The sequence below is a fragment of the Taudactylus pleione genome, unplaced genomic scaffold (genome assembly GCF_031769625.1).
Source record: "Taudactylus pleione unplaced genomic scaffold, aTauple2 ptg000007l, whole genome shotgun sequence".
Taxonomy (NCBI): Eukaryota; Metazoa; Chordata; class Amphibia; order Anura; family Myobatrachidae; genus Taudactylus; species Taudactylus pleione.
Genome location: NW_028284410.1, coordinates 2,416,948 through 2,561,126, shown reverse-complemented (window position 1 = coordinate 2,561,126; position 144,179 = coordinate 2,416,948). Strand labels below are relative to the sequence as shown.

Below are 144,179 nucleotides of genomic sequence, written 5' to 3'. Positions count from 1 at the left end.
AGGAAGTTAGGCAGGTAGAGAGTGAGGACAAAGAGACACCCCCATAAATTGGGCTTTTTATGATTGTTTTGGGCTTGTTTTTTACTTATAGGATGCTTGTTTTCCATTTCAGAGTTGGCAATACTGGAAAGAATGTTTCAGTAATCAGGAACTACTGTAGATCAGATGCCTGAGGACAGAACAGGGAAATGGAGGTGGAGTATGTATGACTATGTAGTGGAAGAGAGGTACACTTTAATTGATTTTGATTGATTGATAGATTAAGAAAATGTAACTTGAGATGTAGCCTTGCAGCAACTGAGAAAAGGCCATAAAAGAATAGAATTTATATTGCAATGTTCATATTACTCATAATACTAAAGTAAATAGGCTCCATCATTCTTTAAAAAATATTTTTTGTGAGGTACCACATTATTTCTGGTTAATAATTTGTTGCAAATTAACAATGTATTAGAGTAATAACCAATAAAACTTTGTCTATGCAAAAATATGCCCCCCAAAAATAGAGCCCTATTAAAAAGAAAATTAAAAGTGGTGCAAGATAGAAATGTCCTTAGAAGCTTCCCACCCACCCTTATGTTGTATATTAAAAAGGACATGTACAGTTTAACAAACCAAGCAGTTCAGCGACAGGGACTGCCACTTTTGTGGCTGCAGTGTTTTTTTTGTTTGGGCCCTCACAAAACAAGCTATCAATGGGCTTAAGGTGGCTAACAGAATTGTTAATCATCTCTATACTAGGAAGATGTCATTATTCTCCTCATCCTCCTCATCATCAGTGTTAACATCATTATCAGTGCCTGAACACACAACACAGTGCCTCACAGCACCGCTAGTATAAGGGTGCCACCCTAATAACGTTATATTTTTTAACACACATTTTAAAATGTTATTTCTTTTGTATAACATAACCTAAACACACAATACAGTGCCTAACAGCACCCCTAGTATAGGGATGGCACCCTAATTATGTAATATTTTTAAACAAACACATTTTAAAATGTTCTTGTATTTTGTATCAGTTCCTGAACACACAACACAGTGCCTCACGCACCCCTTGTATAAGGATGGCATCCTGATGACATTATATATTTTAACACACAAGTTTTAAAATGTTATTACTTTTCTGATAACATTTCCTCAACACACAACACAGTGCCTCACAGCGCTCCTAGTATAAGGGTGGCACCCTGATGACGTTATATTTTTTAACACACAAGTTTTAAAATTTTATTATTTTTTTATAACAGTGCCTGGAAACACAACACAGTGCCTCACAGCTCCTCTAATATAAGGGTGTCACCCTAATAATATTTTATTTTTTAACACACACATTTTAAAATTGTATTATACTTTTGATAATAGTGCCTGAACACACAACACAGTGCCTTACATCACTCGCAGTATAATGGCACCCTAATGAGGTTATATTTTTTAAGTTTAAGTTTTATTTTCATTTTATTGTTAACAATGCCAGAACACACAACACACTGCCTCAAAGCACACCTATGGCTTTTTTTTTATTGCACAGTGACCCTTTAAGTTAAACACAGTGTTACTGTCCTAATGGCTTTTTTTTTAATGGCAAAGTTCCCCTGTAGACTTTAACACAGTGCTCCAGTCCACTCCTCCTAAATAACTTTTTTTACTGCTGCAGTCCACAGTCCACAGTGCCTATACACCGGGATGGACTCGGGCTGCTAATCAGCCTTGGCAGTCCGCCTGCAAAAGAGGCGTGGTCTCGCCATAAAGGGGGCGTGGTTATGTCATGGGGGACATGCTGTGAGTTACAGGGGCCTGTAGTGGTTTTTAAAACAGTGCTTCAGTCCACTCCAAATGGCATTTTTTAGTGCCTCCCAGTAAGGCAACCCAGTCCCGCACCCTATCCCTCTAGTCTCCTGTGTGAAATACTGCCCAATCACGATGGAGGGACATTAATATGCAATCCAAAACAAGCAAGATCCGACCCCGGGAAGGTGACATTTTGCCTAATTTTTTAATCCGTACATGGTGGGAAGACCCAAGCCCCGGCTCAGTTCGATTTGGAACCCGTAAGTTCGGGTGCGTTTGGTTTCCTCAGCAATCAAACCACACATCTCTAGTTATTACATCATTATCATTTACAGTCTGTTAAATTATAACCCATAGCTAGGCTGTAGTTGATATGGTCACATACCATACAGCTGTGTGTTATGCGTCCATTCCCCGTTTTGTTATGGAGGAAATGGATTTCCTGCTCCGGCCCTCCAGGATTGATGTCATGGTCAGCGACTGCCAACAACATAAATTGGGCCCCAGAATGCTGTGCGAAAGACACTCTGGATGCATGTACCGTATACCAAAAGTGCAAGGAGGGGAACATAGTTCAGATGGCGCTGGTTCTCGGAGCCCCACTCCTTCCTATGGGAAGGAGCTCCAGGGTTGCGATGAACTGTCCACCACCTCCTCACTGTGTACCCAGCAGCTTTGCGCATGCGTGACCTAAGGTGACACATGTGCAGAAGCCAGCCACAGGGGTGGTAAGTAGCGGTGCTACTAATCGTGGAGACAGCTGCATTTCACGATTACTATCCTTAGTGCCAGATATTCACCTGAAAACATGCCCACACTAAACTTGGCCATGTGCGAAATCCCCGTTACCACTCAGTTACACCCCTTTAGCCACAAGTGGCAATGTGACTGAGTTCCATATGACTCTGAACCACCTTAGATGTATGCACTCAGCTACAGTGTAACACACAGAATACCCTGACATGTATCGATTACATTGCTCTGCTTTTTCCTATTGTGTACTTTTTAGAACACACATAATATACCTGCAAAACTGACTTGTATTCAACTGCATTGACTCCCTTATACTGTATTTCAAATGCCCAATATTATCCGTTTTTCTTCTTGGGATTTGTCTTATCTTTTGTCACCAAAGTTTTTGTATTTATTAAGTTAATCAGACAGTTTTAGCTTTAATAAATTAAATAATTTCTTTTTTTTCACCAGTAAGATAGTTCATACTTGCTTACTTAACCACAATGGTTTGTCTATATTTCTAGCACTTTTTTATTTATTTAAAATCTTTTTCAAAACTTTTGGTCTCTACTTCTCTTTGAGAGGACACTATCCCTCTATATATCTGATGTGATTAATGTATATTTTCCTATATATCATGCTTTCGTAAACTACATTGCAAAATTTTGTTTTCAAAAGTTAATAAAAACAAACAAGTCTTTCATTTAATATACTTGGTATTAAAGCAAACCCATCATTGCCAGATGTGGACTAATTACCGCACTAGCACACAAAGCTCACCAGTCAAAATGTGTGTGCACACCCAAAGTTAAAACAAAATAATGATGTAACATAGAGCTCCACAATTTGCTGGTTGTCTTACTACCCGTTAACCTACAGAAGTTGCTACAACTGTTATGTAAAGTAAGTCTGGAGGGATAAAATATTATACTGTATAATTAACACTTTTTAGCCCACTGAATTTACTAGACCAGTGTTGTCGGAAACTTATAGTGTGTGCCCCCGATTTTCACCGTATTCAATTACAAACCACGCGAAAACGTTAAGTGGCGAATTCAAACCAGACGAAAAGTGCTGTCAGAATTGGGGAAAGCAGTCTGAACCCCCCAAAAAGATGCATTAACATTGGTGACCAATGTAGATGTGTCCGAATAGCCCTAATAAAACTGTTTGGGGTACTTAAGTTGTTTCAATAGCTTCTTATTAGCATCTTTGTACAAGTGGTGAAGAATGGCATTAAGCAGTATTTTATTGAGAAAATAAGTATTCCTGTCAAATTTGGGGCACTTGAAAATGGGTGCTAGCATATTTTAACGACTCTAAAGTGAAGTTTTAAAATGTGAAAAAAGCACCTGTTGCCAGCACCTGTAATCCTAAAAACACCTGACCCATCCCCTTGCAGACCCCCAAGAAGTCTATTTTGCTAGTTTTTATGCTTCTCCCCCCACTTTTTACTTTTTTGTCCCCAAATTGAAAGTACTTTTTGTTAAGTTTTTTTCTGGGTTTATTTGACACAGTTGTCCTTTGGGGGGCTGTCTCAAGGGTTCTGAGAGGATTCCCCACCTTTGCACCCCAAAATAAAATGTTGCACTTCTTTTCACCTGCTATTCAGAGGCGAATCTTTTTCGCCTATTACATTGCATTGACTTTCCGCGTAGGCGAAAAGCGTCTGGAATTGAATATGACGATAAGTTCCGACCACACAAAAAGCTGTGATTGGCGATACTTTTTCACAGAAAACAGCTTTTCGCGTCTAATTGAATACGGCCCTAGGTATTATGCTCCTTAGCAGTTGTATCCCTTCACCTTTGGTAGATACTTCCATTATGGGTAAGATAGGAAAGAGGAAATAAACAAAATACAAAAGAGTAGATAAAGACAAAATAACAAAAAGTTTTGAGCGAAAAGAGCCCAGCACCACAACAAAGCTACCTTCAGAAGACACCTTTAAGCATATACACCATGTATTAGTATATAAACAGTATTATTACTCTAAACAATGTATATAGTGTCAACATATTCTGTAGTGCTTTACCGTTGGGAACAAACAGTAATAAAATGAGACTGGAGCATACTTGCCTACTTTTGAAAAAGCATTTCAGGGAGATTGTGAAAGTAGTACCTATGAGGGCGGCGTTAAAGTGGGCGTGTATTGCTACATCTGAGAGGTGTGTCATAATACTGACTTACATCCAAATGTAAATGAGCCTCAAGGCAGTTAGTAAGACCTATTTGTTGATGAAAACACACTGATACTTTTCAGAAAATGCTTGTAACCTTAGGGATCATTGTGCCTTATAACAAATGCAGAGAAATTATACTAATGATCCCATTTGAATGTATATATCTGTTTTTTTCTATAACAGCTGCATAATGGGGGTAATGTGCAATCAGGGAGATCGCTAGACTCTTCAGGGAGACAGGGAGATTGCTACTATTTCAGGGAGTCTACCTGACAATCAGGGAGAGTTGGCAAGCGTGGACAGGGGATCAAATGTACGGCACTTTCAATCCCAGGTTTCACGAGATTGAACTGCAGCCGGTCAGAGTACTTGGGCTTAGAGCACGCTGCCCCGGCCAGCGGGCAGGCTGTGTGGTGGGTTGGGCATGCTGTACAGCAGTGTGGCCGAGCAGGTGTGACATCAAAGGTCATGCTGCGCAGCCCCATGCTAGCCCGCCCTCTCAACAGCCATGCCTGCCTGCCTGCTGTCCGCGGGGGTGAGGAGAACCGGAGTTAGGGTGCAGGTAGTTTGTGGAAGCTTTTCTGACCAAAGTGAAGGCAAGTGGTAGTCGTGGATGAGCGGTAAATGGCAGCTTCGGCAGGTAAGTGCTTTGGCAGAGCTGCTCTGTGATATGGGGTAGAGATAGGCTGTTTGCTGGATTGCAGCCCGTGTCACGCCTGGATGGGGTGTATTTGGTGGGGTAATGGTGCCACTTGTCTGACTTCTCTCTTTAATGTACAATCTCTGTGATCATTTTCTTGTCTGGGTTCTGCACCTGCTAGCTCCATGGGCAGATCTGTGGTATTGCTCTCTGACACTCATACTGTACTGCTGGGGGTCCCGCTCGTCGTCAATATATTTTTATTGAAATTTTGTTCCAGAAAAAGAAAGAGAACATGGAAGGGGAAGGGTACAGGAAAAAAAATATAGGGAGGGGGGAAAGGAATCAGATATCACCGTCAACATTAACAACATCATAAACAGTAGTACATACCATCAGGACCGCCATCAGGGGGAAACTGCCGGGACTGGAGTCCCGGGCCCGGACACCTGGCAGAAAGGGGACTGGCGTCCCGGGCGCGCTCCACCAATCCCCCCCAATGTCCGCCCCCCCCCCCCCTCCCTTTCATTTCTAGCATTTTATTTATATTTTTACGGAGAGCAGATTCAGTTGAGCCGGTGGGCATTAGGACCCGCCGCCGCTCTAACACCCCGGGAACACGTGCAGGCGCATCTGAGTTCAGGACTCAGCAGAAGAGACAGCACACAGCAGCAGACGGTAAGTCTAAAAGTGCTGTGCTGTGCTTGTTGTGAAAGCGGAGGAGAGGGGGGCTGGGTGGACATATAAGGGGGGTCCTGGCTGGATAGATAAGGGGGCTGGCTGACACACAAGCGGGCTCCTGGCTGGATAAATAAGGGGGCTGGCTGGACACATAAGGGGGGGTCCTGGCTGGATAGATAATAGATAAGGGGGCTGGTTGGACACATAAGGGGGGGGTCCTGGCTGGATAGATAATAGATAAGGGGGCTGGCTGAACAAATAATGGGGGGGTCCTTGCTGGATAGATAAGGGGGCTGGCTGGACACATAAGGGGGGGTCCTGGCTGGATAGATAAGGGGTCTGGCTGGACACATAAAGGGGGGTCCTGGCAGGATAGTAAAGGGTGCTGGCTGCACACATAAAGGGGGGTCCTGGCTGGACAGATAAGGGGGCTGATTGGACACATAAGGGGACCTGGCTGGACACATAAGGGGGGCTGGCTGGACACATAAGGGGGTCTGGTTGGACACATAAGGATGGCTGGCTGGACATACATAAGGGGGGCTGGTTGGACACACATAAGGGGGGCTGGCTGTATGTACACAAAAGGGGTATTGCTGGACGCACAGAAAGGGGGGCTGGCTGGATGCACATAAGAGGGCAGGCTTGATATTTTTGGGGCAATTTTTTTAAGGAATAAGGTAGTGGGGGAAGGAGGGCCCGGGCCCCACAATTTCTGATGGCAGCCCTGCATACCATAGTCACAATAATACATACAAAATAGTAAAAAAAAGAAAAAGATATACAACCATCAACAAGAGTAGTTTGTAAGGAAATCAAGACGTTCCTAGGAGCAACGTTGCACCCTCCCCATAGGTTACAAATTTGTGCCATTTAAACCACTTTACCAAAGGAGAAGTGGCCGTGGAGGAGTATGGGATGCCTAGGGTCTCCATTTGAAAAGCATAGTGAATTTTATGTAGGATTTCATGCATAGATGGGGGAAAAGAGCATTTCCAATTTTGCACTAGGGCATCCCTAGCGACAATCAAAATATGACATAAAAGGTAACGATCAGCATTCGACAGATCTGAGGGGTATATATGAAAAAGAACTATGGAAGGTGACTCTTGAAAATGCATGTTAAGAACTTTATAGGCCAGGGCAAATACCTTCCACCACAACAATTGGATTATGGGGCAACTCCAAAAAACATGAAAATATCTCCTGGCACCGAACAATTTTGCCAACAGAATTTCGATTGGGAGGGCCAGATCTCATGAAGTTTCACTGGGGTATATATAATACAGCCTATGTAACAACCTAAATTGCTTCTCCGAATGGTTATAACATTTAGAGAATCGGTGGGCAGTTAAATAAATTGCTTCTCATTGCTGGGGTGTGAATATGATGTGAAAATCTGATTCCCATTTTAATTGCGCTTTGGATTTAATGATATTCTCATGTTCCATATATAGGGAGTACCAGAATCTAATAGCACCCCTAAAATTGCCAGTTGACATTTTGGATAAAATAGAGGGTGGGGGGAGGTTTAGGGAGCCAGATACTTTAAGCATACTAGACACCCAATTGCTTATACGCATATAGGTAAATAATTCCCCGGATGGAAAGCTATATTGCTTCTGTACAGTAGGTGGGAAAAGGGTAGCATGGAGTTATTACTTAACACCTCAGCAATTGTGTTAATACCACAAGTGCGCCATACTGAAATACTAAATTCCAGAATTAAACGGGAAAGACCAAGGAGAGTGAGGTTGCGAGTGGTTAGAACCTTGGGATGAGACAACATTAGTGTCCCATGGTCTAAGAAAATCCAATATAGCTCTTGGGGAGTCAGACGATAAAGGCCGCAGTTGTTTAGGAGTCTAAATCAATTCTGACAAAGGGAAGTGTGGAAGCAGGGTTATCTCTAAATCAACCCAGGGTTTGGAAATCAACCCAGGGTTTGGAATTGATGGGTAAAGCCCAGTCACTGATCTGAGTCACCAAGCATGCGTATTGGTATGCCCATAGATCAGGGACGTCGAGACCTCCCTGATGTCTAGCTCATGTTAAGCGGTGATAAGCTATACATGGAGGTTTGCCTTCCCAAATATAATGCTAAATTAGTTTATGTATCTGGCCTATATACAGTTGGGGAACCAAATAGGGTATCGTGCAGAACAAATACATTCATTATGGCAGGACCATCATCTTAAATGGTGCCAATCTGCCCAACCAGGAGACCTCAAAGCCCATCCAGCTCTTCAAGAGATTAGTAACATGAGCAATAATGGGAAAGTAATTAATCTCAGCAAAATTTGACTTGCGATTCGGAATATGTATGCCCAAGTCATGCTTCCAATATTCAATATTCAGAAACTGTTTTAAGACGGCATAAATTTTCCTGTGACACATGAAAAGACAATACCTCCGTTTTGCTAGTATTTCATTTATAAAAAGAAGCACAACTATACCTACCAATAGCATTATGTAAGACAGACAGGGAGGTCTCTGGGCTGTTAACAAATAATAATACATCAACAGCAAATAAACATGGGGTAGAGGATACAGCTAATCCAGGGAAAGAAGTTAACCTTCAAATGATAACAGCAAAGGGCTCAATAGCTAAAATATACATTAAGGGTGAGAGAGGGCACCCTTGTCTCGTGCCGCTTGAAATTACAAATGGAAAAAATAAATTGCTCAGAACTTTACCATTTGGGTTACTATACAGGGCAGATATAGATGACAATATTTCTCCCTGGAAACCAAAAGTAGTCAGGGTAGTAGTAAGAAATTTCCAGAGTAGGCGGCTAAATGCCTTTTTGGCACCTAAAGCGAAGATAGATTCTGGTCTTTTTTTGTAATAATGTAGCCAAATCAAAAACTCTGCGGGTATTGTCAGAGGCTTACTGGCCACGGACAAAGCCCACCTGGTCAAGATGGAGAAGTTGAGGGATTAATGGAGAAAGTCGATTAGCTATCAATTTCAACATTTTCACATCAGTACTTAGGAGAGCTATTGGTCTATAGTTCTGACATAGAGAGGGGTCCTTCCCTGGTTTAGGAATGGTAATTTGAGCTTCCAGCATTTCAGCAGGGAAAGTAGCAAAATTAAAAAGATTAGTAAGAGTAGGGGTAACTGCAAAGTGTTTTTTAAAGAAATTGGTAAATCCATCCGGGGCCTTTTTTTTTAGTGATCATCCCTCCTAGGGCAGCCCTTCTTGTCCCATGGCCTGGATGTATTTTTTGGGCTAGAAGCACAGACCCACAGGTAAAAAAGAAAACTTTCAGAGCCTCCCTACACCACAGGAATAAAATAACATAGGGAGGCTATAGCAGGTAAGTTCAGACAACCAATGGGAGACTGAGGTGTTTCAAACAAGTAAGCTTTTTATTCCAGGCTTGAAAAGGCAGAGCCAGTGTAAGGGCTTCTTACATAAGGCAAACAAGGCAAACACAGTTCGGAACAATAATTCAACTTATATGAGACAGCAGTTCAAACGAGCATTCACAGCACAGTCATGGTTCAGATTGTCCAGCATAGAGAGAGCTGCTGAAAGTGTAACCTCTCCCTCACATTTCCACTGACTAACTCAACTTACCAGGTTTTTATACTTTAGCTGATCTTAATTGAGGAAAGAGTGTGGTTCCTCCCTGGCTACAGGAGGTTAACCCTTTCCTCAGAATGTGGGAGAGACCCACTCTGTCACATACCTCCCCCGTTAAAAGACGAACCTAAATAGCCCGTGGTGGAAGCCCGACTCTTCAGCCCAGTTCGGGACCAAAAATCCGCATTCATATGTAGACGTATCGGTCTGTGCCGGACTTCAAAAGAAAAAGGCTGGAGAGCCAGGTACCACATTGTCAGCCTTGCATTAGAATTTTTCATGGACTGTAACCATTTTAACGGTGCATGATCAGTAACCACAGTAAACCTGGCCCCACAAAGATAATATCTCAAAGAGCCCATTTTAAAGCAAGGCATTCTTTTTCTATTGCAGAATACCTAGTCTCTCGTGGGAACAACTTTCTACTAAGATATATAATAGGGTGTTCAATGCCATCAAACTCCTGACACAAAACGGCTCCCAAGTCCACATCTGAGGCATCTATTTGTACAACAATCTGGGGACTTTAAAGCTGGGTCTTTACACAAAGGATGTTTAATTTTGGTGAACGCAGACTGACAGTCCCTAGACCACTCAAGTTTATTTGGGGCAGATTATTTCAAATGATCTGTTAAGGGAACAGCTAAGGTAGAAAATTGAGGCAAAAACCTTCTGTAATAGTCTACTAAACCCAAGAAGCACCTTAACTCTTTCTTGGTAGTCGGAACTGGGGCATCAGCTAGTGCCTGTACTTTACTCACAAGGGTCTTCAGAAACCCACTGCCCACCATATACCCTAAGTACTTGGTTTAATTTTTACCTAGAACACATTTCTTCAAATTAGCAGTTTAACCTGCATCTCTCAAAGACTGATGAACAGCTCTAAGCCTATTAACATAGGCAGTCGAATGCTGACTATACAGTATATGACAATATTGTCCAAGTATGCTGCAGCATAAACCTGATGAGGATGAAGCACCCGGTCCATTACCCTCTGAAAAGAGGCCGGGGTACCATGTAAGCCAAAAGGCATTGTTTTCCACTGAAAGAGGCCCAATGAAGTAGAAAAAACAGTTTTCTTCCTAGCTTCCTCTGTCAGCTCAATTTGCCAATATGCCTTTGTAAAATCAAGGGTAGAAACATATCTGGCCGAACCTAACCTATCAAGCAGGTCATCAACCCTTGGCATTGGGTAGGCATTAAATTTGGCCACTGCATTAACTTTGCGGAAGTCTATGCAGAATCTTGTAGAACCATCTGGTTTCGGGAACAAGACAATGGGGCTACACCAGTTGCTAGACAACTCAATTACCCCTAACTTCAACATTTCTTGTATTTCCTTGATTACCTGTGCTTGTTTTTCCCTTGGTAGCCTATAGGGTCTTTGTCGAACTACTACACCAGTTGGGATTACAATGTCATGTAAGACTAAATTGGTCCTCCCTGGTTTATCAGAAAAAACATCTGAGAATTAATTAAAAAGGTTCCCCAAGGGAGGCTTCAGCTTGTCTGAATTCAAAGGTTCAAGGAGTGAAGAGACCCCATCGGACTGAGGAATCTGTGGACCAAGGTCACTATGGCCATTACCAGGTCTAAAAAAAAAACACCTTTTGTTCCTTCCATGCTTTCAACAGATTAACATAGTAAATCTGCTTACTTCTACGGGAGTCAGGTAAGGAGACTTCATAATTAACTTTGTCAACCTTTCTAATTACTTCAAATGGCCTTTGCCACTTTGCTAGTAGTTTACTTCCCTGAGTTGGTAACAACAAAAGGACTTTATCCCCAGGTGAAAAAACTCGAGTTTCGGTTATAGAGAAGTTTTTGAAACTCCTGTGTATTTACCAAATTTTCCAAAGCCAATTGACCACATCTGGACCACATATTGAAGAATGCTTTGCCCCTCTATTGGTTGTTCTTACCATGCTTCCCGCAGAAGGTTGAGAACTCCACATGGCTTCCTCCCATAAAGAAGCTCAACAGGGGCAAAGCCAGTAGAAGCCTGGAGCACTTCTCTGATTGCAAATAACAAATAGGGTAGAAGCTCATCCCACCTTTTTTCTGCATCTATAAACTTCTTTAACATAGACTTTAGTGCATGGTTCAATCTTTTGACTAAGTCATCCATTTGGGGATGATATACTGAGATTCTGACAGATTTAATTTTTAACAACTTTAACACCCCCTGCATTAACTTAGACATAAAGTTTGTCCCTTGGTCGGTAATAATTTCTTTAGGTAATCCAACCCTGGAAAACAGCTCTAATAACTTAGTTGCTACCTGTTTGCTGTAGCGACCCTTAAGGGAAAAGCCTCTGGATAACGGGTGGCATAGTCAACCACAACTAAAATTAATTTATAGCCTTCAGATTGTGGTTCAATCGGACCCACTAAATCAACCCCTTTTTTTCAAAGGGGCCCCTACAATTGGGAGTACGATCAGTGGGGCAGGAGACTGTCAGTTTACTGTTGGCTTTTGACACTCTGAATAAGCGGAACAGAACCGTGAGACCTCAGCATAAACGCCTGGCCAATAGAACTGGGAGGTTAATCTCTCCACCATTTTATCCCATCCCAAATGACCACTCCAAGGAACTGCATGGGCTAAAACCAGAACCTGCTATCTGAAAGCTCCTGGAACCACCAACTGTCGTATCAACTTCCCCGTTTGTTTGTACCTGTCTAGTCGATATAAAACCTCTCTAAGCAACACAAAATGGGGATATTTTACTTCTGTTACATGTGACAAGAGGACGCCATCCACTGAAAAAAACCTGTTGTAAGGCCCTTTTTGAAGAAGGATCTTCGCATTGGGCCTTTCTTAAATCAGGCTGAGGCACAAGGGGAAGTGTTAAGACCTCTTCATTAATACTTCTTAATTGAACCTCAGCATTATTCCCCATGCTACGAGGATTAGGCGGGCTGCTAGACACTGTGGGCCTGATTCAGGTTGGTTAGCTAGGCTGCGTTCGCACGCAGCTGGCCAATGTTTGCATTCTGCGCATGCATCGCAGTGCACAAACTCAACCGCTGTGATCGGGAATCGATCACAGTAAGCACGCATTCCCATTACACAGTGATTGACAGGAAGTGACCACTTGGGGGTGGAGAGGGGGGTGGTTGGGCGAACACAGGCGTGCCTGTGCATTTGAACGGCGTTACAGGGGCATGCATAATTAAGCCCCTGCGATTGTACATAGCCAGAGATTTAGTTGGCGACAGGAAGTTTAGTAGTTTGTGCGGCAGGTCATGGTCAATCACAACTGTGCATATGGGTTCGATGTTACTCGATTTTACCAATGTTTTTGCTGACATGTCATGGGAAGTGGGCAGCTTTATACAGTGGTGGGGGTCTTGGTATAGTGCTGCGGTTGCTGTGCGATTGCATTCATTAGCATATTTTCACAGCGAGCGGGTGCGTGCGAGCGCAGCCTTGCGTTCCTTACCATGGACATCAGCATGCATAGGCACATTAGTTCATCAGAATTATCAGATACATACATTGACATGAACAGGAACATCAGCATTTACAGGCATATTGCGAGCAGTAGCATTATGGGAAGAGACCTATTTTTCCAACAAAACATCACGAGCAATCCAGTCTCTGTGATCCCTTCTCCTTTGTTTATCAGATTTAGGAGCCTTTACCCGAGACAGAAACAAATCAGGTGAGAAGGGAAATGTCTCTCCAAGGGCTGCTGCAGGTGCCTGTTCCTTCGGCAGAACAATAGCCAGGAAGTGAGGCCAGTCATGACCTATTAGCACAGGGGTTGGTAACCAAGTACACACACCCACACAGGCGGACTGGGGTGCCTGGGATCCAGGTAATTCCAAGGTGGGCCCCAGTACATTATGGCTATGCCCCTTTCAGTGAGGGGGCAGGACTTAGTGGGCCACGAACAGGGGGGTACGCTGCCATCAGGGCCTAACAATGGTTGAGTGAAACTCCAGACTCTTGTCCATTCAGCTCCCAGCCATCCGAAGCCCCGCCCATGGCCAATGAAACCCTGCTTACCTGCAGGTTTATCCCGAGATGTCACGTGCAGCCAGTGGGGGGAGGAGCCGAGGCTGCTGCTGGCGCTCACCAGTCACTGCACACAAACACGGAGCAGGTCCATCCAATACTGAGAGACATATCCTCCCTCTGGACAGGTAAGTGTGACTGGTGGTGTGAAAAATGTTTTAGTGTTATCTAAGCTGGTTGTATATGGAGGGGAAGAGGGGGGGGATTTGTTTTTTGGGGGGATACTTAAGGTGGTGTATTAATGTTGTATGTGTGTGTCTGGCTGGGGTGTATTAATATTGTGTGTGTAAAGGGTATATTCATATTTGTGTTATATGTGGGTCACTGATGCTCTCTGTATCACGTCATCTACGACATCATGTCAACTACGACACTTTATTATATAGTGAACACTGTGACACTCTCTGCATTATATGGTAGGTACTGCGGCACTCTCTATTATATGGCTGTAACCGCTGCACTATCTGTATTATATGGTGGTCACTGCAGCACTCTGTAAATATATGGCGGTCACATTACGGCACTCTCTGTATTATATGGTGGTGACTGCATCACTTTGTATGACATGTCGATCACTGCAGCACTCTGTACTACATGGCGTTCACTGCATATTAAATGGTGGTGATTGCGGCACTCTGTGTATTATATGGTGATCACTGCAACCCTGTATTATATGGTGGGCACTGCAACACTCTACATTATATGGTGGGCACTGCGACACTCTACATTATATGGTGAGCACTGCGACACTCTACATTATATGGTGGGCACTGCGACACTCTACATTATATGGTGGGCACTGTGGCACTCTCTGGAATTATATGGCGGTCACTACGGAACTCAGTGTATTATATGGTGATCACTGCAACACTGTATTATATGATGGGCACTGTGACACTACATTATTTGGTTGGCACTGAAACTCTGCATTATATGGTGGGCATTGCAACACTCTCTGCATTTTATAGTGACTAATGCGACATTCTCTGCATTATTTGGCGGGCACTACGACACTCTCTGTATTATATGGCGGTCACTGCGGCACTCTGTATTATATGATGGGCACTGCAACACTTTACATTATTGGTGAGCACTGCAACACTCTGTATTATATGGTTGGCACTGCAACATTCTCTTAATTTTATAGTGAGCAATGAAACACTCTGCATTATTTGGCGGACACTGTGGCACTCTCTATTATATGGTGATCACTGCGACACTCTGTATTGCATTGCTAGCAAAGTGACACTGAATTATATGGTGAGCACTGCAACACTGCGTTATATGGTGAGCACTGTGACACTCTGTAAATATATAGCGGTCACTGCGGCACTCTGTATTATATGACGGTGACTTGGGCACTCAGTGTATTATATGGTGATCACTGCAACACTCTATTATATGATGGCATTATATAGTGAGCAATGTGACACTCTCTGCATTATTTGGTGGGCACTGCAGCACTCTCTGTATAATATGGCTGTCACTGCAGCTCTCTGTGTATTATATGGTGGTCACTGCAACACTCTGTATTATATGATGGGCACTGCAACACTCTACATTATATGGTGGGCACTGCAACATTTTCTTCATTTTATAGTGGGCACTTTGGCACTTTCTGTATTATATGACGGTTACTGTGACACTCTGTATTACATGGTTAGCAAAGTGACACTCTGCATTATATGGTGAGCACTGCGACAGTCTGCATTATATGGTGAGCACTGCGATACTCTGCATGATATGGTGAGCACTGTGACACTCTGCATTACATTTATGGCGGGCACTGCGACACTCTGCATTATATAGTGATCAATGTGACAACACTCTGCACTATATGGTGGGCACTGCTGCACTCTCTGTATTATATGGCGGTCAGTGCGACACTCTGCATTATATATTGAGCAATGCGACAACTCTGCATTATATGATGGGCTCTGCGGCACAGCAGGTGCTGGCACCTTAATGTAACATGACTAACAATGGGTTTTTCCCTCACCGTACAAACATTTCAGACTTTACAATGCTGATAGCTGTATCCAAGCTAGCCCAAGGTGACTGGAGCTACAGCTTCTAAACCATATGCCTTCTGGAAACTGGTCATAAAAAATATTACTTACCTGGTTTTAAACTATAAATAAAATGCCAGATTCAGCATTATTGTTGTTATTTTTTTATTTTTTATTTGGCTCTAGACCTGTGCATTTTAATTTTTTACTTATGTTCCTCTACTAGCTAGTCACGCCCCTGGCTGTCCACACTCCTTTAGCTTTGCACCGCCTCCCTTCAGTGGGCCCCTACCATTGCATTCCCTGTGGGCCCTTCATGTCCCAGTCCGACACTGCACCCACACATAGTTTGGCAGTCTTTCCCCTGATTATCAAAAGGACTGTGGCAACAGGAAAGGCCGAACATCTCCATGCACTCAACAGATGCGGATTAGTTTGTGGGGCAACAACAACTCTGGGGACAACAAAACCCTTTGTATCAGCGTAGTAGCAGAGTCCACCAAGCCCTTGACCAGTCTATTACCGACTTGCACATTTACCTGTATTCTAGGCGGAAGAGGGCAGGTCTCTATTGTCACGACCAGGGTATCTCTTCCAAGGAGCCTGCGGTGCTCACCAGTGCAGATGCTGTGGCATGGCCCTTCTGGTAGGGAGCTGGCACTTGGAGACTGCCACTGGGTGTGATCGGGGGTCTGATGTCTGTGGGTCCTGCTGGCAGGGGTAAGGCTATCGGCATCACCATGCTGCGGGTGTCTGGATGTGGCCATCTTGCCTCAGGGCATGTGACATAGTGAGCCTATCCTGATGCACCAGGTGATCTCTCCCAGCCACTCACGCTCTGCTGCTGGGTACTTAAGGGGGTTTGGAGCTCCCTATAGTTGCCAGTGCAACACGTTTCATAGCTTGCTGTGAAAGAGTTCCCTGTGCTCCTAAGCCTTGTTCCTGCTCCGATGCTACATTTACCTCCTGTCAGCTAAGTCGGCTACCACAGACCTCGCAGCACTGCTCTGACCAGTCCCACAGCCTCCAGTCCGGTGGTGACTGCCCTGTCTCCCACAGGTTCTCCACTCCTGTGTTCTGAACCTGTCGTTAACCCCTTGTTCAAATCATTCTACAGTATATCTCATTCAAGTAATTCTACAGTATATCAGGATATCTCATTCAAATCATTCTACAGGATATAAGGATATCTCATTCAGCCATATTTACATCATTTCTGGACTTCACTTCAAACATCTCTGCCACTTTTCTGGACATTGACTTCTTCTCTCACACTACAGTTACCTAATATCCACATATCCCGGTTCTAATTTTATTTACATTGGGACTCTAGTTACGATTTGTATATTTTCATGTCTACTAATATCCATATAAAACAACCAACTTTCCAATTTAAATCTGTTCCTGCTTCTACTTCTGTTTCCACCCCGAGTCCACAAAAATCCCAGTCCGTAACATCTATAGCTGTAAAGGCACCGGAAAAAGAGCAATCCATCTGTGGACATGCCTATTCTTGATGTCATTCTTGATGCCCACCTTGGCCACATGAGGAACACACTTGAGCTGGAGTTATTGGAGAATTCCTCCACTCCGGATCTTCAACTTCTGGAAAATGGGCAGCCATCACCTTCCCCATAGAATGACTTCTGGGCTGAAAACCCTCTTTACGTGAAGAGAATAGCGAAAGCTGTGGGCACCTTATCTCAACACCATGCCCGCTGTGGGGACAGTGGGGGAGACTCCGGCGTTATTAAAGAAGAAAGGTTCTCCATACCATCCTGCACCAGCAAGTTATTTTCCACTAGCCGGACAGCGGAATACAAATTCTCAACTCGATGCATCTGGACCCAGCTTTGGCAGGGAAAAGTGCACCAACTCTACCAGCCAGGCGAAATTATGTAGGTCCGCCTATAGCCATTTAACTGCGAGGTTGGCCAGTTTCTGGGCCAGGACGCGTGGCATTCAATCACGATCATAGGATATAGACCTGAATTTCCGCCTGTGCACTTCTGGATAGAGGCCAAACCGATCTATGGCAGCCTTCACTCGGTCATATATTTTTGTATCTTCCAGGGAGAGGGCGGCGTATGCAGCTTGGGCCTCCCCCATTAGCAGAGGGGCAATCCGTATGGCCCATTAATCTTTGGGCCATGCTTAAAAGGTAGCAACTCTTTCAAAAGTGGTAAGAAAGGCCTACACATCATCTGAGGCCTGCATTTGGGGAGTTCTAACTGCTTGCTGCTGTTTAAAGAAGTCCAACATTTGTTGCAAAATGGCTTCCATGGTGGTCTCTCTAGGATCCTTGTCACAGGACCCACTTTATCCCACTTCTGACACCACAATGTAGAGGGTAAGTCCAGACAACCAATGGGAGACTGAGGTGTTACAAACAAGTAAGTTTTTTATTCCAGACAGAGCCAGTGTAATTGCTTCTTACATAAGGCAAACACAGTTCAGGATCAATAATTCAGCTTACATGAGACAGCAGTTTAAATGAGCAAAGTATTCACAGCACAGTCATGGTTCAGATTATCCAGCATAGAGAGAGTTGCTGAAGGTGCAAACTCTCCCTCACATGTCCACTGACTAACTCAACTTACCAGGTTTTTATACCTTAGCTGGTCTTAACTGGGGTAAGGGTGTAGTGAATTCCTGGCTACAGGAGGTTAACCCTTTCCTCAGAATGTGGGAGAGACCCATTCTGTCACAGAGGCCATGAATGTTTTATTTTTTTTCCTGTGAGCCTGTGCTGGGCCATTTTTACTTTGAAAAAGCAAAATAGAATAATATTTTCACTGCTTAACTCAATCCTGAATCCCGGGATTGAAAAAATGGAGCGGGATTGGCATCCCTAGTCATATGAGACAGCACTCAAACAATGGTCAGCAAGGGGGTGCAGGGTCCCATAAGTACTTGGCGACCGAAATAATTTACATTTCTAGGGATTACTATTACTAAGCAGTATGAACATTTATTTCAGGCTAATTATGTCCCTCTACTGCAATCAATGAAACGAGATCTGTCCAGATGGGCACCACTTTGTGTCTCATGGACAGGTCGTGTTAATGCAGTCAAAATGACCATTCTTCCTAGGTTACTGTACCTATTTCAAACACTCTCAGTTGTGGTACTGACCTCTTATTTTCGCTTAGTTCAATCAGCATGTGGCTCCTTTGTGTGGTCAAGTAAAAAACCGAGACTTCGCAGAACTTGTTTGTCCAAATCATCGATTAATGGGGGTTTGGGCCTTCCCATCTTTGATAGATACTTCTCTGCAAAACAACTGAGCCATATTACATCATGGCATTCGTAGGAGGGGAGCAGGAAATGGGTACTACTTGAAAATGAACTGGTGGGCATACACCTGGCTAGTTACCTTCCTTGGCTACCCCCTAACTTGAGACCAGCCTCAGTTTGAGAAGTTCCTATGTGTAAGAGCTGTCCTACAATTTTGGGACAAACTGAATAAACATCTACAACTGGCACCATACCCATCCCCTTTGACTCCACTATGGCGCCATCCCCACTTCCCTTTAGGGTGTGTGTAGTCTTATATGCATCCTTGAATATCGGTGGGGTTAACTAGATTAATGCACATTTTAGGTGATTTTGCCCCCCAAAATTTTGGAGACCTGAGGGAAAAATATGGTTTATCTCCTACTCTTCAATTTGCATACTTACAGATTTGTAGCTTCATCCGTTCACTCAGTAAACCTCACAAATTGCGAGAACCTACCTTATTCGAGTGTAAATGTATTTACAACCCTGGCAGCAAGGGATCGATATCTAATCTGTATTCAATGTTAGCTCCCTCTTCTTCCCTTGAATTTAAGGAACCATTTGAACAGACATGGGAATGAGACCTAGGGATTAGCTTGGAGGACGATGACTGGGCAGATATCAGGCAATGGGTGGCTAAGTCCTCCATTAACACTAATATTAAGGAAAATATCTTTAAAGTTTATTCCCGCTGGTACATGGTTCCTGTAAAACTACACCAGATTTTCCCAGGGTCTTCGGACCTATGTTGGAGACAATGTGGCCAAATAGGTTCCTATTTTCATGTGTGGTGGGACTGCCCTACAATATCCAAATACTGGGATGAAGTCACGTCTTTGGTGTCCAAAGTGCTCAATGTTTCTCCCTGTAGAGACTCCCTACACATGCTTTTATGTAAACCCACTGGCTCCCTCTCTAAACCCCAGAAAAAACTTTGTGGCCATATCTATAATGCTGCTAAACTGTTGATCGCCACAAACTGGAAACAAACTGAAGCCCCGGCAATTGCCTCATTGATTAGTAAAATATGGTATTTGGCTTCTATGGAATACATCAGTGCACTCCTTCATGATTCAGTGACTAAGGGCCTGATTCTGACCCACTCGCGAACGCATAGCGCTCACAAGCGGGTCGATGGCTGGGCAGTGCGCACATGTGGCGTGTGCGAGCCCCGGAGCGAGTGAGAACTTCATTAGCTCGGGGCTCGCAGCAAAACGGGGTGGCTGCCGATGTTGATCGACAGCTCGCCCCGTTTTGTAGGCGGGTCGGGGGGGGGGGGTGGCTGCACAAACGGAGGCATTCCCGAAGAAACGATAATCGTGACCATCACCAGGCCGCCCACTAAAGCTGTGGGTGGTCACCCACAGCTTCGTGAGCGGCCTGGAGGCCAGGGAAAAAGAAAAAAACGACCCGCCCTGATTCAGAGCGAGCGCTCGCAAATAAAGAGCGCCTCTGAATCAGGGCCTAAGGGGGTCATTCAGACCCGGTCGTTAGCGCCGATGCGCTCGGACCGGGTCGATGGCCCCCCACAGAGCATGCGCACGACGGCGCCGGCGCCGTCGTGCGTATGCGTGAGACCCGCTACAACTGACAGCGCCGGTCGTAGTGGGTCTTTATCCAAAGGGGGCGAGCTGTCGATGTTGATTGACAGCTCGCCCCATTTGGAAGGCGGGCCGGGGGGGTGGCAACCCAAACGGAGGCGTTCCCATGGGAACGCCTGCCGTTTGGGGGAGGCCCCACTGACATCACTAGTGATGTCAGTGGAGAGCTTCCGGCTCAGACAGAGCCAGAAGCTCTCCGGGGCTTACGACAAGGGAGACCCTACCCTAGGGTCTCGTTGTAAGCCCCGATGGTCGCGATGGTCTCTGACCATCGCGACCATCACCCGAGCGGTCGTTAGAGCTGTGTGTGTTAACCCACAACCTAACGACCGCAACAGAGGCGGGCGGTCAGGATGCAAGTGGCCGCCCAGTTTCTGAGCGACCGCTTGCATCCTCCGACCACCTCTGAATGAGGCCCTAAGTTTCATTCTACCTGGGAACCTTGGTATTCTGCATTTCACAGACAGTTGCCCGGTATGGAGTGATATTGGCTATCCGTAAATGATTTACTATACTGTAACTTGCCTTTCTTTAATTCCCTTCCCCTCCTCTTTTCCTTTTCTCTTCCTTTTCTTTATATATTTAAATAAAGAGATTACAAAAATAAAACACACAATGTTAATTAAACTAGTAGGGAAACTTAAAAAGATATAGATTTACTCTGATTATCTTATGCCCACCAGCAATAATAATATAGCACAACCAATAATGTTTTACTATATATTTGTATTTATTAAGTTATAAAATGAAGAATGTCATGATTTCCCAAGGTAAACTGCAGCGTTCTATAGCTTAGTTCTGACAATAGAACAGCATCGTTCATTAGTATTAATGTTGTGCTGTCTGCGCACATCCTTGCTGTACAGTGCTGCAGTTTCCTGGTCATCTGATAATGCACTTAGGGCCTGATTCAGCAAGGAACGCAGATGAGAATTCGCACGCACCCAGCCAAAGTTTTCGCACTGCGTGTGCGCAAACTAGCCAGTGCGAGCAGGTAAGCGTACGCAGGCTATACGCAGTGTGCATGCAGACCCTTCCGATATTGATTGACAGAAAGTGCCATTTGTGGGTGGTGATGGGGGGAGTTGGGTGAACGTAGGCGTGCCTGTGCGTTGGGACGCCGTTACAGGGGCGTGCATAATTAAGGCAGTGTGAGGCCCTACGCAGCTCAAGCCCTCACTGCGTGCAGGAAGTGAAGCAAATCCTGCGTGAGGTCAGGTCAACCACTATTCTGCATATGCGTCCGATGTTTCTCGATGTTACCGATGTTTACGCTATCTTGCGGACTACTCAGGCTTTGAGTAAAGGGAAGTGGGCGGCATTGTATATTGCTGGGCAGCTGCATCTTATGCTGAGGTCTCCGTGTGTATGCATTGATTAGCATATTCTCACAGCGGCCGGGTACGTGTGTCTTCTAGCGTGTTCCTTGCTGAATCAGGCCCTTAGCTGCCTCCAGAGTACCAGAGGGTTATACAATGTGTGAAAGGCTAGAAGTCAAAAAAAAAATATATGATTGGGAGAAATATAGTATAGTCAAAAGTAAAAAAAAACATAACAAGAAAATATGCTTAACTTCTGCAATGAATCATTTGAAATTTTCTAATGAATCACACTTAACGGCAATAAAATGAATAAATATAGTGCAGGATATAGGGGGGGGTCAGTGATGTACTGTAGGGTATAGATGGGTCAGTGGTGTATGGGATAGAGGGGTCAGCGACAGGGGCATCTTAAGAGAGATGGGGGGGCCGTGTGCACTCCCCGTGTGGGGCCAGCTCCTCTCTCCCCGGTGGCTGGCAGCAGGCCCGCTGAGAGCGCGGGGGCCTGGGTAATAGGGGGCGTGGCCTAATCGCGGGGGTGGCCACGCCCCCTTCTAAAAAAAAAGGATTTGCAGCGCCGCGCGCTGGGGAGGGGGCGCTCTGGGCCCCCTCAGCCCTGCTCAATGCCAGGGGGGGCGCGATCAGTGTGATCGCTCCCCCCCACAGGCATAGGATACTGCTGCTCAGCAGCCACGAGCAGTCTCCACGGCAGCTCAGCACACGCTGTGTTCTGGGCTGCTGTGAGGGAGGGGTAGCGGCGCCGGACCCGGGCCCCCGCCGGGCCCCTCAGGAAGCCCGGGCCCCGGTAATCTGTACCCGCTCCCCCCCCCTCTCGGCGCCCCTGGCCGGCAGCCGACTGATGCAGCTAGCCAGCCACCGGAGCATTAGTAGACTCTGGGCACTAGAGTGTGCCTGGAGTCTACGGCGCATGCGCAGAACACAGGAAAAATGGCCACGGCAGCCATTTTCCGGTGTTCTGAGCAGCATTGACACCCAACGTGGGACCACGGACAGGTGAGTATAAAATAATAAGGGTGCAGGGTGTGCGCTGCGGGGCCCCCCCTGTACCCGGGGGCCCATGTGTCCCGCACACACTGCACCCATTATAGATACGCCACTGGTCAGCGATGTAGTCAAGGGTATAGAGGGGTCAGTGATGTAGTGTAGGGTATAGAGGGTTCAATTGTGTATTGTAGGGTATAAAGGGGTCAGTGATGTATTGTAGAGTATAAGGGGTCAATGATGTAGTGTAGGGTATAGAGGAGTCAATAGTGTAGGGTATAGAGGAGTCAGCGATGTAGTGTAGGGTATAGAGGAGTCAGTGATGTATTGTAGGGTATAAAGGGGTCTGTAATGTAGTGGCCGGTACAGAGGGGTCAGTATTGAAATGTAGTATAGGGTATAGAAGGGTCAGTGAATTAGTGTAGGTTATAAAGAGGTCTGTAATGTAGTGTAGCGTAGCGTAAAGACGGGTCAGTGATTTAGTGTAGGGCACCCCAACATTGGGCAAGTCTCCCGACTGGCCCGCAACTGGTGTTCACTCTCACACCGCCGATGTCTGCTTCCCCCTTGTAAATGGGCGCTTTTGGGAAGCCGATGACTTGATCTGTGCTGAATTGCGTCATCATGGCCAAGCCCCCAGCATTGTGTGGCGGGGGCATGGCCGTGATGATGTGATTACATAGTCACGCCCCGGATCCTCCCCCAAATTAGTGTCATCCCTCCCCCCCTGCTATGCAGATCTGGTTGCCTCCTCCCGGAGGAGACGCTCAGATTGTCGGGCAAGTATGCGGTAATGTAGTGTAGGGTATAGAGGGGTCAGTGATGTAGTGTAGGGTATAGAGGGGTCAGTGGTGTATGGTATAAAGGGGTCAGTGATGTAGTGTAGGGCATAGAGGGGTCAGTGATGTAGTGTAGGGCATAGAGGGGTCAGTGGTGTATGGTATAAAGGGGTCAGTGATGTAGTGTAGGGCATAGAGGGGTCAGTGATGTGGTGTAGGGTATAAAGGGCTCTGTAATGTAGTGGCAGGTACAGAGGGAACAACAATAAAATGTAGTGTAGGGTATAGAAGGGTCAGTAAAAATAGTAATCCCATGTACATTCAGACCCGTTCGCTAAGATGCATACTCTCGCTGCTGCTGATGGTATGCAGTATGTATTCATTGTGCGCATGTGTATGCATTGCAGTGTGCATACCTTAGCGAAAGTTCACAATGTAATCGCTCGCTGCACATAGATAGCCCTGCAGAGTGAGTGACAGGGGAAGACATTTGAAGGAGGTAACAGGGGTTGGCCATTAAAAAATGGGGTAGGGGAGGTGCAAATGCAGGCGTGCCTGAGCATCGCAACAGCGTTTTAGAGGTGTGCATAATTAAAAGACAGCAGCATAGTACACGTCACTAGGCTTGTTTTTACACTGAAGTGCTCGCAGTGCTTGCGGCAGGGTATTGGTCAACCTGAAGCTCTGCGATAGCACCGATGTACCCGATGCATACACTTACTGGACATGAGGTGCACAAGTAGGCGTCTTAAAACAGGCTGGCGGGTGCCTGCATACACTATGTGATCGCTGTCTAAGAAATACTGGGTGTGCTAATGCATTGCTGTGCGGTAGCACTGCTTACGCAATTTGCATACACATTGTGCGAGCGGCTCTGAATCAGGCCCTTGGTACACTATCATTATATTAAGATACAAAATGCAGGAAAAAGAAAGATATGAGTGACCCGTGCCATGCCCTGCACCATGTATAGTTCTGCTTCCAGTGAGATATGTTAATTTTTTGTACGGGGGGGGGGGGTGAGGAAATTTTGGCCACGGGCTTCACTTGGTCTAGAACCAGCCCTGCCATGGAGGAACGCCCAATACATTTCCAATTTATTTCTCCCTGCCTGTTTCTGCAAACGCGACTGTGTCCCTGTAGAACACATTCTGGATGAATGCACGGTGCAACTTAGATGCATGCGCGGTAAAAAACACCCAACTCCATGAGCATCGGCATCGCGTCCAACTCAGAGTCAGGCCCTTTGTGTGTGTATATAAAATACCACAATCACGTTTGAGAGGGAATCAATGTACCCTGGGAGATGTACCACCTTTTGTGGCTAGGTACGAGGTAGGATTTAATGGCGTATGTCACTTTATAAAGCCATAATCCTTTTACTCAATGAGAATAATCCTATACCTTAGTATACCAAAGTCTATCAATGACACTAAAGATATCCGAGGTTCGGATAGATCAGAGGGCACATAAAACCCCTAGGCAGGGATGCGTGGGGTTAATAAAGTTAGGTAGGGGAGTGTTAGTTTTTTATGGTCAGATTGACATTAGGTTAGGATTGGTGGAGTGCTGTGTCAAGGGGTGTGGTTAATAGGAGTGTGGGTAGGTCAGCACTGTTACACTGCCTCTTTGGAATCTGATCTGCAAGCTGCACAGTCACAAGGTTGTAATACTCTGGTCTTTGTTTTTGGTATTTTTCCCCCTTTTTCTTCTCATACATGTCTTTCCTGCGTTCATCTTTATCTCTTATTCTTCTTATTCTGATCTATTCTTTCCTGCTTTGCTGTTTCTTTATCCTATCCATTCCTCTCTACAGATGATGCTGCAGATCTGGGTTTCATAGTGCCCCTCCCCCCCTTCACTCCTCACTGTGGCCCTGATTCAGAGCCGGACGCTCTGACAGAGCGCTCGCTCTGAATCAGGGCCATCCCTGCTCCTTTTTGGAGCGGCCTCCTGGCCGCTCGCATAGCTGTGGGTAACCACCCACAGCTATAGCGAGAGGCCATGATGATGGTCGCGATGGTCAAGACAATCGCGACCATCGGGCTTGCGACGAGACCCTGTGGTAGAGTCTCGCTGCCGCTAGCCCAGGAGTGCTTTTGGCTCTATCAGAGCCAAAAGCACTCCCACTGATCACTAGTGATGTCAGTGGGGCCGGACCCAGACTCAGTCTGGGCAGCCACGCCCCCGGCACGCCCACCAAAGGGGGCGTGCTGTCAATCACCATCGACAGCACGCCCCCCTTGGTGCGAGACCCTTAACGAACGGCTTGGCCATCGTTATTCGGGTCTCGCGCATGCGCACTTGGGCACCATCGACCCACTTGCGAGCGCTCAGCGCTCGCGAGCTTGTCAGAATCAGGCCCTTTGTGAGCTATAACTGCTTGATCTATCTTTAGGTGAGCTATTACTCCGTGGGCTATCTCTGCTTCAGCTATCTCTGTGTGAGCTATGTTTATGTGAGCTATTACAGCCCTGTACCCCTCACAGCGCAGCAAGGCATGCTTGCTGCCATGGGTTTCAATTGTAATATAGTTCCAGCTGGTCGGGCTTGTGCTGCCGCACTGGATTCTGGGTCTATTGCCGGACAGCTGGTGGCAGTGGGGGTGCTCTGACACCCCTACGGTCTTTGCAGTCTGGGGGTGTGGGGGTAAGATTAGCACCTCGGCTGCACCTGCGACATACGTCACACGGGCTCAGCAGTTAAAAAATGTGTGTGGCCTCTCCCTCCTCCTTTTCTTTTATACAAAGCAAAAACTATTAGCAGTGTATGCATATTCAGTAATAACAGGCTGAATGATACGCACAGTGGTAAGGGCGCTATTAAGTTGGTCCTTTCAGGCATTAGTAATATGGTTATGATTGTGGTAAGTTATGTATCGGTAAGCCAACAGTTTACTGTATTAAAAAATGACTGTAGGGAGGTAGCTGTATTCATATCTGGTTGCAGTCAAAAAGCAGTTCTCCAGCGCTCATGTCAGCCGCAGCTCCTGGGCTAGGCTGTGGGAATATGTAATGTACAGGGCTGGGAGGTTCCCTCGCTGCTCTGTGTCAGGAGGCGGCGGTCTTATGCTCGCTTGTTGTTTGTGTTATTGTGAGGGCTCATTTCATACGTAACCCACGACTACAAGGCCGTGGCGTATCTCGTTTCTCGGCCATATGCCGTTTCCTCAGAAGCTTACCAGCCCACCTCTGCACATCTTTTTATTTGGTCTATTCACAGCGGCTGGTCATTGTCAACAAACCATTTGTACAAAACAGTTTTATTAATCAATACTATTGGTAGAGCACTTATTTCATAAATAAATGCAGTGCATTTTTTATACATGTTAAATGCGTTACAGCACGTTATCATTATTACCAGTTATTTATATAGTGCACACATATTCCTCAGCGCTTTACAGAGAAGATTTGGCCATTCACATTAGTCCCTGCCCCAGTGGAGCTTACACTCTATGGGCCTGATTCAGACCCACTCGCGAGCGGCTGTCCGCTCGCAAGTGGGTCGATGTTCTGGACTGAGCATGCGCACGACGGAGGGAGCTCCGTCGTGCGCATGCGCCAGACGCGACGAGCGAAGGAAAGTCCTTCGCTCGTTGTGTCCGATCAAAGGGGGCGTGCTGTCAATGTTGATTGACAGCACGCCCCCTTTGGTAGGCGTGCTGGGGGCGTGCCTCCCTGACGGGGGCGTTCCCACGGGAACGCCTCCCGTCAAAAGCCGGCCCACTGACATCACTAGTGATGTCAGTGGGAGTGATTTTGGCTCTGATAGAGCCAAAATCACTCCGGAGCTTGCGGTTGAAAACCTCAACCGCAGGCTCCGGCTCGCAGTTTCGATGGTCGCGATGGTCACGACCATCGCGGCCATCAAAATGCACACTCGTATAGCCTGTGGGTGGTGACCCACAGCTATACGAGCGTCCAGGAGGACGCTCCATTTTCATGGAGACCGGCCCTCATTCAGAGCGTGCGCTCTGCTCAGAGCGTACGGCTCTGAATGAGGGCCTATGTTCCCTATCACAGGCTCACACACATACACACTAGGGTTAATTTATGTTTGGAGCCAATTAAACTACCAGTATGTTTTTGGAGTGTGGGAGGAAACCGGAGTACCCGGAGGAAACCCACACAAGCGCAGGGAGAATATACAAACTACACACATGTAGGGCCGTAAGCCAGCATGTCAGAAACCACAGTGCCTTTGGCCCTTTGTTCTGCGGCTCTTCTGCGCGGTTCCTTATTAGATTATTGCGTTAAGATTTTGTCATATGACATTCATTTATTACAGCAAACATTCATGTTATAGTCATGCACATGGTTGACATTCGAAAATTATAAGTCAGTACACACAATGAAGTTATATTGATTTAATATTAATACAAGCAATTAATTACCTCAATCTTAATAAGACCGTATCATCCATTAAACTAATTTATTACAGCAAAACATTCATGTTTAGTCATGCACATAGATAAGAAAATAAGTGCGGCAGAGAAGTGTGGATAAGGAAAATATGTATCATGGAGTATTCATCAATTAATCGATCACAAATGTGTTCTTGCACAATAATACTAATATCACGCTATTATATACATTCTATTTCATAAATGTACTAAATTACATTACATGGGTATCACTAAGTTTCATAGAGTTTGGGAATGTCTTGGGACCCTATGACCACGCAGGGACTTGAAGCGTGCGCTGCTCCTCCTCCCACCATGCGCTCAAGTTGGAGTCAGCTTTTGAATGGTATCACAGGCTCATAGTCTAAAATCAAGTATTAGGAGCCTATCATCTCCTATTCTGTTATTCTTCACTTGTTTACTCGCTTTCCCTGTTATTAAATTTTTGGACCACCCTTTTGGTCATAAGCGTGCATGCATAGGAACACCACGTGTGGGTGCATCATTTTTCTTTTGTCCATATGATTTACCCTTATACTTTAGTAATTTATGCTCTTTACCTGAAGCCGGTGCTCGTGCATGCTACGGACCACTTCGTTCTGGGGTAATTTTTCTTTTGTCCGTATAATAGTTGATTGCATTTTATTCACGTAGGGTTGTCTGGCCCTTTCCCTATAGCCAGCGCCTGCGGTTGGTTTTTCCATACCGTTTTAATTTGAGACCTTTGTCTAATACATTGTGAGGTCATACATAAGGTACATTTATGCGATAACTGCTGGTATGATTTCAATTATCCCCTCAGTGGTCCAGTTCCTCCTCAGACTCAGGACCTCATTCAGAGTCGGTCGTAGCGGCCGCACGGTCATTCGCCACCGATGTTCGCTAAACTGCGCATGCGTAAAGTTCGCAATGCGCGTGCGCAAACTAGCTGCTACGATCAGAAATTTCTCTCTCCTTGAACACAGCCAGGTCGGTAGTTTGAGTGACAGATTGAGGCGTTAGTGGGTGGTAACAGGGGAAGGTGCTTGAAAACGGGGGAGTGGAGATCCGAACGCAGGCGTGCCTAATTATGCGAACGGCGTTTTATGGGAGTGCATAATTAACAAAGTAGCATCATGGCACATGTGATATGGGAGGTTTTTACACTGACATGATCGTAGAGCTTAAGAGAGGGTATGGTCAACCTTAAGCTCTACGACCAGTTCCGATGGTCTCGATTAATCCTTATATGCCTGGAAATGACGTGTAATGCGTACGAGAAGGGGGCGTATTCTTTGGTTTTCCCGGCCGCTTCCTCCCCTTGGTCGGCCAGCTACCGATCCGATCTTAGGGACGCAACTTGCAAGTGCATCATTTGCATATCCGGCCCCTTTTCCCGTACGACCGTGCGGCCGCAACGACCGACTCTGAATGAGGTCCTCAGTATCTGGCCTTTGGGAATATTTGTTTTATACGTTACATTTTGGTGTTGAAAATGTTTTATATGCCAAATATGGTTCGTAGGAGTTAGGCGAGCTACACATTTTTGCATGGTAGTCTCATCCCTATTCCAATTGAGACCTAATCATATATATTTATTTTATATACAGATACAGGTTCAACCCGAGTCCACCCCCACATTCAACGCTTTTCAAAATACACCATATCTTATGCATGCACCCCCCCCCCTTTTTATTTTACAAATACATGTTCATAGGATTTAGGTGAGCTACACAGCTTATATTGCATCTGATCTATTCATATATACCTAATCATATATTTATATATAAATCTTAAATAGGGAAACAGGTTTGACCCGAGTCCACCACCCCCACATACAACGTTCTTCTAAGCACACCATATCTTATACACAGCCCTATGTAATAACGGGACACGCCCCTGGCTTGTGTTTCCCCGGGCCGTGGGTTGTGGTCTCCTAATAGCTTGGAGAAGCTCGGTCAGTGTTTATGCAGGGTTGCATATATCGGGGAATACTACATTCCTGGATTCAGGAGCCATCACTGTGTTGCTTGTGTCAATGGGGGTGTTTTTGAGGCCCCTGCTGTCATAACAGTCGGGGGCTCTGTTTACAACAAGGGATATGTTACTGTATTTGCCTTCCACCCCTTGCTCCATGTACAGCAGGGAGATATGTTACTGTATTTACCTTCCAGTCCTTGCTCCATGCACAGCAGGGAGACATGTTACTGTATTTGCCTTCCAGTCCTTGCTCCATGCACAACAGGGAGACATGTTACTGTATTTACCTTCCAGCCCTTGCTCCATGCACAGCAGGGAGATTTGTTACTGTATTTGCCTTCCAGTCCTTGCTCCATGCACAACAGGGAGATATGTTACTGTATTTACCTTCCACCCCTTGCTCCATGCACAGCAGGGAGATATGTTACTGTATTTACCTTCCAGTCCTTGCCCCATGTACAGCAGGGAGACATGTTACTGTATTTGCCTACCACCCCTTGCTCCATGCACAGCAGAGAGATATGTTACTGTATTTGCCTTACAATCCTTGCTCCATGCACAGCAGGGAGACATGTTACTGTATTTGCCTTCCAGCCCTTGTTCCATGCACAGCAGGGAGACATGTTACTGTATTTGCCTTCCAGCCCTTGCTCAATGCACAGCAGGGAGACATGTTACTGTATTTGGATTCCAGTCCTTGCTCCATGCACAACAGGGAGATATGTTACTGTATTTGCCTTCCACCCCTTGCTCCATGTACAGCAGGGAGATATGTTACTGTATTTACCTTCCAGTCCTTGCTCCATGCACAGCAGGGAGACATGTTACTGTATTTGGATTCCAGTCCTTGCTCCATGCACAACAGGGAGACATGTTACTGTATTTACCTTCCAGCCCTTGCTCCATGTACAGCAGGGAGACATGTTACTGTATTTACCTTCCAGCCCTTGCTCCATGTACAGCAGGGAGATTTGTTACTGTATTTGCCTTCCAGTCCTTGCTCCATGCACAACAGGGAGATATGTTACTGTATTTGCCTTCCACCCCTTGCTCCATGCACAGCATGGAGACATGTTACTGTATTTACCTTCCACCTCTTGCTCCATGCACAGCAGGGAGACATGTTACTGTATTTACCTTCCAGCCCTTGCTCCATGCACAGCAGGGAGAAATGTTACTTTATTTACCTTCCAGTCCTTGCCCCATGTACAGCAGGGAGACATGTTACTGTATTTGCCTACCACCCCTTGCTCCATGCACAGCAGAGAGATATGTTACTGTATTTGCCTTACAATCCTTGCTCCATGCACAGCAGGGAGACATGTTACTGTATTTGCCTTCCAGCCCTTGCTCCATGCACAGCAGGGAGACATGTTACTGTATTTGCCTTCCAGCCCTTGCTCCATGCACAGCAGGGAGATATGTTACTGTATTTGGATTCCAGTCCTTGCTCCATGCACAGCAGGGAGATATGTTACTGTATTTGCCTTCCAGTCCTTGCTCCATGCACAACAGGGAGATATGTTACTATATTTGCCTTCCACCCCTTGCTCCATGCACAGCAGGGAGATATGTTACTGTATTTGCCTTACAATCCTTGCTCCATGCACAGCAGGGAGACATGTTACTGTATTTGCCTTCCAGCCCTTGCTCCATGCACAGCAGGGAGATATCTTACTGTATTTGCCTTCCAGTCCTTGCTCCATGCACAGCAGGGAGATTTGTTACTGTATTTGCCTTCCAGTCCTTGCTACATGCACAACAGGGAGATATGTTACTGTATTTGCCTTCCACCCCTTGCTCCATGCACAGCAGGGAGATATGTTACTGTATTTGCCTTCCAGCCCTTGCTCCATGCACAGCAGGGAGATATGTTACTGTATTTGCCTTACAATCCTTGCTCCATGCACAGCAGGGAGATATGTTACTGTATTTGCCTTCCAGCCCTTGCTCCATGCACAGCAGGGAGATATGTTACTGTATTTGCCTTACAATCCTTGCTCCATGCACAGCAGGGAGATATCTTACTGTATTTGCCTTCCAGTCCTTGCTCCATGCACAGCAGGGAGATTTGTTACTGTATTTGCCTTCCAGTCCTTGCTACATGCACAACAGGGAGATATGTTACTGTATTTACCTTCCAGTCCTTGCTCCATGCACAGCAGGGAGATATGTTACTGATTTGCCTTACAATCCTTGCTCCATGCACAGCAGGGAGACATGTTACTGTATTTGCCTTCCAGCCCTTGCTCCATGCACAGCAGGGAGACATGTTACTGTATTTGCCTCCCAGCCCTTGCTCCATGCACAGCAGGGAGATATGTTACTTTATTTACCTTCCAGTCCTTGCCCCATGTACAGCAGGGAGACATGTTACTGTATTTGCCTACCACCCCTTGCTCCATATACATCAGGGAGACATGTTACTGTATTTGCCTTCCAGTCCTTGCTCCATGCACAGCAGGGAGATTTGTTACTGTATTTGCCTTCCAGTCCTTGCTCCATGCACAGCAGGGAGATATGTTACATTTATTTACATTCCAGTCCTTGCTCCATGCACAGCAGGGAGACATGTTACTGTATTTGCCTTCCAGCCCTTGCTCAATGCACAGCAGGGAGACATGTTACTGTATTTGGATTCCAGTCCTTGCTCCATGCACAGCAGGGAGATATGTTACTGTATTTGGATTCCAGTCCTTGCTCCATGCACAGCAGGGAGATATGTTACTGTATTTGCCTTCCAGTCCTTGCTCCATGCACAACAGGGAGATATGTTACTATATTTGCCTTCCACCCCTTGCTCCATGCACAGCAGGGAGATATGTTACTGTATTTGCCTTACAATCCTTGCTCCATGCACAGCAGGGAGACATGTTACTGTATTTGCCTTCCAGCCCTTGCTCCATGCACAGCAGGGAGATATCTTACTGTATTTGCCTTCCAGTCCTTGCTCCATGCACAGCAGGGAGATTTGTTACTGTATTTGCCTTCCAGTCCTTGCTACATGCACAACAGGGAGATATGTTACTGTATTTGCCTTCCACCCCTTGCTCCATGCACAGCAGGGAGATATGTTACTGTATTTACCTTCCAGTCCTTGCTCCATGTACAGCAGGGAGACATGTTACTGTATTTGCCTACCACCCCTTGCTCCATGCACAGCAGGGAGATATGTTACTGTATTTGCCTTACAATCCTTGCTCCCATTCACAGCAGGGAGACATGTTACTGTATTTGCCTTCCAGCCCTTGCTCCATGCACAGCAGGGAGATATGTTACTGTATTTGGATTCCAGTCATTGCTCCATGCACAGCAGGGAGATATGTTACTGTATTTGCCTTCCACCCCTTGCTCCATGCACAGCAGGGAGATATGTTACTGTATTTGCCTTTCAGCCCTTGCTCCATATACTGTACAGCAGGGAGATATGTTACTGTATTTGCCTTCCACCCCTTGCTCCATGCACAGCAGGGAGAAGGAGAGGTTCTCAGGTGCCACAGCCCAGTGGAGGAGTAGAGGCAGAGTCACTGTGTAGGGAACAAATGATGTTGCACTGACTGACCCTTAACCCTATTCATATCAAAGGTGCTGGGAATAGCTCACCATTAATCACTGTAATTCCCAATAGTGTTTTCACATACACTGCTCACTATCAAAGCTACAGAGCGACAATTGTTTAACTATTGTACAGATGTGTATAACTGTGACAGGATCACTAGAGAGGGCGCTAATGAGCAGTAGATTCTGTGTGGGGCAGGAGAGATCCGCCCACACAGGGAAGATAAGCCGGGTGTTAGTTCAACTAATGGCTGTCTTGTGGAAAGAGTCCAGGTGTGGGCTGAGGAGAAGGCAGACCAGTCAGGCTGCTGTTGGAGACAGTCTAAGTGGGACTGTGGTAGCCATAGAACCCAGTGAGGCCAAGGCCAAGCCATTGAGGGCCAGGGGGACTAAGTCCAGACCTGCAGGAGGCACGGAGGATCACAAACCTCTCAGACTGTGTCATGTTGAATCAGCTAAGCTGCAGGCCAAGGAAGCCAGGGTCCATATCTGCAGGAGACAGGGACCACAAAAAAGCCTTTGTGTGAAGGCCAGGGGGCCAATATTTATTCCTGTGAGAGACAGAATTAAATGACTAAGGTGCATTTGCAGACTAGCTGAGTACTGTAGTCAGGGGCGAAGAAGTGAGTTATTGCCCTGAATGAGGGCTAGTCTTGTTTGGTGTTTTCCATTTGATTTATGCTAACAATAAAAGCACCATTTATTTTCATTTTAACCTACAAAACTGTGTATGGACCTCTTATTATGCACCTACTCACTGTACCACTGACCTCTCTACCAAGCTAATACCCCAAGTCATCACAATAACAAACAGACTGCTATTTGTTTAATCATTAGATTTTTATTACAATTTTAAATAGGGAGTTATGGGGTACACAAAAAAAAAGGAGAAGGGATGGGAGGGTACAAAACAACACAACACACATTGATATACAACAGGCTGCATATGGGTATAACATAGTAACATGTAGTAGCACAAAGGTAAATACCAAGCAAAACCAGACCATGAGGGAAACATCAATCTATGCACAGGAGAGGTGCGTGGTTCAGTCAGGTTGAATGGTTGAGAAGGGGACTGAACAGCAGGTCAAAGCCGAGAAACTCTTTTGACCATTGGGGGGACGCCTAAATGGAGTACGGAGTTCCCAAGGTTTCCATCTCAAAGAGGAATTGTCTTGTAGCAATAAGGTTGGCAAAAGAGGGGGGAGAGGTTGCTTTCCAGTTTTGGTCTATGACTGCCCTGGAAGCTATCAAAATAAGACCAAACACATACCGATGATATTTGTACAGAGGAGATGGAGAAGGGCTAAACTCAGATCCGAACTAAGGGTGGGATGCAGCAACGTGACAAATGCAGTCAAACCCAGAAAATGCGGATTTGACTGCATTTCTCATATGCACCAAGACTCAGAATGCGATGCATTCTGGGGTTTGGATGCGGTGGGTAGAATTTACCCTATAGAAGCCTATGGGCTTCTCTCAGCAGAGTGCTGTAAGAGGGATCCAATCAGATCCCTCCCAGTACCCCCCTGCGGCATGAGTGTCCTTCTGCGCATGTGCAGAAGGACCCCATAGGGACTTCTCGGTTATAGACACAGAAGTCTCTCATTCGTATAGGAAAACTCTTACCGAGAGACCTGTCCTTTGCGATCATCTTCATGCATACCTGCGTAATAGCGTCGGCATGCATCTGAAGGGATGCAGAGAATCCTGAATACGATGCATCATGCGTACCGCCCTAAGGGCCTGATTCAGACCCGCTCGCTGCCGGAGGCAGCTCGCAGGTCTGAAGGGTGTTTTTTTTTTTTTTGGTGCCCGGCCTCTTGGCCGCTCGCTAAGCTGTGGGTGACCATTTACCAGTCGTTTTACAGTGCCGGAGCTCCGCGCCGATGTGGGACTGCGGAGAGGTAAGTATTATTATGGGTGCAGGGTGTGCGGTGCGGGGCCCCCCTGGACCCAGGGGCCCGTGTTCCCCGCACACCCTGCTCCCATTATAGATACGCCCCATGTGACAGGAAAACCTGTATAGAAATTCCCATTGTCTCATAGACATAGATCAGTGGAGGTTTAATTACCATTGTAACTGTCCGGGGTATTATCTGAATGACCTGGAGGCCATCAGAACTTATGCCAGGATGATATAAAAACTCTAGATGTAATGTTTATAAGCCTGTTTAAACATTTCTCATAACCAGTGCTTATACTGATAATGATTAGAAGGCAGCAGACCAGAAAGGTCTTGAAGCTGCAAATAGGGGAGTATGGAGTCAGGGGAAAGCAAGTGATAAGTTTGCTCTGTCAAATAAAAAATGTTAATTCAAATTTCCGGCCTCCAACCACCCCTCAATAGCCGGCCAGTCACACTCCTTTTTAGTTCTTCTATTCCATTCTCTGGGAGAACCAGCCAGGAGTTTGACACTTAAAACAATATCTGCACTGTGTGAAAATCCTGAAGAAATGATTCAGTGCCTGTAGATGTAGGTGCTTTGGCACGGAGATGCTCTGGCAGCGTGTGCTTTTATAATAATTTTATGTAGGAAATCACTGATAATGGTCAGGAGGATAAACACAACCAACTCTAAGGCTAAGGATATTCTATTCTGGCACCTCACCCAGCTATCCCCTGCTCCCAGTGGCATAACTAGGGCAGGGGCGCCGGGGCAGCGTGGGATTGGCGGTGTGGGGGGCGCCGCCGGCCACGTTATCGGCTCATCCTAGTTAGCCAGTGTAGTGCCGACCGCAGTGAGTGCGGTCAGCACTACACATTTACTCAGGATCAGCGCTAGGTTTCCGTGCGCCTAGCACCGTCCAGTGCTGCACAACCGCGCCACCTTCCCTCCCCCTGAAAGCTTACCCAATAGCGCCAGGCGAAGGGTGGGAGGTGGGCTCAGGCTAGCCAGTGCATTTACACACACATCGCCGCCGACGTTTCAGCAAGCAATGAGAGTCAGACAGACTCTCATTGGCTACTGCTGCGCCCACTGCAAGAGCTGGGCTGGAGCTCACTCATGAGTTCTGCCTTCCGGCTCCTGCAGTGGGTTATGGGAGGTTATGGGAGATGTCATGACATCTCTCCCATAATGCAGAGTGCACCAGCCCGGGGAGAACGAGGTGGGGACGGCGGCGGGAGCAGGAGCCGGAGCGGTGATTCAGGTAAGTATTTTTTTTTATTTTTTTTTTACTTGTGTGTCTGCACTACAGTGGGCACTGCATGAGGGGGGGCACTACTACTGGGAGCACTGCATCGGGGGGGGGACATCTACTAGGGGTTGACCTCTACTGGGGGGGGCCTACTGGGGGCACTGCATCGAGGGACCACTACTAGGGGCACTGCATAGGGGGGACCACTACTGGGGGCACTATCTAAAGGGCACTGCATAGGGAGTATCACTACTCGCAGCACTGCATGGGAGGGACTACTACTGGGGCCACTATATAAGGAGCACTGCATAGTCGGGACCACTACTGGGGGCACTGAATAGGGAGGACCACTACAGGGGCCACTGTATTAGGGGCACTGGATAGCAGAGATCACTACGGTTGGCCTGCATAAGGGGGACCACTAGTGGGGGAACTGTATAAGGGGCACTACTGGGGGCCTGCATAAGGGGGATCACTACTGGGGGCCAGTATAAGGGGGGACCACTACTGGGGGCACTGTATAAGGGGAACTATTGGGAGCACTGCATAAGGGGGATCACTACTGGGGGCCTGCATAAGGGGGACCACTAGTGGGGGCACTGTATAAGGGGAACTAATGGGGGCCTGCATAAGGGGGACCACTACTGGGGGCACTGTATAAGGGGCACTACTGGGGCACTACATAGGGGGGACCACTGCATGGGGCACTGCATAAGGGGGATCACTAATAGGGGCCAGCATAAGGGGGACCACTAGTGGGGGCACTGTATAAGGGGCACTACTGGGGGCCTGCATAAGGGGGACCATTACTGGGGACACTGTATAAGGGGCACTACTGGGGGCACTGTATAAGGGGAACTACTGTGGGCACTGCATAAGTGGGATCACTACTGGGGGCCAGCATAAGGGGGACCACTAGTGGGGGCACTGTAAAAGGGGCACTACTGGGGGCCTGCATAAGGGGGACCACTATTGGGGAACTGTATAAGGTGCACTACTGGGGGCCTGTATAAGGGGGACCACTACTGGGGATACAGTAGTAGGGGCACTACATTGGGGGCCCACTGCATGGGCCACTGTATAAGGGGCACTGGATAGGGGGGATCACTACTAGGGGCCAGCATAAGGGGGACCAGTAGTGTATGCACTGTGTAAGGGGCACTACTGGGAGGGAGGATGAGGGTAAGGGTGTGAGAGCAGGGTGAGTGTGTGAGGGGGGGGGCTCCAAATACCCTAGTTACACCACTGCCTGCTCCTTATGTGGGATAGTCCTACCTTTGGGTACAGTATAGTTAATTCCATTGAACGTAGTTACTATGTTGTTATTTCTTCTGTCCTGTGGAGCAAGGTTAGAAAAATCATTGTGTTCCCTTCCAGGTGGGGATATAGAAGGGGAAGGAGTTTCAACACAGTGCAGATTATATTTTAGGTATCAAATGCTTGGCTGAGCCTCTTTATCCAGATAGGTAATAGAGATGAGCAAACTTTTCAAACTTACTGCATATGGAGCTGGACCTTATGGGGCCCTAGGCAAGCCAATGGTTTGGGACCTCCTCCTACGATCATGTAATATACCACTCTAGTTACACACTATACACGTTGATCACTCCACACAGATCACACAGATATCAAACACCTATTACACACTGATTTCTTTACTCAAGGCACACTGATATCACACACCTGATACACACTGATCACTATACACAGGGCACACACCTGATACACACTGATCACTATTCAAAGTTCACACTGTTAACATACTCTAATCACTATACAAAGGTCACAGCAGTATCAAACATCTGATACACACTGATCACTATACACAGGTCACACTGTTAACACACTCTGGGCCTGATTCAGCAAGGACCGCACGCTAGCAGAGCAAGCACCCTGCCGCTGCGAGAATATGCTAATCAATGCATACACACCTTAGACCTCAGCAAAAGACGCAGACGCCCAGCCCCATATACTGTAAGCCGCCCATCTTCCTTTACTCTCAGCCTGATCAGTACCAAAGATTGAGTAAACATTGGTAACATTGAGAACCATCGGACCCATATGCACAATATTGGTTGACCTGACCAGCCGCAGAATTTTGTCCCCTTCCTGTGTACAGCTTGCGGTATGGCTGTGTATGTCGCCGCACAGCCTTAATTATGCATGCCCCTGTAACACCGTTCAATCACACAGGCACGCCTGCGTTTGCCTGACCACCCCCCCCCATTGCGGCAAACGGCACTTCCTGCCACTCAATGTCGGAGGGGTCTGCGTACACACTGCGTGTAGCCTGCATACGCCGACCTGTTTGTACTGTCTAGTTCGTGCATGCGCAGTGCGATGCATTCACATGCGCACTGCTAAAACATCGGCCGGGTGTGTGCAAATTCTCATCTGCGTTCCTTGCTGAATCAGGCCCTCTGTTCACCATACACAGGTCACAGCAAAATCACACACCTGATATACACCGATCACTATACACTACACTGATCACTATGCATAGGTTACCCTCAGGGCTGGATTTAGGTTTGTGGGGAGCCCAAGGCAAGTTACGTGTGGTGGCTCTTACCAATAAAAATGGCAATATAATATGTTGGTGATGTTATTAAAAAGTATAATGCTCCCAGCAACACAAATGTGTTAAACACACTATATAATATGTTGGTGATGTTATTAAAAAGTATAATGCTCCCAGCAACACAAATGTGTTAAACACACTATACACACAGCTCACAATACTGTATGCCGTGCGTGGGGTCACCCAGGCAACCGCCTTTGCCATCCTTTTGATATTTCAGCACTGCGCAAATGTATCTGAAGTCAAGAACCACAGGTAGTACACAGACTTTTTACACTGAACAAAGTGCAGTGTAAAAGGCAACTTGTTATGGGATTAGGGCGCTGTATGCCATCTCAGGATGGCGTACAGTATCATTCACAAGATCTGAAAAAAAATATTTTTCAGAACTTGATGAATTACATAATTTCTACGTCCCCATGCTAAAGTGTAGTGACTGTGGATATTATCCGGGGAGAACTGTAACCAGGAGATATCACTGATATCTCCTGTGTTACATACTTGATGAATGGCTCTGAACCTTAATTTTTACAAAAGTAGGTGAAAGTGTTAATTTTCACCTACTTTTATAGAAATTAATGGATGATGAATATGGCCCTTATACACACATACTGTATATACAGAATGATAATCTCCTAATTTTACATTTAGTGCTAGTACTCCAAGGTAGCAGTCCAGGGGTTTCCTCAGAAAAAGAGAAATTCCCATCCATACAGTAGTTATAATTAGAATTGGATCTTCTCCTGCATTAACATTGGTATTTAATATTTTTTTAAACTCTGGATGCTGTTTACGCATGTTTGGTACTCTCAGCAAAAAAAAAAAAGCTGGTAACAACTCAAAATAAGACCAAACACATCTGATGATATTTAAGTACAGACGTAGGCCAGAGGTGGAGAAGGGCTAAACTCAGATCCAGACTAAGGGGGAGATGTATCAATCCTTGGAGGTAGATAAAATGGAGAGAGATAAAGTAGCAACCAATCAGCTTCTAATTCATTTTACAGGCTGTCTTTGAAAAATGTTAGGAGCTGATTGGTTGGTACTTTACCTCTCTCCACTTTATCTCTCTCCAAGACTTGATACATCTCTCCCATGTAAGTGAGATATTAATGTCAAAACCTGATGCAAAGGGGTTTAATGAAAGGGAATGCCCGGGAAATGTTCATGATGCTTCCCTCCAGGTCACAACTATGCCACCAAAAGTTAGAGCACTAGGAAGACCTGTATATAAATTCCCATTGTCCCATAGAGGTAGATCAAAGGAGGTAAGTACCATTGTAACTGGGTGGGTGAATTATCTGAGGGACGTGGAGGTGATCAGAAATAATATCAAAATGATATCAAACCTCTAGATGTAATGTACATAAGCCTGTTTAGAATCAGGAGGTAAACGGAGTGGGTTCTAAACTCTCCACATTTCTCCCAACCAGTGGTGAATTTGCTTATATTGATAATGGTCAGAAGGCAGCAGACCAGAGAGGTCCTGAAGCTGCACATAGGGAAGTATGGAGTCAGGGGAAACCAAGTGATAAGTTTGCTCTGGCAAATAAAAAATGTTAATTCAAATTTCCGGCCTCCAACCACCCCTCAATAGCCGGCCAGTCACACTCCTTTTTAGTTCTTCTATTCCATTCTCTGGGAGAACCAGCCATGAGTTTGACACTTAAAACAATATCTGCACTGTGTGAAAATCCTGAAGGAATTATGTTTTCCTTTGAGTGCCCGCAGATGTAGGGTGCTTTGGCACTGAGATGATCTAGCAGCATATGCTTTTATGATAATATTGTGTAGAAAATCACTGACAATGGTCAGGAGAACAAACACAACCAACTCTGGGTGTGTGAGAGCAGGGTGAGGGTGAGGGTGTGAGAGCAGGATAAGGCTGTGAGAGCAAGGTGAGGGTGTGAGAGCAGGGTGAGGGTGTGAAAGCAGGGAGAGGGTGTGAGAGCAGGGTGAGGGTGTGAGAGCAAGGTGAGGGTGTGAGAGAAGGGTGAGAGGGTGAGAGAAGGGTGAGGGTGTGAAAGCAGGGAGAGGGTGTGAGAGCAGGGAGAGGGTGTGAGAGCAGGGTGAGGGTGTGAGAGCAGGGTGAGGTTGTGAGAGCAGGGAGAGGATGTTAGAGCAGGATGAGGGTGTTGGTGTGAAAGCACGGTGAGGGTGTGAGAGCAGGGTGAGGGTGTGGATGTGAGAGCAGGATGTGGGTGAGAAAACAGGGTGAAGGTGTGAGAGCACAGGTGAGGGTGTGAGAGCAGAGTGAGGTTGTGGGTGTCAGAGCAATGTGAGGGTGTGAGAGCATGGTGGGGGTGTGAGCAGGGTGAGGGTGTGGGTGTGAGGGCAAGGTGAAGGTGTGAGAGGAGGGTGTGGGTGTGAGGGCAAGGTGATGGTGTGAGAGGATGGTGTGGGTATGAGAGCAGGGTGAGGATGTGAGAGAAGGCTGAGGGACTGAGAGCAGGGTGAGGGTGTGAAAGCAGGGTGAGTGTGTGAGAACAGGGTGAGGGTGTGTGTGAGAGCAGGGTGAGGGTGTGGGTGTGAGAGCAGAGTGAAGGTGTGAGAGGAGGGTGAGGGTGTGAGAGCAGGATAAGGGTGTGAGAGCAAGGTGAGGGTGTGAAAGCAGGGAGAGGGTGTGAGAGCAGGGTGAGGGTGTGAGAGCAAGGTGAGGGTGTGAGAGAAGGGTGAGAGGGTGAGAGAAGGGTGAGGGTGTGAAAGCAGGGAGACGGTGTGAGAGCAGGGAGAGGGTGTGAGAGCAGGGAGAGGATGTGAGAGCAGGGTGTGGATGTTAGAGCAGGATGAGGGTGTTGGTGTGAAAGCACGGTGAGGGTGTGAGAGCAGGGTGAGGTTGTGGATGTGAGAGCAGGATGTGGGTGAGAAAACAGGGTGAAGGTGTGAGAGCACAGGTGAGGGTGTGAGAACAGAGTGAGGTTGTGGGTGTCAGAGCAATGTGAGGGTGTGAGAGAATGGTGGGGGAGTGAGAGCAGGGTGAGGGTGTGGGTGTGAGGGAAAGATGAAGGTGTGAGAGGAGGGTGTGGGTATGAGGTCAAGGTGATGGTGTGAGAGGAGGGTGTGGGTGTGAGGAGGGTGAGTGTATGAGAGCAGGGTGAGGGTGTGAGAGAAGGGTGAGGGGATGGTAGCGGAGTGAGGGTGAGTGTGTGAGAGCAGATTGAGGTACTGAGAGCAGGGTGAGGGTGTGAGAGCAGGTTGAGGGTGGGTGAGGGTGTGAAAGCAGGGTGTGGGTGTGAGAGCAGAGTGAGGGTGTGAGAGGAGGATGAGGGTGTGGGTGTCAGAGCAGGGTGAGGGTGTGAAAGCAGGGTGTGGGTGTGGGTGTAAGAGCAGGGTGAGGGTGTGAAAGCACTGTAAAGGGTGTGAGAGGGTGAGAGTGTGAGACCAGGGTGAGGGTGTGAGAGCATGTTGGGGGTGTGAGAGTAGAGTGAGGATGTGAAAGCAGGGTGAGGGTATGAGAGCAGGGTGAGGGTGTGGGTGTGCGGGCAAGGTGAAGGTGTGAGAGGAGGGTGTTGGTGTAGGAGCAGGGTGAGGTTGTGAAAGCACAGTAAAGGGTGTGAGAGGGTGAGAGTGTGAGAGCAGGGTGAGGGTGAGAGCAGGGTGAGAGTGTGAAAGCAGGGTGAGGGTGTGGGTGTGAGAGCAGGGTAAGGGTGTGAGAGCAGGGTGAGGTTGTGGGTGTGAGAGCAATGTGAGGGTGTGAGAGCAGGGTGAGGTTGTGGGTGTGAGAGCAATGTGAGGGTGTGGATGTAAGAGCAGGGTGAGGGTGTAAGAGCAGGGTAAGAGTGAGGGTGTGAAAGGAGGGTGAGGGTGTAAAAGCAGGGTGAGGGTATAAGATTAAGGTACGGGTGTGGGTGTGGGGGCAAGGTGAGGGTGTAAGAGCAGGGTGAGAGTGTGAAAGCAGGGTGGAGGTGTGGGTTTGAGAGTAGGGTGAAGGTGTTAGAGCAGGGTGTGGGTGTGAGAGCAGGGTGAGGTTGTCGGTGTGAGACCAATGTGAGGGTGTGAGAGCAGGGTTAGAGTTGGGGTGTGAGAGCAGGGTGAGGGTGTGAAAGCAGGGTGAGGGTATGAGAGCTGGGTGAGGGTGTGGGTGTGAGGGCAAGGCGAGGGTGTGAGGAGGGTGAGTGTATGAGAGCAGAGTGAGGGTGTGAGATCAGGGTGAGGGTGTGAAAGCAGGGTGAGGGTGTGGGTGTGAGATCAGGGTGTGGGTGTGAAAGCAGGGTGAGGGTGTGGGTGTGAGAGCTGGGTGTGGATGTGAGTGCAGGTTGAAGGTGTGAGAGAAGGGTGAGGTGTGAAAGCAGGGTGAGGTTGTAAGAGCAGGGTGAGGGTAAGAGTGAGGGTGTGAAAGGAGGGTGAGGGTGTAAAAGCAGGGTGAGGGTATGAGATTAAGGTAAGGGTGTGGGTGTGAGGGCAAGGTGAGGATGAGGGTGTGGGTTTGAGAGTTGGGTGAAAGTGTTAGAGCAGGGTGTGGGTGTGAGAGCAGGGTGAGGTTGTGGGTGTGAGAGCAATGTGAGGGTGTAAGAGCACGGGTTAGAGTTGGGGTGTGAGAGCAGGGTGAGGGTGTGAAAGCAGGGTGTGGGTGTGAGGGCAAGGTGAGGGTGTGAGGAGGGTGAGTGTGTGAGAGCAGAGTGAGGGTGTGAGATCAGGGTGTGGGTGTGAAAGCAGGGTGAGGGAGTGGGTGTGAGAGCTGGGTGTGGATGTGAGAGCAGGGTAAGGGTGTGAGAGAAGGGTGAGGGTGTGGGTATGAGAGCAGGGTGAGGTGTGAAAGCAGGGTGAGGTTTTGAGAGCAGGGCAAGGGTATGAGAGCAGGGTAAGAGTGAGGGTGTGAAAGGAGGGTGAGGGTGTAAAAGCAGGGTGAGGGTATGAGATTAAGGTAAGGGTGTGGGTGTGAGGGCAAGGTGAGGGTGTGGGTGTGAGAGCAGGGTGAGAGTGTGAAAGCAGGGTGGGGGTGTGGGTTTAAGAGCAGGGTGAATGTGTTAGAGCAGGGTGTGGGTGTGAGAGCAGGGTGAGGTTGTGGGTGTGAGAGCAATGTGAGAGTGTGAGAGCAGGGTTAGAGTTGGGGTGTGAGAGCAGGGTGAGGGTGTGAAAGCAGGGTGAGGGTATGAGAACAGGGTGAGGGTGTGGGTGTGAGCAGAAGGTGAGGCTGTGAGAGCAGGGTGAGGTGTGAAAGCAGGGTGAGGTTGTGAGAGCAGGGTTAGGGTATGAGAGCAGGGTAAGAGTGAGGGTGTGAAAGAAGGGGGAGGGTGTAAAAGCAGGGTGAGGGTATGAGATTAAGGTAAGGGTGTGGGTGTGAGAGCAGGGTGAGAGTGTGAAAGCAGGGTGGGGATGTCGGTTTGAGAGTAGGGTGAAGGTGTGAGAGCAGGGTGGGGTGTGGGTATGAGAGCAGGGTGAGGTGTGAAAGCAGGGTGAGGTTGTGAGAACAGAGTGAGGGTATGAGAGCAGGGTAAGAGTGAGGGTGTGAAAGGAGGGTGAGGGTATGAGATTAAGGTAAGGGTGTGTGTGTGAGGGTAAGGTGAGGGTGTGAGCAGGGTGAGAGTGTGAAAGCAGGGTGATGTTGTGGGTGTGAGCAATGTGAGGGTGTGAGAGCAGGGTTAGAGTTGGGGTGTGAGAGCAGGGTGAGGGTGTGAAAGCAGGGTGAGGGTATGAGATCAGGGTGTGGGTGTGAAAGCAGGGCAAGGGTGTGGGTCTGAGAGCAGGGTGAGAGTGTGAAAGCAGGGTGGGGGTGTGGGTTTGAGAGTAGGGTGAATGTGTGAGAGCAGGGTGAGGTTGTGGGTGTGAGAGCAATGTGAGGGTGTGAGAGCAGAGCTTTAGTTGGGGTGTGAGAGCAGGGTGAGGGTGTGAAAGCAGGGTGAGGGTATGAGAGCAGGGTGAGGTTGTGGGTGTGAGGGCAAGGTGAGGGTGTGAAAGCAGGGTAAGGGTGGGGGTGTGAGAGCAGGGTGAGGGTGTGAAAGCAGGGTGAGGGTAGGAGAACAGGGTGAGGGTGTGGGTGTGAGCACAAGTAGAGGCTGTGAGAGCAGGGTGAGGTGTGAAAGCAGGGTGAGGTTGTGAGAGCAGGGTTAGGGTATGAGAGCAGGGTAAGAGTGAGGGTGTGAAAGGAGGGTGAGGGTGTGGGTGTGAGAGCAGGGTGAGAGTGTGAAAGCAGGGTGGGGATGTCGGTTTGAGAGTAGGGTGAAGGTGTGAGAGCAGGGTGAGGTTGTGGGTGTGAGCAAGGTGAGGGTGTGAGAGCAGGGTTAGAGTTGGGGTGTGAGATCAGGGTGTGGGTGAGAAAGCAGGGTGAGGGTGTGGGTGTGAGAGCAGGGTGTGGATGTGAGAGCAGGGTGAGGGTGTGAGAGTAGGGTGTGAGAGCAGGGTGAGGTTGTGAGAGCAGGATGAGGGTATGAGAGCAGGGTGGGGGTGTGGATGTGAGAGCAGGGTGAGGGTGTAAGAGCAGGGTAAGAGTGATGGTGTGAAAGGAGGGTGAGGGTGTAAAAGCAGGTTGAGGGTATGAGATTAAGGTAAGGGTGTGGGTGTGAGGGCAAGGTGAGGATGTGGGTGTGAGAGCAGGGTGAGAGTGTGAAAGCAGGGTGGGGGTTTGGGTTTGAGAGTAGGGTGAATGTGTTAGAGCAGGGTGTGGGTGTGAGAACAGGGTGAGGTTGTGGGTGTGAGAGCAATGTGAGGGTGTGAGAGCAGGGTTAGAGTTGGTGTGTGAGAGCCGGGTAAGGGTGTGAAAGCAGGGTGAGGGTATGAGAGCAGGGTGAGGTTGTGGGTGTGTGGTCAAGGTGAGGGTGTGAGAGCAGGGTAAGGGTGGGGGTGTGCGAGCAGGGTGAGGGTGTGAAAGCAGGGTGAGGGTATGAGAACAGGGTGAGGGTGTGGGTGTGAGCACAAGGTGAGGCTGTGAGAGCAGGGTGAGGTGTGAAAGCAGGGTGAGGTTGTGAGAGCAGGGTTAGGGTGGGGGTGTGAGAGCAGGGCGAGGGTGTGAAAGCAGGGTGAGGGTATGAGAGCAGGGTGAGGGTGTGGGTGTGAGGACAAGGTGAGGGTGTGAGAGCAGGGTGAGGGTGTGAGAGCAGGGTGAGGGTGTGGGTGTGAGAGCAGGGTGAGGTTGTGAGAGTAGGGTTAGGGTATGAGAGCAGGGTTGGGGTGTGGATGTGAGAGCAGGGTGAGGGTGTAAGAGCAGAGTAAGAGTGAGGGTGTGAAAGCTGGGTGTGCGTATAAAAGCAGGGTGAGGGTATGAGATTAAGGTAAGGGTGTGGGTGTGAGGGCAAGGTGAGGGTGTGGGTGTGAGAGCAGGGTGAGGGTATTAGAGCTGGGAGAGGGCATGAGAGCAGGGTGAGGGTGTGGGTGTGAGAGTAGGGTAAGGGTGTGAAAGCAGGGTGAGGGTGTGAGTGTGATAGCAGGGTGAGGGTGTGAGAGTATGGTGAGGATGTGATAGAAGGGTGAGGGTGTGGGTGTGAGTGCAGGGTGAGGGTGTGAGGGCAATGTGAGGGTGTGAATGCAGGGTAAGAGTATGAAAGAAAGGTGAAGGTGTGAAGGCAAGGTGAGGGTGTAAGAGCAGGATGATGGTGTGACAGCAGGGTGTGGGTGTGAGAGCAGGGTGTGGGTGTGAGAGCAGGGTGAGGGCATGAGAGCAGGGTGAGGGTGTGAGAGCAGATTGAGGGTGCGAGAGCAGGGCGAAGGTGTGGGTGTGAGAGCAGGGTGAGGGTGTGAGAGCAGAGTGAGGGTGTGAGAGCAGGGTGAGGGTGTGGGTGTGAGGAGGGTGAGTGTGTGAGAGCAGAATGAGGGTAAGAGTGAGAGCAGGGTGAGATCAGGGTGAGGGTGTGAATGTGAGAGCAGGGTGAAGGTGTGGGTGTGAGAGCAGGGTGTGGATGCGAGAGCAGGGTGAGGGTGTGAGAGCAGGGAGAGGGTGTGAGGGCAAGGTGAGGGTGAGTGTGTGAGAGCAGGGTGAGGGTGTGGGTGTGAGAGTAGGGTGAGGGTATGGGTGTGAGAGCAGGGTGAGGGCATGAGAGCATGGTGGGGGTGTGGATGAGAGAGCAGGGTGAGGGTGTAAGAGCAGAGTAAGAGTGAGGGTGTGAAAGCAAGGTGAGGGTATGGGTGTGAGAGCAGGGTGAGGGTGTTAGAGCTGGGAGAGGGCATGAAAGCAGGGTGAGGGTTTGAGACTAAGGTGAGGGTGTGAAAGCAGGGTGAGGGTGTGAGTGTGATAGCACGGTGAGGGTGTGAGAGCATGGTGAGGATGTGATAGCAGGGTGAGGGTGTGGGTGTGAGTGCAGGGTGAGGGTGTGAGGACAAGGCAGAGCCGGATTAAGGGGGGGGCATAGGGGGCGAGTACCCCCGGGCCCCCTCTCTCAGGGGACCCCCTGCCGAAGCTGTGTTTTTGTTTTATTTCAAATGGCTGCGGACTTCTACCTATTTGTCTAGGAGTCCGTCTGTCATTTCAGTGATGATGAAGCGGAAGGGTTACAGCCAGGCCAGGAAAGTCAGCTGAGAGGGACACGCTGCTGCTGGGAGCAGACGCCCTCTCTGACCAATCAGCAGCGCTTCCTGTACAGTACTGTCACCATCGAGCGCTCCACATGACAGGGGAAGGGGAGGAGACAACAGAGACTACAATGCTCTCCTGCCTTCCCCTCACCCTCAGCTCCGCACAGGCACAGTGATCCATCCATGCACGCAGCGTGAACACAGCTGCAGATGCCGATCTGATGGCATATGAGAGCTATAAGGTAAAGTAGTAAAAGTGGCAACTTTCCCACTGTAGCCTGACAGCACACACAGCTCAGGACAGTGCAGAGCAAAGGGAGAAACAAATGGGCATAGTGGGGGAGAGAGAGTATCGGTGAAGGTGGGAGATAAGGGCTGTTACTGTTTTGATAACAGAAATTTACAGCCTCTGCACACCAGGAGGAGAGGTTGAGAGACTGGAGGGAGGATTCTTCTTGGTCCTAATGAGCTGATATAACAGATTCCTCAGTAACAGGCAGATATGTCGCACCTTTGGCCCCAGCAAGAGCAGCTCTCCTAATAAATCAATCAGAGCAGGAGGAATCAGTCTCCTTTATATAGTTTATATACTGTGTACCAAAGGCTACAGCCACAGAGACCTGAACATTGTCTGCACCCACTGACCCAACACCCCTGCTGGGAGCAGCTAACTAAAGCCGCGTATCCACTAGTAGACATGGAAACGACAGCACGATTACGACATTGCAGTCGTGCTCTCGTTTCCATGTCTAGTGATGTGCCTACACTGAACGTTCAGTCCAGACACATCCATCATCCCTGCACATGCTGAACCTGACGGGATCGTCAGGTTGACCAGCATGTACGAGCGATGATAGATGTCGGAAACGACCAGCGGGCACGCGCATCGCTGGTCGTTTCCGACCTAAACCTGAGCGATGCATGCACAATTTGCAAGTGATTGCACGATAACAATGCCATTATTGTGCAATCGCTTGCTTAAATCGCTAAGTGGATACCCCCCTTAATACCTCTCATGCTATTACCATCTCTGTACCTCATTTATTTTCATCTTCATAATTAATCTATCTGTGGTTTCTCAATTTTGTCTATCTTGCAACCCTATACTGATCTTGGCCTATTTTGACATATTTACTATAAAACTATTACGTAACATTATCAGCATCCGTCAGATCATTCCCACCCTCACTGCCCAAATAGATTAACCGCCTATTTGCACCCCAGCACCCAAAGCTATTTGAACCAAATACTGTGAGAACTGGAAAGCCTAATTTTCTTTTAGCGGCTGCCTCATGGAGGTGCAGGGGGAGGGACTCGCATAGGAGGCGCTCATCTGGCACAGCCAGAGGGGTGTTGCTAACAAGAGGGGAAGTAGCCCACTTTTTTAAGTGCCCCGGGCCCCCCGAAGGCTTAATCCGGCCCTGGGACAAGGTGGGGGTGTGAATGCAGGGTGGGTTATGGGTATTAGAGCAGGATAAGGGGATGAGAGCAGGGTGAGGGTGTGACAGCCGGGAGGGGGTTTGAGAGCAGTGTGAAGGTGAGGGTTTGAGAGTAGGGTGAGGGTGTGAAAGCAGGGTGAGGGTGTGAGTGTGATAGCAGGGTGAGGGTATGAGAGCATGGTGAGGATGTGATAGCAGGGTGAGGGTGTAAAAGCAGGGTGAGGGCATGAGAGCAGGGTGAAGGTGAGGGTTTAAGAGAAGGGTGAGTGTGTGAAAGCAGGGTGAGGGTGTGAGAGCATGGTGAGGATGTGATAGCAGGGTGAGGGTGTAGGTGTGAGGGCAAGGTGACGGTGTGAATTCAGGGTGGGGTATGGGTGTGAGAGCAGGGTAAGGGGATGAAAGCAGGGTGAAGGTGTGAGAGCCGGGTGGGGGTGTGTAAGCAGGGTGAGGGTGAGGATGTGATAGCAGGGTGAGGGTGTGGGTGTGAGAGCAGGTTGAGGGTGTAAGGGCAAGGAGAGGGTGAGGGTGTGAGAGCAGGGTGAGGGCATGAGAGCAGGGTTAGGGTGAGGGTTTGAGAGCAGGGTGAGAGTGTGAAAGCAGGGTGAGGGTTTGAGAGCATGATGAGGATGTGATAGCAGGGTAAGGGTGTGGATTTGAGAGCAAGGTGAGGGTGTGAGAGCAGGGTGAGGGTGTGAGAGCAGTGTGAGGGTGAGGGTGTGAGAGTAGTGTGAGGGTGCGAGAGCAGGGTGAGGGTGTGAATGCAGGGTGAGGGTGTGAGAGCAGGGTGAGGGTGTGAGAGCAGGGTGATGATGAGGGTATGAGAATAGGGAGAGGGTTTAAGAGCAGGGTGAGGGTGTGGGTGTGTGAGCAGGAATAAGGTGTGAGAGCAGAAAGAGGGTGTGAGAGCAGACTGAGGGTGTGCGAGCAGACCGAGGGTGTGCGAGCAGACCGAGGGTGACAGAGCGGCAGTCTCTGTACCTGGTCTATCGCCACCACAGGAATGTCTGGATAATGTAATTAGCCAGGCCACAGAGGAACTGGTCTCTCACACAGCAGAAAAAGCAATGGGTCCAAAATCAAGAGGACAATCCTCTGCTTCTCATGGAGGACAGCATAAAGGGAGACTGGCTTTGTCATCGAAGCAATTGGCTTACAAGCCTTGAAAAAACACAGTAAACCTAAAGCACAATCTACCCACCCAAGAGTGCCTGCATTGGGAGCCAATCTATTCTGTCCTGTGGAGCATGGTAAGTAAAATAACTGTGTTCCCTGCTGGATGGGGCTATAGAAGGGGAAGGAGTTTCAAGACAGTGCAGATTTTATTTTAAATATTAAATGCTTGGCTGAGCCTCTGTATCCAGGTAGGTAATAGAGATGGACAAACCTGCTGTATGGGATATTTGCCTGATTATGCATTTGGCCTCAAAATGTAGCACATTCACTTACAAATGCTAATCTTACCTTGATCTTCTAGGTGCTGTAGCGGATCACGTGTAGAGGATGTGTGAAGACTGATGGTAAACACAGAAATGATGTATGTTCTGGTTTGCTAGGGCCGCAGAGAAGTGATGGGCGATGTTCTGCCACATAAAAAGTAACAGGGCCATGGAGGAGGCCAGAAGTGTGGTACGGCAGGATGGGCTAGATGTTCTCAAAGGAGAAGCCACGGAAATGTTCTTGATTGAAGGAGCTGATTTCCCAGTCCCAGGCAGATCCTGCTGTTGGCATCAGTTGTTGTAATGTCAGGTGCGGGAATGACTCCTCAGATGGCTGCAGAGAGAAGAAATATAAGATGTGTATTTCCTATAAAGAGTGAGAGCAAATTCCCTTATGTGTGTCAGACAGATCCATTTACTGTGAGAATTCATTCATACTAGTGATACAAACAAATTATCTATCTAACACTGCTCCTCACCTCTATGGGGGGAATTCAAGTGTGTTGCACGTCGGCGGGCACGAGATGGCATCAGACAGAGCAATTCAATTGGGTGCGCACAGCCACCGGCGCTGACATTTCTATTAGCAGCCCTCCAAGTTGCCGAGCAGGAATTACTGAAAAATTACCCCTTTCAGCACTCAAACGGGATTTTCTCGGGCGTGACAATTTTGACAGGCTGCTAACTAGTTACATATAAATGTTATCTATCTGGCTAACCAGCAATGTCATATTATTATATACTTCATCATATTAGGGGAATTTACATTCACCTCCCCCAATTAAGTTGTCCTATCACCTGGCTGCAATTTACATAACCAGCTACAAGTGTCAGAGGCTCAGTAAGAAATGAGTCATGGCGCCTTCACTATACTCTAATTCACTTTTATAATTGTAGTGAGTTTTATACACAATTCAGACCAACATAATACAAGAGTCTCTGACATTATTCACAATATGGGAAATTTATCAAGTTGCAAATGAAAATTAAAAATCACCCCTTTTTGGAGCCTTTTTGGGCTGACTAGTAAATTGCTGATATAAGAAAGAGTGACTGACAGCAAATCACTGGAAAATGCCATTTTCCACAGCACCACATTACAAATTGCCATCCCGGTATTTAGCCATTACAACAATACAAATGTATGAAACAAAGCACCAGAAAATGACCGGATTAAACACCAGTAAAATGGAGATTTTTGTGAAAGGTAAGATAACTAAAGCTAGAGGCAGATTGAGCTGTCTTGTATGTCAACATGTGGGTAAAAAAAATCCTCCTTCCTCTCTAATAATAGGACGTTCTATGTAAGTTTTACTAATACACTAGCGCAGAACACAAATTACAGTAACCTTGGCTGGGCACCTGAACATAGGGATCCTGGCCCAACACAAAGTACTGTAGCATTAGGCCACTTGTCAGAGATGAGACTGACCCTGATTGGTTGCCCGTTTATCAAGTAGGCGGAGTTACTGACATTAATCCATATCACTTTAGGAGCTACTCAGGATCAGTTCTTTTTGCTTCAGTGTGTTTTTTTCCCCCACAATGGATTAAGGCAGATGAAGAAAATGAGAAGGTTATAGGTAATAAGTCATTTACCAATGAGTACACTACAACAAATATTATGGGTACCAATACATTCTATATAGTAATTCTTTAGGGTCTGTCCTATCTGCAACATGCATACGCAATGGGAGTAAGTGCCCCAAATGCTCCACCTGCTAGGGAGACAGGACAGACCTAAGAAAGGAGGATAACCCACCGGTCACTGGGAACTGGGTTTGTATGTGGGCAGGAGGGTGAGGGGGGTTGAGCAGGGCTGGATAGATCAGCAATGCCAGGGGTAGAGTAACAGAGAGTGGGGGGCAGACTGTGGTGTCTCAGCATATGCTGGCTCCCTTATTGCTTATAAATAACACTGTTTGGGTGAAAAACGTACTTAAACTAAAGGGGCACTGATACTCAGGGATGGATTTAATTAGACGTGAGCTGCCATATAGGAGTAAGGTAAGGCAACTTGCAGTGCTTTCTAGTCTGCCCAGAAACGCACACCTTGGTAAATCTCCTCCAATATCTCTGCACTTACTTTGCCGGGTATGAAAGGGGGTTCTAGCTGGAGGGCTTCCAGCTTCACCCAATCAATGCTCCGGAAGAAAGGGTGGTACCGAATCATACCATCCGCACCCAGACGTCTCGCAGGATCTTTGCTCAGGAGCTGATAAGAGAAACAAGAGCACAACTGTGTAACAATTCAGCTGTAAATGAGTCTGTAACCCATACTGTGTATCTAGACACTTGCATGATCACACAAGGGGGGAAATCCCTTTGGCCACTAGCTGGTGAGTTCAAGAATAAATGTATAACAAGATATGGGGCATCTACACCAAATTATATTTCAGACATGACAGAAATGTTAGTGGGTATGATGTCTGGGTTGTAAATGATGTATATTAAATAGCCAGGTTTGACTGTTAATCCCTGACACAGATGGACGTTCTGCTTGGCTGCTTTGGTTATTGCTATGTATAATGCATAACACAAATAGGAAGTGCCGACATGCATTATGTGTCTGTGTAGTCACACAGTTTCACATTAATTATATTGTAATACATCTACAAAGAAAATGACTAATAATATAATTTCTACCTTTTTACACAGTGCCATGGGCCAGAAAGAGCATTGGCACCCCCCTATTTTTCAAACAGGGATATAAGATGTGTGCCCAAAAAAGGGGTGTGGCCTCTTGGGTAAGCGCCATGACAAATCTGATTCGCCGCATACGATGATGAAGAGTTACCGGTCCCATTGTACCACTTTTATCCAGGTGTCACTGCCAAATACAGTGTGATAAAAGAGGATGTGACTAAAGGTACTTGGGTAGGTGACCAGGGAGGAGATAGGGGCAGGTGGGAGATTCTAGGGATAAAGTAAGAGGAAGCTACAAGTGAGAATGAATATAAACTTTAGAATGTAAGCTCTTACGAGCAGGGCCCTCTAGCCTTTTGTGCTTCTCCTTACTTTACTTCCATCTACTTCTTGATCCCCACTAGGGCACCCAATACTTGGTTGCTTATGCTCTGCTGCTTATGTGGGTGTTATGGTCGCGAATGTAGCAATGTCGTTGTCCTGTATTGTATTGTACTGTAAGATGCTGGTCTACCTATTTGTTTATCTACTTTGTAAGGTGCTGCGGAACACTTGTGGCGCCATATAATAAAGGAGAATAATAAAAATAATAAACAGAAAGTTTACAAAACCAAAAAGCTCCCCCTGCCTGTGATGCCCTGTGCAGTGGCACATGTCGCACCACCCTAGTTATGGCCCTGATCACTTATATATAACTGAGTGGATATAAATATATCACTTATATTTCATTTGTTTCCCCATAATAAATGAGAGATCTGACAACTAGAGCTGTATATTCAGCACTTACACACACACACTCACCTTTGCAATGATGTTCACTGCCTCGGTAGTGATGGAATAGTCCTCTACTCCGAGCAGACTGATGTTAAACTGGGAATCTCCGGTTAACATTTGAAAGAGGACAACACCAAACGAAAACCAGTCAGCTCCAGCATCATACTCGTGGTCACAGAGTATCTGCCAAAAGAAAGACACAATTTACTACATGCTATGGGGCGGATTCATTTAGCCGGGGTAAAAACAAGAGATATAGTAAGAACTTACCTTTGTTATCTCTGTTTCTACGAAGTCCATAGGGTCCACAGGGTTGACCTTGTGGTATAGCTGGATCTGGATCCACGGGCACCACGCAGTTAAAGCTTTAGCTGCTCCCAGGATGCTCTTGGGTCCATCCTCCTCTATACCCCGCCCCCAAGCCACAGGCACCTCAGTTGGTAAGCAGCCCAGGCTGGAGGAGGAGACTAAACAGAGAGAAGGAAGACTGGAACACACAAGAAAATCATAGTCACAGAAAAGGGAGACGGAAAACCGGTGACCAGCAACACAGCCCTTTTGAAGCCAGGTGCGTCAGGGCGGGCGCCCTGTGGACCCTATGGACTTCGTAGAAACAGAGATAACAAAGGTAAGTTCTTACCATATCTCTTGTTTTCTACTTCAGGGTCCATAGGGGGTCCACAGGGTTGACCTTGGGGATGTCCCAAAGCAGTTCAACTAAGGGCGGGGACGCTCCTGTGCAGAAAGGAGAATCCTGCGCCCAAAGGATGCATCCTAAGAGGCAAAGGTGTCAAACGCATAAAACCTCAAAAACGTCTGAATGGAAGACCAAGTGGCTGCCTTGCACAGCTGAACAGCGGAGGCACCACGTCTAGCAGCCCAAGAAGGACCCACAGACCGAGTGGAATGAGCCTTAATAGAGGCTGGAACAGGTAAACCGTCCTGTACATAAGCCTCCCTAATAACAGAACATAGCCAACGGGCTAAGGTTTGTTTGTTGGTAGGCCAACCCCTCTTATGAAAACCAAAGAGGACAAACAAAGAATCAGACCTTCTAACAGAAGCAGTCCGATCAACATAAATTCTGAGAGCACGGACAACGTCCAACCAAGCCTCGCCAGCGGTAAGATCAGGGGACTGAAAAGCTGGCACCACCAGTTCCTGATTGATGTGGAATTTAGAGACAACTTTAGGCAAAAACTCAAGACGAGTGCGAAGCACTGCTCTGTCCTGGTGAAAAATTAAGAAGGGGGGACTACAGGAAAGTGCCCCCAACTCGGATACCCTCCTGGCCGAAGCAATTGCCAGGAGAAACACAGTCTTATGTGTTAATCACTTGAGGTCAACCGACTCAAGAGGTTTAAAAGGAGGTCCCTGCAGGACCCGAAGAACCACCACCAAGTCCCACGGAGCCACTAGAGGCACAAAGGGAGACTGAATTCTAAGAACACCCTGGAAAAAGGTGTGAACGTCAGGAAGTGTAGCGATTCTACGTTGGAACCACACAGACAGAGCCGATACATGAACCTTCAGGGAAGCAAGACGTAAGCCCAGGTCAAGACCTGACTGCAGAAATGCCAAAATCCTAGAAACCCTGAACACCTGAGGATCAAAGTTTCTGGACTCACACCACTGAAAGTAAGTGTGCCACACTCTGTGGTAAATCCGTGCAGAGGCAGGTTTACACGCCCTCAGCATTGTACTGATGACAGAGCTTGAAAAGCCCCGGGACCTTAAGACGGCTGTCTCAAGAGCCACGCCGTCAAAGACAGCCGACCCAGATCTGGGTAAAGGCAAGGCCCCTGAGACAGCAGGTCCCGACACTGAGGCAGAAGGAACGGGGCATCTACGGACAAGCTCCTGAGATCGGAGTACCAAGGACGTCTGGGCCACGCTGGAGCCACCAGCAGAAACGTGCCCCCGTCCTGTTTGATTTTTCTTAGTATCCGAGGTAGCAGGGAGATCGGAGGGAACAGGTACGCTAGGTGAAATGTCCATTTCACCGACAGCGCGTCCACCAGGCTTGCGCCTGCGTCCCTTGTCCTTGAGCCGTCCCCGGGTAACTTGTAATTGTGACAGCAGGCCATCAGGTCCAACTCCGGCAGTCCCCATCTGTCCACGAGAAGTTGAAACACCTCTGGGTGAAGCGACCATTCCCCAGGATGCACGTCATGACGGCTGAGGAAGTCTGCCTCCCAATTGAAGACTCCCGGGATGAAGACTGCCAAGATTGCTGGAAGGTGGCACTCCGCCCAAGCCAGGATCTGAGACACCTCCGACATCGCAGCTCGATCCTCCCTGGTGATTGATGTACGCCACCGCGGTGGCGTTGTCGGATTGCACCTGAACTGCCCTTCCGTGAAGAGCGGTGCCTGACGACAGCAGAGCCCTGTACACGGCCCGCAGTTCCAGCACGTTTATGGGAAGAACTGCTTCCTCCGCAGACCAACGGCCCTGAAGAGACAACGAGCCGGTCACTGCCCCCCAACCCCGGAGACTGGCATCTGTTGTGAGCAGAACCCAGTCCGGGATCCAAAAGGGGTGACCCTCGATGAGATGAGCTGGCTGAAGCCACCAAGCTAGAGACTGGCGCACTTCCGAGGACAAGACCAGTGTCTGGGATCGGATCCGGTGAGGTAACCCGTTCCATTCCGATAGAATCTGCCCCTGCAGGGGCCTGGAATGGAACAGGGCAAATTCCACCATGTCGAATGCTGACACCATGGACCCTAGGACTCTCATGGCCGAGTGTACCGACACCCTGGCACTGCTCAGGCAACTGTGTATCCGCAGTTGTAGGGAGGATACCTTTTCCGGAGTCAAGAAAATCCTTTGCTGACGAGAATCCAGAAGGGCTCCCAAATGAACCATCCGTTGTGATGGGATCAGAGATGACTTCTTCCATTTTATAAACCACCTGTGTGCCTGAAGACAAGCAATGGTCAGGTGGAGATGTCGAAGAAGTACCTCCGGGGAGCTTGCCAGCAGAAGAAGATCATCCAGATACGGCAGCAGCCGTATACCCTGGCCCCGAAGGTGGGCGGCCATAATTGCCATCACCTTGGTGAACACCCTCGGAGCCTTGGAAAGGCCAAAAGGCAATGCCCGAAACTGGTAGTGATGTTGCAGGATAGCAAACCTCAGATACCTCTGGTGTGCCGGTGCTATGGGCACGTGGAGATAGGCATCCTGGATATCCAGGGAGACCATGTAATCCCCGGGTACCATCGCCAGAATGATGGAACGTAACGTTTCCATCCTGAACTTGGGAACTCTGAGGTATTTGTTCAGAGACTTCAAATTCAGGATAGGGCGATGAGAACCATTGGGCTTCTGTACCAGAAACAGAGTAGAATAGTACCCCGTCCCGCATTGAGACTGCGGAACGGGAACAATGACCCCTGCTTGTAGCAAGGATTGTATAGCTACCTGAATCTGGGAAGCTTTGGTCTTGTCCAGAGAAGGACTCGTGCAAAAAAACTTTTGGGGCGGCCTGACCCGAAAAGACAGGGCGTATCCCTGAGAGACTACTTCTCGAACCCAGGCATCCGTGGTGGTATTGTGCCAACACTGGGCGAATTGGAGAAGTCGGCCTCCCACTCTGAGGTCCCCCAGAGGGAGGCCCATCCCATCAGGCAGCAGGTTTATCCTCTTGCTTGGAAGAAGGGCGCCGAGCACTCCAGGCTTGCTTCTTGGGTTTAGAGGCGGTCTTAGCCGCCGACTGCCTAGGGAAGGACTGACCTTTTGCCTTACCCTGAACCCGAAAGGAACGAAAGGCCGAGCTCTGGACCTTGGCCTGCGTTGCTGCTGAAGGGAGGAAAGCTGACTTGGATTTAGCCAGGGTATCCACTATTTTGTCCAAGTCCGGACCAAATAGCAATTCTCCATTGAAAGGTAAGGCCTCCAGGCCTTTCTTTGAATCGGAGTCCGCTCTCCAGGACCTCAGCCTTAAGGATCGTCAGGCAGACACTGCTGCAGTCGATACTCGAGAGGTCCAAAGAGGCTTCTCCAATGTAGGAAGCAGCGTCTCTCATCTGTCCTAACAACGCCCTCTGGACATCCGGAGCATCGTCCGGAAAGGTATCCTCTAATGCGTTGGCCCAACCCTCAATGGCCTTGGCCACCCAGGAGATGGCCTTGGACGGTCGGGCCACTGCCCCTGAGAGGGAGTAAATGGACTTTAAGCAAGTCTCAACTTTTCTGTCCGTGGGATCCTTCAGCAAGGATATAGACGGTAATGGCAAAGTAGCGCTCCTTATTAAACGGGTGACATGGGAATCCACCGCCGGTGGAGTTTCCCATTTTTAACAATGTGCCTCAGGAAAAGGGTAATTAGAAGCCAACCGCTTCTGTGGTAGGAATCTCTTACTGGGTGCCTGCCAAGCCACCGCCATATGATCCGTCAACTGATCAGACAGGGGAAACACCGCAGAAGCCACCTTAGTTTTTTTGAAACTAGGACTTCGATTTAGGAGCTGGTGCCTCATCCTCTATTAGGAGAATGGCTCACACCGCCCTAACCAATGCTCGCACATTAATGGACGACTTGGTATCCACCTCCTGGACCGATGTGTCCGAGTCAGTGTCATGAACCTCCCCATCATCTGAGGACCCCTCGGAGTCCGATAAATGCGCCGCTTGCACCATTAGTGTGCGTTTTGACGCCCTAGAAGGCATGTCATTCTGCAACATTGACTGAAAAGCCGAAGACGCGGCCGCCAAATTTTGTACTGAGTTGGAGAGCACATCCACCCAGGGTGGAGGAGCCGCCACAGGGGCCTGGAAGGGCACCACAGGCTGCTGTGTCACAGGGGAAGCCTGTATATACATAGGTAACCCCGCATAAGGACCAACAGACTGAGACCCGGGGGGGGGGGGTTCTGCAATAATTGCGGGACACCCGGGGAATGGGGGATGGCAGGCTGGGGCAATGCCCTAGTAGGGACAGCAGTCGGGACCGACAAACGGTCCGCAATAGACACCAGCACCTGAGAAAACATCGCCCATGGTGGTTCCTGCATCATAGGAGGTTTTGATGGGCCAGGAACCACCTGGCACCGTCTACACAGGCCATCCTGTGACAAATCCTCCCTATCCACTCCTGCAGAACAGCGTCCGCAGGAGACCAACACCGGAGCCACGGAGTGCTCAATCTCCTCGTCCGACATGACAAAATATATTATATAAATAAATATATCTGGCAACAGAGCAGAATCAAGCGCACTCACCAGTGTGCTGAACAACAGCCCACAATATGGTACTGTGTAGCACACAACTGTATGTGACGGACCTCACAAATACGTGATTTATATAGGTGAGGTCTGTAGAAACGCCCCTCCCCCACACCTGTAGGGCTTGTAGGAGAAGTAAAGGGATAGGTATAAGCTGACAGTAAGTAGAAATAAGCACAGACAGGCAGCACTAGCAAAAGTAACATACCATGCAGAGAAGATATACTCACTGCACCTTTCCACTACAATCAATCTCCCAGATTCAGTGTCTGGGAGGGCTATAGCGCTGTGTACACTGTCCTTGATCGGGGGAGAGGTACACAGGGGGACCGGTCCTCGTGCTCCCTGAGAGATCTGCGCTGCCACAGAGAAGATGGCCCCCAGAGACCTCAGAGGAGGAGTGGCCGAGTAACTGCAGCTCAGCGACGCCAGAATACGTGCTGAAAGGCGCGCTGAGCTGAGGGGAGGAGCCGCTAAACAGGGAAGGCTTCCTCCCCTGGCTAGCCATTAACCCCCGGGCTGCCGGCATCCCGCTTGCCGCTAAATAACCCTGGTGGTCTAGTGGACTGACGGGGCATTCCTCCGATGGAGGGGGAGCCCGCCGCCACCGCTAGCAGCCCCTGGTCTGTCCCCTAGAACCGGGGGCAAAGGACTGCATTTAGAGTAGCGGCGGCTCGCGGCTTACCTTCTCCCCGGCGACTCCGGCAGCAGTCCAGGGAGGTCCCCGGAGTCCGGCTAGTACGGACTCTGGCCTCCCGCCGCGATCCCCAGTGCGATACTGGCGTTGTGGCGACAGCGGGGAGTAAGAGCATCAGCGTCTGTACAGACAGCCCTTCGCTGCCACACTGAAGAGCCCCTGTTAAAAGTAAAAAAACCCTAACATGCTCTTTTTTTTTAAATTAAAAAGCTTTGGGGGCTGCTCCTGCAGCCCCCCTGCGCAGGGTGACCCGACTCCGGCCGGGCAGCAACTCAAACTAAGGTGCCTGTGGCTCGCGGGCGGGGTATAGAGGAGGATGGACCCAAGAGTATCCTGGGAGCAGCTAAAGCTTTAACTGCATGGTGCCCGTGGATCCAGATCCAGCTATACCCCTAGGTCAACCCTGTGGACCCCCTATGGACCCTGAAGTAGAAATGTATGTTTACTGCTGCTTCATTTAATGCGTAATTGCCCTAAGCGCTGCTACCGTATGCACGCTGCCGCCTAACTCTCAATTCAATTGTAATGGTCACACAGTTATTTTCTATGATGTTAGTCAAGGTAAAGTGTGGGGGAAATCAGCCTCTACAAGAAAAATGTGTAAAACTAACATAACTATAACAGTGTAGAAGTATATTAGTGGGGCCCTTAGAAAAGGTCACATGGCTGATATTTGCATTTTTTAATAACATTGAAAAAGTGATAGAAAGCAAGTGTTTTTCAGCAAATTAATACTCTAGATTAACTTGGGGTGCATACAAATACCTGTAAGTTGTTTTTTTTTGTCACTATAAGCCACTTTATATGTTATATGCCCTGTAACTCCCACCTACAAGCCCCAAAACATGTGTCCCATCCATAGAACATCCCTTATACCTGTCCCACATCAGGTATCCATTATTCTGCATTACGTAGACTATCCACCCAAAAATAACATGTCATTATTGGCCATATTAAGCTATTTAAAAAAAAAAAAAAAATCATTAGGGGGTATCCCAGGGGTTCTGATCCGAGTCCTGACATTTTTTCATTAAAATAGGGATTTTCCCAAACTTTTCATCTGCTAAGGGGCTGTGAGAAAAAAAACGTATTAAACCCTATGGAAAGTTGACGCGGCATAATTTGTGCGGCTAATTGGATAGCTAAAAGCTTGTGGCCGGCAGCATTAAGTTGCATTTAGCTGCTTTAACCCCTGTAACCGTGTTAACACAGACTGAATTCCCCCCTATAGGATATGTCTAGGGATGTGCACCAGACCATTTTTGCTGGATTTGCATTTGGCTCTGATTCGTTGTCTGGCTTTGGATTTGGATTTGCCAAACCTGCCGTGACTAGCTTTGAATTTGGATTTTTTACAAAAATTGACAAAAAAGCTAAAATCACATAATTTGGGCTTTTTTTTGTTGTTCCTAGAGTATTATTAACCTGAATAACATTAATTTCCACTCATTTACAGTCAATGTAGACCCTCACAGCTTATAATATTGTTTTCACCATTATTGGCCAAAGGTTGCAGTGAGCTGACTGGTTACTAAGTGACAGAGCAGCAGCACAGACACAGTGTAAAGCACATCTATGAAACATTTCCACACAGCAGTGGCAGAAATGAAAGGTAGTGCAAGATGGAATTGTACTTGGGCCCTCCCACCCACGCTTATGTTGGATATTAAAACGGACATGCACACTTTTAACAAACCAAGCATTTCAGTGACAGGGACTGCCACTTTTGTGAGAGACACAATGCTTTTAGCCTTATACACACAGAGGGCTACTGCCCAAGGTGTCACGGTGCTTATACACACAGATGGCTACCGCCCAAGTAGTCACGGTGCTTATAGCCTTATACACAGAGAGGGCTATTGCCCAAGTAGTCACGGTGCTTATAGCCTTATACACACAGAGGGCTATTGCTCAAGGAGTCACGGTGCTTATACACACAGATGGTTATTACCCAAGGAGTCACGGTGCTTATACACACAGAGGGCTAATGTCCAAGTAGTCACGGTCAGGGCCGGATCAAGGTCTGTGGGGGCCCCTGGGCAACAAACTGGTGGGGGCCCCTATCAATAAAATGATCAAATAACATATATTGGTGATGTTATAAAAAAAAGTATGTCTTCGTGTGTATATCTATCTATCTATCTATCTATCTATCTATCTATCTATCTATCTATCTATCTATCTGTATATATATTTGAACCTAAAACCCCAGTATACTACTACATTTTAAAGAAAATGCAATAAACTGGAGTTTCAAGTGCAAATATATATATATATATATATATATATAATATATATATATATATATATATATATATATACTAGGGGTGAGCGGGTTCGGATTTCTGAAATCCGAACCCCCCCGAGCCCCCCCGATCCGAGTCCGATCCGAGTCAGGCTCGACTTTTCCCGCCTGACTCGGATCTGAAATCGAGGCAAAACGTCATCTTCCCGCCTTCCGAGTCTCGCGGGTTTTGGATCCTATATAAGGTACACACGTCGGCGCCATTTTCTCACTCGGCTGTGGACAGTGAAGAGGGAGGGTGGGAGTTAGGGCTGTGTAGTGTAGTGTAGTGTAGTGCTGCTGTTGTCCACTACTTCAAAGTCCATAGGGGCTGGCTGTGTTGTGCTGTGCTGCTGTTGTTAATAGGGGCTGTGTCCACTACTTCAAAGTCCATAGGGGCTGGCTGGACTGTGTTGTGCAGTCAGTTCTCCATAGGGGCTGTGTCCACTCCAAAGTCCTGTGCAGTGTCCCAGTCCTAAAGGAGTGCTGTAGTGTTGTCCAGGGGGTGCTCTGTCCATCAGGGGTGCTCCCCCCAAGTGCTAAAAAAATAATATATTTTCTGTGTTTGTGAATTGTGTGCGCAGTAGCCGCACGTGCATCAACAAAGTAGTGCCAAGCGTGCGCCTGTGTCATAAGTAAAGGGCCGGCTGGCTTGACCGTTAAGGGTGCTGTAACCCCCGAAAGTACACTCCAGTCCAAACCAAAAAAAAAATTATTTTCTGTGTTTGTGAATTGTGTGCGCAGTAGCCGCACGTGCATCAACAAAGTAGTGCCAAGCGTGCGCCTGTGTCATAAGTAAAGGGCCGGCTGGCTTGACCGTTAAGGGTGCTGTAACCCCCGAAAGTACACTCCAGTCCAAACCAAAAAAAAAATTATTTTCTGTGTTTGTGAATTGTGTGCGCAGTAGCCGCACGTGCATCAACAAAGTAGTGCCAAGCGTGCGCCTGTGTCATAAGTAAAGGGCCGGCTGGCTTGACCGTTAAGGGTGCTGTAACCCCCGAAAGTACACTCCAGTCCAAACCAAAAAAAATATTATTTTCTGTGTTTGTGAATTGTGTGCGCAGTAGTCGCACGTGCATCAACAAAGTAGTGCCAAGCGTGCGCCTGTGTCATAAGTAAAGGGCCGGCTGGCTTGACCGTTAAGGGTGCTGTAACCCCCGAAAGTACACTCCAGTCCAAACCAAAAAAAAAATTATTTTCTGTGTTTGTGAATTGTGTGCGCAGTAGCCGCACGTGCATCAACAAAGTAGTGCCAAGCGTGCGCCTGTGTCATAAGTAAAGGGCCGGCTGGCTTGACCGTTAAGGGTGCTGTAACCCCCGAAAGTACACTCCAGTCCAAACCAAAAAAAATATTATTTTCTGTGTTTGTGAATTGTGTGCGCAGTAGTCGCACGTGCATCAACAAAGTAGTGCCAAGCGTGCGCCTGTGTCATAAGTAAAGGGCCGGCTGGCTTGACCGTTAAAGGGTGCTGTAACCCCCAAGTACACTCCAGTCCAAACCAAAAAAAAAATTATTTTCTGTGTTTGTGAATTGTGTGCGCAGTAGCCGCACGTGCATCAACAAAGTAGTGCCAAGCGTGCGCCTGTGTCATAAGTAAAGGGCCGGCTGGCTTGACCGTTAAGGGTGCTGTAACCCCCGAAAGTACACTCCAGTCCAAACCAAAAAAAAAATTATTTTCTGTGTTTGTGAATTGTGTGCGCAGTAGCCGCACGTGCATCAACAAAGTAGTGCCAAGCGTGCGCCTGTGTCATAAGTAAAGGGCCGGCTGGCTTGACCGTTAAAGGGTGCTGTAACCCCCGAAAGTACACTCCAGTCCTAACCAAAAAAAAATTATTTTCTGTGTTTGTGAATTGTGTGCGCAGTAGCCGCACGTGCATCAACAAAGTAGTGCCAAGAGTGCGCCTGTGTCATAAGTAAAGGGCCGGCTGGCTTGACCGTTAAGGGTGCTGTAACCCCCGAAAGTACACTCCAGTCCAAACCAAAAAAAAAATTATTTTCTGTGTTTGTGAATTGTGTGCGCAGTAGCCGCACGTGCATCAACAAAGTAGTGCCAAGCGTGCGCCTGTGTCATAAGTAAAGGGCCGGCTGGCTTGACCGTTAAGGGTGCTGTAACCCCCGAAAGTACACTCCAGTCCAAACCAAAAAAAAATTATTTTCTGTGTTTGTGAATTGTGTGCGCAGTAGCCGCACGTGCATCAACAAAGTAGTGCCAAGCGTGCGCCTGTGTCATAAGTAAAGGGCCGGCTGGCTTGACCGTTAAGGGTGCTGTAACCCCCGAAAGTACACTCCAGTCCAAACCAAAAAAAAAATTATTTTCTGTGTTTGTGAATTGTGTGCGCAGTAGCCACACGTGCATCAACAAAGTAGTGCCAAGCGTGCGCCTGTGTCATAAGTAAAGGGCCGGCTGGCTTGACCGTTAAGGGTGCTGTAACCCCCGAAAGTACACTCCAGTCCAAACCAAAAAAAAAATTATTTTCTGTGTTTGTGAATTGTGTGCGCAGTAGCCGCACGTGCATCAACAAAGTAGTGCCAAGCGTGCGCCTGTGTCATAAGTAAAGGGCCGGCTGGCTTGACCGTTAAGGGTGCTGTAACCCCCAAAGTACACTCCAGTCCAAACCAAAAAAAAATTATTTTCTGTGTTTGTGAATTGTGTGCGCAGTAGCCGCACGTGCATCAACAAAGTAGTGCCAAGCGTGCGCCTGTGTCATAAGTAAAGGGCCGGCTGGCTTGACCGTTAAGGGTGCTGTAACCCCCGAAAGTACACTCCAGTCCAAACCAAAAAAAAAATTATTTTCTGTGTTTGTGAATTGTGTGCGCAGTAGCCACACGTGCATCAACAAAGTAGTGCCAAGCGTGCGCCTGTGTCATAAGTAAAGGGCCGGCTGGCTTGACCGTTAAGGGTGCTGTAACCCCCGAAAGTACACTCCAGTCCAAACCAAAAAAAAAATTATTTTCTGTGTTTGTGAATTGTGTGCGCAGTAGCCGCACGTGCATCAACAAAGTAGTGCCAAGCGTGCGCCTGTGTCATAAGTAAAGGGCCGGCTGGCTTGACCGTTAAGGGTGCTGTAACCCCCGAAAGTACACTCCAGTCCAAACCAAAAAAAAATTATTTTCTGTGTTTGTGAATTGTGTGCGCAGTAGCCGCACGTGCATCAACAAAGTAGTGCCAAGCGTGCGCCTGTGTCATAAGTAAAGGGCCGGCTGGCTTGACCGTTAAAGGGTGCTGTAACCCCCAAAGTACACTCCAGTCCAAACCAAAAAAAAATTATTTTCTGTGTTTGTGAATTGTGTGCGCAGTAGCCGCACGTGCATCAACAAAGTAGTGCCAAGAGTGCGCCTGTGTCATAAGTAAAGGGCCGGCTGGCTTGACCGTTAAAGGGTGCTGTAACCCACAAAGTACACTCCAGTCCGAACCAAAAAAAAATTTATTTTCTGTGTTTAGCCGCACGTATATATCAAATCGATATAACATAAATGGAGGACCAAACTTTCTCCGATAAAAATAAAATAGAGAAAGATCAAGAACCACTTCCTCCTAGTGCTGAAGCTGCTGCCACTAGTCATGACATAGACGATAACATGCCATCAACGTCGTCTGCCAAGGCCGATGCCCAATGTCATAGTAGAGGGCACATACAATCCCAAATGGCAAAGTTCAGGAAAATGACCTTGAAAAAGACATTTAAATCAGCTGAAGAGAAACGTAAACTTGCCAATATGCCATTTACGACACGGAGTGGCAAGGAACGGCTAAGGTCGATCCCTAGTATGTTCATGACTAGTGGTTCAGCTTCACATGACGATGGAAGCACTCCTCCCACTAAAAAAATCAAAAGAGTTAAGCTGGCAAAAGCACAGCGAAGAACTGTGCTTTCTAAGAAGATATCACAAATCCCCAAAGAGAGTCCAAGTGTGGTGGTGGTTGCGATGCCTGACCTTCCCAGCACTGGACGGGAAGAGGTGGCTCTTTCCACCATTTGCACGCCCCCTGCAAGTGCTGAAAGGAGCACCCACAGTCCACTTGCTGATATGCAAATTGAAGATGTCACTGTTGAAGTACAACAGGATGAGGATACTGGTGTAGCTGGCGCTGAGGAGGAAGTTGGCGAGGAGGATTCTGATGGTGATGTGGTTTGTTTAAATCAGGCTCCGGGGGAGACAGTTGTTGTCCGTGGGATGAAAAAGCCCATCACGGTCATGCCTGGGCAGAAGACCAAACATTCCACCTCTTTGGTCTGGCAATATTTCTATCCAAATCCGGACAACAACTGTCTTGCCATATGTACCATATGTAAAGGTGAAATAAGTAGGGGTAGGGACGTCAACCACCTAGGAACATCCTCCCTTATACGGCACCTGCAGCGCGTTCATAAAAAGTTACTGTCAAGTTCAGAAACTTTGGCTCAGACCGTAAGCAGTCCAGGGACACCTAAATCCCGTTGTCCTGTTGTATCCAAGCGCCTGCAAACCACACCGTCAACTCCCTCCTCGTCAATTTCCTCCTTAGTCAGGATCGGAAGTAGTCCTGCAGGCCATATCACTGGCATGACTGACTCTCCTATCCGGGATTCCTCCGGAGGATCCTGCATTGCTACGCCTACTGCTGCCGCTGCTGCTGTTGCTGCTGCTGCTGGGAGTCGTTCATCATCCCAGAGAGGAAGTAGGAACACCACTACTTTTACTAAACAATTGACCCTCCAACAGTCCTTAGCGAGGAGGATGAAGTACGACAGCAGTCATCCTGAAGCAAAACGTATAACTGAGGCCTTGACTGCTATGTTGGTGTTAGACGTGCGTCCGGTATCCGCCATTAGTGCAGTGGGATTTAGACAATTGATGGAGGTAGTGTGTCCCCGGTTCCAAATCCCGTCTAGATTCCACTTCACTAGGCAGGCGATACCGAGACTGTACAGAAACGTCAGAAAAAGTGTCCTCAGTGTCCTGAAAAATGCCGTTGTACACAATGTCCACTTAACCACGGACATGTGGACAAGTGGAACAGGGCAGACTAAGGACTATATGACTGTGACAGCCCACTGGGTAGATGTATCACCTTACGCAGCAACAGCAGCAGCGTCACCAGTAGCAGCATCTCAGAAACGCCAGCTCGTTACAAGGCAGGCTACGCTGTGTATCACCGGTTTCAGTAAGAGGCACACCGCCGACAACCTCTTAGAGAAACTGAGGGAAATCATCGCCCAGTGGCTTACCCCACTTAGACTCTCCTGGGGATTTGTGATATCTGACAACGCCACCAATATTGTGCGGGCATTACATCTGGGCAAATTCCAGCACGTCCCATGTTTTGCTCACACAATAAACTTGGTGGTGCAGAATTTTCTGAAAAGCGACAGGGGCGTGCAGGAGACGCTTTGGGTGGCCCGAAAAATTTCTGGCCACTTTCGCCATTCAGCGACTGCGTGCCGAAGACTGGAGCGCCAGCAAACACTCTTGAACCTGCCCCGCCATCACCTGAAGCAAGAGGTTGTGACGCGGTGGAACTCAACCCTCTATATGCTTCAGAGGATGGAGGAGCAGCAAAAGGCCATACAAGCCTATACATCCACCTATGACATAGGCAAAGGAGGGGGTATGCACCTGACTCAAGCGCAGTGGAGAATGATTTCCGTGTTGTGCAAGGTTCTTCAGCCCTTCGAACTTGCCACACGTGAAGTCAGTTCAGACACTGCCAGCTTGAGTCAGGTCATTCCCCTCATCAGGCTTTTGCAGAAGCAGCTGGAGAAAGTGAAGGAGGAGCTAAGACGGAGCGATTCCGCTCGGCATGTGGGACTTGTGGATGAAGCCCTTCATTCGCTTTGCCAGGATTCCAGGGTGGTCAATCTGTTGAAATCAGACCACTACATTTTGGCCACCGTGCTCGATCCTAGGTTTAAAGCCTATGTGGTGTCTCTCTTTCCGGCCGACACAAGCCTGCAGAGGTGCAAAGACCTGCTGGTGAACACACTGTCAGCTGAAGCGGAACGTGACACGTCAACGGCTCCTTCTTCATTTTCTCCCGCAACTGGGGCTGCCAGGAAAAAACTTAGGTATCCTAAGCAACCCGCTGGCGGTGATGCAGGGCAGGCAGGACCAAGTTTGGACATCTGGTCCGGACTGAAGGACCTGGCAACAATTTCTGACATGTCTACTGTCACTGCATATGATACTGTCACCATTGACAGAATGGTGGAGGATTACATCGGTGACAGCATCCAAGTAGGCATGTCAGACAGTCCATACCTGTACTGGCAGGAAAAAGAGGCAATTTGGAGGCCCCTGTACAAACTGGCTCTATTTTACCTGAGTTGCCCCCCCTCCAGTGTGTACTCCGAAAGAGTGTTTAGTGCAGCCGGAACCTTGTCAGCGAAAGGCGTAGGAGGTTGCTTCACAGAATGTGGAGAAGATGATGTTCATCAAAATGAATTATCAGCTCTTCCAGGGAGACCAGCCTCCAGAAGGTACAGAGGGACCTGTGGTGGTGGATTCAAGTGGGGACGAGTTAATACTTTGTGAGGATGAGGATGTACACACTGAAGAGGGTGAGGAATCGGTGGATGAGGAGGATGAGGATGACATCTTGCCTCCGTAGAGCCAGTTTGTGCAGGGACACATTAATTGCCCAGCTTGTTTTGTGGGGGCCCAAACGAACCAATCATTTCAGCCACAGTTGTGTGGCAGACCCTGGCGCTGAAATGATTGATTTGTTAAAGTGTGCATGTCCTGTTTATACAACATAAGGGTGGGTGGGAGGGCCCAAGGACAATTCCATCTTGCACCTCTTTTTTTCTTTGCATTATGTACAGTTTGGGGCCTAGTTTTTCTAACTGCCATCCTGCCTGCCACTGCAGTGTCACTCCTAGATGGGTCACGTGTTTGTGCCCGCCCACTCGTGTCGCTTAGCATAGTCATCCAGCTACCTCGGTGCAACCTTTTGGACATAAAAACACTATTGTGAGGTGTGAGGTGTTCAGAATAGACTGGAAATGAGTGGAAATTAAGGTTATTGAGGTTAATAATAGCATAGGAGCAGAAAAACCTACAAATTCTGTGATTTTAGCTGTTTTTATGCTTTTTTTCAAAAAAATACAGATCCAAAACACAAAACCCAGAACCCAAAACACGGAAGGGTGGTTTTGGCAAAACCAATCCAGATCCAAAACACGAAGAAAGATCCAGATCCAAAACCAAAACACAAAACACGAAAAGTGGCCGGTGCACACCCCTAATATATACACACTAGGGGTGAGCGGGTTCGGATTTCTGAAATCCGAACCCCCCCGAGCCCCCCCGATCCGAGTCCGATCCGAGTCAGGCTCGACTTTTCCCGCCTGACTCGGATCTGAAATCGAGGCAAAACGTCATCTTCCCGCCTTCCGAGTCTCGCGGGTTTTGGATCCTATATAAGGTACACACGTCGGCGCCATTTTCTCACTCGGCTGTGGACAGTGAAGAGGGAGGGTGGGAGTTAGGGCTGTGTAGTGTAGTGTAGTGTAGTGCTGCTGTTGTCCACTACTTCAAAGTCCATAGGGGCTGGCTGTGTTGTGCTGTGCTGCTGTTGTTAATAGGGGCTGTGTCCACTACTTCAAAGTCCATAGGGGCTGGCTGGACTGTGTTGTGCAGTCAGTTCTCCATAGGGGCTGTGTCCACTCCAAAGTCCTGTGCAGTGTCCCAGTCCTAAAGGAGTGCTGTAGTGTTGTCCAGGGGGTGCTCTGTCCATCAGGGGTGCTCCCCCCAAGTGCTAAAAAAATAATATATTTTCTGTGTTTGTGAATTGTGTGCGCAGTAGCCGCACGTGCATCAACAAAGTAGTGCCAAGCGTGCGCCTGTGTCATAAGTAAAGGGCCGGCTGGCTTGACCGTTAAGGGTGCTGTAACCCCCGAAAGTACACTCCAGTCCAAACCAAAAAAAAAATTATTTTCTGTGTTTGTGAATTGTGTGCGCAGTAGCCGCACGTGCATCAACAAAGTAGTGCCAAGCGTGCGCCTGTGTCATAAGTAAAGGGCCGGCTGGCTTGACCGTTAAGGGTGCTGTAACCCCCGAAAGTACACTCCAGTCCAAACCAAAAAAAAAATTATTTTCTGTGTTTGTGAATTGTGTGCGCAGTAGCCGCACGTGCATCAACAAAGTAGTGCCAAGCGTGCGCCTGTGTCATAAGTAAAGGGCCGGCTGGCTTGACCGTTAAGGGTGCTGTAACCCCCGAAAGTACACTCCAGTCCAAACCAAAAAAAAAATTATTTTCTGTGTTTGTGAATTGTGTGCGCAGTAGCCGCACGTGCATCAACAAAGTAGTGCCAAGCGTGCGCCTGTGTCATAAGTAAAGGGCCGGCTGGCTTGACCGTTAAGGGTGCTGTAACCCCCGAAAGTACACTCCAGTCCAAACCAAAAAAAATATTATTTTCTGTGTTTGTGAATTGTGTGTGCAGTAGTCGCACGTGCATCAACAAAGTAGTGCCAAGCGTGCGCCTGTGTCATAAGTAAAGGGCCGGCTGGCTTGACCGTTAAGGGTGCTGTAACCCCCGAAAGTACACTCCAGTCCAAACCAAAAAAAAATTATTTTCTGTGTTTGTGAATTGTGTGCGCAGTAGCCGCACGTGCATCAACAAAGTAGTGCCAAGCGTGCGCCTGTGTCATAAGTAAAGGGCCGGCTGGCTTGACCGTTAAAGGGTGCTGTAACCCCCAAAGTACACTCCAGTCCAAACCAAAAAAAAATTATTTTCTGTGTTTGTGAATTGTGTGCGCAGTAGCCGCACGTGCATCAACAAAGTAGTGCCAAGAGTGCGCCTGTGTCATAAGTAAAGGGCCGGCTGGCTTGACCGTTAAAGGGTGCTGTAACCCACAAAGTACACTCCAGTCCGAACCAAAAAAAAATTTATTTTCTGTGTTTAGCCGCACGTATATATCAAATCGATATAACATAAATGGAGGACCAAACTTTCTCCGATAAAAATAAAATAGAGAAAGATCAAGAACCACTTCCTCCTAGTGCTGAAGCTGCTGCCACTAGTCATGACATAGACGATAACATGCCATCAACGTCGTCTGCCAAGGCCGATGCCCAATGTCATAGTAGAGGGCACATACAATCCCAAATGGCAAAGTTCAGGAAAATGACCTTGAAAAAGACATTTAAATCAGCTGAAGAGAAACGTAAACTTGCCAATATGCCATTTACGACACGGAGTGGCAAGGAACGGCTAAGGTCGATCCCTAGTATGTTCATGACTAGTGGTTCAGCTTCACATGACGATGGAAGCACTCCTCCCACTAAAAAAATCAAAAGAGTTAAGCTGGCAAAAGCACAGCGAAGAACTGTGCTTTCTAAGAAGATATCACAAATCCCCAAAGAGAGTCCAAGTGTGGTGGTGGTTGCGATGCCTGACCTTCCCAGCACTGGACGGGAAGAGGTGGCTCTTTCCACCATTTGCACGCCCCCTGCAAGTGCTGAAAGGAGCACCCACAGTCCACTTGCTGATATGCAAATTGAAGATGTCACTGTTGAAGTACAACAGGATGAGGATACTGGTGTAGCTGGCGCTGAGGAGGAAGTTGGCGAGGAGGATTCTGATGGTGATGTGGTTTGTTTAAATCAGGCTCCGGGGGAGACAGTTGTTGTCCGTGGGATGAAAAAGCCCATCACGGTCATGCCTGGGCAGAAGACCAAACATTCCACCTCTTTGGTCTGGCAATATTTCTATCCAAATCCGGACAACAACTGTCTTGCCATATGTACCATATGTAAAGGTGAAATAAGTAGGGGTAGGGACGTCAACCACCTAGGAACATCCTCCCTTATACGGCACCTGCAGCGCGTTCATAAAAAGTTACTGTCAAGTTCAGAAACTTTGGCTCAGACCGTAAGCAGTCCAGGGACACCTAAATCCCGTTGTCCTGTTGTATCCAAGCGCCTGCAAACCACACCGTCAACTCCCTCCTCGTCAATTTCCTCCTTAGTCAGGATCGGAAGTAGTCCTGCAGGCCATATCACTGGCATGACTGACTCTCCTATCCGGGATTCCTCCGGAGGATCCTGCATTGCTACGCCTACTGCTGCCGCTGCTGCTGTTGCTGCTGCTGCTGGGAGTCGTTCATCATCCCAGAGAGGAAGTAGGAACACCACTACTTTTACTAAACAATTGACCCTCCAACAGTCCTTAGCGAGGAGGATGAAGTACGACAGCAGTCATCCTGAAGCAAAACGTATAACTGAGGCCTTGACTGCTATGTTGGTGTTAGACGTGCGTCCGGTATCCGCCATTAGTGCAGTGGGATTTAGACAATTGATGGAGGTAGTGTGTCCCCGGTTCCAAATCCCGTCTAGATTCCACTTCACTAGGCAGGCGATACCGAGACTGTACAGAAACGTCAGAAAAAGTGTCCTCAGTGTCCTGAAAAATGCCGTTGTACACAATGTCCACTTAACCACGGACATGTGGACAAGTGGAACAGGGCAGACTAAGGACTATATGACTGTGACAGCCCACTGGGTAGATGTATCACCTTACGCAGCAACAGCAGCAGCGTCACCAGTAGCAGCATCTCAGAAACGCCAGCTCGTTACAAGGCAGGCTACGCTGTGTATCACCGGTTTCAGTAAGAGGCACACCGCCGACAACCTCTTAGAGAAACTGAGGGAAATCATCGCCCAGTGGCTTACCCCACTTAGACTCTCCTGGGGATTTGTGATATCTGACAACGCCACCAATATTGTGCGGGCATTACATCTGGGCAAATTCCAGCACGTCCCATGTTTTGCTCACACAATAAACTTGGTGGTGCAGAATTTTCTGAAAAGCGACAGGGGCGTGCAGGAGACGCTTTGGGTGGCCCGAAAAATTTCTGGCCACTTTCGCCATTCAGCGACTGCGTGCCGAAGACTGGAGCGCCAGCAAACACTCTTGAACCTGCCCCGCCATCACCTGAAGCAAGAGGTTGTGACGCGGTGGAACTCAACCCTCTATATGCTTCAGAGGATGGAGGAGCAGCAAAAGGCCATACAAGCCTATACATCCACCTATGACATAGGCAAAGGAGGGGGTATGCACCTGACTCAAGCGCAGTGGAGAATGATTTCCGTGTTGTGCAAGGTTCTTCAGCCCTTCGAACTTGCCACACGTGAAGTCAGTTCAGACACTGCCAGCTTGAGTCAGGTCATTCCCCTCATCAGGCTTTTGCAGAAGCAGCTGGAGAAAGTGAAGGAGGAGCTAAGACGGAGCGATTCCGCTCGGCATGTGGGACTTGTGGATGAAGCCCTTCATTCGCTTTGCCAGGATTCCAGGGTGGTCAATCTGTTGAAATCAGACCACTACATTTTGGCCACCGTGCTCGATCCTAGGTTTAAAGCCTATGTGGTGTCTCTCTTTCCGGCCGACACAAGCCTGCAGAGGTGCAAAGACCTGCTGGTGAACACACTGTCAGCTGAAGCGGAACGTGACACGTCAACGGCTCCTTCTTCATTTTCTCCCGCAACTGGGGCTGCCAGGAAAAAACTTAGGTATCCTAAGCAACCCGCTGGCGGTGATGCAGGGCAGGCAGGACCAAGTTTGGACATCTGGTCCGGACTGAAGGACCTGGCAACAATTTCTGACATGTCTACTGTCACTGCATATGATACTGTCACCATTGACAGAATGGTGGAGGATTACATCGGTGACAGCATCCAAGTAGGCATGTCAGACAGTCCATACCTGTACTGGCAGGAAAAAGAGGCAATTTGGAGGCCCCTGTACAAACTGGCTCTATTTTACCTGAGTTGCCCCCCCTCCAGTGTGTACTCCGAAAGAGTGTTTAGTGCAGCCGGGAACCTTGTCAGCGAAAGGCGTAGGAGGTTGCTTCCACAGAATGTGGAGAAGATGATGTTCATCAAAATGAATTATCAGCTCTTCCAGGGAGACCAGCCTCCAGAAGGTACAGAGGGACCTGTGGTGGTGGATTCAAGTGGGGACGAGTTAATACTTTGTGAGGATGAGGATGTACACACTGAAGAGGGTGAGGAATCGGTGGATGAGGAGGATGAGGATGACATCTTGCCTCCGTAGAGCCAGTTTGTGCAGGGACACATTAATTGCCAGCTTGTTTTGTGGGGGCCCAAACGAACCAATCATTTCAGCCACAGTTGTGTGGCAGACCCTGGCGCTGAAATGATTGATTTGTTAAAGTGTGCATGTCCTGTTTATACAACATAAGGGTGGGTGGGAGGGCCCAAGGACAATTCCATCTTGCACCTCTTTTTTTCTTTGCATTATGTACAGTTTGGGGCCTAGTTTTTCTAACTGCCATCCTGCCTGCCACTGCAGTGTCACTCCTAGATGGGTCACGTGTTTGTGCCGCCCACTCGTGTCGCTTAGCATAGTCATCCAGCTACCTCGGTGCAACCTTTTGGACATAAAAACACTATTGTGAGGTGTGAGGTGTTCAGAATAGACTGGAAATGAGTGGAAATTAAGGTTATTGAGGTTAATAATAGCATAGGAGCAGAAAAACCTACAAATTCTGTGATTTTAGCTGTTTTTATGCTTTTTTTCAAAAAAATACAGATCCAAAACACAAAACCCAGAACCCAAAACACGGAAGGGTGGTTTTGGCAAAACCAATCCAGATCCAAAACACGAAGAAAGATCCAGATCCAAAACCAAAACACAAAACACGAAAAGTGGCCGGTGCACACCCCTAATACACACACACATGCAGCAATGAAGTGTGTGTATGTATATATATATATATATATATATATATACACACACACATACACATGAAGTGTATATATATATAATTATATATATATAATTAACTGGAGTTTCAAATGCAAATATATATATGTATACATACACACATACATACTGTACATGCAGTATATATACATACACATGCAGTAATGATGTATATATACTGGAGTTTCAAATGCAAGTGTATATATATATATATATACACACACACATATACTGCATGTGAATATATATATATACTGTACGTGCAGTATATATATATATATATATATATATATATATTCACATTCAGTATATGTATATATATATATATATATATATATATATACTGTGTATATACATATACAGTATATATACACATACACTGTATATATATATATATATTATATACACTGTATATACATACATACACACATTTCTATACATACACACAGACTTACTGCTCTTTGCTCCAAGTGAAACGCTGAGGCAGAGTCACATTAGGCGTCCGAGTCAGCAGCTCTGCCTCGATCACACATTAGTCTGCAGGCAGCCTGGGCTCCAGTCACAGTCTCGCGAGATTTAGCATCATAATCTCACGAGACTGTAACTGCAGGGAAGCTCCTCGGCGGCTGCTGTAAGTAAACAGCTGAGCTGCCGAGGACCGTAGGGGAGACAGCTAAATGCTGTGCTCCGTTTTTTAAGTTATTGGTGGTTGAGCAAAGTATGTGGGGGCCCCGTATGTGTGGGGGCCCCAGGACGACCGCCCCCTTCGCCCCCCCTATAATCCGGCCTTGGTCACGGTGCTTATATACAGTAACAGTACACTGCACAGTGGGATACAGCACAATTTTTTTTTTTTATATTTTCATTTTTTTTCCTTTTATTATACTTTAAAAAATATATGTATAAAATTTACCTTTTTATTTACACTGGAGCAGATGGGTAACAACCACTAACAGCACAACCTGGAGTGTGGACACAGGCTTCTACAGCCACTATAATAACTCTTCCCCCTACCCTGCATACAGTCACTAAGCACAACCTGGACACAGGCTACTACAGCCACTATAATAACTCTTCCCCCTACCCTGCATACAGTCACTAACAGCACAACCTGGACACAGGCTACTACAGCCACTATAATAACTCTTCCCCCTACCCTGCGTACAGTCACTAACAGCACAACCTGGACACAGGCTACTACAGCCACTATAATAACTCTTCCCCCTACCCTGCGTATAGTCACTAACAGCACAACCTGGACACAGGCTACTACAGCCACTATAATAACTCTTCCCCCTACCCTGCGTACAGTCACTAACAGCACAACCTGGACACAGGCTACTACAGCCACTATAATAACTCTTCCCCCCTACCCTGCGTAAAGTCACTAACAGCACAACCTGGACACAGGCTACTACAGCCACTATAATAACTCTTCCCCCTACCCTGCGTACAGTCACTAACAGCACAACCTGGACACAGGCTACTACAGCCACTATAATAACTCTTCCCCCTACCCTGCGTACAGTCACTAACAGCACAACCTGGACACAGGCTACTACAGCCACTATAATAACTCTTCCCCGTACCCTGCGTACAGTCACTAACAGCACAACCTGGACACAGGCTACTACAGCCACTATAATAACTCTTCCCCCTACCCTGCGTACAGTCACTAACAGCACAACCTGGACACAGGCTACTACAGCCACTATAATAACTCTTCCCCCTACCCTGCGTACAGTCACTAACAGCACAACCTGGACACAGGCTACTACAGCCACTATAATAACTCTTCCCCGTACCCTGCGTACAGTCACTAACAGCACAACCTGGACACAGGCTACTACAGCCACTATAATAACTCTTCCCCCTACCCTGCGTACAGTCACTAACAGCACTACCTGGACACAGGCTACTACAGCCACTATAATAACTCTTCCCCCTACCCTGCGTACAGTCACTAATAGCACAACCTAGACACAGGCTACTACAGCCAGTATAATAACTCTTCCCCCTACCCTGCGTAGTCACTAACAGCACAACCTGGACACAGGCTACTACAGCCACTATAATAACTCTTCCCCCCTACCCTGCGTACAGTCACTAACAGCACAACCTGGACACAGGCTACTACAGCCACTATAATAACTCTTCCCCCTACCCTGCGTACAGTCACTAACAGCACAACCTGGACACAGGCTACTACAGCCACTATAATAACTCTTCCCCCTACCCTGCGTACAGTCACTAACAGCACAACCTGGACACAGGCTACTACAGCCACTATAATAACTCTTCCCCGTACCCTGCGTACAGTCACTAACAGCACAACCTGGACACAGGCTACTACAGCCACTATAATAACTCTTCCCCCTACCCTGCGTACAGTCACTAACAGCACAACCTGGACACAGGCTACTACAGCCACTATAATAACTCTTCCCCCCTACCCTGCGTACAGTCACTAACAGCACAACCTGGACACAGGCTACTACAGCCACTATAATAACTCTTCCCCGTACCCTGCGTACAGTCACTAACAGCACAACCTGGACACAGGCTACTACAGCCACTATAATAACTCTTCCCCCTACCCTGCGTACAGTCACTAACAGCACAACCTGGACACAGGCTACTACAGCCACTATAATAACTCTTCCCCCTACCCTGCGTACAGTCACTAATAGCACAACCTAGACACAGGCTACTACAGCCAGTATAATAACTCTTCCCCCTACCCTGCGTAGTCACTAACAGCACAACCTGGACACAGGCTACTACAGCCACTGTAGTGGCGTACACGACTGCTGACTCTTCCCCCCATCCTGCCTATAGTCACTAACAGCACAGAGCCAACAGAGTTTATGCAGCCGAATTTGCAGAGCTCCGCGCAGCGTGCGTGCTAAAAGACAAATGGCACCGAGTCCCGGCCCCGGCGCCTTATATAGAACCAAGTCTTGCAAGAATCCGACGTCGGGAAGATGACGCTCGACCTCTCAGTGGGATCCAAGTCAGGGGCATATTCAATTAGACGCGAAACGTCGGAAAGGTTGCCGTACTTTTCACCGACTTCACGTGTTTTGGAGGTGAAAACTTTTCGTGCGCGGCCCCACGATTCGCCTTATTCAGTTCCAAAGTACCCGAAAACGGAACCCAGCAAAACTCAAACAGGCGAAAAGTGCTGTCAGATTTGGAGAAATCAGCCTGACACCCCCCAAAAGATGCACTAACATTGGGGATCAATGTTGCCCCCAAATAGCCACAACTGAAGCTATTTTACTTAAATGCTCTCCATAGCTGTTAATTAGCATCTTTGCACAAGTGATGAAGAATAGCATTTAGCAGGTTTATTTGGAGAAAATAACTAGTCCCAGCAAATTTGGGGTACATGAAAATGGGTGCAAGCATGGTTAAAAATCGCAAAAGTGAAGTTTTAAAAAATGTAAAAAACACACCTTCAGCAAGCACCTGCAATCAGAAAAACACCTCCCTCATACCTGCAGACCCCCCAAAAGCTTAATTCGCTAGTTTTTAGGTTTGAACCCCAACTTTGTACTTTTTTCGCCCCCTTTTTAAATGTCATTTTTTGGGGTGTTCTTCAAATTTTTTTAGGATTTTTTTGATGCAGGTAACCCTTGGGGACCTGTCCCAAGGGTGCAGGGTGGTTTCCCCACCTTTGCACCCCAAAACTGCAATTCTACACTTCTTTCTGCCTGGTTTCATAGGCAAATCTTTTTTGCCTATACCAATGCATTGACTTTCCGCGTAGGTGAAAGGTCTTTGGATTGAATACGGGGATAAGTTTTCACCTGGCGAAATGACATTATCGGTGAAACATTTTCGCCGAAAACGGCTTATCGCGACTACGCCCCTAAGATGGGAAAACCCGTACAGCGTTCGAGCGGACTCGGATCCCTGCTGTTTGAAGCGGTTCGGATTCCAAAGAATCAGAACCGCTCATCGCTAGATATTTCTCATGTAAATATACATTTGGACAGAAAACGCACAGTAAGAACAATACGTTCCATTGGGTAATCCCTATATACTGTATACATACAGAGCTGTCCTCATACACTACTGCTGCAGTGTTGCCAAACAGCCATTTTTCAGTCAAATGTGCATTTAGTCAAAATGTGATGCAACAAAATGGCTTAACGAGACTGCACTGATTACTTTTATATATGTCACTTGTCTGAATCCATTGTGCTTCATCTGTGAAGTTGTACATATTTAAAACTAATTCCCGTGCAGTTAAGTCGTAACCCGACGTCTCTGGTACACAATAAGAGGTGTTTTGCTGCCACTGTGATGCGAATATGAGGCAAATGGAAAAAAAAAGTCCCTATCCTACAGCTCAGGGTGGCTCAGGCATCTCGTGCAGCATGGTGTATTGAAAGGAGTGATCAATTGGGAGATTGTTAAGGGCTCAGACTCACTAGTGGGGAAAAGTCCTGCACAGCCTTGAGGGCTGGAGTATCTTGGCAAAATGTGGCCATATAATTGTGATGCGGCCTTTGGGCCTGTCGCGGCCTCTGGGCTGATTGAGGCCTGAAGGCCGGTAAGCTGTGGTGCGGCCTTTGGGCCGGTAGCAGCCTCTGGGCTGGTTAAGGCCTATGGGCCTATAAGTTGTGATGCGGCCTTTGGGCCGGTAGCAGCCTCTGGGCTGGTTGAGGCCTGTGGGTCTATGAGTGGTGATGCGGCCTTTGGGCCGGTAACAGTCTCTGGGCTGGTTGAGGCCTGTGGGCCTATTAGTGTTTATGCGGCCTTTGGGCCGGTAGCAGTCTCTGGGCTGGTTGTTGCCTTGAGGGCAGAACGACTTGGCAGGAGGATGCTGAGTTGCTACCAGTGTCGCCGGGATGACACTGGCGACGGTGCGCTGGATTGCGCACGTGGACCGCTGAGTTGCGGCCAATGTCACTGGGTTGACACTGGCGCTGGACACAGAATGGCGCTTCAGGTGGAGGAAGCGCACCGTGCCGCCTAGATGACACAAGCAGCACGAGCAGGTGGAATGCAGACTGCGCCGCCTGGATGGGACAAACGGCAGTAGATAGACACAGTAGACTGGCTCTGGAACTCGACTGGAAAACAGGAGACTGGAACAACCGGAAGTACGAGAAACTCTATCACCGGCAAGAAGTGATGGGTTGGCTGGAATTTAACAGAAACAGGGCCCAAACAGAGCAAGCCTCCCTAATGACAGATTATTGAGCACCTGGGCTGTGTTCAGACAGGAGAATCAATCAGTATGCCCCTGATAGCGCACACAGATCAGACAGGCAGTAATTAGTGCAGAGGCTGAGCAGCAATCCAGACTGGAACTGCAAACAATATGCTGCTTGTCCGGCGTTCACCCCGCACAGCATTGGCAGCGCGGCGGCTTGTGACAGAGATGAACTGAGAAGAATACATGGTGGCGGACTGGGGCAGATGAGGTGAGTTATGAAGAGGGCTGGTAAATTGTAATAAAAATGGTGTATTTTAAGGGCACGTTGAAGCTGGGGAGACTGGTACAGAGTCTCACTAGGCAATGAAGCGAGTTTCAGAGGATGGGGGTATGACAGGCAAAATCTTGGAAGTAGACGTGAGTGGAAATGACCAGGGTGCTGGTGAGGTGGTGTCACTGGGGTCGGTGACAAACAGTGTGGCAAGTGCCATCAGTACAAGCATCTCAAAAAGGGTGTGTGTCTCGTTGGTGAAGGGGCATGGCCTCACCCCCTTTTTTATTACTCTGGGGGCATGACCAGCACTCTCAGAGATGCCGTTACCCACAGAGACTCTCCTGTGCTGCCAGTTTCTCCTCAGGGAGCTGGGCGCTGCGCAATTACATCACAGTGCAGCACCTGGCTCCAGGTCACTAAAGAGAAGCCAGCATTTTGGTGTCACCTCCTCAGAGTGTGACACCTGGTGAGACCCACACCTGTCTAGTGACATCACTGTGTGGTGATTGGAGCAGAGAGGGCTGCACAGAGAGAAGGCTGGAAATGTAGGGGGAGAAGACTGGTTTATGGCTTTATATTCGAGAGTAGGAAGTTGGAACAGATTTTGAGGGGGAGTGAGCCAGTGATGCAGGATGCAGAGGTGGGTGGTGGAAGCACACAATAAATGGCCACAATAACTGGCCCATTCGGTGGGGCCACGCCCACTTCTAGGGTCCCACATTGGGGGCCACCAGCCAGAATCTTGCCTAGGGCATCTAATTGGTCGTGGTCAGCTCTGTTCTGCATATTCCTACAGTGACTCTTCATAGCCTTCATAATCTCCACCCCATATACATTTCACAAATCATCTTGAAATAGTCATGTTCTCCTACCTCTACCTGACCTGTGGGTCTGCTAATATCTATGAGTCACTTTTTATTCATAGCTATTAGACTTCTGCCAAGCTTCTACCCAATTATGGGGGTATATTTACTAAAAGTCCATTTTAATCGATTTGAATAAATGTAAAATCAATCAAAATTGATCAACATTGATGTTGTGTATCGGGGGCTAAATCACGCATTTACTAATATTTAAATAAACAAATAAAAAATTGTCTGTTAGTAAATGTGTGATTTAGTCCTAGAAACACAACATTAATGTTGATCAATTTTGATTGATTTTAAATCGATTAAAATGAACCTTTAGTAAATATACCCCATGGAATTCCCTACCATGCTTCAGACACTTCACCAGTCTTTTACATTTAGAAACATAGAATTAATATACTGAGGGGGCAACCCATATCAACATAGAGAAAAGATACACACTCCACACGGATGGTGCTTTAGTCAGAATATGATCCACAGCTGCAGAGCTATGAGCCAGATAGATGGTCAACTGACACATGTTAGGGACTTATTCTACTTTTCAATCATTTTACACTTTATAATGTTACAACATCTTTTCTTGGTCAATCGAAAATGAAAAAAGTGGAGACCTGAATCCTCTCAGTCTATTTCTGTCTCTGTCTCTTATTGTCTCTATCTATATAGACAGACAGATAGATAGATAGATAGATAGATAGATAGATAGATAGATAGATAGATAGATAGATTCCTAAACATTTTGTGTAGCAGATCTCTCTCTCTCTCTCTCTCTCTCTCTCTATGAACACACACACATACTGTGTACATTACAATTATAAACATGGCCATAGACAGAGGATAAAGTGGGCGGGAATTGGGCAGAACTGAGTTTCGTCAGTTCTATTTGGAGGCGGAACCAGTTCCGCCTCCTCCAGTCCACCTTACCCGGCCAGTCAGCCCTACGCCACAGGGAGGTGCCAGGCTGGAGTCCATTTGCTGGGCGCCCCCAGTGAGATTTTGCTACCAGCCCTACAGTGGCAGCCAGAGGCTGGAATTCACTTTGCCTGTAGAGTTGTTTTGCCCACAGTGGGCACTATGGAAAAGACTTCATAACGTCAGCGGACGCAGGAGCAGAGCTTAAGGTAAAAATTGTGTGTTTCTTTTTGTGTAAGAGGCACTACTACTGGGGGCACTACTAATAGGGGCACTACTTTTGGGGCATTACTGCTGGAAGCATTACTACAGGGGGTATTACTGCTGGGTGCACTACTACTTGGGGCATTGCAACTGGGGGCACTACTAGACGGGGCATTACTACTGGGGGAATTACTACTGGGGGCATTACTACAGTGGGCATTACTACAGGGGCACTACTACAGGGGGCACTACTAATGTGTGCATTACTACTGGGGGCACTACTAATTGGGACATTGTCACTTGGGGCACTAGTAATGGGGGCTTTACCATTATGGACACTACTAATGGGGGCACTACTAATACGGCATTGCATAGGGGGTACTGCATAAGGGGCACCACTCCTGGGGGCACTGCATAAAGGGCACCACTACTGGGGGCACTGTATAAGGAGAACCACTACTGGGGGCACTGCATAAGGGGCACCACTACAGTGGGCATTGCATAAGGGGCACTACTGCTGTGGGCATTATGTCTAAGGGGCACTACTGCTGTGGGCATTATGTGTTTTAGGGGAACTACTACTGTGGGCATTGTGTGTCATACCATGAATAAGGGACACTACTATGTGGTGTAATGTGATCGGGCACACTGTGTGGTGTAATATGAATATGATTGTGCTACGTGGCATAAATTGAATTAAGGACACTATTGTGTGACCACACCCCTTTCTTTTCAGACCATGCCCCTTTTTGCGGCACACACTGTCCCTTTACTGACAAAGCACCAACCTCAGGGGAGGGGGGGGATGAGTTCCACCATGACTCTAGGGCCACTTTAAGCACTGGTCATAGAGAGTCGACATGGGCCCCGTGACCTAATCGTCGGAAGCGTGGCCATGCCCCTTTTAAACATAGCTGACAAGGGGGCGCTGTGAGACCCTCATCCAGGAGCAAATCCTGGGGGGGTACAATCAGTGTGATCGTACCCCCATCCCCACCCAGCTCATGTAGAGGAGAGGAGACTGCTGCTGCTTAGTGACAGCAGTCTCCTTGGTTCCACTTCAGCCCAGCACACAGCATCCTGTACTGGGCTGCTGACATATAGGAGGGAGGGGCCCCCTCCAACAAGACCGGGCCTAGGTAATTAGCACCCACTCCCCCCCTATCGGCCCCCCTGTTTATAACAACCGGGTTTTCTACTTGTGCTTGGTTTGCTCTGAGTATGGTATAAATATTAGGGATGTGCGCCAGACCATTTTTGCCGGATTTGGATTTGGTTCTAATTCGTCGTCCGGCTTTGGATTTGGATTTGCCAAACTGCGGTGACTGGCTTTGGATTTGGATTTGGATTTTTTGGCAAAATTGGCAAAAAAATCTAAAATGACATAAATTGGGCTTTTTTTTCTTCCTAGAGTGTTATTTACCTCAATAACATTAATTTCCAGTCATTTACAGTCAATTTAGACCACCTCACAGCTTAAATGATTGTGTTCAACATTATTGGCTAAGGGTTGCAGTGAGCTGACTGGTTATTACCAAGCGTCAGAGCAGCGGCGCAGTGGCACAGACACCACAGTTTAAAGCACATCTATGAAACTATGCCACACAGCAGTGGCAGAAATGAAAGGTAGTGCTAGATGGTATTGTCGTTGGGCCCTCCCACCCACCCTTTATGTTGGATCTTAAAAAGGACATGCACACTTTAACAAACCAAGCATTTCAGCGACAGGTACTGCTACTTTGTGGCTGAAGTGCTTGGTTTGTTTGGGCCCCCACAAAAAAATCTTCCAATCTACTAAAGGCAACAGGTTTACAGTGGCATGATGTCACCATCATTGCCATCCTCACCCTCATCAGTGTGTACATCATCCGATTCCTCACACAATATCAGTTCATCCCCGCTGGAATCCACCATTACAGACGTATCTGTACTGTGACGTGATTGGCGGGAAAGGTTTTCCTCGTGAAATTTCCAGTTCATTTTAATGAACATAATTTTTTCTACATTTTGTGCAAGTAGCCTCCTTCGTCGTTCGCTCACAAGGTTCCCGGCTGTACTGAAAACTCTCTCCGAGTACACACTGGAGGGTGGGCAGCTTAAGTAATGCAAAGCCAGTTTATACAAGGGTCTCCAAATTGCCTTTTTTTTCTTCCAATATTCTAAGGGACTCTGTGACATGTCTACATGTACGGTGTCCTGAAAATGATCCTCCACCATTCTTTGGATGGTAATCGTATAAGATGGAGTGACGGTAGAGGTGTCACTGGTGTTGGGCAAATCTTTTAGACCCGACCAGATGTCAAAATGTTGACTTGACTTATCTGCATCACCACTGGCTCTTTTGGAAAAGGTGCATTTTTTTCTGGCTGCTGCTGGAGAAACCGAAGGAGGAGACGTCATCGTAGTGCCATGTGTCACTTCAGCTGCCAACTTGCTCACCAGGAGCGCTTTGGTTCTTTTAAGATCTGGGTCAGTTGTAAAGAAAGACACAGCATATGACTTGAACCTAGGATCAAGCATGGTTGCTAAAATATAATGATCAGATTTCAAGATCTTGGCCACCCGTGGATCCTGGCGAAGCGAACAAAGGACTTGATCTATCAGTCCAGCATACTTTGCGGAATCACTTTGTTTAATCTCATCCTTCAATTTCTCCAGCTGCTTTTCCAAAAGTGAAATCAGGGGAATCACCTTACTCAAGCTAGCAGTGTCAGCACTCACTTCACAAGTGGCAACTTCAAATGGTTTGAGCACCTTCCACAAGGCAGAAAGTACTCTCCACTGTGCTGGGGTAAGGTACATTCCCCTCCTCTCCCAATGTCATGGCTTGTCGTATAGCTATGGATGGCTTTTTGCTGCTCCTCCATCCGCTGAAGCATATACAGGGTTGAGTTCCACCTCGTTACCACTTCTTGCTTCAGTTGATGGCAGGGCAAATTAAAATGCTCTTACAGGTGCTGCAATCTCCTGCACGCTGTTGCTGAATGCCGAAAATGTCCTGACATTTTTCGGGCCACAGACAGCATCTCCTGCACGCCCCTGTCATTTTTTTAAAAACCCTGCACCACTAAGTTTATTGTGTGAGCAAAACAGGGGATGTGTTGGAATTCACCAAGCTGTAATGCTTTCACTATATATGTAGCGTTGTCAGAAATCACAAATCCTGAGGAGAGTCCAAGTGGGGTAAGCCATGTTTCTATGACATCTCTTAGTTTTTCTAAGAGGTTGTCAGCGGTATGCCTCTTATTGAATCCGGTGATGCACAGAGTTGCCTGCCTCTGGATGAGCTGGTGTTGTTTGCTAGATACTGCTGCTGCTGAAGGCGATTCCCCCACCCAGTGGGCCGTCACAGTCATGTAATCTTTAGTTTGTCCACTACCGCTTGTCCACATATCTGTAGTTAAGTGGATAGTGGGTACAATGGCATTTTGCAGGCCAATAATTAGGTTCTGTTTAACGTCCTGGTACAGCTGAGGAATGGCTTTTCGGGTAAAATGAAACCGAGATGGAATTTGGTACCGGGGACACATGACCTCAATTAACTGTGTAAATCCCACTGCATTAATTGCGGATATTGGACGCAGATCTAATATTAGCATAGCTGTCATGGCGTCAGTGATCCGCTGTGCGACAGGGTGAGAGCTGTCATACTTGCTTCCCCTTGCAAGAGATTCTTTAACAGTCAATTGTTTTTTTGGTATACTACTAGTAGTCTTCTTGGTCCACTTCTGGGATGAAGATCCACCAGCAGCAGGCCTAGTGCTCAAAGATTCAGTTTCTTCTGAGGTGTCCTGGAAATTGGAGGAGTCACCGTGACTTAGCATTAACAAATTGGATGTTGTACTACCACTGATCATTCCTGAGGATATTGAGGAGGAAGGTGTTGTCGGCGGAGATTGCAGGTGCTGGCATTTAGTAGAGAGAAGGCATCTAGCTAATGCTGGACTGCTTGTTGTTATTTTTTTTGCAGTAGTTTCTGTTATCAAACACCTGTCATGAGCTCGCTGCAGATGACGTAATAGCGTAGAGGTTCCTAGATGCTTAACGTCCCTACCTCTACTAACTGTGGTCTCACAGAGGCTACAAATGGCTTGACAAACGTTGTCAGGGTTTGGGTAAAAGTAATTCCACACAAAAGATGTGGATTTGTTGGTTCTATGCCCAGGTATGGCAATGGCCTTCTTATCTTGGCCAAGAGCTGCTTCCACTGGTGCCTGACTTATACAAATAATATCCTCATCCTCAACATCCTCATTAGTGCCAACATCAGCTGCACATATATTCCTCTCATCCTCTTGCAATTCCACGGTGGCATCCTCAATTTCTATGTCCTCGGTAATACTGCTCATACCCACAACTACAGATGGAAAAGAAACTGTGGAGGGCGGCTTCTCTGAAAGGTCAGGCTTACACATAGCAATGCCACTCGTGGACCCACTTAGACTCTCCTCAGGGATTTCTGACATTTGTGTATCAAAAAACACAGTTTGTTCTACTGACTTATTGGTTTTACATTTTTTCACACTTCTATAGTCTGATTGAAAAGGTCTTTTATCATCATGAGAGGCACAAGATGCCTCACTGACAGTTGCAGAACCACCACTCAGAAATAAAGGGCAAAGCCTGAGTCTTTCCTTGCCGCTATGTGTGGTGAATGGTATGTTGCCAATTTTCTGTTTCTCTGCAATAGTAGTAATCTTTAGAGGTTTTTTTTTTGTCTTTACCCCTGTGAAATCTAAATTTTTTGATTTCAGGTTCCCTAAGTTTTTAAAGCCTCTACGCCCTTGAGCTTCAGCTTTAGATGAAAGTGATGGACTTCCAGCCACTGCAATGCTAGCATTTGCTTGTTGTTTCTGCTCTCCTCTCGGTTCATTCTCGTGATCCATATTACTTTATCACTATGAACTGGAGTCACAGAGCTTGTATACACACAGTGGGCTATGCCCTGTCACGGAGCTTGTATAATAGACACAGTGGGCTATGCCCTGTCACGGAGCTTGTATGCACTCACTGGGCTTATGCCCTGTCACGGAGCTTGTATAATAGACACAGTGGGCTATGCCCTGTCACAGAGCTTGTATAATAGACACAGTGGGCTATGCCCTATCACGGAGCTTGTATAATACACTCAGTGGGCTTATGCCCTGTCACGGAGCTTGTATAATAGACACAGTGGGCTATGCCCTGTCACGGAGCTTGTATAATAGACACAGTGGGCTATGCCCTGTCACGGAGCTTGTATAATAGACACAGTGGGCTATGCCCTGTCACGGAGCTTGTATGCACTCAGTGGGCTCATGCCCTTTCACGGAGCTTGTATAATACACTCAGTGGGCTTATGCCCTTTCACGGAGCTTGTATAATAGACACAGTGGGCTAAGTCCAGTCAAGGAGCTTTTATAATAGACACAGTGGGCTATGCCCTGTCACGGAGCTTGTATGCACTCACTGGGCTTATGCCCTGTCACGGAGCTTGTATAATACACTCAGTGGGCTTATGCCCTTTCACGGAGCTTGTATAATAGACACAGTGGACTATGCCCTGTCACGGAGCTTGTATAACACACTCAGTGGGCTTATGCCCTTTCACGGAGCTTGTATAATAGACACAGTGGGCTAAGTCCAGTCACGGAGCTTGTATAATACACTCAGTGGGCTAAGTCCAGTCACGGAGCTTGTATAATACACAGTGCACACAGTTGGCTAAGTCCAGTCACGGAGCTTGTATAATATACACACAGTGGGCTAAGCCCAGTCACGGAGTTTGTATAATACACTCAGTGGGCTAAGCCCAGTCACGGAGCTTGTATAATATAAATAATAGAATACTCAGTGGGCTAAGCCCAGTCACGGAGTTTGTATAATACACTGAGTGGGCTAAGCCCAGTCACGGAGCTTGTATAATATAAATAATAGAATACTCAGTGGGCTAAGCCCAGTCACGGAGCTTGTATAATATAAATAATGCACTCAGTGGGCTAAGCCCAGTCACAGAGTTTGTATAATACACTCAGTGGGCTAAGCCCAGTCATGGAGCTTGTATAATATAAATAATAGAATACTCAGTGGGCTAAGCCCAGTCACGGAGCTTGTATAATATAATGCACTCAGTGGGCTAAGCCCAGTCACGGAGCACACAGTGGCAAGAACTTGAACTACTCTCTCTAACTAATCTAACTCGCTTTTCCCCTCTCACTATTCACTCACTACCTAACTTTACTAAGCGTGTTCCGACAGCCGGGCGCCGCGCCTTTTATAGAGGCTGAACGTCACCCGGCTCTCGCGAGGTCTCGCGAGAATCCGACGCCGGACGGGTGACGTTCAGCCTCGAGGTGGAATCCGAGTCAGGCGGGAACACCCGAACTTGCGTTCGGGTGGACTCGGATTCCACCTGTTCGGAGCGGTTCGGATTCCTCAGAATCCGAACCGCTCATCACTAATAAATATCATTGTTAGCTGTGTACTTGCTATTTGGTATAAATATTATCATATAAGGAGAAACTAGTAAATTACTCTATTCTTCACCTCTGGTGCAACATAGCCCCGTGTTCCTGCATAGCCGGTGGCCTTCATATCTCCATGCACGTTGTCCAGTGCTAGGCCAAAGTCTGCCACCTTAATGTGGCCTGCACCATCGATCAAGATATTCTCCGGCTTTATATCACTGTGAAAAGGAAGAGTCCACATTTTCTATCTGTTCTATAACTATTTGTATCAACATCTAAAGAGTCTATAAGTAAAATAAGTAGTTGAGATGGGACATCATCACACGATATATAGAACTTTATATGATATAATTTTACAGCACATGAGCAGATATGTCATCATATTCATTATTTATATTTGTCACACTTTTCAGTAGGCAGTAAAGCACTTCCAGGCTTTTTCCACAAATTAATTTTACCAAACCCAATGACAGCATGTTAGTTATAAGAGCTATAGGGGGGGTCAGAGCCGTAACTAGACTTATTGGTGCCCTGTGCCAGAAAGTGCATTGGCACCCCCTCATATTTCAAAGGGGCATAATGCACCCAAAAAAGGAGAATGGCCTCATGGGGAAGGGCCAGGAAAGAGATAGGGGAGGCCAGGAGATGCTGGGGATGAAATACGAGGAAGCTACAAGTGAGAATGATAATAAACAGACATTTGACAGGCCCAAACAGCGCCCCCTGATCTGTGGTGCCCTGTGCGATGGCACCGGCCGCACTACCCTAGCTACGGCCCTGGTGGGGATCCATCTCCAGAGTTCCCACCAAATGCTCTATTTAGCTGGGTCCCATAGAGCTGTGACCTTTACAGATAACCCTCTGTGCTGCTCCACGCTCTTTAGTAGCAGGGAGATGCCGTTGTGCTGCTGTAGCCTATGGGCTACACTCCGTAAAATATACCACAGCACATGTGTGGTCAGTGCACCTCACAGCCCGGAACAGGAGTGAAGTGACCACTGATGTGATCTTTTCACTCTGAGCACATTGCAGGGACGGCCCTGTCCCAACGTGTGATATCTAATCTAATACATTCCGGCGTTAATATCGCATACTGCAATGCGATCAGGGGCGCTAATATCGGGCCCAGATTACATTGCAAAGCGATTATTGATAAATGGGCCCCTTAGAGAGGAGGTATTGGATCTCCTTGCTATGGAGCCTAGCACTGCAGTCCATACATGTCAGCACATGGTGTCAGCTGGTATCTCCCTGGGAGTTCTGTGCTGATGACATATGTTCTGTTGGTCATCTACCCAATGAGCTGCATATCGTTTGTGAAGCTTTTCATTTAGTAAAACACTTTTTACTGACAGTTGTGTACAGAGCATGGCAAAGTTGGTTCCTATTGTGTTTCATGTGGCTGATGAATATTGCGCCATAGTAAAGAGAAGTATTGCTAATATGAGCATTACCCCATCCATCTAGTATCAGGCTGTGTGGCGATTTTGCAATGCAGTGGTATTGCCACCATTGTGATGACTGCAGAGACTACCTGGTGTAGGGCTCCAATGTGCCATAGTTTCCCAAGTTATTCCCCTTTGTCCCAATAGATGCTCATTTTTCTATAACTTAGACCTCTGGGGCAGCCAGAGTAACATAGTAACTATGGAGAGGATCTGACTGTCTTTCTCTTTTATTGGTAACTAAAAAGAATAGCTTGGTGCGATGAGAGACATAACACACAGGGCGTGGTATTCTGCTGCCAGAGATAGTAAACCAAAATGTCACCCTTTCGATCTCTGACACAAATCACATGTGTATATAAGCAGCACAATTTACTCTATATCAGCAAGAAAATTAGCATCTGTTACATTAATTTAGCATATTTTTCTGCCCCCTAAAACTTGCTACTAGAGCCAGCTACCCCGATGGCTTTTTTATAGGCTCATATTAAGTGTAATGGTTAGCATTACTGCCTCACAGCACTGAGGTCGTGGGTTCGACTCCCCCCACGGCCCTAACTGTGTGGAGTTAGAATATTCTCCCTGTGCATGTGTGGGATTCCTCCGGGTGCTCCAGTTTCCTCCCACATTCCAAAGAAAAAAAAAAAAATTACTGGTAGGTTAATTGACTCCCTACAAAATTAACCCTAGTGCTTATGTGTGTGTGCATGTGATAGGGAATATAGATTGTAAGCTCTTCTGGGGCAGGGACTGATGTGATTGGCCAAATATTCTCTGTAAAGCACTGTGGAATGTGTGCGCTATATAAATAACTGATAATAAAAAATAATAAAAAGGTTAATGTTTAAAGTAATAGAAGGAGCAATTGTCACAGCTCAACCATAGAACCTAAAGGGGAAGCAGGAGGATATTTCATAGGAATAATGGAGGTCTATATGTGTATGGCCAGTCTACAGCACTCTTCATTGCAAGTATGATACAAGTGCACAAAGAAATATAATAAGTACAGAAATGGTAGAGCTGAGACAGGAGAAAACAAAAGAACTTACCGATGGATGAAGCCCTTTAGGTGCAGATACTGCAAACCAGATACAATCTCAGCTGCGTAAAAACTGGTATGCAAATAAAGAAAACTCTTGAAATTAAATTTGGCTTACCTCAAGAATAAATTTACATACAAAATAATAATAATAATAAAATAAATAATAATGTGATACACAACTCACTACAATAAAAAACATACTGCTGGGGTGTATTGTGACATAATTGTAGTGACCTGCAATGACATCCCATAGGGGAAAAAGGATCTATAGCAGTACATGGGTGAGCAACTGAAAGTGGGCAGTTTAATCACCAGACAATAACCTCCTACAATGTACAAAACTAAAGACTTCCCTGTATTGGGGAAGACCTCTCCCAACACGACTTTCTATAACTCAGAGGAACACACATTTCAAAGCAGGAAATCTCCTCTTTCGAGTTAAATGGCCACCTAGAAGTTATTGTCTGGTGATCACCTGTGATCTCTAGATAATATCATCTTGCACTATGGAAAGTGGGGGGCATTGAAAGAGTCCTAATTCTAAGAAAAGGCTTATGGAACAGTAAGAGCAGCGTGGTAATGATTAGACTAGACATGCCGCCGTGAGTACACACTGTAGTGTGCACAGAGGCAATCCTAGAGCAGAGCTAGCAGGAGGGGGAAGGGGCAGTTTGCAACCATTTTCTTTCTAAAATTTTAGGCCTTCATATGCTCCTCTACATGCCATCTGCTCCACATGTACCTTTCATGCCATCAGAGCCCTTGCAAGACCCTTTATATGCCAATGAGCTCGTTATGCCCCTTTATATGCATCAAAGCTTTCTCCCTTTAATTTGGCATCAAAACCTCTCACATGCCATAAGAGACCCCTCATGCCCCTTTATATGCCTGAGATTTATCACTTTAATTTGTATCAGAGCCCCTCACATGCCATAAGGTCACTCATGTCCTTTTATATGCCAGAGCCCCTTCATGCCCTATTATATGCCACTAATGCCAGAGTTCCCTCATATGCCACTAATGCCAGAGCCCCATCATATTTTTAAACAATAGTAATTAATTAACCGTTTCATAATAAAATCATCCCATAGCATTATGTGGTGAGGTATGTATGCAACACCAAACACACTGCAACATATGCACATGCAGAACCATATACTCATACAGCAACATACTTTCATTATACATAAATACATACATACATACATACATTTTAAGTTCCTCTTAGCTACTCCTGCTGGGCTGGGTAGAAAAGTGGTGGCAGTCCAGAGCAAAGTTGGTCACTGTTGTCGGAGGTGCTGCTGCTAGTTGTAGGCCAGTGAGTACTCACAATTACAATACTCTAAATGTAGGTGTAGGAGGAGGTAGGACAGAGGCACAGAGGAGGCAGGCAGAGGTATCACTAGAGGTGGAGTCCAGTATTGCACAGCCTCCGGACTATGGACAAACCTAATGATGTCCAGACTGCCTGCACCAATCCTTGATGGATGGTTTCCTTAATTAACCCTGTATTTTCTATGCAGCATTATTCTCAGTCTAACAGCACCACATTTTCTGTATGTTATTCTTTTGTTCTAGTCTCTCTCATCTAATCCTGTAATCTGGGCCTGATTCAGAGCTGGACGCTCTGAATCAGGGAGTTTTTTTATTTTTTTCGGCCTCCTGGCCGCTCACATAGCTGTGGGTGACCACACACAGCTTTTGCGAGCGGCCAGACGATAGTACTCTGTATGCAACATTACTCTCATCTTCCCAACACCTCATTTTCTGTATGTTATCCTGTGAGATGTAGCCTCCCTCATCTACCCCTGTACTCTGTATACAGCATTACTCTCATCCTCCCCACACCTAACTTTTTGTATATTATCCTGTGTGATGTAGCCTCCTTCATCTATCCATGTACTCTGTATGTAGCATTACTCTCATCTTGCCAACACCTCATTTTCTGTATGTTATCCTGTGTGATGTAGCCTCCCTCATCTACCCCTGTACTCTGTATGCAACAATACTCTCATCTTCCCAACACCTCATTTTCTGTATGTTATCCTGTGTGATGTAGCCTCCCACATCTACCCCTGTACTCTGTATGTAGCATTACTCTCATCCTCCCAACACCTCATTTTCTGTATGTTATCCTGTGTTATGTAGCCTCCCTCATCTACCCCTGTACTCTGTATGCAACATTACTCTCATCCTCCCAACACCTCATTTTCTGTATGTTATCCTGTGTGATGTAGCCTCCCTCATCTACCCCTGTACTCTGTATGCAACATTACTCTCATCTTCCCAACACCTCATTTTCTGTATGTTATCCTGTGTTATGTAGCCTCCCTCATCTACCCCTGTACTCTGTATGCAACATTACTCTCATCCTCCCAACACCTCATTTTCTGTATGTTATCCTGTGTGATGTAGCCTCCCTCATCTACCCCTGTACTCTGTATGCAGCATTACTCTCATCCTCCCAACACCTCATTTTATGTATGTTATCCTGTGTGATGAAGCCTCCCTCATCTACCCCTGTACTCTGTATGCAGCATTACTCTCATCTTTCTAACACCTCATTTTCTGTATGTTATCCTGTGAGATGTAGCCTCCCTCATCTACCCCTGTACTCTGTATACAGCATTACTCTCATCCTCCCCACACCTAATTTTTTGTATATTATCCTGTGTGATGTAGCCTCCCTCATCTACCCATGTACTCTGTATGTAGCATTACTCTCATCCTCCCAACACCTCATTTTCTGTATGTTATCTAGTGTGATGTAGCCTCCCTCATCTACCCCTGTACTCTGTATGCAACAATACTCTCATCTTCCCAACACCTCATTTTCTGTATGTTATCCTGTGTGATGTAGCCTCCCACATCTACCCCTGTACTCTGTATGTAGCATTACTCTCATCCTCCCAACACCTCACTTTCTGTATGTTATCCTGTGTTATGTAGCCTCCCTCATCTACCCCTGTACTCAGTATGCAACATTACTCTCATCCTCCCAACACCTCATTTTCTGTATGTTATCCTGTGTTATGTAGCCTCCCTCATCTACCCCTGTACTCTGTATGCAACATTACTCTCATCTTCCCAACACCTCATTTTCTGTATGTTATCCTGTGTGATGTAGCCTCCCTCATCTACCCCTGTACTCTGTATGCAGCATTACTCTCATCCTCCCAACACCTCATTTTCTGTATGTTATCCTGTGAGATGTAGCCTCCCTCATCTACCCCTGTACTCTGTATGCAGCATTACTCTCATCCTCCCAACACCACATTTTCTGTATGTTATCCTTTGTGATGTAGCCTCCCTCATCTACCCCTGTACTCTGTATGCAGCATTACTCTGTCTCCAAACACCTAATTTTCTGTATGTTATCCTGTGTGATGTAGCCTCCCTCATCTACCCCTGTACTCTGTATGCAGCATTACACTTATCCTCCCAACACCTCATTTTCTGTATGTTATCCTGTGTGACGTAGCCTCCCTCATCTACCCCTGTACTCTGTATGTAGCATTTCTCTCATCCTCCCAACACCACATTTTCTGTATATTATCCTGTGTGATGTAGCCTCCCTTATCTACCCCTGTACTCTGTATGCAGCATTACTCTCATCCTCCCAACACCTCATTTTCTGTATATTATCCTGTGTGATGTAGCCTCCCTCATCTACCCCTGTACTCTGTATGCAGCATTACTCTCATCCTCCCAACACCTCATTTTCTGTATATTATCCTGTGTGATGTAGTCTCCCTCATCTACCCCTGTACTCTGTATGCAGCATTACTCTCATCCTCCCAACACCTCTATTCTGTATGTTATCCTGTGTGATGTAGCCTCCCTCATCTACCCCTGTACTCTGTATGCAGCATTACTCTGTCTCCAAACACCTAATTTTCTGTATGTTATTCTGTGAGATGTAGCCTCCCTCATTTACCCCTGTACTCTGTATCCAGAATTACTCTCATCCTCCCAACACCTCATTTTCTGTATGTTATCCTGTGTGATGTAGCCTCCCTCATCTACCCCTGTACTCTGTATGTAGCATTACTCTCATCCTCCCAACACCTCACTTTCTGTATATTATCCTGTGTGATGTAGCCTCCCTCATCTACCCCTGTACTCTGTATGTAGCATTTCTCTCATCCTCCCAACACCACATTTTCTGTATATTATCCTGTGTGATGTAGCCTCCCTCATCTACCCCTGTACTCTGTATGTAGCATTACTCTCATCCTCCCAACACCTGATTTTCTGTACGTTATCCTTTGTGACGTAGCCTCCCTCATCTACCCCTGTACTCTGTATGTAGCATTTCTCTCATCCTCCCAACACCACATTTTCTGTATATTATCCTGTGTGATGTAGCCTCCCTCATCTACCCCTGTACTCTGTATGTAGCATTACTCTCGTCCTATCAATACCTCATTTTCTGTATGTTATCCTGTGTGATGTAGCCTCCCTCATCTACCCCTGTACTCTGTATGCAGCATTACTCTCATCCTTCCAACACCTCATTTTCTGTACGTTATCCTTTGTGACGTAGCCTCCCTCATCTACCCCTGTACTCTGTATGCAGCATTACTCTCATCCTCCCAACACATCATTTTCTGTATGTTATCCTGTGTGATGTAGCCTCCCTCATCTACCCCTGTACTCTGTATGCAGCATTACTCTGTCTCCAAATACCTACTTTTCTGTATGTTATTCTGTGTGATGTAGCCTCCCTCATCTACCCCTGTACTCTGTATATAGCATTACTCTCATCCTCCCAACACCACATTTTCTGTATGTTATCCTGTGTGATGTAGCCTCCCTCATCTACCCCTGTACTCTGTATGTAGCATTACTCTCATCCTCCCAACACCACATTTTCTGTATGTTATCCTGTGTGATGTAGCCTCCCTCATCTACCCCTGTACTCTGTATGCAGCATTACTCTCATCCTCCCAACACCTCATTTTCTGTATATTATCCTGTGTGATGTAGCCTCCCTCATCTACCCCTGTACTCTGTATGTAGCATTTCTCTCATCCTCCCAACGCCACATTTTCTGTATATTATACTGTGTGATGTAGCCTCCCTCATCTACCCCTGCACTCTGTATGCAGCATTACTCTCATTCTCCCAACACCTAATTTTCTGTATGTTATCCTGTGTGATGTAGCCTCCCTCATCTACCCCTATACTCTGTATGCAACATTACTCTCGTCCTATCAATACCTAATTTTCTGTATGTTATCCTGTGTGATGTAGCCTCCCTCATCTACCCCTGTACTCTGTATGCAGCATTACTCTCATCCTTCCAACACCTCATTTTCTGTATGTTATCCTGTGTGATGTAGCCTCCCTCATCTACCCCTGCACTCTGTATGCAGCATTACTCTCATTCTCCCAACACCTAATTTTCTGTATGTTATCCTGTGTGATGTAGCCTCCCTCATCTACCCCTGTACTCTGTATGCAGCATTACTCTCATCCTCCCAACACCTCATTTTCTGTATGTTATCCTGTGTGATGTAGCCTCCCTCATCTACCCCTGTACTCTGTATGTAGCATTACTCTCAGTGTTCCAACACCTAATTTTCTGTATGATATCCTGTGTGACGTAGCCTCCCTCATCTACCCCTGTACTCTGTATGCAGCATTACTCTCAGCCTCCAAACACTACATTTTCTGTATGTTATCCAGTGTGACGTAGCCTCCCAAATCTACCCATGTACTCTGTATGCAGCATTACTCTCATCCTCCCAACACCTCATTTTCTGTATGTTATCCTGTGTGATGTAGCCTCCCTCATCTACCCCTGTGCTCTGTATGCAACATTACTCTCATCCTCCCAACACCACATTTTCTGTATATTATCCTGTGTGATGTAGCCTCCCTCATCTACCCCTGTACTCTGTATTCAGCATTACTCTCATCCTCCCAACACCTCATTTTCTGTATATTATCCTGTGTGATGCAGCCTTCCTCATCTACCCCTGTACTCTGTATGTAGCATTTCTCTCATCCTCCCAACACCACATTTTCTGTATATTATCCTGTGTGATGTAGCCTCCCTCATCTACCCCTGTACTCTGTATGCAGCATTACTCTCATCCTCCCAACACCTCATTTTCTGTATGTTATCCTGTGTGATGTAGCCTCCCTCATCTACCCCTGTACTCTGTATGTAGCATTACTCTCATCCTCCCAACACCTCACTTTCTGTATATTATCCTGTGTGATGTAGCCTCCCTCATCTACCCCTGTACTCTGTATGTAGCATTTCTCTCATCCTCCCAACACCACATTTTCTGTATATTATCCTGTGTGATGTAGCCTCCCTCATCTACCCCTGTACTCTGTATGTAGCATTACTCTCATCCTCCCAACACCTGATTTTCTGTACGTTATCCTTTGTGACGTAGCCTCCCTCATCTACCCCTGTACTCTGTATGTAGCATTTCTCTCATCCTCCCAACACCACATTTTCTGTATATTATCCTGTGTGATGTAGCCTCCCTCATCTACCCCTGTACTCTGTATGTAGCATTACTCTCGTCCTATCAATACCTCATTTTCTGTATGTTATCCTGTGTGATGTAGCCTCCCTCATCTACCCCTGTACTCTGTATGCAGCATTACTCTCATCCTTCCAACACCTCATTTTCTGTACGTTATCCTTTGTGACGTAGCCTCCCTCATCTACCCCTGTACTCTGTATGCAGCATTACTCTCATCCTCCCAACACATCATTTTCTGTATGTTATCCTGTGTGATGTAGCCTCCCTCATCTACCCCTGTACTCTGTATGCAGCATTACTCTGTCTCCAAATACCTACTTTTCTGTATGTTATTCTGTGTGATGTAGCCTCCCTCATCTACCCCTGTACTCTGTATATAGCATTACTCTCATCCTCCCAACACCACATTTTCTGTATGTTATCCTGTGTGATGTAGCCTCCCTCATCTACCCCTGTACTCTGTATGTAGCATTACTCTCATCCTCCCAACACCACATTTTCTGTATGTTATCCTGTGTGATGTAGCCTCCCTCATCTACCCCTGTACTCTGTATGCAGCATTACTCTCATCCTCCCAACACCTCATTTTCTGTATATTATCCTGTGTGATGTAGCCTCCCTCATCTACCCCTGTACTCTGTATGTAGCATTTCTCTCATCCTCCCAACGCCACATTTTCTGTATATTATACTGTGTGATGTAGCCTCCCTCATCTACCCCTGCACTCTGTATGCAGCATTACTCTCATTCTCCCAACACCTAATTTTCTGTATGTTATCCTGTGTGATGTAGCCTCCCTCATCTACCCCTATACTCTGTATGCAACATTACTCTCGTCCTATCAATACCTAATTTTCTGTATGTTATCCTGTGTGATGTAGCCTCCCTCATCTACCCCTGTACTCTGTATGCAGCATTACTCTCATCCTTCCAACACCTCATTTTCTGTATGTTATCCTGTGTGATGTAGCCTCCCTCATCTACCCCTGCACTCTGTATGCAGCATTACTCTCATTCTCCCAACACCTAATTTTCTGTATGTTATCCTGTGTGATGTAGCCTCCCTCATCTACCCCTGTACTCTGTATGCAGCATTACTCTCATCCTCCCAACACCTCATTTTCTGTATGTTATCCTGTGTGATGTAGCCTCCCTCATCTACCCCTGTACTCTGTATGTAGCATTACTCTCAGTGTTCCAACACCTAATTTTCTGTATGATATCCTGTGTGACGTAGCCTCCCTCATCTACCCCTGTACTCTGTATGCAGCATTACTCTCAGCCTCCAAACACTACATTTTCTGTATGTTATCCAGTGTGACGTAGCCTCCCAAATCTACCCATGTACTCTGTATGCAGCATTACTCTCATCCTCCCAACACCTCATTTTCTGTATGTTATCCTGTGTGATGTAGCCTCCCTCATCTACCCCTGTGCTCTGTATGCAACATTACTCTCATCCTCCCAACACCACATTTTCTGTATATTATCCTGTGTGATGTAGCCTCCCTCATCTACCCCTGTACTCTGTATTCAGCATTACTCTCATCCTCCCAACACCTCATTTTCTGTATATTATCCTGTGTGATGCAGCCTTCCTCATCTACCCCTGTACTCTGTATGTAGCATTTCTCTCATCCTCCCAACACCACATTTTCTGTATATTATCCTGTGTGATGTAGCCTCCCTCATCTACCCCTGTACTCTGTATGCAGCATTACTCTCATCCTCCCAACACCTCATTTTCTGTATGTTATCCTGTGTGATGTAGCCTCCCTCATCTACCCCTGTGCTCTGTATGCAGCATTACTCTCATCCTCCCAACACCACATTTTCTGTATGTTATCCTTTGTGATGTAGCCTCCCTCATCTACCCATGTACTCTGTATGTAGCATTAGTCTCATCCTCCCAACACCTCATTTTCTGTATGTTATCCTGTGTGATGTAGCCTCCCTCATCTACCCCTGTGCTCTGTATGCAGCATTACTCTCATCCTCCCAACACCTCATTTTCTGTATGTTATCCTGTGTGATATAGCCTCCCTCATCAACCCCTGTACTCTGTATGTAGCATTACTCTCATCCTCCCAACACCTCATTTTCTGTATGTTATCCTGTGTGATATAGCCTCCCTCATCAACCCCTGTACTCTGTATGTAGCATTACTCTCAGTGTTCCAACACCTAATTTTCTGTATGATATCCTGTGTGACATAGCCTCCCTCATCTACCCCTGTACTCTGTAAGCAACATTACTCTCATCTTCCCAACACCTCATTTTCTGTATGTTATCCTTTGTGATGTAGCCTCCCTCATCTACCCCTGTACTCTGTATGCAACAATACTCTCATCCTCCCAACACCACATTTTCTGTATATTATCCTGTGTGATGTAGCCTCCCTCATCTACCCCTATACTCTGTATGCAACATTACTCTCGTCCTATCAATACCTCATTTTCTGTATGTTATCCTGTGTGATGTAGCCTCCCTCATCTACCCCTGTACTCTGTATGCAGCATTACTCTCATCCTTCCAACACCTCATTTTCTGTATGTTATCCTGTGTGATGTAGCCTCCCTCATCTACCCCTGCACTCTGTATGCAGCATTACTCTCATTCTCCCAACACCTAATTTTCTGTATGTTATCCTGTGTGATGTAGCCTCCCTCATCTACCCCTGTACTCTGTATGCAGCATTACTCTCATCCTCCCAACACCTAATTTTCTGTATGTTATCCTGTGTGATGTAGCCTCCCTCATCTACCCCTGTACTCTGTATGTAGCATTACTCTCAGTGTTCCAACACCTAATTTTCTGTATGATATCCTGTGTGACGTAGCCTCCCTCATCTACCCCTGTACTCTGTATGCAGCATTACTCTCAGCCTCCAAACACTACATTTTCTGTATGTTATCCAGTGTGACGTAGCCTCCCAAATCTACCCATGTACTCTGTATGCAGCATTACTCTCATCCTCCCAACACCTCATTTTCTGTATGTTATCCTGTGTGATGTAGCCTCCCTCATCTACCCCTGTGCTCTGTATGCAACATTACTCTCATCCTCCCAACACCACATTTTCTGTATATTATCCTGTGTGATGTAGCCTCCCTCATCTACCCCTGTACTCTGTATTCAGCATTACTCTCATCCTCCCAACACCTCATTTTCTGTATATTATCCTGTGTGATGTAGCCTTCCTCATCTACCCCTGTACTCTGTATGTAGCATTTCTCTCATCCTCCCAACACCACATTTTCTGTATATTATCCTGTGTGATGTAGCCTCCCTCATCTACCCCTGTACTCTGTATGCAGCATTACTCTCATCCTCCCAACACCTCATTTTCTGTATGTTATCCTGTGTGATGTAGCCTCCCTCATCTACCCCTGTGCTCTGTATGCAGCATTACTCTCATCCTCCCAACACCACATTTTCTGTATGTTATCCTGTGTGATATAGCCTCCCTCATCAACCCCTGTACTCTGTATGTAGCATTACTCTCATCCTCCCAACACCTCATTTTCTGTATATTATCCTGTGTGATGTAGCCTCCCTCATCTACCCATGTACTCTGTATGTAGCATTAGTCTCATCCTCCCAACACCTCATTTTCTGTATGTTATCCTGTGTGATGTAGCCTCCCTCATCTACCCCTGTGCTCTGTATGCAGCATTACTCTCATCCTCCCAACACCTCATTTTCTGTATGTTATCCTGTGTGATATAGCCTCCCTCATCAACCCCTGTACTCTGTATGTAGCATTACTCTCATCCTCCCAACACCTCATTTTCTGTATGTTATCCTGTGTGATATAGCCTCCCTCATCAACCCCTGTACTCTGTATGTAGCATTACTCTCAGTGTTCCAACACCTAATTTTCTGTATGATATCCTGTGTGACATAGCCTCCCTCATCTACCCCTGTACTCTGTAAGCAACATTACTCTCATCTTCCCAACACCTCATTTTCTGTATGTTATCCTTTGTGATGTAGCCTCCCTCATCTACCCCTGTACTCTGTATGTAGCATTACTCTCATCCTCCCAACACCACATTTTCTGTATGTTATCCTTTGTGATGTAGCCTCCCTCATCTACCCCTGTACTCTGTATGCAGCATTACTCTCAGCCTCCAAACACTACATTTTCTGTATGTTATCCTGTGTGACGTAGCCTCCCAAATCTACCCATGTACTCTGTATGCAGCATTACTCTCATCCTCCCAACACCTCATTTTCTGTATGTTATCCTGTGTGATGTAGCCTCCCTCATCTACCCCTGTGCTCTGTATGCAGCATTACTTTCTGTCTCCCAACACCTCATTTTCAGCTCTTACGTTGCCGTCTTGATGTCCAGGTGGTCTTTCTTTCGGAGAAGCTCATCCAGATCTCCTCCATGTGCGTACTGCATTCCCAGGAAGAGAAGGTCCTGTAACAGAACAGATACAGGCTCTCAAGACCCAGTACTTCTTTAAGGCTTTCCAGCTCTTATCCTAACCCACTTCATGCTCTTTCGTCCCTATCCACCCCTTCTGTGTCACACCTGTCTATCTGCCCCTCCCCATTAGAATGTAAGCTCTCACGAGTAGGGACCTCATTCCTCATGTGCTTCTCCTTACACTTTCTTCTACTCCTTACTTCCCACAAGGGCACCTAACACTTGACTGCTAACTCCCTGCTGCTTATTGTGAGTGTTTTAATCACTATTGCAGCAATGTATATAAACCGTGTCCTTGTCCTGCACTGTAATGTACTGTAAGTTAGTTTATGTACTCTGTAAGACGCTGTGGAACACTTGTGATGCCATATATATAAAGGATAATAATAATATATTGTTATACTGTATGTTCATGTTAGCATCTACTGTACTTAGGACACATAACTCACTGTCATTTGATAATTCGGGTGTATCTTACTTGGGGCTTGGGGGGTTCATTCATCATTGAATTACTGTATAGACACAGAAATCTAACTTTCCACATCTATAGCGTATATTGGAGTATTTATTTGTATGTAACGCAAGAGATAGTAACTTCAAAATCCCATTTACATGACAGCCTTAATACTGAACACAGGGCCTGATTCAGACCCGCTCGCGAGCGCATAGTGCTCGCAATTCTCTCACTCCGGGACTCACTACAAAAGGGGCGGCTGTCGATGTTGATCGACAGCTCGCCCCGTTTTGTAGGTGGGGCGGGTGGGTGGCTGCACAAACGGAGGCTTTCCTGAAGGAACGCCTGCCATTTGTGGGAGGCACCATTGACATCACCAGTGATGTCAGTGGAGAGCTTCCTGCTCTGTTAGAGCAGGAAGCTCTCTTGGACTTGCGACGGACGAGACCCTACCACAAGGGTCTCGTCGCAAGCCCAGATGGTCGCGACCATCGTGACCATCACATGGCCGCCCGCAAAAGCTGTGGGTGGTCACCCAAAGCTTAGCGAGCGGCCAGGAGGCCGTCTTTAAAAAAAAACAGGGACGCCCTGATTCAGAGCGAGCGCTCTCAAAGAGCGTCCGGCTCTGAGTCAGGCCCACAGTTTCCATATAATAGTATTGGGACCTAAATTCAGAGCCGTAACTAGACTTTTTGGTTCCCTGTGCCAGAAAGAGCATTGGCGCCCCTCTAATTTTTCAAAGGGACATAAAGCACCCAAAAAGGGCCATGGCTTCATGGGGAAGGGCCAGGGAAGAGATAGGAGAGGCTAGGAGATGCTGGGGATGAAATAAGAGGAAGCTACAAGAATGATAATAAACAGAAATTTGACAGGCTCAAACAGCGCCCCCTGACCTGTGGTGCCCTGTGCGATGGCACCGGCCGCACTACCTTAGCTACGGCCTTGCCTAAATTCATCAGTTCCGAAAACCGAAACTAATTTGCTCCAGTAGTTTGCTATCTGATGCCATAACTCACAGTCAGATACCTAATGAACAGGGGGCCAATGGGATTTAATAAGTAATATGCCCCTTGATAACATAGAGACTCTGTGATTTATATAGGGTTGTGCATGGTGTGCCTCAAATCCTACCCTGAATACAGGTCTAGTTATATTTTAGGCAGGTCCAACAATCTCTTGTATGACATCAGGCCCTCCTTATAAAAGTGACAACATGTATACATATAAATAATACAGTGTGTAATAGTGTAGTAGTGCTAGTATACCATGGTAAACATAATGCAAAAACATGTCTTGTATACAGAAGCCACCATATTACTATTACAAATGGACAGCGCTTGAAGTGGCATAAATATTCTTAAAAGTACCTCGGTCTGGAAGGCACAGATCCCGCGAATCAGAAAGTTGTTACCAGTGGCCTCCTGTAGGACTCTTCTCTCCACGCAGATGGCCGTCCTCACTTCCTCATCTTGCAGCTCTCTCTTCTGCAGCACCTTGATTGCCAGCTGTGTTTTGGCTGTGGTGTCATATGCCAGCAACACCTGTACAGAGGAGAGAGACACTACAGAGTCAGGATGAAATATATATGATAAAGGTTCACATATGAGGTATGGATCATATACTAATGCAGTGTTCTCCGCAGAAAATTTTCCCAGCAGAGTGGCATCAAGAAGTAGCCGGGTGGGGGCCTTTGCAATAATAAAATGTTTTAAATCCTGACCTTATACTGATTTAAACTTGAAATAACATTTTATATATTAATTCTTCTCTTCTTATTAGAGGCCCAGTCGTCTGTTTATGAAAAAGCTGCAAAGTCTGTAGGATCTGGTCCTTTCTGTACAGCTCCCAGATACTGTCCCCACTTGCAGGCTCCCAAAGTTCCGGGTGGTAGGCTGTTTCTTGCCGGGTGGTGCACACACAAAAACCAGCCTGGGGAGAACACTGCTAACGGTAACATACTATGCCACCTTTTTTACACAAACTTAACGCATCTGTAGGCAGTGCTGCGCAAGCGCTGGTTTTACAGATGTAACAGCGCATGCGCAGCACTGTTTCCAGATGCGATAAGGTAGTGTAGGCAGGGAAAAGTATCTATTTCCCGAAGAGCTGACATCGCAAAAATGACAGCTTTTCGAATGATGAATTCCACCTATAATTAGCTAGTACTCCATGAGAGTTCTAAAGCTAATTATCTCCAGAGAATTTTTAGGTTTAATGAATAGGCCCTGATTCTGAAGACAAGACTACAAAATGTGGTAGATACACAAACCATTTCCATTCAAGCCCTCCTGTCAAAGATCAATGATTTAGGAAACCGTCATATTAAATAACCTCCACTGGATCAAGGCCCCTACACACTACACGATATCTGTATCGATTTGGCCGATTCTGACACATCGGAACGACAAATCGTTAAAATATGTGTAGTGTGTATGCACTACATGATGTAGTGCATGCTCCCATGGGGTCGTCAGCCTCATCGTCTAATCTAATAGCAGCATGTAAGATCAGGCAATGTAGCAGATGATCCCATGCAGCGCTGTGCATATTGGGCGGTCAGGCACCAGATCAACCAGTGTCTATGGACCGTCCGATATGTCAGCCTGATGGCAGAAAGGTCGTATGTCGCGTCGCATCGCTGAGTACACACATTGTTTAGAGTGTACCCAGCTTTAAACTGTAAAAGGCCTCCTATTGGCAGAATAAGTTATGACTTCTTTGGGCAAAGCATTAACCACTTAACTGACAATTTTTTTTTCCAAAAACTGCTCCGAAATTGTCGTTTTTTTTTATGATTGAATTAGGTCAAGAACATCTTTTTAAAACTATTTCAACTCAATTTTTTTTTTTTTAAACACCATATACCATAAAAATTTACATTTTTATGGTATACTGTAGTTCAGGTCATTGACAGCTGTACCATCGACGGCCGATTGGTTCAGCCATCGATAGAAACAATCGATTGTTTGACATCGGTTGGGGGGCTCCACACACACACACACTATATCTATATATATATATATATATATATATATATATATATGGTATATATGCGCGCATACACACATATATATATATATATATATACTGTATATACACAGTATATGTATATATCCATGTGTATAGATCACACGTGTGTGTATATATATATATATATATATATATATACACACACATTTTATATATATATATACAAATATAGGGGTTTGCTGTTTATACATGGTGTGGGGCTTGCAAAAATGGAGGGGAGAGGAGGGGTTGGCTCTTTGGCCAGCGGCTGCTCCCTCTACTGTTTGCAGCCGCTGGGGAGCCGCTAACAGGGCGTTGGGACAGGGAGGGGGCAGAGAAAAGGCCAGCGCTGAAAGCGCTACCTGCTATTTGCCCGGCGGCTGCTCTGTCTAGTTTGCAGCCGCTGGGCTGCTGTTAGCAGGGGTGGAGAGAGAGAGAAGGACAGTGCTGATATCGCTGTCCTTCTCTGCCCAGCGGCTGCTCTGCTCTGCCATCAGCCGCCGGGCTGCTGCTAGCTCCGGAGGAGGGAGAGAAGGACAGCGCTATCAGCGCTGCCTTCTCTGCCCTGTCAGCGGCTGTCTTCCGGAGAGAGAGGGAGAGAAGGACAGCGCTCTCAGCGCTGCCTTCTCTGCCCTGTCAGCGGCTGTCTTCCGGAGAGAGAGGGAGAGAAGGACAGCGCTATCAGCGCTGCCTTCTCTGCCCTGTCAGCAGCCGCCGGGCTGCTGTCGGGGGTGGGTATGACGGCGCTGGGCTGTCCGATCACTGCTAGAAGTGATCGGCCGGCCCACGGGGAGGGACAGTGTGCAGAGGGACCAGGAGGTCCCTCTGTGATTGGCGGCTGCTAGAAACTTATTTTCCAGCAGCCGCCCACATAGCTTTCCTGACTGGTCGTATCAGATACGACCATGTCAGGGAAAGCCCAGTCTGGTATGGTCGTATCTGATACGACCATGCCAGGCAAGTGGTTAAATATTCTTGATTGCCCCCACTCTCTCATACTGAGTGGGCACACCACGAGGGCCTGATAGACCTGATTCTAATACTCGACCAAGGCCTGTTATAGCAAAATTCCTTGACTTGTGCATGAAGGAGCTGATCCTGGGAGCTTATCTTTAGCTTCCCCAGCTAAGGGACATATTAAATTAGGCGCGAGAAAAGCAAAAATCCCGCACACGCAGGGTTTTGTCTGCAGGTTCGGGATATTTGCTATTCAGTTTGAAGCTGATTTTTTGAGCGCCGGGAGGTTTTTTGTTTTGTGCACCTTCAGAGCACGACCAATTTTTCCTAAAATCCACAATTTTAGATAAAATGGTCGGGAAATACTCTGGGACCCCGGCGGCACCCCTCCTAATGACTAATTAAGCAATTGGTAGTTTTCAATTAGCTTAATTAGTCAGTGATTACTCACCTTCCGAAGTGCTAACTTCTGCATCCAGCATCAGGACCCGGTCTCCTGCAGCAGCGGTGAATATGTCAATGTGTGTGTGTGTATAAGTGAGTAAGTGTGTGTGTGTATGAGTGAGTATGAGTGAGTAAGTGTGTGTGTGCATCAGTGTGTGACTGTGTGTGTGACCCCCGGTGTCCCCCCACCAAGAGTATGTATGCCCCCGTAATGGACGATGGGGAAACTACATCTCCCAGCAGCTCTTGTGCCTCCCTGCACCCCCTGGCGCCTCCCAGCAGCCCCTGGGACTCCCAGCAGCCCCCTTTCCAGTGAGAAGATTTAGGGGAGGCCACCGGGAGCCGTGGAGACCACCGGGCAGGTAAGTGTAGATTTATTTTTTATTATTTTTTTACGCTGCGTGGGGTTTTCAGAGCTGAAAACCCCGCAACCACTTTTTTTTAATTGGATGCCGCGGTTATTGGGACCGCACATACCCGCGGTAATCCAAAATTGGGACCAAGAGCCGCAAGGTTTCTCCTCGCTAAACCTCGCACTCAATTCAATATGCCCCTAAGTATTGAAGAGTCTAAAATCTTTATCATCCATGATTTTTTGGCCACTATGTACCAGATGCAGAGTATGCTTCAATACTTCATGAGAATAACAAACAATGGGCCTGATTCAGAGATGGACCCTAATGTAATCAAAGCTGCGATTTTACACGGAACGCAGCTGCGAAAATGTTACCCGAGCATAAGGACGCCCAACGCTGCCTTCTTATTGCAATTGCAAATTTATGCACGCCCATGTAACAACATTTAAACACGCCTGCGTTTTATTGATCACCCCCGTTACCTCCCCCAAACGCTAACTCCCTGTCACTCACCTTTGCGAATGGATACACAGTGCAACTTATATGCATGTGCAATGTCAAACAATTGCTCGTTCTATGTAAAAATTGCATTAGTGTCCATCTCTGAATCAGGCCAAATATGCGCTAATGTATCCAGCAAAGCTCAGAGTCCAAGATAACAATCAGATTCTGGGCCTGATTCAGACCCACTCGCGAGCGCATAGCGCTCGCAAGCGGGCCGATGGTGGCCCAGTGCGCACGCGCGACGTGCGCGAGCCCTGGAGCGAGTGAGACGTTCACTCGCTCCGGAGCTCGCAGCAAAACGGGGCGGCTGTTGATATGGGGGTGGCTGAACAAACGGTGGCATTTTTTGGTCGGCCCTATTGACATCAGAGCTGGAAGTCCACTTGGCATTGCGAGTGCTGAGACCCTACCACAAGGGTCTCCTCGCAATGCCGATGGTCGCGATAATCGTGACCATCGCCAGGCCGCTCGCACAATCTGTGGGTCACCCACAGCTGTGCGAGCGGCCTGGAGGCCGGAATTAAAAAAAATAGGGACGCCCTGATTCAGAGCGAGCGCAAGCAAATAGCGTGCGCCTCTGAATCAAGTCCTCTGTTTTATTGACCCAACTTTAGCCAAAAATCATTTCACCTGTCAAAGTAGAACTCCAGATCGCTGCTGATTCACTGAGACTTGGATCTCTCAATTTCATTGTTATTTAACATGTAATTAAGCTGCTGTTATCTCTCCCTCCCAATAAAAAAGTAACATTTTTGTCTGTTCTCTTGTTATTATCCTAGCATACACCTAATTGTACTGGGGCTTGCTTCATGTTTAGTTCTGTTAGGTAAAATTTGAAAATTCTGCTATGTTTTGCACTCTGTGCAGCGAGCCCCCTCCTCTAAGCAGTGCCCTCCCCCATAGCCATCATCTTTGAGCCAGCAAGAGGGTCACTCCTCCTCTGCAGCGCCATCTTCCTATTGATATTCAGGAAGATGGCGCATACACACAGTGTCAGACTGGGGCATGAAGGGCCCACCAGGGGAATGCAGTGATAGGTTCCCATGCGAAAAGGTGTGGCCAGCCTTCCACAGAGGCAGAGTGCATGGTCTGGGCCCCTTTACAAATATATACTGTGATAGGATCATTGGTAAAGTGGTCTGTGGCAGGTACATTTGTCCCAGATTCCTGTCTTATGTGTTTTAAACCTCCAGGAGAAAGTCTGCAGTGTAGCAGGCTTGAGTCTCGGCTTTTTGAAAAGCCGGTTTGGGACCTGGGGGTTGTGGGTGAGAGGAGAGTGAGGGCTCCACCCACGGCCACTCCAGGTTTTGGTTCTCTTAGCCTGGTAACAGGCTTGTTAGGGTTTCCACCTGAGAGTGGCCAATATAAGCCTAGTGTGTTGAGGGCTGATTGTCTCACCTGGGAGAGCAGACAGGGAGTTTGCTCAGAGACACTTGAAAACCTAACTGTAAGTGTTGTGCTGTGCCCTTGTTGCTGGTGAGGGCATTAGGTCCTGCCAGGTTCTGGTAGTAAGGGAACTACCTGTGAAGTTAGTGCCCCGACAGGGCTAGGATTTATGTTTATGTTTTCTTTATGTTTGTTTCTGACATTGTACAATAAAGACTGGCGCCGACCAGTTTGTACTTGCATCCAGTCTGGCGTACTGTTTCCCTGCTGCTGTGTGTGAAAGGAAGGAATCCTCTACCCTGGAGAGGGACCCCCTAACCTAACTGTGTCACAATATGGTGGAGAATGCGGGCAACCACACACTCTGAAGTTGCAGCAAGAGGAAAACTTTCCGTTTAAAAATTAAAGGGACAGACACCCAATTTGTAAGTGTGGAAATAACACTGTGTCCTTGGAGTCCCATAGAGGAGGCGTCAGCCAATGCTCAGAGAGGCAAGGTTCAGCTTCCAACCTACACCCCAGGACAAAATGGAGGACATGATTAAGGCCTTGCTCCAAGCTACAGCAGCTCAGCAGGAATCTACCAGAGCTCAGCAGGAGACGAACAAACTTCAGCAGGAATCTACCTGGGCTCAGCAGGAATCCACCAGGGTGGAACTGTTGGCCTTGGAGACAGCCAAGAGGCAACAACAGGTCGCCATCGAGGAAACCCGCCAGGCCTTAGCGGAAAACAGCCAGGCCATAAAAGAGGTGGTACAGCACCTGGTCGCCCGGCCCAGAGATGTTGCTACTGGTCCTCCCACCACCACTCACTCCGTACGAGCCAGTCACTTCCTCCAAAAGATGACTTTGGGCGATGATGTGGAGGCCTATCTCGCCGCATTTGAAAGAACGGCCGAAAGGGAGAGTTGGCCCAAGGAGCAGTGGGCAAGTCTGGTGGCCCCTTTTTTGTCTGGGGAGCCACAAAAGGCCTATTTCGACTTATGCCTGGCTGATGCCAAGTACTATAAAAAACGAAAAGAGGAGATCCTAACTCGCTTGGGAGTCACCACCTTTGTTCGTGCCCAACGGGCCCACCGCTGGGAGTTCCATATAGACAAGCCTCCACGTTCGCAGATGCATGACCTCGTCCATCTGTCCTCAAAATGGCTACAGCCCGAGACGCTGACGGGACCACAGATCGTGGAAAGGGTCGTGATGGACCGGTACCTGCGATCGTTACCTGCGACTCTGCGCAAGTGGGTGAGCCATGCAGACCCTAAGTCCACGGACCAGTTGGTCGAGCTGGTGGAGAGGTACGTGGCGGCTGAGGAGCTGATGAGTATGCCCCACCGAGCCCCGATGGCGCACCAGCGAACTCCCACAGACACTGGTAAGACTGTTCCAGGGGAGAAGGGTGCTGGGCGGTGGAATGTATCTAAGACTGAGGGTGTAGAACCTGTAGACAGGCCTGCCAGGCCAGGAAGGTTCTTGCCCCGTAAACGACTAGACATTAATATGACTCAGTGTTTCCGATGTGGTGGCTTCGGCCATATTGCCGCTAATTGTTCACTTACAACTGAACCTATGCAATGTGATACTGCTCATGTCTACCGCAGGGGGTCTTTCTTTGCACAGACAGCCTGTACGGCTGACCGGCAGGCTGAGACTGATAAGCACATGTGTGTACTCACTGTAGTTGGCAACCGAGTAGAGGCACTGTTAGACTCTGGTAGCTTGGTGACACTTATAAAAGCTGAGCTGGTGAACCCCTTGAGGCATACAGGGAAAACTGTTGGTGTGACCTGCATACATGGGGATACTCGATATTATGTTACGGCCGAGGTGAACATCGAGACACCATGTGGCTCTGCTATAGTTTCTGTGGGTTTGGTGCATGGTCTGGTGTACGATGCAATATTGGGGAGAGACTTTGCTCACTTCTGGAAGTTGTGGGAAAGCCGTTTTGTTCCAGAGGTGAACAACCCCGATCTATTTGAGAAAGTTGTCGATGCAGTGGAGGAGGGAGTTTCTTCTGAGTCAGAGTTATTCCCTTTTTCTACTATGGTTGGCGAACTAGAGAATGCGGAACTTGACGGTGGCCCGCCAACTGATGTGCCTCCCATTGAGGTGGGAAGTGTTGTTGGGCCAGGTGATCATCTGCCTGATTTAGAGGTCAGAAGAGAGGTCTTTGCCGTGAAGCAGTTGAATGACCCTACTTTGGTAAAAGCCAGGGAGAATGTAAAAGTAGTTGATGGTAAACCTGTAGACCCTGATAGTCCTTTGTCCTATCCCCACATGGCAATGTGTCAGGATTTGTTATATCAGGTGACTAAGAAGGGGGAAGATATTGTGGAACAACTAATAGTTCCCAAAGCCTACAGAAGAACAGTGTTGGATCTGGCCCATGGTCATATAACGGCAGGCCATCTAGGGGTAGAGAAAACCACTGAGCGAATAATGCAGAGGTTTTTCTTGCCCGGGCTTCATAAAGAGGTGTCTGACTTTTGCGCATCCTGCCCTGAGTGTCAGTATCATGCTCCCAGGCCACATTTTAAGGGTCCACTAGTTCCATTGCCTATTATAGAGGTGCCGTTTGAAAGAATAGCGATGGATTTGGTTGGACCCTTAATGAAGTCTGCCAGGGGACACCAGTATATTCTGGTCATAATGGATTACGCTACCAGGTACCCGGAAGCGATCCCGTTGCGCAATATGTCAACCAAGACCATTGCCAGAGAGCTAGTTCATGTCTTTAGCAGGCTGGGTATACCCAAGGAGATACTAACTGACCAGGGTACACCGTTTATGTCAAAAGTCATGAAAGAGTTATGTTGCCTCTTCAAAATTGAACAGTTAAGAACTTCGGTTTATCACCTCCAAACCGATGGGCTGGTCGAGAGGTTTAACAAGACGTTAAAACACATGCTTAGGAAAGTGGTCGACAAGGATGGTAGGGATTGGGATTACTTATTGCCGTATTTATTGTTGGCATTAGAGAAGTTCCTCAGTCCTCCACCGGGTTTTCACCCTTCGACTTGTTGTATGGGAGACACCCAAGGGGGTTACTAGAGATTGCCAAAGAGACATGGGAGGGGCAGTCTAGTCCTTACAAAACCGTGATTGAGTATGTTTCTCAAATGCAGGAGGGAATTGCTGCGGTAGTGCCGATAGTGAGAGAGCACCTGGAACAGGCTCAACAGGCACAGCAGAGGGTATACAACCGCAATGCTCGGTTACGCAGCTTTGCTCCTGGGGACAGAGTGTTAGTATTGGTTCCCACTGTGGAAAATAAACTTTTGGCTAAATGGCAAGGGCCCTTTGAAATCTTAGAAAGAGTGGGGCAGGTCAATTACAAAGTTTACCAGCCGGGGAAATGAAAGCCGGAACAGATATACCATATAAATCTGTTAAAGCCCTGGAAAGATAGAACGGCACTGTCGGCCGTCTGAGCCCCTCCAGTAAATCCAGGGCCCTTAGTTCCCAAAGTGACAGTGGCAAAAACCCTGTCGGCAATTCAACAACAAGAGGTCAAGGAGTTTCTGATCAGAAATAGGGTGCTGTTCTCTGACGTACCTGGGAAAACCTCGGTCATTAAACATGACATCATCACTGACCCAGGGGTTAAAGTTAATCTAAAGCCCTATAGGTTGCCAGAAGCACAAAGAGAATCGGTGTCGAAAGAAATTAAAAATATGCTAGAGTTAGGGGTTATTGAAGAATCACATAGTGAATGGTCAAGTCCCATTGTGTTGATTCCAAAGCCCGACGGGAGTGTGCGTTTCTGCAATGACTTCCGAAAGTTGAACAGTGTTTCAAAATTCGATGCCTACCCGATGCCAAGAGTGGATGAATTGATTGAGAGACTAGGGACGGCAAGGTATTTAACCACTCTTGACCTAACCAAAGGGTATTGGCAAGTACCGTTAACCGAGAGCGCCAAACAAAAGACAGCTTTTTCAGCACCAGAGGGCTTGTTTCAGTACAAGATGTTGCCCTTCGGGCTACATGGGGCACCTGCTATCTTCCAAAGAATGATGGACAGGATTTTAAGGCCCCATAGACGGTATGCGGCTGCTTATCTGGATGACGTGGTCATTCATAGTCCTGAATGGCAGTCTCACTTACCCAGGGTACAAGCAGTTTTGGACTCCATCTATAAGGCAGGTTTGACAGCCAACCCAAAAAAGTGTTGTCTAGGCATGGAGGAAGTAAAATATCTGGGATACACCATTGGCAGAGGCCTGATAAAGCCTCAGCTCAATAAAGTTGATGCCATACAAAACTGGCCACGGCCTCTGAATAAGAAGCAGGTGAGAGCCTTCTTGGGAATTACGGGGTACTACAGGAGGTTTATACCCAACTTTGCCACCATGGCAGTCCCACTGACTGACCTGACCAAAGGCAAACAAAAAGTCATGGTAGAATGGAGTCCTGAGGCGGAGAAAGCTTTTCAGGAGTTGAAAGTAGCGTTGTGTTCCCAACCAGTCCTGATGACTCCTAATTTTGACAGGGAATTCATAGTACAAACCGATGCATCAGAAGTAGGTATAGGAGCGGTCCTGTCCCAGAACAAGGAGGGTGAGGAACACCCTATTTTCTATCTAAGCAGAAAGTTGAATGTACATGAGAGAAACTATGCCACAGTGGAGAAGGAGGCGTTGGCCATAAAGTGGGCGTTAGAGGCTCTCAGGTTCTACTTGGTTGGAAGAAAGTTCAAATTGATCACTGACCATGCCCCTTTGAAGTGGATGTCCGAAAATAAAGACAGTAATGCGAGAATTACGAGATGATTCTTGGCGTTACAAACTTTAAAATTTTCAGTGGAACACAGGCCAGGAAGCCAGCTGGCCAATGCTGACGCGTTGTCACGCGTTCATTGTTTGGGGGCTTCAGTTGTTCCGCCCCACAGGTCGAAACAAAGGGGGGGATATGTGATAGGATCATTGGTAAAGTGGTCTGTGGCAGGTACATTTGTCCCAGATTCCTGTCTTATGTGTTTTAAACCTCCAGGAGAAAGTCTGCAGTGTAGCAGGCTTGAGTCTCGGCTTTTTGAAAAGCCGGTTTGGGACCTGGGGGTTGTGGGTGAGAGGAGAGGGAGGGCTCCACCCACGGCCACTCCAGGTTTTGGTTCTCTTAGCCTGGTAACAGGCTTGTTAGGGTTTCCACCTGAGAGTGGCCAATATAAGCCTAGTGTGTTGAGGGCTGATTGTCTCACCTGGGAGAGCAGACAGGGAGTTTGCTCAGAGACACTTGAAAACCTAACTGTAAGTGTTGTGCTGTGCCCTTGTTGCTGGTGAGGGCATTAGGCCCTGCCAGGTTCTGGTAGTGAGGGAACTACCTGTGAAGTTAGTGCCCCGACAGGGCTAGGATTTATGTTTATGTTTTCTTTATGTTTGTTTCTGACATTGTACAATAAAGACTGGCGCCGACCAGCTTGTACTTGCATCCAGTCTGGCGTACTGTTTCCCTGCTGCTGTGTGTGAAAGGAAGGAGTCCTCTACCCAGGAGAGGGACCCCCTAACCTAACTGTGTCACAATACATATAGTAAATACTGCTAGTGCATGCATGATAATCTACCAGATTAATAACAGCAATGCATTGTAGAAAATACACCGTAGTCCTGTGCAGTAAAATGTAACATATAATGTACAATTCAAGTGCACAGTCTGGAATCTGGTCCCTAGAGAAGGGGGTGGGCCCTCAGGCAGTGGGGCCCACCAGAGGTTTCCCCAGTACCTCTGTGGGCCAGTCCGACACTGCATGCACACAAGAGAGCAATGGCTCTGGCACAGTGCTGGAATCTTTACTTTGACTATGTGGCACCATCTTCCTGAAGATGTCACTGGGAAAATGGCGCCACAGAGAAGGGACCTGCGTACTGGTACAAGGTAAGTATACTTTGGGTGAAGGGTATGCGGTGAGGCCCCCCTGGACCCATGGGCTTGTGTGCACCACACGCCCTGCACCCATTATAAATATTTCTATGCATCCACCTATATATACATCCTCGACTTCTCAGACTTATTTTAAACTGATTTCCTGGATGTTTGGAGGCCTCAATTCTACTAAAAGACAGCAAATTACAACACTTCTAAGATGATTTCACCATCATCTCTCCGAGCCCCATGGTTAGGAGATTGTGGGCCTGATTCAGAGATGGACGCAATGGAGATATTTACACAGATTGAGCAATTGTTTTCCATTGCGCACACTTGAAAGCCGCACCGCACACACTCAGCCTTTGAATTACAATTGCGCTCGCACAGATTATTCACTCGCAAAGTGAGTGACAGGTAGTACATTGGGTGGTCCTATTTTGGTGCTTCCTGAGATATCGGTTGCCCTCAGGTGACTGTAAAGAGCACCTTACTGGGAATTGCATGTCCTATCTGGATGATATGTGAGTGATAAGATTGAATACTGGAATTGACACACTATATTCTGGGGAGCATCAAAGGTGACAATGTGAGCCCATACAACTGACTACTTTTTGAACAATAAGAAGTTGGCCTCTCATTGTCAAACATTGCTCGACTCACTGTCGGCTGCCTTATGGCCTCACATGGCCTCTTCTTCTTTAGAATCGCTAGAAGCATACACTTAGGCTAGACAGGTATTAGACAACTTGATATTGTCACATGTGAATCAAGACTTGGGGTGCTCCAAGTTTAAATATTACCAATGCAGTAACAGTAACAAAGCAGGTCGCCAATTGGCTATCATGTTCAAGGAGGCTGATTATCGCTATTATAAATGCCCAAACAAACACTACAGACACTACCATATCCCAAATAACAAAGCACTTTGAATCTTATTACTCGGATCTCTATAGTACCCTTCCCTTTGACCCAGACCATCATGACCGTTTGATGCGGGAGGTGGAACTCCCTGCTTAAATGTTCACACCAGGAGAGTCTCCATGAGGACATCACCCTTACTGAATTAAACACGGCCATCTCCAAACTTAGATTGCATAAAACTCCAGGCTCAGATGGATGGATGGATGGATGAATATTATACATTTTTACAACAAAAAATAGCCTGAACATTATAAGAATTATTTAACTAAATTCTTCACCACTAAACACCTTTCCCACATTTTAATGAAGGGTACAGTGTTTTAATCCTAAACCTCAGCAGAATACTCAGTTGGCGGAATCCTTCAAGCCTATAACATTACTCAATACCGTCATAAAACTGCTTGCAAAAATTATAGCAGACAGATTACAATTAGTATTACCACATCTACTTACTGATCATCATTTAAGCTAGGTACACACCTATACACAGTGCTATTTTTCTAGAAAAATAGGTTCAGGAACTTGTGGGGGGGCAGAGGAGGGCAGATCTTTGGATAATGTGGGTGGAGCTACAGCAGGGGTGGGGTATCAATTGGTGCGTAAGCCAATTTTTTTTTTTTAATAAAAAAGTTTGGGCTGTGGGGGTGGGTGTTATGGATAGAGGGGCCAGATGCACACATGGGTAGGGGCAGTCATAGGTATACATGGATAGGGGATTAGAGGCACACAGTGGTAATGGTGGATCAGAGGCACACAAGGATAATTTCATAATAATAATCCTGCTATGTGACAGGGACAAACAGAACAGGTCCCCCTGGCATGTCCTCTCACCCTGCCAGGGCAGCCAGGAGGGGGCTCTCTGTTAACCCTCTTGCATCACTAGAGAGGAGGCATGGGTAACCTAGTGCTCTCTAGATGTTGGGGCACTACAGGTCCCAGCACGCTCTGATTTGCCAATGTTGGCACCTCCACAGCAGCTGGGGAATGCTGCTTGACCGTGTGCTGTGGAGACAGGGGCAGGACCCGGTATCACTCAAACCACTCGAGGAGATGATCCTCCATGAATACATCTTCCTCTTCCTCATCAGGCTGCTGCGGCACCTGGCTTGTCAGCCCTGTATCACCGGCCCTTAACTCATGATGACAGATCCTCCCCGTGGGCCGCTCTGCTTGTTATGACAGGCGTAGACGCTCTGCCTGTCATGCAAGCTCATCACTACTGGGGACAACCTCTTTCGGCCGCAGCTTGTCTTGCTGTATGTCCTCAGCCTCCCCTAACATCCCGTGCCATTAAACCCCAAGTGCAATCTGAGCTTTACTACAGTATGCTGCACAGAGGAATAATTAAACTGAACGCCCTTCCGGATGACGTCATTTTGCACATGAACTTCCGGAACGCGTTCTGTCAGAAACATAGCCCTGCCTATTCAATCCTCGGGCCACTCAACCGAGCCAACGGTTAATAGGTGTGTATGCAGGACCGTTGAATGAGAGTTAGCCGATAAACGGCTTATAACACCTGCAATGGTCGGGAAGAGGAGTTGCATCTAATCTGTACAGCCATCGCATCAGTGATGTTACCTCTGGTAAAAATACACACACAATATCTAATTGAGCTTGGATATCATTAAAGCCTTTGACCTTGTGTTTTGGTCCCATTTATTTAGTTTTGCAACTTAGAAACTATGGTTCAACTTTTATCAATTTCATCCATTATCCATATTGCAATCCATATTCCTCTCTCTACTATGTATGTAAGGTTAGGCATAATGGTAACACCATGACAGACCAGACTGAAAAACACAAATCTTACATTTCCGAAGCTGCCCTGGCCGATCTTTCGCTGGAACGTGAACCTCTCAATGGAAATAGAGGTTCTGTCTCCAGGGCAGGCTGGCGAGATGCTGCTTCCTCCTATTGGGGTAACATAGGAAAAGGTTATGAATTTGTTATTTAGAGAAATGAAGAGTCAGAGGATAACAAAGGTTACACAATACGCATTCAGCTGCGGCACTGGGGCACTATGGGATTTTGTATTTTATTGCCCATTGTAAAGAATGATTAATCATGTTGTTTTTTCTGCTATAAAACCAGTTACACATGTACAGTATATAGTTACTAAAGGTATTAGTAGTTCCGTTATATAAGGAATATGTCATTTAGGCTTAGTAGTCATTTGATGCTAGAGCTAAAGCCACCTTCAGATCATTCAAAATAAAACTCCCCAATTCACAGTAATTTACAATTAATTTAAAACAACAATTGTCATTGTGATGTGCAACTTGCTCCCACATTTACTCTAATTTTCATCCCTCATTAATTCATTAATAATCATGATCATGTTAATATACATATAAGATCTTTGGAGTTTATAACACAAATCTCAGTCACTCAGACCCAGAGACTCTTACTCCATGTTGTTCAGTGCAGGGCCGTAACTAGGGTGCTACGACATGTGCCTCGGCACAGGGCACCTCTGGGCAGGAGCACTGCTTGGGCCTGTCAATTACCTGTTTATAATCATCCTCACATGTAGCTTCCTCTTCTTTGATCCCTGACATCTCCTGGCAGCCCCTATCTCCTCCCTGTCAGACTCCTCCTCCATCTGGCCTCCTCCCCTCCAGTCATATCTCCTTTATTTAACACACGCATATCAAAATACTGTCATACCTGGGACTCACCTCTCCCATGGCAATAAGACACCTTACACATGGAGCTATCTGCTCCTGCAAAGTAATCCTGCTAATTCTAATCCTGAGGACATTGTTGATGTAAAACATTAAAATGTTGGTATAACCTGCTTATGTTTACTGAGTCTGCATTGAGTACAGCTGGACTCTCTGTATGTGTGTGTCATGTGGGAAGGGGCATCATAGCATGAGCTTTTTCTGGGCACCAGGACTAGTTGAAACTTTGCATCCAAAAGGCCCTGGGGGGGGGGCAGTAAGGGGGCTCCACAATTTCTGATGGTAGTTCTAAACACAGGCACTGATTCCCGACCTAGGTGTTACCAGCACACCTCAGTACCCTTGCCAGTGAGTTCAGCTGGATGGTAGATGGTACATAAATGACCTCCCCACCTCTGATATTCGCTGCATATACACTACAGGCAGCATTCTTTCTATACCTTCAGTCTGTGATCTACACTGCTGGCTCCAGGCTTGTGCATGGCTGTTCTATGGACAAGTCTTGCCGCAGCTGCAGCTTCACTAGTAGCTTGGCAGCTGAACAAATGACCCTAGCACTAGCGCTCTCCTACATCTAGAGCTGGTAAGCTATACTGCATAATTGTTGTGTATCATCACTGCAGCCTTTGGATTCATACTGTATTTGGAAGTGACACCTGATACAAAGGGATCGGTACCCCTTCATCATAGTATAGGGCAAATCAGATTTGTCACCCCCCTTCCTCATGAGGCCACGCCTCTTTTTCCGACACATGCAGTATGTCCCTATTTTTGCAAGGGTCTGTGTGTGTCATACATGTCTACCCTGCCGGTCTTCTCGGGAGGCTCCCAATTTTTCGAGTAACCCCCCGCACCCCCGGAAGGGTAGGCATTTCTCCCACATTTTGCCCACTTCCTAGTGAAGTGGGCAGAATGGGCAGAATTTCCACAGCGATCGCGGGTCCCCGTTTAGGGGGCGGGGCTTAATGACGCGATTCTCTACTAATCACATCATTTAACCCCAGCCCCTATTTAAATTTAAGCCACTTGCAGCAATTTACCATGAAGGGGTGGGGCTTAATGACATATTCTGTCAGGCCCTGCCCCCGTCACAGCCCACCTGCTTGTCCTCTCCAAAAGCATTTTTTTCGGAACTTGATGATGTTACTGAACGCCACTTTCAGGTGGCCTTCAGCCCCTGATATCCTTCACAGGCTGCTTTTTACATGGCAGCCTGTGCAGATTTACAAGCCACACAGCACAGGGATCTATTCAGATCCCTCCCTGCTGTGTCTGCACTGGAGCTGGATTGTACAGACCCGACTGCAGTTTGAGCGGCGCCATCTTGACTGACACAGGAGGTATATAGCCCCTCACACTGTTGTTTGCTGATACTGTGGGTAAATTAGTATCATTAGTATCATCCACCACTATTGCTTCCTGATTTATTGCATTCATCACATCATCACATTGTCACATCACTATTAGCTCCTGATACTGGAAAAACACCCCTACCACTATTGCTACTTGATGCTGGGGTATAAAGCACCACCACATGCCCCTTTATGAGCATCTTCCCTTGAATACTATCATCTGGTTTGTAATATTGTCATAGCGTGATTGACAGTCTTAGTATTAGTACAGACTATATGATTTCTGTTCCCCACAGAGAGTACTTATACTTCTATGTACCCCATATTGAAGTTCACCATGGAAGAAGAAATAAACCCACCTCCCTATCAGTGGTGGAATTAGAGAGTGGTGGGCCCAGGTGCAAGAATATGCTTTGGGCCCCCCTATGCAGTGCCCCCAGTAGTGGTCCCCCTATGCAGTGTCCCCAGTAGTGGTCCCCCTATGCAGTGTCCCCAGTAGTGCCCCCAGTAGCAGTGCCCCTATGCATTACCCCAAGTAATAGTAATAGTACTCCCGATGCAGTGCCCTCAGTAGTAGTCCCCCTATGCAGTTCCCCCAGTAGTAATCCCCCTATGCATTGCCCCCAGTAGTAATTCCCCCATGCATTGCCCCCAGTAGTAGTCCCCCCTATGCAGTGCCCCCAGTAGTAATCCCCTCTATGCATTGCCCCCAGTAGTAGTCCCCCCTATGCAGTGCCTCCAGTAGTAGTCCCCCCTATGCATTGCCCCCAGTAGTAATCCCCTCTATGCATTGCCCCCAGTAGTAGTCCCCCCTATGCATTGCCCCCAGTAGTAGTCCCCCCTATGCATTGCCCCAGTATTAGTCCCCCCTATGCATTGCCCCCAGTAGTAGTCCCCCTTATGCATTGCCCACAGTAGTAGTCCCCCCTATGCATTGCCACCAGTAGTAGTCCCCCCTATGCAGTGCCCCCAGTAGTCCCCCTATGCATCACTGTTTGTTACTGTGTAGTGCAGACCGCTCTCAATTCGGTCTGCCCTACACTTGTGGGGCCCGGGGGACACTAGTGGCAGGTGCAGTGGCGGCTATGGGCCCTTGCACCACAGCGGGCCCCGGTGCAAGCCACCGGCTGCACCGCCGCTAGTTCTGCCCCTGCTCCCTATCTCTCTCAGTGCACAGACCACTGATTTCTTTTAAGCCCATCATGAAGGACAGACTCTTATATATATATTATTTAAAAATAAATTCAATAATTTAGTGTTAAAAAAACACAATAATAAACAACCTGTCTGCAAACTATCACTAATATCAAGAGGGGAGCGTTGTTGCTCTCTCTTATCCAGACATCTAAACTGTCTAGTTATAGCTACCTATTAATATTGAATGAGATATTGCTGTGCATATAATAATGTAAAAAGGCAGTAATATTACATACCGTAGATGGTATTTGCAAAATACAAGAATTCATTAATAATGGTAATTTTCTACCTATAAAAGTCTTATTTGTTGTTTTATATGTTGGTAGATTTCATAGCAATTAAATATGGAATAAATATTTCTATTTTACAATCTGCAGCATTCTTTTACAAAAATATATTTGTGCATGGGATAAGAAGTGTACCATGTCGGGAGCCATCGGAGGCTCAGGTACTAGTCTTGCACTGTGCACATACAAGTAACACATGGTGGAACACAGTACAGTAAAGTGTAAATGAGACACATTTGGGTATTTCACATGGCTGATTGAGTAAAAGGTCAAAGTTCATACAAATTTCCCTACAATATTATGACTTTACAAACTAGAGATATGTAGAACATTGCCTTGGACCAGGGATGTAACTAGGAATTTGAAGGACCCATAGCAAAAGTTTGTAAGGGCCCCTATGTACAACCCAATGGTGAAATATATGAACCTTTGACAAGTAAGATGGCCCCCCCTCAGCTCTGGGCCCAATAGCAGCTGTACCCTGTGCACCTATGGCAGTTATATCCATGTTTTGGTTATCTGCTTATTAATTTATTTATAATATATATATATCTGCATTTTTTATGTGATATTGCCATTGTTTGAGTATTATTTTTTGTAAGTGTTTTGTTTTGTATGTATTGAGATAATATAGTTTTTTATTAGAGAATATAAAAAATTAATACATTTACATATACCTATATTTTTCATTTGAACAGAGCTTCTTTATAGGGGGATACTATTCCTCCCAATTGTGTATTTGCATTTATTTATAATCTATTATACATGACTAATATTTTGATAAATTAGGTACGTTCCTGGAATAGAGTTTAACACCAGTCAATGACAGTACTGCCTATAAGGGGTCTATTTACTAAGACTCCACATATCATGGAGTTAATGCCACTCCTGCTTCGCCTGCTACTACTGTGAAGCAGGAGATGGCTACCGCAGCTGTTACTAGTAATAGAGCCACTGAGGAGGGTGAACGTTAAGTCTCCCCCTCGGCGGTAACAGCTGAGACCCCTTTCCCCTGACAGCCCTGTATGTGACTCACCATCTCTGACCAGCAGCAGCAGCAGTGACTTTTTTTTTCTTTTGTAAAATCTTTATTAACACACTGTACAATTACAACAAGCACTTCCTGCTTCTCCAATGAGGAGAAGCAGATACCGGCAGCTACAGGAAGCGGTATCAGCGCTGGAGAACACACCTGACGGTAAGTGGCATCTCCCCTTAGTAATACCTGGGACACTTAGCGGCATCAGACCACCCTTCAGTTACTGACCCCCGTCCCGGTGCCACGATCCTACGATTGGGCAGCTGCAAAGTGCAGCAGCTTAGTGACGGCGGCCCTTCAGTAGTCTAACCCCCCCTCGTCCGGAGATTAGCTCCGATCGGGCAACTCCGTCAGCTGCACTAAACTTAATGACGCTAAAAAAATGGCTGCCGGGGGAGCTGCTGCGCATGCCCAGCCACAGCAGCTCCTTCCATCAGCCTTTGCGGAGCCGGAAGCCGTCAGTCAACACTGACGGCCCTGCCTCCAGCCCCTCCACAGCCCACCTCCAGCCTCCTACACTACACAGGCAGCAGACGCAAACCGGAAGTTCCTGGCCACTATGGGCCTGATTCAGACCCACTCGCAAGCGGCTGTCCACTCGCAAGTGGGTCGATGTTGTGCACTGCGCATGCACACGACGGCGGGAGCTCCGTCGTGCGCATGCGCCAGACGCGACGAGCGAAGGAAAGTCCTTCGCTCGTTGTGTCTGATCAAAGGGGGCGTGCTGTCGATGTTGATTGACAGCACGCCCCCTTTGGTGGGCGTACCGGGGGCGTGCCTCCCTGACGGAACGCCTCCCGTCAGAAGCCGGCCCACTGACATCACTAGTGATGTCAGTGGGAGTGATTTTGGCTCTGATAGAGCCAAAATCACTCCTGAGCTTGCGGTCGAAAACCTCAACCGCAGGCTCCGGCTCGCAGTTTCGATGGTCGCGATGGTCAAGACCATCGCGGCCATCAAACTGCACGCTCGTATAGGTTGTGGGTGGTGACCCACAGCTATACGAGCGTCCAGGTCAGTCTGCGCAGGGCGGGGATCCGCCCCTATTATTTAGTATTGGTATCCATCGGGCTGTGGCCTTGGAGCACTGCTTTCTTCTTGCCACCTATTCTAAAATTTCAATTTGATCAATAAATTCTGGCTGTGACCTCTTTTAATTCCATACATGTGTCAGTGTGTTTATTCCTAGGTTTAGGATTAAGTTAAATTAACAAAAGGGAATAATAAAACAAATGGGTGACTTAATGCATCCGAATACTTGCATAAGTTTGAGGATAGATAAGCACCCTGTTTGATATGTAATTTTGTTAGGTAAGAACCAGGCCCGCCACCAAACTGTGACCTTCCTGAAAATAAAGGGAAACTGCAGAGGTCACTGATCAACCACACTAGCCCCGCGCCCAGGAGTTTACCCCCATTGGGTCTATGAAAGCTCTCCGCCCTGTAACGTAAAAAGCTTGGGTATTGCATGACGCATCCGCCAACGCTAAATGACAAGTGTGCAATGACCATATCCGCTCAATACCCATGCATACTCACCTTGCTCTCACACCCATAACAGCAGTAGGACAAGTCCCCATATTTATACACCACTACACTACACGCAGAATGCCCTTGAAATATACTGCCCTTTACCATCCTGCCCCTTCCGTGTACCATCGTGTACTGTGTACCCCCTGCTGCAACTCCAGACCCTAACCCCCTTTTACAAGGTTTTTGCACCTTCCTATCAGGTTTTTTCACCCCTTTTCCCTGCCTCATGCCCCCGCACCTGCATATTCCCAAACTACACATATGCTGCAACCCCCCCTTCTGTCCCCCCTGCCTTCCCCGCAATCTGCCCACGCCCCCCACTGCCACCCATTGCCCCCCCTGTCCCCCATTCCGCAGGCACAGTTGCTGTGCGGTCCAATTCACCAGTTACTGTTTCAAGCCCCCAGGTAGGAGTTTCTGATCTTTCCAGTCGCGTTATCGAGGTCCAGCAGATGGATGATGCAGTGGTATCAGCGAGTCAAATCGTGGTGGGTGCACCATGCAGCGAGGGACAGTTGGCGAACGCTCAGGAGGAAATGTCTGGTCCTTCGGCAGCAATTTCTGGTGAGCATGGTTTTTCTACATTTCGCAGCGCACATTTATCTTCCACTGATTCTAGCGATTCTTCAAGTTCATCTGATAGGCCGCGCAATCTCAAGCGTTACTTTGCGCAAAAAAAATAAAAATAAAAAAAATAAATAAATAATAATAATAAATAAATAAATAAAAATTAAGGCAAAGCGGGGGAGCCATAAGAGGTCTAACACAGTGTCGGCAACTAAGGTGCCGGATGCATCAGGAGATTAGGTTCACTGCGCGAATATGGCTATCCTTAAGGGTTTAAGTTCTAAATTTAGGGAGCAGATCAAGAAGAGTAAATTTGTGCATATGTTTGCGGTTGCGGATTACGCAAGTAGGTCTTTGGATCGGACTTAGTCAGCTGGGGTAGTTGCGGAGGCGACATGTCGTTCTTACCAGAATTCGGTGGCGCGTGTATATGTTTTTGCGGCACGCCCCTTAAATCCAGGCCTGGGGAGTATTATGAATGTGCTAAAATACATGCACATGGTATACGGCTTAAACTAGTCAGCTAAAGGTACTGCTTGGCGGCAATACGACGCATTTAGGACACAGCAGGAGGGGGTGGCAGTATTTTAATTCGGTTTCAAGGACGTCGAGGTTTGGCTTGCAGTCAATCAACTGCCTAACGCGCCTGCAGATTCCTCGGCTGGTCTGAAGCAGCCTTTTCTGATCCGCCCTGGATCTGCGGGCATCAGTTGCGTGCCGTGCTGCGCGTGTAATAACACGCAGCATCATGAGGGGCAGGCTGTGGATATTGGCATATCTGCATGCTCTGCGGGAGTGGTCACCCAGCCAAGATGTGCAGGGGGTCTGCGGCGCAGGAACAGGTTGAGTAGAATAGGGCAACGAGCATCGCGGAGGTGTTCAATGAAGCGCCGTTTCTGAGTAATTTGGGGGTTTTGAGGAGTTGGTTGGGTCGGGGGGGCAAGGTTTTGGCGTAGGTTGGTGTTTACCTTTGACATGGGCGATATCTGGGTTTTCTAGGAAGATTCTGAAATCAGCGCATGTCCATCTGGAAGTCGTTAGGTGTACGGTGGAGGCGGAAGCCAGGTTAGGGCGCATGTGCGGCCACCTTTTTGCATCCCCCCCATTTTCTGAAAGTTTAGGTGCACCGCCTTTAAGGCGGCACCGTAGAGGGAACCGAGTAGATTTGGGTTGATACAGCATCTCTCTTGCCCAGATAGAAGGGTTGGGCTCCCACGCATGATGCCCATCAGATTGTCGTGTCGTTTGCCAATCTGTTTATAAAAAAAAAAAAAAAAACGCCCTGGAGATAGTACAAGGTTTCGGGGGGAGGGCTCTACTAGCTAAGGCGGATATAGAATCCGCTTTACGGCTGTTGCCCATTCACCCCGAGTCCTTTAGATGTGTGGGAATTAAAGTAGTAGAGCTCTATTACGTAGACTGATGTCTGTCGATGGGCTGTTTCATTTCGTATACTTTTCGAGGGTTTAGTTACTTTTTTGCTTGCCGGCCTTGTTCGTCGTTAGTAAGGTCTACTTATGCGCATATATTACTTGGATGTAGAACCCGATACCTTGATAGGGTTATGCCACTTGTCTATGGAGAGGGCGTGGCATTTTGGGGGAGTTGCTAGAAGCGTTCATTTAGGTAAAGAAGGTTTAGTTAATGTAGTTGCAATCGCTATTGGGTCCCCTCAGTTTCACGTTTAGAGTCATACCTAGGAGTTGGTTTTTTTTTTTTTCAGCAGATGGCTAGGAGGAACCTCAGCGGGGGTTAGGAAGCCTCATAACCTCATTCTGCATCTCTTTGGAGCTGAGTGAGGTTCTGCGTTTTTGGTTGGTTGTTTATGTGCGAATTCAATGGCGTAAAGATATGGCCTCCGGCATCTGTAGCCAATTCGAACTTCAACTGTTTACAGATGTGTCCGGTTCCTTAAGTTTTGGTGCATTTTGTAAGGGTGTGGTGCATGGAGCCCGGGCCGGTTACTTATGGGTTTCAGGGCCTAAACAAGAACATCCTTCTTTTAGAGAGTGTTCCCAATGGTAGGTAGCTGTAGGAGAGCAAGATTTGCAATAGGCGAATTCCCTTTTGGATAACTTAAGCGTGGTGTAGGTCGGTGCTAATCAGGGATGGACTTAGATCCGGCCTTATGGTTGTTGATGTATTTTACACTGCTAAGTGGGTAAGGAATATTGAATTTAGGGCATGGCAGGTTTCAGGCGCTGCAAACGGTATGGCGGACGCCTAAAATCTTTTTCAGTGGGACAGGTTCATTTTATCGTGCCTCCTGTTTAAATGGTTTAACCTTCCCTTTCCATGCCCGGCATTTCATTGGGCTGGCATCAAGGACCTCACACTGAAGTCATTGACGCCTAGTACATTAAAGACCTACACGGCGGTTTGGTACGATGGGCAGGGTCTTAGCTTCCAAGAGCGGGTGAGGTTGGTCGATTGATGATTATATAGCAGAGTTTGTCTGGGGCATGCCACGAAAGGGGTCATTCCAAGGCAGTTTGTCTTCAGCATTATCAAGTATCTCTAAATTTTTCCAGGCACGCCGTGGGCGGATCTGGCCAATTACATTATACTAAGCATGGGCAAGCTAGTTGCTGCTAATAAGCTTTATGCGCTAGCAGGTTTAAGGTTTAATAAGGTGGTTATTAAGCAGGTATTGATCTTATGCTAATTACATAGGTTTAAGACAAATTAGCTGGCCAGGGGGCGTTGCATTTCTATTCAGGCGCTTGCATATCTCGTGAATTTGTCCAGTTGCTCAGGCAGGGTGCTTTAATAATGTTCGCCCTCCAGGTGGCGGGCACTGGTTTATCCTTGCTAATCTAACCCCCTTTGTCCAGGTGGCAGTTTATGAGGGTGTTTCAGAATTATCTTATTGCTTTAGGTATAGCTACGGAGCTTTGCAGGACTCATTAATTTAGTTAGGGGCAGCAGCTTGCGCAGCGGGGACAGGTGTTTCAGTCGACTTATTAAAAACAGTTAGGGTGGTGAGGTCGTATTTAAAGGAGGATAAGTTGCACTAGGTAGTTGCGCTCCTTGCGAGTTTGTTGGGAAACCTAGGGGCCTTATGCCTACTGCCGCTAGGGATTCTGAAAGGATTTTCAGCTTTTGCCCTCAAAGAGGTTTTGCTGTTTTTCATCTTCAGATGGGTCACCCAACTATTTTGTTTCCCTTTCCTTGGGGTTAAATTGTTGTTGTTATTATTACATACCAATTTCTGTCTGTATTAAATTCCAATATCTGTCTGTATAAATGCCAATTTATGTCTACGTGAACTCTCGGACAGGTTTGTCCGGGAATGCTAATTGTCGGGTGTGGGTAAATTCCTATTTTTTACTGGGCTAGCCAGCACCCCTTGGATTTGCAGGTCCAATTTTTTGCTGTGAGTGGGTAAGTTGCAATTGTTAGGATTACGAGAAATGCATTGGAAGCGCCTGCTAGATGCCCTATGGGCAGCAGACGAGACGTTTGGGGCCCCACTTGGGAGGCAATGATTTGGGCGCATGCATGGGTATTGAGCGGATATGGTCATTGCACACTTGTCATTTAGCGTTGGCGGACGGGTCATGCAATACCCAAGCTTTTTACGTTACAGGGCGGAGAGCTTTCATAGACCCAATGGGGCTAAACTCCTGGGCGCGGGGCTAGTGTGGTTGATCAGTGACCTCTGCAGTTTCCCTTTATTTTCAGGAAGGTCACAGTTTGGTGGCGGGCCTGGTTCTGCGAACCGGGCTTTGGCGGGAAGCAGTGCTCACGGGCGGCCTATTATTAGCGCAGGAGTGCCTGTGGTAGCATCTTTCCTTTGAGAGCGGCCAGTTTGTCACCGCCTAAAGGGGGGACATGGTCTTTGTTCCAAGGGAGGGGCCAATGCTGTGCCAATTAGGGGAGGATGGTACTGCCCCAGGTCAGTCTGCGCAGGGCGGGGATCCGCCCCTATTATTTAGTATTGGTATCCATCGGGCTGTGGCCTTGGAGCACTGCTTTCTTCTTGCCACCTATTCTAAAATTTCAATTTGATCAATAAATTCTGGCTGTGACCTCTTTTAATTCCATACATGTGTCAGTGTGTTTATTCCTAGGTTTAGGATTAAGTTAAATTAACAAAAGGGAATAATAAAACAAATGGGTGACTTAATGCATCCGAATACTTGAATAAGTTTGAGGATAGATAAGCACCCTGTTTGATATGTAATTTTGTTAGGTAAGTTAAGGGTTAAAAGCTGGAGGGGGGTGCGGTTAGTTATTGGTCATTTGAGGAGTATAAGCCTATGGTAGAATTTCTGGGAGGGCTTAGAGGTCCCATATAAATAGTCTGGGGAAGGGAGCCATCTTCCTCTTTCCAGTTTATTCAACCCCACCCACCCACCCGTGTAAGCTGGTTTCTATCATTCTTATTTTGTTGGATAGTGCTTTTGTCTGTGATTTCTCCCAACAGGTAGAGGTGCAGCCTGGCGGGAAGCAGTGCTCACGGGCGGCCTATTATTAGCGCAGGAGTGCCTGTGGTAGCATCTTTCCTTTGAGAGCGGCCAGTTTGTCACCGCCTAAAGGGGGGACATGGTCTTTGTTCCAAGGGAGGGGCCAATGCTGTGCCAATTAGGGGAGGATGGTACTGCCCCAGGTCAGTCTGCGCAGGGCGGGAATCCGCCCCTATTATTTAGTATTGGTATCCATCGGGCTGTGGCCTTGGAGCACTGCTTTCTTCTTGCCACCTATTCTAAAATTTCAATTTGATCAATAAATTCTGGCTGTGACCTCTTTTAATTCCATACATGTGTCAGTGTGTTTATTCCTAGGTTTAGGATTAAGTTAAATTAACAAAAGGGAATAATAAAACAAATGGGTGACTTAGTGCCCCAGGTGCAGTGTGATATTGTAGCCTGCACTTAGCGCTGGCAGGCTGCAGGCAGAGAAAGTCCCTTTAGTACATACTGAGAATCAGTACAGTATGTACAGGGATTTTTTTCTGCCTTTAACATTTGTAACCCCTTATCTCCCCTTAATAAATAGGCCTCTAAGTGTTCTTTGAATAATGCTCATGAATCAGTAGAGGTGTCTGTGTTGATTTATTAATTTGTTATACAGTGGTTTTCAATCAAATTGGTTGATGTACTAAGCTGTGGAAAGTGATAAATTGGAGAGTGATAAACCACCAACCAATCAGCTCCTAGCTGTCATTTTTCAAACACAGCCTATAACATGGCAGTTAGGAGCTGAGTGGCTGGTACTTTATCACTCTCCAAATTAACACTTTCGGGAGCTTATTACATCTCCCCCCTCAGTCCTCAGGGCCACTAATAGGTCATAACTTCCGGGTCACCCGAGGGTCTTTAGAATGCGACACTTATATGTCAGTTAGAAATGACTGTGCTGCACTGACAGTAATGACGGCCCCCGTGCCCCCCTGTATTTTATGTTAGTTTTTTTTACATGATCAAACATTGGTATAACCATTCAGTACTATTGCATATTAAACTCATTTAAAGGCAATAGCCTTTAATAGATTAGCTTTAGTGGGAATCCCAGGAAGGTTTCTAGGCTCTATGGTACTTAGGTATGTGAGATTGAATTGAATTTATAATAAACCATTAATAAATATCAGTCATGCACTAAGCTACAGTTTGAGCTATAACTAATGGTAGGAGATCAAGTTCACTATATTCAGAAAATATTTTCTGTTAAAACCATTTTGCCCTCTTTACCTGGTGGTCTGTCCTGTTCATCGGTGCAGTGACAGTCCTCAATGGCTACCCTGGTCTTCTTCTCGGTCTTCTTCTCTGGGTCCATGGCAAAATCCTCTTTTCTCCATTTCCTCTTCCTGCAAAGATTGATGTTCTTTCCTTGCCCATCATCATGGTGTTTCCTCTTCTTTTTCTTCTTCTGCTGCTGCTCCTGTGCTCCTCTCTTCTCACTCTCTCTCCTCCTCTTCTGATGTTTTGACTCAAGACCCTTGCTCTTATCCATTTTGCCTCCGTGTGGATCTTCATGTGGTCTTTTCACACCTTGGCCTGATGTCTTCCCTCCATGCTGTCCTGTCTCCCTGATGGTGCCAGTCTTCAAATAAAATTCATCTTGTGCAGTGCCGCATGTTACAGCAACCCTGCGCCTCTTCTCCCCGCTCCTCTTCTCCTTGCGCCTCTTCTTTCCGCTCATTTTCTCGCCTTCTCGCTCTCTCTCTGGCTGCGCAGCTCAGGTAGGTCAGTTACAACCACCAACTGCCACTCAGAGTGACAGATGTAAACAACGCGGTTCCCCAGACAACAGAACGGAATCCTGTGGCCGTGAGACCGTGCACCTGCTCTCTCTCTACCCACTGTCATGCATTTCTAATGTATTTATTCTTAGAGGCCTATTCATTGCTGGGGGCCATGCAGCCCCTATAATTAAGTAACTAACTTGCTGTGAATTGCGGCAGTGGAAACTTTTCAGCATTGCTCCGGTGTGGGGACAACTGCTCTGAAAAGGAGCTGTCCCCACAATCAGTAACACTGCTACCAAAGTAGCAGTGTTACTTTGCATGGTGGTCTGGTTGAATGTGCATGCATGAGGCATGGCTGCCGATCTCGCTATGTAATGGCAGCTGAGGGATCCACTCAGATGCTCTTCCCAACCACGGATGCCTCTTCCCATAGAAAGGAACAGGGCACTGGGAATCAGCTCCATCTGAAGATGCCATTGAATCTAGCAAGCAAACTCCGAAAACTTTTGGAGTTTGCTGAATATTAGGCAACCCCATCAGTCGCCTACTAATGAACGGGTCTGTTACAAAAAAGTGATGATGAAAAGGCCCCTTAATGAGTTTGGGTGTTTTAAAATTGATAGAATTGGTGTAGGAGTTTTATTCTATTATAGTTTTAACATTTTGTTAACTGACTTGATGCTTATTTATTACTTATTTAGTTTTTAATTGAAAACATTTCACTTTTGTTTGTTATTATTTTTTCTGTACTTCTCAGTCCTCTCCCAGAATTTTAATGCTGGCCACACACATAGTGATATTTTACCCGATCTGTCCGATTCCGACACATTGGAACGACAGATTGTGTAAAATATGGCCAAATTGAGAGTAAATCGTGAGTCCCCACTCATGATCACGATGCGATGCGCATCCCAGCTGGTCGCACATTGCATCTGCAGATCTGCCGTGCAATAGGGCAGATCTGACAATCTGGGACCCGATGCACTGGAAAAAAAAAAAGTTAAGATGCAAGATAGATCTTAAGTCAGATTGTGTGTTTTTTACTCCAAATCGTAAAAAGCGTGTGTAGGACTGCCGGGGAGCTGCCGGGGGAGAGTTCAGGGCAAGTCGCACACATTGTGGGATCGTGTTCAGATCGCTATGTGTGTGGGCACCTTTACTTCAGATGTGATGCATTACAAAATTGTATTTATCTTTTATGTTAAGGATAAGTAAAGATAAAAATGTACAAAATGCAAAATAGGTACCTTCTCCAATTACATATATGAATAAAAGCGAGGTGCCAGAATTGTTCTTAATCGTAGATCTGAGGGCCCGATTCAGACCCGCTCACTAGGATGCGTTCGCACACAGCCAGCGGATGTTTGCATTCTGCACATTCATACACATTGCAGTGCGCGTGCGCAAAACAGTCCATGCAATCGTGAAGCTCTCGCTCGCTAAGCATTGTCACCTCGCCAGAATGAGTACAGGAGAAGCCATTTGTGGGTGGTGACAGGGGTTGGTCGCTGGAAATGGGGGAGTGGTGGTGCGAACACAGGCGTGCCTGAGCTTCTTAACGCCGTTTCAGAGGTGTGCATAATTAAGATGCAGCATCATAGTACATGTCACTTGGCTTAATTTTACATTGAAGCGCTCGCAGTGTTGCGATAGGATATGGTCAACCACAAGTGCTGCGTATGCATCCGATGGTACTCGATGGTACCGATGGTTGCATACACTTCCTGGAGATGACGTGCATTAGTGGTCGTCTTAATACAGGCTAGTGGGTGTCTAAATACACACCACTTTACACACCACTATCGAACGTTAAGTGGGCGTACTAATGCCTTGCCGTGAGATCACGGGATTTGCATACGCTGGCTGCGTGCGAATGCATCTAGCGAGCGGGCCTGAATCGAGCCCTAAGATCTATGCTTATGTGCCAAGCTGGCATCCACTTTGTTGCCCCATTCCTAGTAACCCTAAAGGAGCCACCTGAGAGTATCTGCAGCCTTAGAAGATAACAGTTGGTTGAGTCTCCTGAGAGGCTAAAGCTGGCGCAAAGACTTTTGTTTAGGAAAATGGTGGCATTTTATGATCAAATCAGCAATATGCAGCTCAAAGGATTTAGGGCCTGATTCAGACCCACTCGCGCTCGGCTGTCCGCTCGCAAGTGGGTCGATGTTATGCACTGAGCATGCGCACGACGGAGGGAGCTCCGTCGTGCGCATGCGCCAGACGCGACGAGCGAAGGAAAGTCCTTCGCTCGTTGTGTCCGATCAAAGGGGGCGTGCTGTCAATGTTGATTGACAGCACGCCCCCTTTGGTGGGCGTGCCGGGGGCGTGCCTCCCTGACGGGGGCGTTCCCACGGGAACGCCTCCCGTCAGAAGCCGGCCCACTGACATCACTAGTGATGTCAGTGGGAGTGATTTTGGCTCTGATAGAGCCAAAATCACTCCGGAGCTTGCGGTTGAAAACCTCAACCGCAGGCTCCGGCTCGCAATTTCGATGGTCGCGATGGTCTCGACCATCACGGCCATCAAAAAGCACGCTCGTATAGCCTGTGGGTGGTGACCCACAGCTATACGAGCGTCCAGGAGGACGCTCCATGAAAATGGAGCCCGGCCCTCATTCAGAGCGTGCGCTCTGCTCAGAGCGTACGGCTCTGAATGAGGGCCTTAATCTCTCTCATCTCAGCTCTTTTTTGAGGCAGAGATTTGAGTAAAGAAGAGCTTTCCTAATTAATAATGTGAGGTCTGCTCAGGGTTTTTGTTACTCCTGAATCTATCCATGGTAGGTTCTAAAAGGTGTTGAAATCCCCACCCAAGAGAACTCATCCCTTAGCATGCTGAGACAGTATAGAGAAGGCCTGGAAAAGGAAACACGTTGGGCTACATTAGGAGCAATATGTTAGCAATCGTGATGGGAGTCCTGCTAATATTTCCAATTAGGAATAGAGAGGAGTTACTAAAAGGGATTGCTACATCCTTAGTTTTGCGTCCAGAAGCATAGAATTCTTGTGGAAAAGTTTTATTAGTTAAGTTAAGGTATGTTTGCAGGAAGTATGTTTTTTGAAGCATGGCTATGTGTACATGTTGGCGTTTATGATATTTAAAGGACATTAGGCCTGATTCAGAGATGGACGCAAAGCTGATATTTGCACAGAACGAGCGATTGTTTGCTATTGCGCTTGTGTGAATGCCGTATTGCACAAGTGCAGTGATTGCATTGCGATTACTCTTGTAAACAGAAACCACTTCTTAAAGTGAGTGACAGGTAGTCATCGTTTTGGGGTGGTAACGGGGGTGGTTAGAAAAACGCAGGTGTGTCAGACTGTTTGTTTTCTGGGGCGTGCATAAATTAGCCAATAAAATCACCTTTGCAGCATGACTGCTCTCTGAGTATTAGGAGAGCTGCAGTGTTTGCGGCTGGTCAGACTTGAATTGCATTCTGTGTGACTGCCCGATGTGCGTTGGGGGCCCATATCCACAGGGGGGTTTAGGCTTAGGGACTCCTGGGGAGACTTAGGGTTAGGCACCCCCTGGGAGGTTTAGGGTGGGGGGGTTAGGTTTAGGCACCTCTGGGGGGAGGTTAGGGTTAGGCACCCGGGGGGGAGGTTAGGGTTAGGCACCTCTAAGGGAGGGTTAGGGGGCGAGAGGGGAGAGTTAGGGTACTATCTTATCTTAGTTGGGATCTTCATCTGCCGGCCTTCCGGTGTCAGGATTTCATCCGTCAGGCTTGGGTTGGCGTAATACATACCGACTGTTGCACATCGTCTGACAGATATGAGAAGGCAAGGGTGTTCCCTCCTGCGCACTGCAACAATATCAGCAAAAATACTTGAATCCTACATAATAGAAATTCAAAGTTATTAGTTGCATACATTTGCAAATAATTAAGTGCCGGGCCAGCATCAAGGCTCCTCTATACCGGCATCCCTAACATTCAGGAATTCACGTCTGAGGCGCAGGGCACCCCAAAAAAAATCCAGCCAAGGACCATCCCAAGGGCATCACACGAAAAAAGGTGATAGTGAAGTGTAAAGTATAGATGTGTAAAGATAATCAATAAGTGTTAATATAGTAAGAAATAATTAAAATTACATGAATAATAAACTAACAAATCAAAAGGTGATTTGAAAATGTATCTATGTGAGTTAAGTGGTGATGCCCTTAAGAAGCCCAGCCAGATCAACCTCGGGGGTCCCCACGCCCAAACGCTCACCCCAAAATAATTAATGCTACCTAATAGTAGCACCCACTCTGGGTAATATAAGTACATATTAATGTACTGCATAATAACAGCACATATATATATAAGCCGAGAGCTGACTCACCTAGGAGGTACCCCAGAAACCTCCAAGTGGCACTGCATGAACCAGCACGTCCTCCCAATGTTGGCTCCCTTCATGCCTCTCAAAACTGCAATAAAAAATACAGTGAATTTTTTATTGCAGATATGAGAAGGCAGCAGAGGGCGTCCCTATGCTCAGGTAAGCTTTAGATGGCATTAGCATCTCAAAGATTGTATTTAAGGCTCTGATCAAGTGTCGTTCTAGAAAGCCTATGGGGTAGCTGTACTAAGCCTTGGAGAGAGTTAAAGTGGAGACAGATAAAGTACCAACCAATCAGTTCCTGTCATTTTTCAAACACAGTTTGTAAAGTGACAGGAGCTGATTGATTGGTACTTTATCTCTGTCCACTTTATCTCTCTCTCTCCCAGGCTTAGTACATCTCCCCCTATATAATAAAAGATTTCTGATTGATCAAATATCTCATCCATCTTTCCTAATATAGGGGGGAATTCAGTTCAGTGCGATGTAGAATAGCTGCAGGAGGGAGCTCCCGCAGCTATTCAATTCAACGTGCTTTTTGGGCGGGCAAAGGATTTCTTCACGCACCTCCATGGGGATGCGAGAAGAAATCCGTCAAAAGTGCCGGGCACGCAGCTGTTTGACGGCTTAGCACGTTGCTAAAAGCCGCGCACCCAGCTCTTTAGTTGGAGAATGCCGGTTACCGCGCCTTAACACCCAGGTTAAGTCTTGAGAACTGGCATTCTCTGACTTGCCAACAAGGCACACAGCTCATTGAATTGAATACCTGCTGGAGCTCCCTCCCGCGGCTGTTCATCATCGCACTGAATTGAATTCCCCTCTTGGACTGGTTTATTTGCTCACCAGTTATAACACTTTTAAGACACTTATGTGTTGTTACTTACCATATATGTATTATACTATGTTTCATTTTATTTTATAAACACAAATAAATATGGATGGAAACCCCGTGCAAGAGTTTCCTTGAGATAAATATCAGAGCGCTCATGAAAAAATGTATTTTACTCCAAGGAGACAAACACAGTTAGAGGACGGGGAGACAGATTGACAGAAAGGACAGACTCACAGATAGGACTGTGAGACAGAGATACATACATACATACAAGTCATACATACATACATACATACAGACTGTCTGGACGGACAAACACTGGAATGGGAAAGGGATAGATGGACAAGCACTGCCTTTGGGCTCGGAAACAGACTGTAGGACAAGGTGGAATTACCCATAAGGAAATAAAGGCAGCCAGCCGTCTCAGGCCTAGGTGGCCTTCCCTAGCCTAGTCTCAGGGGGCAGGCAGTTCTCATGAATTTGTGAGAACCGCATTAGGAGCTAATGGTGATGGATGCAACTTACAGCAGCTCCTTCCTGCTGCGGTGCACTATGGTTGTTGAGACTCCCGGAGTCAGAGGAGCAGGGGGTGGGGCTACACCATATTGTGGCTGCAGGAGGGAGGCCTTTCGATCGATATGGGATCGATATGTCTGTATTTAATACAGAAAATATTCATGTAATAATATAGCTCATTCTCTTGATCAATACTATTTTTCCGCATGTGTAGTTAGCACAGCAGTAAAAAACACACATATGCAGTTAAAAAAAAGAATGGAAAATGCATGCTCAGTAAAGCGGGGACTCCGTGGAACTGATAAGTTTATCGCTGCTGCAGCATCGTATATTTTTGGATCAATTCTAGCAATACATTGTGTCTCCAATGACCTATGCTGGGGGAGGCCTCTTCCCGTATGGTGTGCACACCATATGTCTCCCTCACCCTGCAGGTGGTTATCAGGGTTTTGGATGTCCTTATGTGTATGTCGTGGTGGTATCCCGCACTATGCCTGGTGTGTGCACTCTGGCTCTTCAATCCAGTTAACTCCACCCCTGTGCTGGGGTATCCTTGCCCTGCACGCAGAGTAGGATCTCTAGTGTGCGGCCAGAATCCCTGTGAAATCCCCTGACCCTGTGTATGCTTAGGTCTGTAGGTGAGAGAACTTCTTCCGGGTAGTGTCGGTGACAGCAGCTGTGATGGTGACGGGTACGTGTCTGTGGGGCCCCTAGGCTTTAGTCTATCCAGAATTATGTATAATACGGCCCTGCCCATTCCTAAACTGCCACAGTCAGACATCATGCAGAAGGGAAACATTGTTGTGTGTCCCAATCTGTTTGTGTGAACACTAGAGATGTGCGCTGACCCCCGTGTTTTGGTTTTGGATCTGGATCTCCCCTGGTTTTGAATCTGGATTGGTTTTGCCAAAACCTCACCTCCGTGTTTTGTTTTTCGGTTTTGGGTTTGGATCTGGATTTTTATTTTTTATTTTTTATTATTTATTATTCAGCAACCTCATGTCAAAGATTGCAGCAGCTGTGGCAGTTCAACTTCCAACATGGCACAAAACCAGCTATAATCACATAAAATGGGCCTGTTTTTGTTCCTACAGTGTTATTAACCTCAATAACATTTATTTCCACTAATTTCCAGTCAATTTTGACCACCTCACAGCTCACAATATTGATTTTTTTCATCTTTAGGTTGCAACCAGCTAGCTGGCTCAAAACTGAGTGATAAATAGAGTTGAGGACTGTGCAAAGATGATGGTTGGGGTACCCATTGAGGATTGAAGAATTGATAGTTGATAGTTGGCACAGCCCCTGGGTGCAGTAAGAAGAGTTGATACTTGATAATTGGTGCAGCCCCTGGCTGAAGAATTGATAATTGGTGCACCCACCGGCTGAAGTAAAAAGAGTTGATATTGATAATTGGTGCAGCCTAGTAACACAAAGAAAAAAAAACCGCACAAGGTATAGATTATATCTCGTTATCTATATGGCCCCTAATGCCTTCTTATTTGAAATAAATATATATATATATGTGTGGCAAGCCGGTGCTACCACTTCACAAAAAATTCAAATATAAAAAATGGAAAGACAAAAAATGGTATATTGTGGTGAGCAAAATATAGCTTTATATATATATATATATATATATATATATATAAATATAATCTAAGACATACTGCGAAATAATATTAAAAAATAAATGATGTGAAATAAAGACAGAAATAGTGCTGTGTGCAGGGATGCCGCTGTCCATCCCAATAATTATTTATTGTTTCCAAGATTAATATAGCACCTTCTAATAGGGATGACATATGTTACAGAGGATGTTTACATGGTCATATTCTATTCACTGATGCTGAGATATTAAGGTAAATAGAAATTAGATTACCAGTGTAGGTTTATAATATATAACAGATCTCTCTTTGGGCTCTATTTACTACAATCCGCATATTGAATGCGGATTGTAGTGTGATATTACCGAGTGAATTCGCATTGCGAATTCAGGTAATATCACAGGGATTTACTATAAATCCCTTGCAGGGACAGAGCTTGCGATAAAGCTCTGTCCCTGCGGATCCCATCCGCACTCTAGTCGCTGTATTTTCGGAAAAAATACCGCGACTAAGAGCACGCGCATGCGCCGACCGACCACCGCTACTACCCCCCCACCGACGCTAAGCCCCACCCCCGGCGCTAAGCCCCGCCCCCCGCGATCGCGGACCCCCGCTACCCCCCTCCCCCTCCCGCGACCCCCCTCCCTTCATTACACTTACCTGCATCCTCCTGGCCTCCGGTGGTCTTCTCCGGGCTTCCCGATCAGGTGATCTCCCATACTGCACTGGGGCCCGATCACCTGATGACCGGGCCCCAGTGCACTGTGGGAGACCAGCTGACCGGAGAGGAGCCATCACCGGAGGCCCGATCACCGGTCCCTGGAGTCAGGTAAGTGAAAAAAAAAATGTTTAATTTTTTTTTTCTTTTTTTTACAGCAATCAGCTTGTGGTCTCTTTAGACCACATAGCTGATTACTGGTACCGGCTCCCGCCTCTGCTCTCCCCGTTAGAGCAGAGTGGGAGCCCGGTAACCGGGGGAGACCCTGGATAACGCCACCTCCAGGTGGCGTTATTATCACAGGGCTTCCCCCTGTATTTTTTTACAATTTATTTTTAGTAACTTGCACACAGATCACATTTCCCATTACAATTATGGGAAATGCGATCTGCTTTACTAAAAATAAGTGATACTGGGGGTTGGAGTAGAATTTTACTAATTCTACTCCAATTGCCCTGTAATAAATACAGGTGAAACTAAAATAATGTGAAATGGGTGTGAAAACACCCTTTTTCACTTTATTTTAGTAAAAATAATGTTAATAAATAGAGCCCTTTGTCACTCAGGACCTCATTCAGAGGCGGTCGTTAGTTGCAAGCTGTCGCACTGAATCAGGGCGGCCGCTTGCATCCTGAACGACCGCCTCCTTGTCGATCACTAAGCTGTGGGTTAACACCCACAGCTCTAGTGACCGACATGGATGACCATCGGGGCTTACGACCAGACCCTAAGGTTGGGTCTGGGCACTCGTAAGCCCCAGGGAGCTTCCTGCTCTGATCGATCAGGAAGCTCACCACTGACATCAGCAAGGATGTCATTGGCGCCGCCCCCAAACGGCAAGCGTTCCGGCGGGAACGCCTCCATCTGGGCAGGCACGCCCCCTGCCCGCCTCCCAAACGGGGTGAGCTGTCACTCACCATCGACAACTCGCCCCGTCTGCTGCGAGACCCATAGCGACGGAGCGTCCGTCCCTGGCCGGGTCTCGCGCATGCGCTCGACGGAGCTGGCTCCGTCGTGCGCAGGCCGAGTGGGGCAACATCGAGTGGGTTGTGAGCGCTCAGCGATTGCAACCGACTCTGAATGACCCCCTCAATCTCTTAATGTGAGTAAATGCTAATAATTTGATCGTTCACAGATTGTGCACTGTGAATGAATCAATGTTCAGTCTTATTATATAATAAATCCCAGATTTATATTACACCTTCTAGTAGGGATGACATGTGTTACAGACAAGGTACACAATATAACCTTTATCAACTAGTGCTGAGGTACTGTCAAGGTGGATGGTAATTAATACCCCTTTTCCACCAAAATTCCTGGTCTGACCCGGAGTTGGAACAGGGTTCCTATCCGGATCAGACCTGGAATTTAGCCGGCGCCGACTCGGTATATTCCCTAGTCGGCGCCGCTCACAACGCAGTCCGGTCTGCATAGACCAGGCTTTTCTGGCGTGAAAGTGGACCACTGAAGCCGGACCAATCGGTCGGTTTGCGGCGCACTGCAGGTCATCAAAACCCGGAGTGCACCGTACACACAGCAGGGTTTCACGGGTTACTCCCGTGTTAAAGCCTGCTATTTACTTGGGTTGGATTGCCGGGTCACTCGACCCGGCGATCCAACCCTCACCCCTTTTACACCAAGGAGCTGCCCGGGTTAACCCTGCAATAACCTGGGTTTTAGCTCCGGTGTAAAAGGGGTATAAATTACCAGCATGGGATTTTATATGGCAAATCTCTGTGACTAAATCAATTTTATTAATTATTGTGTGGATATTATTGCAATTATAAATGGGTCACTCTCCAAATAATATATCATGTGTAATGCATTGCCAAAACCCAGCACTCGTGTAATTGTAATGTTATGAGATTCCTTATAATTATTATAGCATTGCAATCTGTGCTATCCTCTGTCTGCAATCACATCCCCTTCACACTGTGGGCCTGATTCAGACCCGGTCGCGAGCGCTCGCAACCAGGTCGATGGTGGCCCACAGCGCATGCGCACGACGGAGCCGGCTCCGTCGTGCGCATGCGAGAAACCCGGCTAGCGACGGGCAATCAATCGCTCCGGGTCTTGCACCAAAGGGGACGAGCTGTCGATGTTGAGTGACAGCTCGCCTCCTTTGGTGGACGGGACAGGGGGTGGCTGCCCAAACGAAGGTGTTTCCGAGGGAACGCTTGCCGTTTGGGGGCGGCCCCACTGACATTACGAGTGATGTCAGTGGAGAGCTTCCAGCTCTGTTAGAGCTGAAAGCTCTCTGGGGCTTGCGATGAACGAGACCCTACCACAAGGGTCTCGTCGCAAGCCCGATGGTCGCGATGATCTTGACCATCGCGACCATCATCATGGCCGCTCGCTATAGCTGTGGGTGGTCACCCACAGCTATGCGAGCTGCCAGAAGGCCGCTCCAAACAAAAAGAAAAAATGCCCTGATTCAGAGCGAGCGCTCTTTCAGAGCGTCCGGCTCTGAATCAGGCCCTGTGTGTACACATCTAATCCTCCTTATGCTTGATAACCACCATCAGTGTGGGTGCAAATTTACAGTCCTATTAACACATTTGTAAGGAGTCGGACACAGCATTGAATAACCAGCATGGGATTTTATGTGGTAAATCTCTGTGACTAAATCAAGTTTATTAATTGTGTGTAGATATTGTAATCATATATGGGTCACTCTCCAAATAATATATCATGTGTAGTACATTGCCAAAACCCAGCACTCATGTAATTGAAATGCTGCTCTAATTGGTGCAGCCACTGGCTGAAGTAAGAAGAGTTGATATTGATAAATTGGTGCAGCCCCTGGCTGAAGAATTGATAGTTGGTGCAGACACTTTGCTGAATAATTGACAATTGGCGCAGCCCCTGGCTGAAGAATTGATAATTGGCGCAGCCCCTTGCTGAAGAATTGATAATTGGTGCAGCCCTTGGCTGAAGAATTGATAATTGGCACAGCCCCTGGCTGAAGAATTAATAGTTGATAATTAATTGTTGATGCAGCCTCCGGGCTGAGTAGTAGTGGAATACAGAGCTATGATTAGTCCTGCAACAGCCTTGAGGCCTGGAACTCTTGGCAAGTTATGGCCATTACAGCCTTGAGGCCTGGTGAGTGATGACAGGTGGCCTTTGGGCTGTGAAGCAGGATGCGGCCTTTGGGCGGTGTAGCAGTCTTAAGGGCTGAGAACCCTTGGCTGAATGTCACTGTTGTGCGACTTGTGCCGTCGGGTTGACACAACAAGCAGCAATTGGTTCAGAATTTTCTATAAAAAAAATGAAAGGGGCATGCAGGAGATGCTGTCTGTGCTCTGTGGCCATTACAATTTCTGGACATTCATTAACCATAACATTCAAAATGTCAGACAGCAATGCCCCAACCAGCACATAATGGAAAGGAAAAAGGTGCAAGATGGAATTGTCCTTGGCCCTCCAACCCACCCTTATATTGTATATATGAAACAGGACATTCACAGTTTAACAAACCAATCACTTCAGCGACAGGGACTGCCACTTGTGGCTGAAATGATTGGTTTGTTTGGACCCCCCACAAAACAAGCTGCCAATGCGCAGTGGACATTGGTGGTAATGATCCCATGCACAAACTGGCTTTACAATACATTAGATTATTAGATGTCGTCATCGTCATCCCCATCAGTGTGTGTATCCTCCTATTTTTCACACAATATGAATTTGTCCCCATTGGAATCCACCATTACAGAACCTTCTGTATTTTTTGGACTTAAGTGTTGGTAAAGGTCTTCCTCGTGGTATTTGTAATTAATTCTGATGAACATCATCTTTTCCACATTTTGGGGAAGTAACCTCCTACGACGATCACTGACAAGGTTCCCGGCTGCGCTGAAAACTCTTTCAGAGTACACACTGGAGGGTGGACAACTTAAGTACAGCAAAGCCAGTTTGTGTAAGGGATTCCAAATTGCCTTTTTTTCCTGGCAGTAGTGAAACGGGCTGTCTGACATGCCTATTTGGATGCTATGCCTAAAATAGTCATCCACCATTTTCTGAATGGTGACTGTATCAGACAAAGTCATGGTAGACATGTCACTCATTGTAGGCAGTTCTTTCAGACCCAACCAGATGTCATTAGATTTTGCTGACTGATCTGCATCACCACCAGCAGTGGGTCTCTTAGGAAAATGTATTTTTTTCCTGGCAGCTGTAGAAACTGAAGGAGATGCTGCCGTGTCATGTTCCGCTTGAGCTGACAATTTTTCACCACCAGCTCTTTGCATCTTTTCAGATTTATGTCCGTCTGAAAGAAAGACACAAGGTATGACTTAAACCTAGGATCAAGTATGGTCCCCAAACTATAGTGATCTGATTTCAAGAGATTGACGACCCTTGGATCTTGTCAAAGCGAATAAAGGCCTTGATCTACAAGTCCCACATACTTAGCGGAATCACTCTGTTTCAGCTCCTCCTTCAGTTTCTCCAGCTGCTTTTGCAAATGTCTGATTAGGGGAATGACCTGATTCAAGCTCGCAGTGTCTGAACTAGCTTCACGTGTGGCAAGTTTAAAGGGTTTGAGAACCATGCACAACATGGAAATTATTCTCCACTGCGCTTGACTAAGGTGCATTCCAGCTTCTTTCCCTGTGTCATAGACCATAGTGTAGCCTTGGATGGCCTTTTTCTGCTCCTCCATCCGCTGAAGCATATAGAGGGTAGAATTTCACTTAGTTACTACCTCTTGCTTCAGCTGATGGCAGGGCAAATTGAACAGTTTTTGCTGGTGCTGCAATCTTCGACACGCAGTTGCTGAATGTCGAAAATGTCCGGAAGACTTTCAGGCCACCGAGAGCATCTCCTGCACGCCCCTGTCATTTTTAAAAAAATGTTGCATCACCAAATTCATTGTGTGAGTGTCAGGACTGCGACTATTTCAGTACATAAAGATAGATTACTTTTTTCCAAAGTTCCTTTGTGGTCGTTGGAGGAGCTATCCTGCTTGCTGGCGTTCTTCACATACAGGGGATAGAGAGTTAAAGTGATCATCTGTTTCCAAGGTGTTCTCAGGTTGTGGGATTCCTAGATTGCTCATTATTTGAAACCTGATTCCATTTGGGTCACATGTTCTGAACTTCCTATGGATCACAGACTTCTAGTATAAAGCCTGTTACTAACTGTGTCTCAGTGTCTGTGCAACATTACTTTCAGGTCCTTCTTGGACTCCTGCCAGATCCC

General features: G+C 47.1%; 1 protein-coding gene across 1 annotated transcript; it reads right to left on the bottom strand.

Annotated features, from left to right (window-relative positions):
• Positions 1-50,799: 50,799 nt before the first annotated feature.
• On the bottom strand, positions 50,800-130,576 carry LOC148542852 (protein kinase C delta type-like). The gene is made up of 9 exons (XM_088460192.1): positions 130,492-130,576; positions 117,950-118,050; positions 104,065-104,238; positions 102,143-102,234; positions 91,304-91,366; positions 88,889-89,027; positions 54,042-54,197; positions 52,681-52,809; positions 50,800-50,928 (listed from the first exon to the last, which is right to left on the bottom strand). Exons 1-9 carry the CDS (start codon positions 130,574-130,576, stop codon positions 50,800-50,802), a joined length of 1,068 nt encoding a protein of 355 aa, XP_088316318.1.
• Positions 130,577-144,179: the final 13,603 nt, after the last annotated feature.

Excerpts from the sequence above, each read along its gene's own strand:
- LOC148542852 (XM_088460192.1), bottom strand. The coding sequence starts at position 130,576 with ATGGACCCAGAGAAGAAGACCGAGAAGAAGACCAGGGTAGCCATTGAG. Across the intron at positions 118,051-130,491 it reads TGAACAGGACAGACCACCAG|GAGGAAGCAGCATCTCGCCA; the intron begins GTAAAGAGGGCA and ends TTACCCCAATAG. Across the intron at positions 102,235-104,064 it reads TCTGTGCCTTCCAGACCGAG|GACCTTCTCTTCCTGGGAAT; the intron begins GTACTTTTAAGA and ends GTTCTGTTACAG.